The following is a 109,772-nucleotide window of genomic DNA, read 5'->3' as shown; positions in this document are numbered from 1 at the left end:
TCAAACGGACCAGCCAATGCTTTGGGAATTGGGTTGTTTTAGAGCCAGTTGCTAAAATTCGACATCAGCCTCTGGTTCAGGATGGAATGAGGACAAATGCTGGAAGCTCAGAGGTGCCCGGTTACAGATAATCAGTCATACCCAGCCCTGATTTCAAAGAGGGCACAGGCCAAGGTACAAGATGGGAAAAGCCACAGACATTTGGCATTTGCACGGTTTGATCCCTGGGCTGAAGGAGGAGGCTTTTAGTAGGAACTTAGTTTTTTGGTCCAGTGCTATATTTTACAGTGTTTGAAAATGTCTTCCCGACAAAGAGTTGTCCCTATGTCATTTGAGTTAGTACTGGACAGATCAAGTTATTATTTTTTCTTTTTCTTTTCTTTTCTTTTTTTTTTTTTTTGAGTAAAGCCATAGAAGTTTATTAAGTGAAGATACAGAAAAAGCTCTCAAGAGTGAGAGGGGTCCCAACAGGGTTGTCCCAAATTATTATTTTCAATTCATCTTTCCTCCTTCTACTTAGAGCCCTTGCCCCACACCCATCCATTGACTTGGGCTTGGGACATATGCCATGCTCTGGCCAACGGAATGTTAGCAGACATGAGAGAAGCCAAGGCATGAAATGTGCCTGTGTGATGGGGCTGGCCCTCCTGCACCTCCCGTCACCGCGGGAAGAGCTGTCCCTGGATGGCTGCAGCCTGAATCCCAGAGCGAATGCATACAACACAGACCAGAGCCCAGCCAGTAGCAGCCAGTTCAGCCAGACCTACAGCTTGAAATGGAGCCACCACGCAGAGCCTGGGCCAGATCACTGACCCCTCAGCCAGCCAGCGGCCTCGTGGCTTGAGTAATGAGCATTGCTTTAGTGAATGATTGCCATTGAGTTTGAGATCATTTGTTACACAGTGATAGCTGATCGAGACAGTGTATCATGGAACAACCTAAACAGCCTGGCCAGACGACTAGTGGGCCCACCAGAAGAAGCTGGGGGTGGCTGCCCCTTCCAGTGGGCTTTGCAGCCAGCAGTGCACTCCTGCCCTGCTTGCCAGAGAGGGTCTGAAAATTCCCAGGGGGTTGAGGCTTGCCTCCATCCTTCCTTTAAGCAAGGTCATGGATACTAGCTTGTCCCTACCTGAGCCACTTAATCAAATTATTTTATACGTTGGGCAACATATGGAATTGTGTTGGTGCCTACTGAGCACTTGAAATATATTTAGTATGACTCCAGGCCCTGGAGACTCTCTGGGTTTGGGTCTGGGTCTGTCCTCTTGATGTGTGACTGTGGGAAAATATCTTAGTCTCTCAACTCCCCCCGCAAAATGGGGGTGATGATGATAATAGTATACACAGGTTGTGAGGAGGAAGTAAAGTAATGCACACAAATCGTTTGGCCCATAGTAAGTGCTCCAACAAATGTCTCAAAGCAAAACTGTGCTTCAACACAGCCTACAAACTACCTAAGATGGGGCAAAGAGCCCAGAGGGACAGAACAGGAACCAGAGTGGGATGGGGCTGAGGAAAGAAGGCTTCCTGGAGGAGACAATCTTGGGACTCAGTTTTAAGGGGTCAGCGAACACCAGGGAGGGAATGAGATATGCAGAGCTCCCAGGAAGGGGAGCAGGTAATTATGCTGCTAAGTACAAAGGAATTTCCCCAGGTGGATGGGAGTTTACATTAGGGTTTGATGAGAACGAATTTGGGAAGAAATAAAGGGCATGGAGATCTCCCCAGGCAAAATAAAATCCAGAAGCCATTAACCAGCAATACCTTAGTTTTGATTACATCAAAATTCAAAATTCCTGTATACAGAGATACCATAAACAAAGTTAGTGATCAACTGACAGGATATTTGCAACAAATGATAAAGGTTACTATCTAGTCTATATAAAGAGTTCCTAGAAATCAATAAGGAAAAACATACCTTCAAAAAACATCTCATAGAAAAATACACAGCAGAGGGGCTCCCGGGTGGCTCAGTCGTTAAGCGTCTGCCTTTGGCTCAGGTCATGATCCCAGGGTCCTGGGATCGAGGCCCACATTGGGCTCCCTGCTTGGCGGGGAGACTGCTTCTCCCTTTCCCACTCCCCCTGCTTGTGTTCCCTCTCTTGCTGTGTCTCTCTCTGTCAAATGAATAAATAAAATCTTAAAAAAAAAGTAAAGTACACAGCAGATATGAATTAACAGCCACTGGAGATAAAAATGTAAATGCTCAATATGAAAAGATGTGATGAGAGAAACACAAATTAAAACAATGAAATATTTTCACCCACCAGATTGGCAAACACCAAAAAGATCGCTAATACCCAGGGCTGGCACGTGTCAATAAGAAGACACTTTTCACATTTTACGCGTGTCTGCTGGCCAACCCGGGTGGAGTTGTTAATGCTTGATGGTAGCGGAGTGGAAGTGGTGGGGAATCCCAGAGCTGTGAATGGTCCTAACCTAACCCCTCAGCATAATCAGAGGCTTCTCCCTTCGCTTCACTGTGAGGCAAGAGAGGAAATATGGAGCCCATCAGAAGGGCCCTGCCCTTCACTGGTTTGTGAGCAAGTCGGTCCAGCTGAGCCCTGCAGAGAACCTGCCTGCAAGCCCTTCTGCTGCAAAAGTGGTTGGAATGCAGCCCCTGTGGCCATTCTGTGGTGGACATACAGGAAGGCGTGTGTGAGCAATAACAACTATCAGAATGGTACTTGTTGCAAATAAAGGAACAGGCTCAGAAGGGTGAGGTAAGCGGAGGACTTGGGGCTCAAATGCAGATCTTCCTACCACTCCAAGGAGTCAGGAGGCCTGATTTTACTTATTGCATGAAAACAAATCTATGCTATTTGAGTCCTTCCCAGAGCGTTCCCTCAGACTGCTAATGTCTGGTACATATGGTGCGCTCCCCACATCCCCACTCTGTGCTAGACCCTTCACATGCGTTCATCTCCTTGGGTCCTCATAGCGGAGAAGGCAGGAACTGTTGCTGCATCCACCTTACAGAAAAGGAAGCTGAGGCTCAGAGAGCTTAAGTAACTTCCCTGGAGACCCACACAGCTGGTAAAGTGGGGAAGCTGGACTTTGAGGTTCAGGCTGAATTCTACCAGTGATGTCTTTAAACTGTGTGCAGGAGGGGCGCCTGGGTGGCTCAGATGGTTAAGCATCCACCTTCGGCTCAGGGCATGATCCCGAGGTCCTGGGATCGAGTCCCGCATCGGGTTCCCTGCTCAGCGGGGAGCCTGCTTCTCCCTCTGCCTCTGCCTCTCTCTCTCCCTGTCTCTCATGAATAAATAAATAAAATCTTTAAAAAAAAATAAACTGTGTGCAGGTGATCCTTTGGTGCTTGGGTTCGCATACAGGGGTGTGTGCCTGGGGAGTTAAAGAAACATGATATCTGGAGAGGTAGGTGACATTAACCCATGGCAAAGACCTCAGAGCTACACATGAGCAAAGCATGAGTTTAGGCAGCCTTGATAAAAATGACTTATTCCACAAGTTATCTGTGTGCAACTGGCCAAGTCATTTAACCCACTGTGTTAAGGGAACCTCAACTGTTGCACTAGACTCAAAATAGTCTTCCTGCCTCTGTGATGTACCAGGCACTCAGCATGTGAAAAGGTGCTCAACTGCACTAATAATATAAGAAAGAGCTGTTAAAAACAAGATGCAATTAGCATAGGCTAAAAAGAGCAACACTGTCCAGTCAAGAATGTCAATATAAAAAACCAAACTGGCACCCACTCCATGAGTCTGTAATTGGACACAGCCTTCTGGGAAACCACTTGGCCATATGTTTCAGTTTTAAATGTATAGACCTTTGGACTCAGTGATTCCTATTCTGGGAATTTAGCATAAGGTAAGTGCACAAAGATATATATGTCCAAGACAATGCATATAGTTAAAATAGTAACAAGAAAGGAAGGAGGGAAGGAAGAAAGGAAAAAAGGAAGGGAGGGAGGGAGGGAGGGGAAGAAGGAAAGAGAGGAAACGGCCTAAATTTTCATCATAGGATGTTAACAAAAAAGTACAGTTTGGTCATAAAACAGCCACACAGACCCAGCTGAGACCTCATAACTTAAGGTCCTGAATCCTGAACCCCAAATAAACCCTGGGGTCCCTAATACTCTCTATATTCAGAGGAAGGGAAAATGGCATATATGGGGGCAGGTCCCTTATATCCCTTAGAATCTGAAATTCAGTGTCCCCTGTAGAAGGCCATGAGCAGGAGTCCAGGGCAGTGTGTGTCCCGGAAGGGGCTGGGTTTGGAGTCTACAGACCAAGGTTTGAAATACACGCCCACCGCTTGGCAGCTGATAACCTTGGCTCATTTACTTGACCTCTCTGAGTTTCTGTTTCCTCATCTGTATGAGAGGACGAGAATTCTTCCCTCACGGGGGTGTTTGAGGACTGAGGCCATATGCCCCTAACACATAGTAGGTCCTCACTTTATTCCCTTACCCCTCAGGCCTGGCCTTGAGACACCAGTGGCCCAAACCTCCCCACTCCCCTCCCATGATGCCTGTACCTTCAGCCCATGTCTGCACAGCACCCCGGCTGCCTGGCGGTGCGGGCCCCCCGGGATCAAGCGATATGGTGAGGCAGAGGGCACCAGGGGTCAGCTTCTCTATCTGGGATGCGGGGAGAAGGGCAGGCCCTGCCATTGGCTGGCACCCTTGCAGCTCCTAGTTCGGTGGCCGGACTGCTGTCCCTGTGGGGCTGACTCAATGATTCACGCAGGAGCCAGGCTGTGGGGCCCTGTGACACACCAGATTCCCAGACACCCCCAAATGTCCAACCTCTCCCCCCCACCGTGGGGCTGGTTCAGCCGGGACCACCGACAGGCAGACACATACAAACAGACCCTCCCCCACCCACCCACCAGCAGAACAATGAAATAAAAATGGCACCTTTGAAAAAGTCATGAAATATTATTACCTGCAGCCATCCAATTTTAAATTAAACTGAATTAACAAAGTACCTGAGGAACGTGGCTAGAAAAGGCAGTCACGACTCAGGGATCTTCACCCTGGCCTGGCCACGCTTTGAGCAGGTCACCTACCTGCTCTATGTCTTGATTTCCTCCTCCGTGAAATGGGGATGGTAACATTTGCCAGGAAGCAGGAAAGCAAGCAAGTAGGATTGTGTTGAGGGGGTGAGAAGGGCAGGGTCTGGGTGGGAGAGGAGGCTAAGGGGCAGGAAAGGGAAGTGGCAGAATGTGGGGGTCCAGAAGGGCCTCTCTGGGAATTGACATTTTGCCTGGAGTGTGAGCGATCAGGAGCTCGGCACATGAAAAGGCGAGGAAGTGGGGCATTTAGGGACAAGTGAGGGACATTCCTGTCAGTTTCACTGGCTTGTGTCCCCATATCTGTTAGGGGCCAGGAGGACTTCCTCTTGCTCTCCAGCCAGGACAGAACACTATGGTCTTCCCCCAGGTTGCTCTGGGCTCCCGCCCTGCCCTCCTCAAAGTCTCTGAGTGTTAATGACCCTCCCAGGGGGCATAGTTGACTTTACACTAAGAAGAGTAGCCCTAGGGAGCAACTCAAGGATGGGGACCCAAGTCCATAGATCACCATAGTCTGCTCTGGCCAGGGAGAAGCAAGCAATGGAGCCCAACAACTGGAAATAATACCGCAGGGGAGCCACAGTGCCCAGGACTATGCATGCCCCACGCATCAAAAGATGAGAAGGGCTCCAGAGGACAAAGGGCCCTTAGGAGCCTCAAGTCTCAGGTGACTGTCACTGGCTCTCACATGGAGACTAGGACTGTGCAGACGACCAACTGTCCACTTTTTCCAAGGTCTTCCTGAGGAGGAGACTCTGGAACCATGCCACCAGAAGGTCAAGTATTTTGAGGTCCCATTGGTGCAGAGGCCCTCCTTCCCAACAGGTAAGTTGAAGTAGCCATGAAAGTGGGTGAAAAGGTACTTTGGGAGCCATAAGGAGCTTTGTGTGTAAAACACAGTAGATGCTTACTAAGTGTTGGATGGTTGAATAGGTGGATGATGGATGATAGATGGATGAATGGATGGATGGATGAATGATGACGGCTGGATGGATGGCTGATGGATGGATGGCGGATGGCGGATGACTGTGTATATGCATGTGTTAGAGCATGAATGAGTGCACAGACAAATCAGTGAACCATTAAGCAAATGGGTAGAAAAGCAAATGAGTGAAGGAATAAATAATGCTTGAATTAGTAAACAAGTTTGTACCTGAGTAAATGAACTTCTGGTCCAGAACAGAAAACCTAACTTGTTATCCCCTCGCTTAGGTGTAGGGAAGCCCTGGCAAGAAGCGAAGAGGAGGAGAGAGTGTCCTGAATCTGGAGTAAGCTGCACTTTCAAGCTTCTTTAAGGAAGTACCCCCTCTCAGCTTCCGGGGAGCCACACGTACTCAGGATAGGGCGAAGTGTGCCGCACTCTGGGCAATACCCCTCAGCCCCCGCTGGGCCTGGTCCCAGCCCTGGAGTATTGGTCACGTGGGTTAGGTCACAGCGGAATGACTCAGGTCCTGGCAGCCTGCCAGGACCTCCCAAGCCTGGGAACCAGCCCACCTACTCACTATTGTTGAGCGGCCTTCCATGGCCCTCGGACCCAGAAAGCTCCTCAGGGTTGTGTGCTCTGTGCGCAGCATTTCCTCCCTGCCTTTCTCCCCCTCTGAGCATCTCCTGCTCCCAACATCCAGGTGCCCCACCCAGTGTGATAGATGGAGCCCCACAGGCCCGCGGTTGATCCCCAGCTCTGCCGCTTAGACTGTTTGACTTCAGGCAAGTGCCTTAACCTCTCTGAGTCACAGCTTCCTCATCATTTAGATGAAAATCTTGCTTGTCTCGAGGGGTGGCCATGAGGATTCAGTGGGATAATACGTGTCAAGGACTCAGACTGGGCCTGGCACACAATGTACACCAAGCACCTTATTCCCAGTTCCCTTGGCGGCCGCGTACGGAGCATTTACACAGGGTCGGCCCAGCCCTGTGCTCAGAGCTTTCCATGCACGGCTGTGCCAAGTCCTCACCCAAGAGGGTGGTAGGGATTATTGCCTCCTGCTGAAACTATACACGGAAGTCCTAGCCCCCAGGACCTCAGAATAGGACCTTTTTTGAAAATCGGGTCTCGACAGAGGTAATCAAGTTAAAATGCAGTCACTAGGCTGGGCCCTCGCCAATGAGGTGCCCGTATGGCAAGGGGCAATTTCGACAGAGACACACACACAGGGGGAGCTGATGCAAAGACACGCGGGGAGAAGGCTGTGTGAAGAGGGAGGCAGGGGCTGGAGGGACACAGCCAGAAGCCAAGGAACATCTGAAGCTTCCAGAAGCAGGATCCTTCCCGCAGGTTCAGAGGGAGCACGTCATGCCAGCACCCTCTGGACTCCTGGCCTCCAGACTGTGGAACAATCCATTTCTGTTGTTCTAGGCCGTCCAGTCTGTGCTGCTCTGTGGTGGCCACCACACGAAAAATGAATACAGAGAGGATTGGCCTCGTGTTGCCAAGACACTGAGGCTCCTGGGGGTGGGGGTGGGAGAGGGAGGGGCTTGCACTCAGGGTTCCAGAGCTTCTGGATAGAGATGGAAAATAAGGGCATGCCTGGGAGATGTGTCATGCCATAGGTCCAGAGAGAGAGCCACGTCCACCTACTGTTCTGAGTTTACTTGTGTGTCTTACAAACTTCAACGGCACAAGCTTCAGCAGCATCGTCCAGGCTAGGAAGAGCCAAGGATATCACTGGGGATCTTGAGAAATACCTCTCAGTTAGCAGTCAGGAAAATGGGGCACTTCCAGGCTGTGTGACTTTGGGTGAGTTACTTAACCTCTCTGACCTCAGTTTCCTCATCTGAAAATGGAATTATGACCCACTTTACAGGGTTGTTGCGAGGATCAAATAAGACAACTCATGGGAAGTGCTTAGCCCTGGGGCAGGCACGCGGCAGCAAGCACTCAGCCACGGCTGCTCTAATAGGGATGATGTCTCTTGGGGAGCTAATAATTTAGGCTCCTTTTTCTTTCCTCTGGATAGCTGAAGAGCCTTGTGATGACTGGTGGGATGTGGGGTGGCAGAGGAACGGACACCAGGAGGGTTAGTCCCCTTCTCCTGCCATCAACTCTGCTGCCCCTGGGCAGCCAGTGAGGGTGTAAGGACAGGGGATTTCTTCAAAGGGCAGAACCCTGCCTCCCCTGCACCTCCCCCACACTCCACGCTGGAGAAGACCCGGCACAGTGGATTCAGGGCCTCGGCTCAAACCCCAACTCCCCTGGCGTGGCTCCAAGCCAGACACTTGGTCATTCTGTGCCTCATTTTCCCCATCTGTGAAACAGGGATAACCAAAAACCCTACCTCATAGAATTCTGGTGAGGGATAAAACCCCTGTATAAGGCACAGGGAAAAGCGCCTCGTACACCATAGATGTTCACTAAATGTGAGTTATTTTTATAACTAGGCATATGTAACCGCTCTGTATTTATAAAATGAGTATTTGTTATTGAAGTCAACCTAAAGGCGAATCAAGGAGTGTGAAATTATAGATTGGGAGCTGAGGGTAAGATCCCCCAACCCTTTGAAAGGGTGGGAGAGAGTCAGGCATTCCCAAAGATGGTCAAGGACGGTTGGAGTCAGTGCCGGGGGTTGGGCCCAGAGCCCACAGCTTGTTAAATGAATGCCTGGGCCCAGTGTGTTTATCAGGGGTCTCCTGAGCACAGGAACCCCTTCGTCTCTTTAATACGGACTCACACCTTCTGGCCCAGCCGTCCTAGGACATCCTCTGCGTTCAGGCGGCCAATTTCTCCCCAAGTGCCTGCTTATCCCATCTTCACAGGCTCAGGCTCCTCCCCAGGGACCCTGGGAGATCACCTGTAGTGAGAGAAGAGGTGGGTCCTCTGGAGGCTTTCCTGAGTCCATTGGTGGAGGAGAGGAGTTGGGGACCCCAGGGAAGCCCCTCACTCGCCAGAGTCCTCTTCCCTCGCCAGTGAGTCTCTCCCATCCACCTCGGTTACCACCACCACCGCTCCACGGACTCCAGAAAAGCCAGGCTGGAAAAGCATGGAAGATTGGGCCTAGGGATGACAATGGATTGAAGGGGTGAGAGAGGAAAAGATATAGGATGGGGTGGGAAGGGCTCGGTAGGAATGGGGCAGGATTCTGGAGCAGAGTCCGAAAGTCTCCTCTTCTCACCCCACTAATTGTACACAAACAGGACAGGCTACACAATTTGTGGGCCCGTTAAAAAAATGAATGTGTGGGGCCCCTCGTTCAAAAATTAAAAATTTTAAGATAAGAGACAGCAGAACGTTAAAGCACGCACGGGGCTCTTAGAGCTGAGAAGGACCGTTAGAGCATTGGGGTCATTGACACGGGGACGACATTTAACTGCACTGGAATGGATGAGGCCTTGCCGAGGTGTTCAGTAACTTTGGGCAAATTACTTACTGCTCTGCCACTCAGAGTTCTCATTTGCAAAATGGAGGTAAGAATTATACCCTCTTCATAGGATCTCATGCATGAGCTTGTGAAAGGGAAGTGCTCTCGGCCCAGGCCCTGCTGCCCCTTAAGTGTCCGAAGACTATCAGCGAGCATCATCACCGGCATCGTGTCATTCCCCCTCAAAGAGCGGTGTGTCAGGAGTGCTGGGAGGGCTTTGCATTTGGAGCATCAATTATCGGGCACATTGGGAGGTGGTAAGTGCTATGGCAGAAGACAGTCTAGAGCAGAGTAAGGGGAACATTTGAGCTCAACCTCAGAGGTGAGGGAGCGCGCCAAGTGGTTGTGGGGGAGAAGAGTTCCAGGCAGAGGGAGCGGTCAGTGCAAAGACTCTCAGTAAGGAGAGTGGTGGGAGGTGAGGTTATGGAGGTAAAGGGTAGGGAATCTTTGTAAAGGAACTCTTCATGGCAGAGGAAGCTGGTCCTCCAACATGGTGAAAACAGGTCTCCAACAGAACGAAGCAGAGGGTTCCCCAACATGGCAGAGACAACAAGCTCTCCGGCGTGGTGGAGGAAGCGGACCTCCAACATGGCAGCCGCCCTAGGCTTTGGGTAGGACCCGAAGCTCCCCATTCCTGCCCCCCGCCCCCCAGAACGGTCTCACCTGGCTGAACAGGCTCACCAGCTGGGCCTCTCCTCCTTTTAGCTATGGAGTGTCCCCTCCCAGCAAAACTGGGCTGGGCCTTTGATCCAGGGCTCCCAGTCAAAGCATAAATCTATGAGTCATTTTCCTCTGAATCTGTGGAGGTACAAGATAAGGCCGCAGGTGGTCACATCCTGACCCAAAAGGAGCCCCCTGCCAAGCCTGGGCATCCCTGCAACCTTGTCTGAGACCAAGGGGCCAAGCAGAACCATGACATATGGGACAGCCCTGAGATCTCAGGAAGACTTGAGGACCTTGAAGGTGACCAGGGACCAAAAAAGGTTGTCATAGCACTCAGAAAGTGGCCATACCCACCTGTTAAATAGGGACAGGCCCTACAGGCGAACAAATGACCTACTTGCATTGGGTGTGGTCCAAGAGCGGGCACTGAGGAGACACAAACCCAACCATTGGCCCATCCATCCATTCGTCCACTTATTAACAAATATCTGAGCATATATGTACAAGATTTCTCTGCAGCACTGTCTTGCGGTGAAAAATGCACAAGCAATAAAATACCCTGGAAACTGTGTGTGCGTGTATGTGTGTGTGTGTGTGTGTGTGTGTGTGTGTGTGTGTGTGTCCATCCTGAGAGGTCAGGGTGACGGAGGTGTGGGACAGGCGCACTGCATAAAGAGCTGCCTCTCCATCCAGTGGCATGTCAGAAGCTGTTAAAACAACCATGAGACCTGTAGCTTTCGACTTGCAGGATGTCTGTGATACATCACAAGCAAGTTTCAGAGAAATGTATAGGGTAGGATCTCCTCCCCCCCTTTTTTTTTGAAAAACAAGTAACAATCCGCCCACACTTTTTTGGAAAACCTGCCTGTGTTGTTAGATAGGTGCATGAGCTCGCTACAGTGATGTCTCTGGGAAGGCAAGGTGAAGGAGAAAGGAGAAGGGATGGGGGAATTCTCCTTCTCACTATACTCTTAAGGTGTCTCACTGGTGACAGAGAAGTAACGGAGGCCGAAGAGAGCTCTCCGCTTGCAGGCCAAGAGCAGGAGACAGAAAAGGCGGGCTCCATTTCCTCATCTGTAAAATGGGCATATTACAGCCCTAGGAGGAGAGTTTAACTGACGTAGACCATGTACAACAACAGGTGCTCATCCAAGTTGGCAGCGATGAGGATTTACAAATCAGTGTGAGGGCTTGAAGCAACTGCTCTTCACTACGGATCGTGATTGGTTTTTGAACACATGCTACCTGCTAAGTGTTTCACGTGCATTTTCTCATTTAATCCTGTTAACAACGACTTGAAGGCATTTACTAGTGGTTACTTGTATTTTACAGATGAGGAAGGTTCAGAAAGGTGGACTGTCCAGGCTCACAGACAGAAGCGGTGGTGCTGGACTCCGATCAGCCTCCCGGCACCAGTGCCCTGCGGTTCCATGGGGTGCACCTGTTTGAAGTCGGGGGATTCAGAGGCAGCTTTGCACTTAACACCTCGCTCCAAGGATCACCATGAGGTGAGCAGGACCCTCAACAGGCATGTTTCAGCCCTAAATCCATCTCTTTGGAGGTCTCTCTTCTTTCTTCCGCAAATTCCTTTCCGATCACAAAGGAAATGTCCTCCGAGGAGCCCCTTCCCCTTGAAGGGCACACGTGGCTTCATCCTCTCCTCCTGTCGTGGTCCGGGATTAGTGTTGTCCCCACTGGCCGGCTTCTCCAGGGCTCAGCTGCCTACGACCTTTTCTTGCCTCGGTGCCAAGCTTTCCAGGCAGCTCCCTTCTCCCCTTGCTCCATCTCCGTCCTCCTGGGCCACATGGCACTCCCTGCTCAAACCGGCCACCTTCCGGGCCCTGGAACTGACCTGCTGAGCAGGGGAGGGGTCAGAGCTAGTCCTGTCTGCTTTTCACACCGGATTCCAGGCCAAACTGATTCCAGTGAAGAGATCCACAGCAGAAGAGAAAACTGCCGGCCAGGGTGTCCTTGAGAAGCAGCTCCCCCAAAGCCCGGCAGGCCCAGACCCTGGCACAAGGACATGACCAAGGCAACAATGCTAAGAACTCCGAGAAGACTGCTCCCCTCACTTTAAGGACAGCTTCTGGTCATTGCAAATTACCAAATGCCTTCTTGCGAAGGGCCATGTGAGATGAGGGAGAAAGTCTGAGAAAAGGTCAGGACGGGGCAGGCTGTGGATGGTTTTAGAGCAGGGCCTTCAGGGAGAATGAATTGCTGGAGATTAGTGCCTTAGACCGTAGGTGAGGTGCCACGTTGCCTCCGGAGAAGCCGTCTGAAGCCAGGCCTGCGCTTCCTCCCACCTCGACAAAACTGTCACTGAAACAGATTATTCCGCAGCCTGTGAGCACCTACTATGTGCCGCGTGCGTACACGTCCTGGCTGCCCTGCCCTTCACATGCATCTCTCCACAGCCCCAAAGGGTAGGGGCCGATATTATCTCCATCCTGCAGGTGAGAAACCCAAGGCTCAGAGAGGACTTGCCCAAAGTCACAGAGCCGGGGGCAGGCAGAGCCAGGATGTGGCAACCAGATAACCGGCACTCTCAAGTAGTTCATAGGTGTGTGACCTGGGCACATGGCTTCTCTCCCCGAGCCTCGGTTTCCTCAGTTGGGCAATAAGGATTACTTCGCAGGGTTATTCTGAGGATTAAATGAGATGATGCACATCATCTTGTTTGGCACAACCTTTAGTACGTGTTGAAAAAAGGTTAGCAGTTATTCTGAGCGATGAAGGGGCAAGGCTAAAATGTGGGCCCACGTCCTAGCCTCCGGAGAGATGGCTTTTACAGCCACTACACGGACAAGTGCCCTGACTCCCACCAGCCACCAGCTGGACGCCCGAGGTGCGCCCCTCAGGGAGGGCTGCAGCCCACCCCGGGAATATGAGAATGTAAACAGACATTTTCTGGACGCTCTTGCCAGGAACTCCCAGTAATGACGCCATCAGCAGCCCGCACGCCTGAGAACATGTGGCAGATCTGGGGATGGACCGCTTACCCTGTCTCAATGCCGTCTGACCAGAGCTGGCTGCACGTCAGCACCCTCCCTGCCTAGCTGACCAGAGGTCTTGGAACTGAGAAGCAGGAGGTGGAAGGTCCCGGGGAGAGGCCCCGTGGAGAGGGGAGCCCCCAGGGAGATAGGATACCTGCGGAGCAGAAAGCCATCCCCGCCACCGGCCCCCAGCTTCCGTCGTGGCCAGCTCCACCCTGCCCCCCGTTCCTCTGGGTGGCATGGTGAGCTCAGGACAAGTGTCCGTCAGCCTCCATGATCTTGCGACCCCGAGAACCCAGATGCCTCCCTGATGTATAGTCTGGGCAGAAAGCTGTGTGAGTGGTCTCTTGGCACCTGATAAATGCCTAGGGCTGCCATATCCCATTGTGTAGGTTGTTTACTGCACAAAAGTACCCAGCTGAGGGACTGGGAGGGGCTGAAGTCCAGCCCATGCCTTGTTCCCCCAGCCTTGTGCCCTGGCTAGTCCCAGGAAAGGGTCCCTTTGACCAGTTCATCTGGGGGCAGGGGCCACCTCTGATTTGTGCCAAGCAGTGGCCCTGAGGGGACACAAGTGTGCACACAAACACACTGCTTCCCCAACTCAGGGGCTCACTCTTGGCCTCTAAACTACTCAATGAATCCTTTGCTCCTACAGGTCACTGCTTGTCTCAGCCAGCGGTTAAGGTGCATAAAGGAAACTCTTCTCTCTGCAGTTGCTCCAGGACCCCCCTGCCCAGCTCCACGATTAGGGCCCGGCCTGGGCAGCTCACCTTGGCTCAGTAAGAAGCGGAGCCAGACGATCAACAGGAACAACAGCAAGCTCACGGGCAGGCAGAGCCAGAGCACCAGGAAAGAAAACGTGAGGTCGCTCACCAGCGGCACCAGGGGGTACTTCATGGTGCATGTGTGGCTAAGCCAGGCCTGCCCGGGCTGGGCTGGCAGGGCTGCCGTGGGGACCCAGTGGGCCGGGCCACACTCTGCTCTCGGCCCAATCGTGACTGAGCGGGTGACATAACAAGGAAGTCACAGTGTCCTTCAGGCAAAGGGAGAGCTGTTTTGGACGAGTGCTTTTGGACCAGCGGGTGGAAGCTAGTGGCAGTGAGACAGTTTGGCCAAGAACAGAAGCCCAGGCTTCCAGGCAGGCAGGCCTGGGTCCAAATCCCTGCCAAAATGCTATGGGTTCATGGGACACCTCCTTGGATCTTCTTGTAAGATGGAAAGAATTCTTACCTCAGCAAGCTGCTAAAAGTTAGAAGAATAAATGATGGGACAAACATCGCCCCCAGGTGGCTGTTCAAGTATGAGGTCACAGATTCCTTCAGGGGCCGGCCAGGTCCCGGGCCTGTCCTTCTGGCTACAGGTGCCCACATCTGCACTTGGTGGCAGTGGCGGGGGCTGTGGTGACCTGGATGGACGTTGGTGCGTCCAAAGCAGGCAGCTGTCGCAGCTTCGGGCAGTTAACTGCTGCGTGGGAGAGGCAGGCCCGGTAGTGCCACATCTCCTTTCCCAAGAGAGCCGCCCAAATCTGCACTTTTATGTGAAATCTCCCCATTTAAAAATGTTGCATCAAGCACTGAAACACTGTTGGCTCAGGAAAACAAGCCTGCTGGGCCAGCCTGGGTCACTGGGTTGCTATTTAAAAACTTCCTAAGACACAGTAGGCCCTCAATAAATATTTAATCTGGAAACTTCTGCACCTCTTCTTATTAGAGTTTTCAGTGAAGGGCTTCTAAGTGGTTAGCCTTGTTCGTCTCCCAAGGAGAGAGAACACTCTCAAATGCCAATCTTCTCTCTTCCTACCTCATCTGTCATTCGTTCATGTAGTAGTACACCTCCATGTGCCAGGCCCCGTGGCAGGAAGGAGGCCCTGGACCTCCAGGGCCTGGCCATCCCCAAGCTGGAGGGAGACTCTGGCCAGACAGGGAGCCTGACAGGTGCGGGGAGCTCACAGGAGGCATGGCTGGTGCCTATGGAAGGGGAGGCAGAAGCACTGCAGGCCCCAAGAGGGTCCTGGACCAGCTACGTCAGTCACTACGGGCAAGTGTCTGTGAAACACACCAATTCCTACCCTTCCCCCCGCTCTACTGAGTCAGAACCTCCAGCTGAGCCTTAGGACACCATGGTAATGAGCAACCAGTCGGACGCAGCCCTGATTTTGGTGCCACAGCAACTCATCAGGCCAACCCAGTTCCGGGCTGGGAGAGCAGCTGCAAGAAGTGGGTGGTAGACCTGGGGGAGACATGGGGTGGACGGACCCCCCTTACTGGAGGATACCGGCTCACAGAGAAAGGCAAGAGGGCCAGCCACAGAAAAAAACAGGGAAGGGGTGGAAGGAGGGGAGGGGCAGGGAGAGCTGGAGCTCGGAAGCCAGTGGCTTAGAGACAGTTTCAGCCCAATGGTGGGATGACTGGAGTCCCCAGAAGAGGCAGCCTGGGCAGAGAGCATTAGAATGCATGTACAAGAAGAACAGTGCCTTGGCAGGCTGTGCCACTCAGAGCCCAGAGGCCAAGACCAGGAGTGGTTTGGGCTGGGGATCTCTTGGCACTGACTCCTGAAGGAGCTGAGCAGCACCGGTGGGAAAGGCTTGAACACACACTCTCCCCAGAGCCCAAAACAGGACCACTCTGCAATCAGCCTGACGCGTCGCTGGCCACCAAGGACCAGCTGGAGGTCCTGTGGGCAGAGCAGGCAGGGACGCACAACTACAGGGGAGGCAGCTCAGGGGGTCACATGTTAATGTCCCGTCGAGTCAGTGGCAGGCTGGAGGGACAGCTCTTGGCAGAGGCACCCTCACCATTCTCATTGCTGTTTCCTTGGGTGGTACAACCACCCCACACACGTGGTCTGGGCAGGAAGGCGCTAATCGGGCTGCATGGAACCTTCTCAAGCCAACCCTCCTCACAGGGGCAGTGGGTGGGGGTAGGATGACTTCCTCTGTGTCTCCCCTTTCCTGACTGCTAGCCCTGGCCGAGCCCAGGTTTTGCGCAGGCAGAAAGCACGGCTGCCTTTCTGTGTTGCTGAGATACAGGCAGCCAGCGCCTTGGTGAACAAGAGCCTCCGTACGGGGGGCTTCCACTGGCTGTGTTTGCATTACACAAGCCCTGTGGTGACTCTGTACAGTGACACAGAGCAGCTTATACCTATGCAGGTAAGCAATTCGTGTATAAAAACAGTATGTCACTATGTTGCACCCTGACACTAATATAATGCTGTATGTCAATTATAACTCAGTTAAAAATTATTTTTAAAAATTAATCTAATTTTGGGCACCTGGGTGGCTCAGTTGGCTAAGCGACTGCCTTCGGCTCAGGTCATGATCCTGGAGTCCCGGGATCGAGTCCCACATCGGGCTCCCTGCTCAGCGGGGAGTCTGCTTCTCCCTCTGACCCTCTTCCCTCTCGTGCTATCTCTCATTCCCTCTCTCTCAAATAAATAAATAAAATCTTTAAAAAAAATTAATCTAATTTTGAGTACTCTGTGAAACTCTACAAAACCAGCATGAAAACCCACAGATCTAAATTATGAAGGTCAGGCAAAGCAGAGCACACGCGCCCTGGAAAGAGTAAATGAGAAACACCCGTGCAGGAGTCAAACCCCGGCCTGTCACCAAAAGCACACACAACATTGTTAGATAAGAATCTCCTTAAAATTTAATTGACTAAATGTATTACATTCAATATTCCATGGGTTTCTTCTGGACAAAGGATCAGCATAAATACAAACAAAGCCTCTGGGCCTTGTCCCCTAACTGAAGAAGAGAAAACACAGAAGGCAAGAGACACGGGTACACCTTCGTATTTACATTTCGCCTTTACTTTACAGTTCAGTGCCAGAAATATTTACAGAAAATACAATAAGAAAAAGATCATGTCTTGGCAACATACCGAAATTCATACAAATTGTATATATGATTTCAAGCAAATAATGATACTGCTTATTTTTTAGCCACAACTGCCAAGCCCTTCAGAGGAGAAAGATGTTCTTGGTCACTGCAAGAGGCAAGGACTTGGGAAACTTGGTTTGCTTCAACAAATATTTATTGGGCGCCTACTATATGCAAGGCACTGTGGAATCCCAAATTACACCTTTTCCCTCACCATTAAAAAAAGAAAAGCATCTGAAGAACGTGAGTTGATACTCTGAGAAAAACACTATACAGTACATGGCTTCTTCAGCTACCGAGAACCCACAGTTTGATTCCACACTGAGCGGGTGGATTACCTTCTATCTCTCTGTCTCGGGGAAAGAGGCTGTCACAGAAATCCTTAAAACAGACCATCTAATTCAACCTATTGTTTCATGTAAACACAGAAATCAATTCTTTTCAGGAAGATATAACCTGAATGGGATTTAAAATGCTGAATGGAGAACCACTGCCAGCAGGAGTGTCAAATTACCCCCAATACATCTTTATTACTATCTACCACAAAACAGGTCTTTGAGCAAAGCTGATTTCCACCTTGGGTTAAGTCTCACCTTCCAAAGGAAATAAATGCTCCCGAAGACTGTCCCTCTGAAAATCACTCTGCAGAGCCTGACAAATGCTTCCCCACAGTATGTAGAAAGTAACCATTCATAAAGGCCTCATACACACAACCTGTGGGCAACTGACATTACTGACCAAAGATGTAAGTCTTTTGCATTTCTAAGGAAGTCCAGAGGAGAATGGGCTGCCCTGAAATTGAGGACCAGGAAATGGCAGACAGCATGCGTGCGTGAGGGGTTGTGTATGGCCAGGGCAGGAGGGGGTGAATCCACCATGTAACTATTCCTTTCAGAGGGCCAATGCTAGGTAGGAGGAGGTCTTAGGAGGAAGCACGGGACAAAAGTGGTAGCTGGCTGACCAAGGGAAGGCAAAGCCTCCTCACTGTCGTCAGTGCTCCCAAACAGAAAGGAGGAGGAAAGCCCCCATCTCCCGAATGGGAAAAAGGACTATGAGGGGCCACCTGCCTCTGTCCCTTGGGTAATGCTTTCCTTGTCACCAAATGCCACACTCATCCACCCCCTGATAACATCTGTCACATGCAGCAACTATACTGTTTAAGCCACAGACCAAAGTGGTCCTTGCTTCCCTTCAAAGTGTTATGAAAAGACACTAGCAAATTTATCAAGTGGACTACTAAAGGTTATTACTAGTGACTAAATATGCTCCTCTGGCATTATTCTACTCAAAGTGATTTTTAACAAAGGCAGTTGGGTGAACTTAGTGACCATGAACTCAAACCCATACTTGTAAAAGTTTCCAAGGGTTCTTACCGCACCCCCTTTTTAGATAAATGTTATCTTGAGCAGAAGGAAGGAGCACCTCACGAGGTGTATGTACCCTATATTCTGTTTGTGCTGTACACACTGGGATCTCATGCCTTTGGGGGCTGCACAGCTCTAAATCTATCCCTCCTTCCCTGGGAGATGATAGGCTTCCAGATTACAAACCGCATTCAACACAGTTATTATTCACTTATCAGTCATGTATTACAGAGTTGCCAGAAATTAGAGCAAACTGAAGGATCAGGAAGCCTACCCTCAACACGCACATCACAGTATATTTTGCTGACAGTAAAACTATGATAAAGGTAAAAGTTTTATCTGAAGAATCACACCGAGGAAGTATACCTACATCCGTTATTTTTAACCTCTGGAATGTTGTAAGTTGCCTATCAGTTTAAGCCTCCTTTGTTCATGTCCACTAGAAAAAGGGCCCATTTTTTCTTTGAAATGTCAATCTGGAAATTCCATGAAAGTTGTTAAACCTCACCTTATACCTGCTGAGTTAATAAAACATTTTAGGGTAGAATTTGCTCATCTTTATTTTACACACCCTACCCCCATGCTACCATCTGGAAACACCCAGATTTATTGCCCAGATTAAAAAGAAAATCAATTACCCAATAATATCATACCCTGAATGGAAACTGGAGTCATAGAAGGAGGAGGTAACCTTTACCTGAGCTTAAAACAAACATGAAGAAAAGGGTACAACAAACTTAAAACCAAGAACTGCTATGATACCCACATTTCTTGCTCACAGATGACAAAATACATACTTTTGGAATAGAAATATCTGCACAGGGAACTAGGCCCTACATTATCCCCCACCCTCAAATGAACTCCCCAAACATCAAACCAAGCACACCATTACGGCCCTGACCTACAGTCTACTGACACCAGAGTTCACGCGGGAAACCACTCTTAACACAGCTGTGAGGACTCCTCTTTGGACTTCAAATGTCACTTATTTTCTTAACATAAAATAATCTTAATAAAGAAGAAAGCAGAGAAGAATAGGAGAAATGAGCAGTGTATACTCTAGCACTGTAACAGGAATCCTTGGAAGGTTGTTCTGGGTCTGGCCACCTCAAAACATTTATCCCTGGCAGAAAAATAGCAGTGAGGTAACAGAAGTATTTCCAAAACCCGGGCAGGGATTTGTTGTGCCTTCAACTGGCAAAGGTCCAGAAAACATGGTCACAACAGCCATTTCTAAGAGCAGCCACCCTAGGGCGTGGTCACTAATGTTTGTCAATTATGATGAAATCCAGTAGCTCTCTGGGAGAGATCTGAATTAGTAGCATTGAGAGGCTATGTCCTGGACCCCAAATTAGAATCCTTCATAAACTACTGCAGTTTCCTGCTTGGTCCTGAAATAAGAGACAATGGATGAAACCAAATAATTTTCAACCCTTGTTGTGAGCTTACACTTCTCAAAATTTAACCAAGAAATTACCAAGGAATTAAAAATGTTTGGCCTGTCATCATGTCCCCAAGCCACACAGCAATGGAGAGAGCGGAGGTATTGCTGCTGTCTTACAACTTTTAACCCCACAAATGCCATCTGTGTCCCCGTTAAAGGACAGGGCCATGCCTCCACTGTAGATCTGCTCCCGGGCTGCCCAGAAACTGAGGCCTTCAGATAGATCTGTGCAGTAATGAGGACGATAACTTTGTGAAATGTGGAGGAAACATGAAACATTTTAATGTCAGGCTTCTTATCTAAACAAAACACATTTATGCTCATTTCTGTCAGTTGGACAGCTGGACGACAAATGGACTTACAAGTGAGCAGAAAGCTGAGATTTTTTTCCTTCTCCTCCATGCTATCATCAGCATGAGTCTTTAAATATCCTGGAAGATTCTGAGACAGATTTCAATTCTGAATATAACCTCCTAAAAAGTGAAGTATAAAACTATCTTCACCTTCTAATTTGCAAATTTGATACTACCAATGCACGTGTTTAAATGAGATGCATAAAGCCTTTCTCCTCAAAAGGCTTATATTTAACTAAAATTGTCACTTTTAAAAGAAAGTTTATGACTAAAATGTATATCATCATTACCAGCAGGAATATGATTGTGTCTGGGAGCCCATTTCACTAGAAAGCCAAAAGTCTTCTATCGAATGGGTTTATGTGTTTCTTCTATTCTGGTGATTAAACAGTAAGCTCTTGGGGAGTGATTTGTTTTTCTTTTTACAGTGATCACCTATCAAATTGTTTTGCTCTGATATCATAGCCCCAAACTGGAGTTCAAGAGTCCTAGACAGACAGTATCTAAGAAGTGCAGTTCTTGAGTCCAACCTCCTGGAAAAGTGAAGTATAAAACTCTGGCTCCAGCTGCTTGTTCCGGTACTTGTTGACGATGTCCGTGATTTTCTGTTTCCGGCGGACATGTGGTGGACTGTAGGAGTCACTCTCCAGTCTCTTTCTTCTACAAATATTAATTACAGTCTGCCTCACCAGAAAACCTTGAAAACAGAGGGTATTAAAATCAATGTGAATAACTAGCCATCTAGGTGAACTGTCAGTATTCAAGTGAACTACTCCCTGCAAAGTCAAACCTAGTTCATTCTATTTGCAAAACTCCCTGTCCCTGGAGAGACGGACAACACTCTACTAAGATAAAACTGTTAGAAGAAATACATGACAAGGGAAAACAGAAGCAAAAATCTGGTCTGACAACCCACTTTCCTGCCCTGGATTATACACAGCTATCTGATTTCCCAGGCCTGGAAGTTTGTGAATCGTAGTTCTACATGTACTTAAGTAGACGAAGCACAGTTAGAACAAAACATGCTTCTTATTTATAGCATTTTTTCTTTTTTTTTTAGATTTTATTTATTTGAGAGCAAGTGAGAGAGAGAGAGAACAAGCAGGGGGAAGGAGAGGGAGAAACAGACTCCCCGCTGAGCAGTGAGCCTGATGCGGAACTTGATCCCAGGACTCTGGGATCATTACCTGAGCCAAAGGCAGATGCTTAACCAACTGAGCCACCCAGGCGCCCCAAACCACAGCATTTTCTACATGTGCGATCTATTAAGTAATTTCACCATTTCCTTATTTCTACTTCTTCTTGGTTCATGAAAATGTTTAAACAAACAAATAAATAAAAGAGAGAAACCTTAACTCTTCGGCCATATATGAAGACCTTACCAAGTGCTCGCCTGCTGACAATCATCCCATCCACAAGTGGGATGACCATGTTAAATTTTCCAGTGGCTCCTTGAATTTTTATCCGGAATAATCCAGTGTTTAAAGGATGGATAAAGATGACAGGAACTTCTTTTTCAAGAGTGGTAGATCTTAAGAAAAGAAAATTCTTTTTACTCCAAACATATAAAAGTTGAAGTGCCCCGTGTGTAATATAAGAAAATTAAGGACACTTGATGCCGGGCTTGATACAGTCTGATAAGAGCCAACGTGTCAGTCTGCTCAGGATCCTCCTTCTGGGAGCCCATGTTGCTGTACCCAACCTCCCACCCCCATCAACACCTGGCCCTAAAGGCCCATCACTGGGGTTGGGCTTTTCAAACTGACAAAAAAGGGGCTAAAAATGTGTTTTAAAATCACTAGGTAAAACAAACAAACAAAAACAACCAACCACTAGGGACACAGGGTGGAAGCAAAGGCAGAGGAATCTCTGGCAGGAAGCTATGAACCCAGCAACTGGCTATGGGACTTTCTTTCACTTAGTCCCTCCTTCTTGTAGGGAACAAATGTGGGGGTGGCCGGAGTGCAGGGGAATTCCACCACAGTCAACCCTGGCATCTCAAAGCACAAGTGGGAATATAGTTGAGTCCCCCTTATGAGAACCTCTGATAAAATTTTTGTTCAGGGGTTGGGGGGAGGAGATTGTGAGGCCCATTAGTCTGGGCCAGCTGCAAGTGTCCTCCTTAGCAAAGGTGATAAATGGCTGTATCTTGGCAAGGCCAAAGCCTTCAAAGCCTCTGAACAGGCCATGGGTGCTAATTCACAACTGTGCCTTTAGAAGACTGAGACACCCATCATGCTCAGGGATATGTCACCATGTCTAGAGGTACCCATGTTATTACTCTGTGATACTTGCTACAATGTATGTTGGTATTTGTTTTTTTTTTTTTTTTTGCTTTCTTTCTATATAGGTAAGGTGATTCTGGCCAAAGCAACACTGAGTCAATTTTCAATACATTATATAAAAATCGTTCATATAGTTAATTCTGTCATCAAGACAAATTCTTGATTTTACCAGTCTACCAACAAAATACGATTTTTACAGTCTAGTCATATTATAACTTTTTTTAAAAATTTTATTTAATTATGTTATGTTAGTCACCATACATCATTAGTTTTTGATGTAGTGATCCACGATTCATTGTTTTCATGTAACACCCAGTGTTCCATGCAGTACGTGCCCTCCTTAATACCCATCACCGGGCTAACCCATCCCCCCACCCCCATATTATAACGTTTGACCTAAAAAGATTGAAACCGTTAACACCACCACCACCAACACAAGACACTTAAAAGTTCTCTTTCAAACTAGTTCAAGAAAAGTTCACCTCGAGAATTATTCTAGTCTCTTCAGTAAGTCAGCATCATGGAGAAAAAAAAAAAGACAAAAAGGGCTGTTCTATAGTAAAAGCACCTGAAGGCATGATAACATCAGACACAAAGTCCCAGAGTGGATTCTGGTTTGAATAAATCAACTATAGAGGATATTTTAGGGAAAATGGAGAAATTTCGATATGAACTGGTTACTAGATAAAATTAAGGAACTATTACTAATTTTATTATTGTGATAATTTTATCTTTATCTATTTGAAAAGTGTTTTTGTTTTTCAGAAATGCAGACTGATATATTTAAAATGTCTGGATCTCTTATAACTTGCTTTAAAATACTTTAGCAGAAAAAACACGAAGTTTTAAGAACGACTTGTCCTCCTGGAGGGGGGTGGAGAGATGGGGTAACCGAGTGATGGGTATTAAGGAGGGCACGTGTTGTGATGAGCATTGGGTGTTATAGACAACTAAGGTTGAACACTACATCGAAAACTTATGATGTGCTATATGCTGGCTTAACTGAACATAAAAAAAAAAAAAAAGAATGACTTATCCTTTTCTGGAAATTTAAAAATATGATGTTAAAATAAACCACCTTTACTCCAATTCTATGACAACAATCTAATGATGTTAAGAACAAATTCATCTTAAATGCAATACAAATCAGATCATGTAGCTTGATATCAAAGGCAGCTCTCTGATGTACAAAATAAGGCTAGCATCTGGGGTCAGAAGCCTGAGTTCAGATCACTTTCTCTTTCATTTACTGAATGTGTGAAACTGAAGAATAACTTCTATCATCCTATTTTAATCCATTTGTAAAACAGAAATGATAATGGTACCTCTTGTGAATTGTTTTAAAATACTTGTTTAAACCAAAAGCAAGCAAGCAAAAAGCCTTGAAACTATAAAGCCTACACAGATACATTGTTATTAATCCTAGAATCCAATTATCCCCTTTTATCCTTTTTGTGCATGGGCAGCTAAAATAGGAATCTTAACTATAATAAAGTTAGTATTCCATTTTACTTAGAAATATTTTTCCATTAAATAGCTCATTTAATTAGGACATTTTAACCACCCAGAATGTTTTGACCAATTTAACTCTATTACTCCTATCTAATATTGACAGTTTGTTATTAGTCTTCATTAATACTTAACTGCTTCCACCATTTTTCTCTTTGCTGCAGATAAATGTAAAACAGCAATTAATTATGCCATTTTAAAATGCTTGTTAATTTATCACCTTGTGCACGTTATCTACCAACTTCTTTGATTTTTCCCCTATGCTTATTTCCTATTGCCTTCATCCCTTTTGTTCCCTTATGTCTTTCTTTATGAAATCACAACTGACATATTATCATGAATAGGTTTCTCTAGGCTTCAAGACATGCTGATGAGCCTCAGGCAAAGAAAGAGTGTACCTCAGAGAAGTGCTACTGTTTGCAGTAGTTTCCACACCAGTACTGATCTCTGTCAGCAGCTCTGAGAGGGGAAAGTTTTCTGGAAGAAAATAAGAGCATTACAATTAATACCTCCCTTATATTTCTAAAATAAATAGTATGAAATAGAATTTCCTAATCTCTTTATACAAGTGTGTAATAAATATATGGACTGTGGTATCCTAAAATACATAATCCTAACCATTCCTCACCAAAAAGAAATCTCCCTCAAGACAAATTTTGGCTAAGTTCATCTAAAGCTGAGTTTTTATAGAACATGATCTGTGGTCTTTGAGGGCTTGGTTGGAAAGCAATGATCACACCTTTCCACAAACCCTGAGCTGGATGAGATTCTAGGCTAAGTATGCATTTCTAATGCTCTCATGTTGCTTACATAAAAATTCATAAGAAACTTATCCAAAGCAGAATTCCTAAGGACAAATTAATATTTACACCAGAACTAGACAGTAGGGTTCATGCAGAGGTGAGGAAAGTGTTCCCCCTTCCCTTTTCCAGAGGTCCTGGGATGACCAGGAGCTACATGGAGTGGGACCAAGTCGCAACAAGCCATTCACTGTGATATCAACAAGAGCTAAAAGTTTTACATCCCCTAGTCATCACAACTAGGAAGTGCCATGAGTGTCTCCATTTAACAAATGAGTAATCTAAGGCTTAAAGAAACTGAGTGAGAGGCAGAGCCAGGATGCCAACACAGGCTTGCTGAACTCCAGCCCCAGCTTCTGGCCACCATATCACATCTGTGCTGCATCTCCCCAGACATTCAGCAAGTCATTGTCATTCTATAGTAATTTTACTTATGGACAAAGTCCTTACACACAGTACCTATATCATCATAGCGCTCCACCCAGACTACAGAAACTCTGGTCTCAGGTCCAAGGGGAGGCACGGGGCGACCCTGAGGCAGCTTCTTCATTCTGGAACTGGGACTAAGCTATATGAGATCAAGAAAAGGAGAAGGGGGAGGGGAAAAAAAAGAAGCAGCTTAATAAAACTACCCAGCCACATATTCATCAACCTGCCCAGTGATGTAAATATCAGGTCATGGGAAATCACTTGAGGAAAAAAGTGAAATATATTTGCAAAAAAGCTCTTCTTTGACTCCTGTTTATCAAGTCTCAACCTAGAACAAAGAAATGAAGGTCTTAAATTCTCAAAGAAGATAAGGAATACTGACCAATTATACTTTAATAAAAATAAAACTTGTGGGCAGGGTGCCTGGGTAGCTCAGTCGGTTGGGCATCCGACTCTTGGTTTCAGCTCAGGTCCTGATCTTGGGGTTGTGGGATGGAGCCCCGCGTCTGCTGGAGATTTTCTCCCTCTCCCTCTGTCCCTCCACCCGCTAGTGTGCGCTCTTTCTCTCTAAAATAAATGGATAAAGATGTGGTCCATATATATGATGGAATATTACTCAGTCATCAGAAAGGATGAATACCCAACATTTGCATCAACATGGATAGAACTGGAGGAGATTATTCTAAGTGAAATAAGTCAAAAAGAGAAAGACAATTATCATATGGTTTCACTTATTTGTGGAACATAAGGAACAGCAGGGAGGACATTAGGAGAAGGGAAAAATGAAGGGGGAAATCAGAGGGGGAGACGAACCATGAGAGCCTATGGACTCTGGGAATCAAACTGAGGGTTCTAGAGGGGAGGCGGGTGGGGGGATGGGTGAGCCTGGTGACGGGTATTAAGGAGGGCACGTACTGCATGGAGCACTGGGTGTTATAGGCAAACAATGAATCATGGAACACCACATCAAAAACTAATGATGTACTGTATGGTGACTAACATAATAAAAAAATTATAAAAAAAAATAAGAAATAAAATAGAATAAAATAAATGGATAAATAAAACCTTTGAAAAATTTTCGGGCAATGTCTTAATGAGGGCTTCAAAGGATTTAAGTCTATCCATCTATGGCCAGCAAGCAGAATGCTTTCCTCATCACAGCAATGTCACTAGTTTGCCTGGGGAGCCTAATCTCTAAAATGTCCCATAAGCAAATTACTTCTAGTTCTCATTTCTAGGCCAGAAGTTTCCTACTGCAATCTAGGCCAAAAAAGTCCTTTTTTTTGTCAACAGAAAGAAAAAAAGAGCTGCTTATGTCTTTGATATCATGCAGTTTGCTTCTGGCTTCCCTGCCCACCTGATCGGCTTGAAGTTTTTCTCAAGGGCTAGCAGGGCTCTGTGGCTCCCCTTTAGCAAACCGGTGCTCTGAGCACCACCACTCGGAGGGCACGCAGCAGGGATGAGTTTATGCTAAAGCCCTAAACAAAGATACGTGGACAGAAGAGAGACTCTCATAACTAAGCTGAATTTTTAAAATAAAACTGCTTTATTAGCACAGAAATATACCTGTGTTCAGCAGATTACAGAGACTATGGCAATTCCCCTAAATTCTTATTTCCATTTCTATTTGTATTGTGGCAGTCACAGAAAATGACTGTGGCTAAGAGATCTTCCCCAAATTGGTGGCAGACACCAGCCCTACTCAAAGACCATTTTCTTAGCATGGCTCCTAATCAGCTTTGAATCTCTGACTTCAGCCCTAGATTTAAAGGGCTCCTATGGGGCACCTGGGTGGCTCAGTTGGTTAAGCATCTGCCTTCAGCTCAGGTCTGGATCCTGTAATCCCGAGATTGAGAATCGGGCTCCCAGCTCAGCGAGGAGTCTGCTTCTCCCTCTGCCCTTCCCCCTACTTGTGCCCTCTCTTTCTCTCTCAAATAAAGTCTTAAAAAAGGGGGGGGCTCCTATGATTAGGTCAGGCCTACCTGGGTAATCTCCCTTTTGATCAACTCAAAGCAACCTTAGTAATTATATCCACAAAATCCCTTTTGCTATATAATGTAACATACTCACATAATATCTCATCATATTCACAGGTTCTACCTACACACAAGGGGAGGACATCATACAGGGACAAGAGTCCCTGGGGGTCATCTTAGAATTCAGCCTAACACAGTGGCCTTTTTTCCTATAACCTTAATAAACTCACTCAGTAGATCTAGTAGATTTTTTAAAAAAGATTCCTCAGGGTTTCTACATATATGATCATGTCATCTGCAAATACATACAGTATTACTTCTCCTTTCCAATTCTTATGTACTTTAATTCTTTTTCTTGTTATATTTCCCTGTACAGGACTCCATGTTAAATACAAGTGGTGAGAGCAGACATCCTTGCTTTGTCCTCCATTCAGGGGAAAACCAGTCAACAATACTGTATAGTATAATCTTAACTCTAGGCTTCCAGTAGAGCTCTGTCTCAGGTTGAGAAAGTTCTCTTCTATTCAGAGTTTGCTGAAAGTCATGAATGAATGTTGAATTTTATGTCAACTGTTTTTTCTGTATCTAATGAGATATTTTTCTTTTTTTAGTTAGTAGTGTGAAAATTAATAAAGGGAAACCTCACTAAAGTGGGAAGCTAGAAAAAGGAGCCATACCACCCAGTAGCAATTACATGAAGGACTGTCCATTACAGACCACAATAGAAAAGAATCAATTATAGGCCCCACCAGAAAAGATGTGCACGGAATCTCCTGCCAAGAAATCCACTGCAACTCAGCCAGTGAGAAACCTTGGTCAGTCATTCTCATCCTGAACTCTTGCTTTTCTCCTATGGATTTCTACTCAGAACGACCCCTCCCAACTTCCTCCTCATTCTCCATAAAATGATGTTCCTCTCCTTCATTTGCTGGATTTGCCGATAGTTTTGCCATAGCTTGCATGTCCCCAATTGGAATTCTTTGCTATTCTCGAGTAAACCCATTTTTGCTGATAAAATAAGTTTTATTTTTAAGGTTAGTAGTAGTCTGCAAGGTGTGAGTAATAAAAACATGGTGCCTTAAAGATTTTGGATTTTAAGGGATAACCATACTGACATTCAGAAAAGGAGTACAAGGACCACCAATCACTGAATATTAGATCTGGCCGAAATCCTACATTACCACCCTACAAAGACATGTTCATCTCCAAACTGTATTCTATGAAACCTTTTAAATATGTAACTCCTGATTTTCAAAATCAGTCTACTTCAGAAAATCTTAAACAACTTAACTGTTTTTCCTGAATTAATTTTTTTAAAGATTATATTTATTTATTTGACACACAGAGAGAGAGCACAAGTAGGGGGAGCAGGCAGTGGGAGAGGGAGAAGCAGGCTTCCCACTGAGCAGGGAGCACGACGCAGGGCTTGATCCCAGGACCCTGGAATCATGACCTGAGCCGAAGGCAGATGCTTAACAACTGAGCTACCCAGGCGCCCCTTCCTAATTTTACTTTATTATTTATTTTTTTTTCCCTAAATTAATTTTAAAGGTCAATAGTTCTCCTTCATTCTCTCTCAAGCATATATATGTTGACCCTTGAACAATGCAGGGGTTGGGGTGCTGATTCCTCTCCATGCAGTTAAAAATCCAAGTGTAACTTTTGAGTCTCCAAAAATTTAACTACTAATAGCCTATTGTTGAAGAGAAGTCTTACCAATAATATAGTTGATTACCACATATTTTGTATATTAGATATATTATGTATTGTAAAGCTAGAGAAAATAAAATGTTATTCAGAAAATCATAAGGTAGAGAAAATACATTTACAATACTGTACTGCATTTCTTAAAAAAAAAATCCACATATAAGTCGACCCATGTAGTTTAAAACCCTGTTGTTCAAGAGTCAACTGTATTTATGTTAAAAACAACTTTCATGGGGAAGGAGCCAAATTAAAATCCTGTAAAATCAAAGAATGGTTCAATCAAGTTTATACTTCTTTTGTCTTTCTTATTATTTGTTACAAATCAATCTTCCCACATTTATGAAATGATCCTATACCCTACCACCACACATTGCCACTTTCCAGTAAGGATAAAAAAGTAACATGAGGAATATATGTTAAGGAAAAATAGAAGAAGATAGCAGGAGGGGAAAAATGAAGGGGGGGAAATCGGAGGGGGAGACCAACCATGAGAGACGATGGACTCTGAAAAACAAACTGAGGGTTCTAGAGGGGAGGGGGGTGGGGGGATGGGTTAGCCTGGTGATGGGTATTAAGAGGGCACGTTCTGCGTGGAGCACGGGGTGTTATGCACAAACAATGAATCCTGGAACACTACATCCAAAACTAATGATGTAATGTATGGTGATTAACATAACAATAAAAATTAAAAAAAAAAAGTAACATGAGGAAAAAACAAAAATAAAGACATAACATCTACTCATATGGCAAGAAAAATAGTGTCAAAGTAAAATGCTCCCTTCCTGTGGTGGCTGCTGTGTGCCTCACTCATTGTGTCTAGTCACACACTGGGCTAGTGTCCAAAGTGCTACCATTTGTATAGAGAAGACTTGTTTAAGTCAAATGTTGCGTGATTAAAGATGCGGAACGTATAGCTACTGTTGTACCCCTCCTTTTTTTAAGGTTTTGAGAGCGAGTGAGTGTGTGCATGAGCGGAAGGGAGGGGCAGAGGGAGAGGGAGAAGCAAACTCCCTGCTGAACATGGAGCCCAACTTGGGGCTCGATCCCAGGACCCCAAGATCATGACCTGAGCTGAAAGGCAGACATTTAACCGACTGAGCCACTCAGGCGCCCCATTACTGTTATACCTTTAGTGGATATTACGGGTACCAAATAAAAACCTAGGCCCGAGAAGGAATGGGTGAGAGACCCAAGCATGGTACCAGAATGGCCAAATCAAGGAAAACAACAGAGGCTGTCTTAGAATGACCTATTTGTTGCAAGCTGAAAAAAAGAAAATTGTGAGAATTTGATTTTAAAAAATTAAGATACTAATGAATCAGTACTGCTATCACTGCTCTCTAGGTTACAATTAAAAGGTTGATTAAAGGCATGATTCTATAATTACCCCTACTGCACGACAAATTTGCAGAGCTGTATCAACAAAGTTACTTACCCGCTGTGAGGAATTAAGATTGTCTGTGTGATTAGGGAAAAGCTCAAGTGTCAGGGATGGCTGTTTCAGAATTCCAGGCATAAGATCCATATTTGAATCACTATCTTGGTCCGAGATGTTACTTTCCAATGAATCGGCTACAGGGTAAAGAAAAAAATCAATTATATTTACTACTTCTTTAGAGAAGTCTTTGAACTAATTATGATAATAGTCTAACCTAAGTCACTTAAGAGAAGCACTGCCTCTAGACAAAAGGTTGGTAAACTTTTTCTGTAAAGGGTCAGTAAATATTTTAGGCTTTGCTGGCTATGTAGGTCTCTACTGCATATTCTTTTTTGTACTTTATTTACAACGCTAAAAATGTAGAAAGTATACTTGGTGGTCTGATTTTGGCCTGTGCACCACAGCGTGCCAGCTCCTGTGCTACAGGATAACTGAGGTAAGATCAGAAAATATTTTGACTTTTCAGATGAAGAATATAAGCCATCTGTATTCTCTGAATTTTTATTCTGATAACATATTCAATCATGTAGCATGGTACCAAGTGGCACTGGGGCATGCCAAAGCTACAGAGGACCTAGTCTCGGTGACTAAGAAGTGATTTGGTTGGAGACAAACACACAAAGAGTCAGAAAAAACAAACACAAAGACAAATCTCAAGACACAGGAGGAGGTTAAGTCAGAGCAGGAGCACAGTCAGAACACAGAACGTTTCATGACAAGAGGTGAAGACCCAACTGTGGCAACTAAAGTACAAGGACAAGGCTCTAGCTCTGTTGGTGCAAACAGGCTAGGCTACAGACGAAGCAGGGACTCAACTCACAGAGGGCAAATGGGGCCTGGCTTCTGGAATTAGGGTAGTAGATCACAGCCTTGACATGAAGGCAAACAGCTGCTAGGGATACTGACCTAGACCATGGAAGGCCCCTCCTGCCAGGGACACAACTGGCCTGAGAATGTAAGACATGGGTAGGGGGCCTAGTGTGGGAAATCAAGGGTCCCAGTACAAAGGTCAGGAGGCTGCCAGAGCAAGGGCACGAGAAAAGTCATTAGCCTAGAGATGAGACCATGGCAGTGTGATGTATAGCAGCCCATCCTACAGATGGTCTCAATGAAGAAAGTGAAATTTTCTACCTACTGCCTGGTCAGGCACAAAGAAATGGACTTAATTTGCAAGAAGCAAAGGTTCTAGGCCAGATAAGACTATGGGTTCAGACTGAAAAGTAATAATCACTCCTGATTCTTTGGAAGAACAGGCTTAATTCGCCACCTTTTCTAGGCTGTGAAGTTTCTCCTACTTGAGGTCAGAAGATCAGCCAGATGCTATCTTCCAATTGTAGAGAGTCTTCCAATGGTAGGATTCTCTGGGGTTTGACATAAGGCTCTCACATGGAAACAGGCAAGTAGGTGGGGGTTCATTCATAAATAGAGAAAAAAATGAATAAACTGGAAAACAAGACTTCTATGTACTGATTAATTAAAGAAAAACAAAAAACAGGTTGAAGTGGGTCCCCTTCTCTACTTAAAGATTATTATGAGAGGTTCAGTCTACCTGTCTTTAACTGTGTCCTTAAGAAAGTTAAGAAGAGGGCGCCTGGGTGGCTCAGTTGGTTAAGCGACTGCCTTCGGCTCAGGTCATGATCCTGGAGTCCCGGGATCGAGTCCCGCATCGGGCTCCCTGCTCGGCAGGGAGTCTGCTTCTCCCTCTGACCCTCCCCCCTCTCATGTGCTCTCTCTCTCTCTCTCTCTCTCTCTCATTCTTTCTCTCAAATAAATAAATAAAATCTTTAAAAAAAAAAAAAGAAAGTTAAGAAGAGCTAACATCCTATACCTCTGCATAATCTAAATGCTATCATGCCTTAGAAGTTAAACAATGACTTAGATGACTTCAGAATCTCTCCCAATGCAAAAATACTGCACAAACCAGTGAATACAAAAAATAGATTTTAAAACACCACCATACAAAAAATGCTCTTACTTAAGGACTCGACAGGAGAAGGAACTACAAAAGCTATTTCCGTAAGGGCATCGGCATAATACAGCACCTTCTTCTGTCCATTGAAAATGCTAGCCCCAACGTCTTCAGAGGAAATCATTTCATCTAGGAATGAGAAACACTCCATTACTGCTCCAAAAAAGTGGGAAAATCAGTTTCATCCTGCTTCATGAAATTTTAACTGGTTAATAAAATGGTAATCAACAGAAGGCACGTTTCCAGCAAGAACCAATGAGTGCATAAGAAGAATAAACCATAAATGTTCATCAAATGTCTTTACACTAACTTTAAATGATAAAATCTTAATTTCACAGTTTCTGAAACTGCTCTAAATTAGGCCACTTCTGATTAGCAGAGACTTGAACTCATCTGTATGAGGCAGATTATGAAAACAGTTTTTTGGGAAGAGGTAATAATCCAAAGGAAGACGACCACCGCAGACCTCGGAAAGGAGTCAGGGCAGGTATCTGTGTGTTTCATACTCTTGCTTTCAAGGCATTTCTGTCCCTGGTGTCTTTCTACTTCTCCTCAGCTCTGCTTCTGCTCTACTTTCCTCAATGGTCAGTGACAGAACATAAAATGTACAGGCATTCTGAGTAATAGTATCTGCTCTAAGCCAGCAAGAATGAATTAACAAAAATAACATTCCTGAGAGCTAGTATAATTCTCAATTAAAACGAACATAATGCCTTACCAATAATACATAAAAGACCAAAAACCTGACAAAAAACTGGGATGAGGAAATGAACAAGTAGTTCTCAGGAGAGAAATAAAAATATGAAAAAATGCTGAAACTCAATCATTTCTCAGCTAACAGATTGGAAGATACTTAATGTGGGTGAGGATGTGGCAAACAGAAGTTTAGACCAGAGGTTAACAAACTTTCTCTGTAAAGGATCAGACAGTAAATAAGGCTTTGTAGGCCAAAAGGTCTCTGCCACAGCGACTCAAGTATGACAGCACTGCTGCATGAAAGCCATAATAAACAATACATAAACAGGTGTGGCCGAGTTCCAATAAAACTTCATTTGCAAAAACAGGATGCGCTATAGTTTGCCAACTCCTGGTTTAGACAGTGGGAAGGCACACTGCGTCTACTGTAGTAGACACTTTGCTCACTGCCCCAACACCCACTCTGCCGCAGGTGTGACCCGTGTGGGACTGACCCTTCATACCAACGGGACCTCGTCTATAGCTCTCTACCGGGTCATTCCATCTCTCTTGCCACGGCAACAGGTCTGGAGTGGACAAATCACTGCGTATCTCAGGACCTGGATGTAGGGAGGTTCTGAGACCCAGCTAATCTCTCCTCTTCAGGCTACGGTTGGTATGTGAATGTAAAGCCTGGTACGGCCTTTTTGTACTATGAGAGAAGCCAGGCTAGGGGGACAAAGTCAATATATGAACAGCAGAGCTAAAGGAAAATTGCAGAGCAAGAGAATGGGGTGCTGATCAAATGACAACAAAAATGTATACTAACCTCTGGAATTTTCATTTACATCGGACAATAAATGACCTTTAAAATATAAGCCAGTTTGGGTCAAGTTTTCTGTTACTGCAACCATAAGCATCCAATGATATTTTTATCTAATTGAAAAATGTGCATATCCTTTATAAATTTACTTATAGGAATTAAATATACTCAAGCATATATTAAAGGATATGTGGAAATTAAAATTAGAGTATATCCCCAAATACTTCGATTCAATCTTGACTGAAATTAGAAAAAATGACAGGTCACAAGTCACCATGGTATTCAGTGGGAAACCCCGAGAGAGTACAATCTTGCTGACAGAGCAACTCTGATAATTCAAAGCACTGGATACAGGTATCACCCACTTCAGAGATAGTATTAACTCTTCAGTGACTTCAGGAGCCCTCAGAACAAAGAGCATTAGCCAGGTGGTGCAAAGGTCTTAAGTTTAAATTTATACTTGCTCTGGTATTTATTATCCTGATTATAGTTCCTCAAGAAGATTTGTAGATATAGGCATGAATCTCTCCAAGACAGCTGTTTACTACAAAGGTTTCTATATGATATCCCAAGAATGTGGGGCACCCGGGTGGCTCAGTTGTTAAGCATCTGCCTTCGGCTCAGGTCATGATCCCAGGGTCCTGAGATCGAGCCCTGCGTCGGGCTCCCTGCTCAGTGGGAGGCCTGCTTCTCCCTTTCCCACCACCCCTGCTTGTGTTCCCTCTCTCGCTATCAAATAAATAAAATCTTAAAAAAAAATCCCAAGAATGTAACCTTTAATTATAGCCACAAAGTCTATAAAACACACCTGTTAATAGAAAACTGTATTGGACAAAATATACGTTAGCAAACGTATTAGCAAGTAAATCTCATTATAATACTCTTATAGAAAATAGAATTTGTTTACTCATAATATAAAAGGGAACTTATTAGCCTTATGTTATTTAAGCCATGAATTTTATATTAACTAACTTTATCTATCTGTCTATAATTTTTTCCCCCATTTATACAGAAGACATCTGAAAGAATATACAAACTAGTGTTAAGTGGGCTCTTCTAAGGACTCAAATTAGGGGAAGAAAACTTTTCTTTAATATACCTCTGGTTTGTTTGTTTCTTTGTAAAATAAGACTACAAACTTATAGTAAAGAGGGAGAAATCAAGAACAACAAAACAAGAAAAAACAATGACCATTATGAGTTTTACCTTGTTCAGGTCCTTCACCATCATCGCAACTGTTAATAGACCAACTGGTGGAAACATGCCCCGTCCAACCAGGGTGTCTGCCCACATCTACTGACCAGCCAAGAGAAAGCAAAAATTCTAGGAAATGTGGCTGAACATTTCTGGAAGATTCCACATTCTTTAAAATCTGAAATACATACCAATCATCAGCTATAATGAAGGAAACAAAAGAGCATATCAAAATAAATCTCCATAAAAATCAGTTAGCTTTGAAGTATCTGACAAATTAAGTCTAAGCTCAGAATAAACTTAGGAATACATCCCTATAGTTAAAAATGATGCTTCTAGTTAGATTTGGGTTCAAATCCTGGCTGGGCCTTGGGAAAGTTTCTTAACCTCACTGTTTCAGTATCTTCAACTCTAAAGTAGGGATACTAATGATGTTTGTGAAGATTAAGCGAGATAATGCAAGTAAAACCTTTAGCTTCCCCTCTAGCAAAACAATTACTAAACTAGACATATTTACTAAAAGTAAATTAAAACTGCTACGTCCCTGTCTTCACAGACTTTACTGTCTGGTTAGTGAGGTACTTTACACAGGTATGTGATTATTTTATTACACATCATGACAAAGGATATAAAAGTACAAATCTATTAAAAATTCAGTAAAGATTAGGTATAATAAGCGAGAAAACATCCTCCTCTTAGTCCAAAGAAGAGAATGCAGCCATTCCAGAAAAAAATAAAGTGACCAGAAGGTTCTCCCCTCTTAACTAAATACCAGATTTAATACCTAGGCTTGGGCCTCGAAAAGTCCCTAAAACCATGGTTTTCATGGGGGTGATTTCCCCTCTAGGGACCAACTGGAATGTCTGAAGACATTTTTGTCATCACAACTTGTGGGGTACTACTGGTATCTAGTGAGTAGAGGCCAAAGATGCTGCTAAATGTCCTATTTATAGGACAGCTCCCATAACAAAGAATTATCTAGCCTAAAATAGCAATAGTACTGCTGTTGAAAAACCTATGCTAAGGGAAGGAAAATGAGAAATCCTCTACAAATTGTAAATGAAAAGGGGGGAATGTATCAAGATCACCAAGGGAATATTTTTGTTGAACATTTCATTAAACTTTTTATTCAATAATAATTATAAAACATTTAACTTTCATTTAATTTTGCATTAAATGTTATTTCCGTTGTGAGAATAAATGACTAAAATATTAATTGATTTATCTGATCTATAGTTCTTAATCTAAGATCATTCAACTTATAATTTAATATCTGTAGTAGAATATTAAAAGTATGCAGTAAAGGGCGCCTGGGTGGCTCAGATGGTTAAGCGTCTGCCTTCAGCTCAGGTCATGATCCCAGGGTCCTGGGATCGGGTCCCGCATCGGGCTCCCTGCTCAGAGGGGATCCTGCTTCTCCCTCTGCCTTTCTCTCTCTCTCTGTCTGTTTCTCATGAATAAATAAATAAAATCTTAAAAAAAAAAAAAGTATGCAGTATGAATGACATCTATAAAACACATAAACAAATCATACAACACGAAAGCAAAGAGTATAAGGATCACCTGACAGTGAACACAGCAACAGATATCACTGTTGATAGCACCCAAAGTCAGCATACAGAGATTTGAGGCATTCTTGAATTCAGAGAGGGGTGAGCTGACATTGATTCTATAGGATCAGGGAAACATAAATCTGCCACCTGGGCAATTTCTTAAACATGAGATTTTCTTAGACCACTGTAGACCTTCTACACAGCATCAGCAGAAGTAGGATCCTGGAATCACTATTTTTAAAACTCTCCAATTGACAGTGACAGAGTTGGTCCACAAGTCACAGATGTGGTTCATCAATGCTAATCTATGTCAAGACCATACAGAGGACTGATCAAATCAAAATATGGGGTGTTCCCTCTATTACCTGTCAATCCACTGGGCGAAAATTGCCAGGCCATCATGTCTTAAACACTTCTCGTTAGAAGTACACCTATGTAGTTCACCCACAGCCCTTCACAGTCCTATAAGCGTCAGGAACCTGATTGACAGCCACTTCCAGTTTTCTTTCAATTAAAATTTTTATTCAGAAGTGGAAGTTTTAAATAAACAATTTCTGAAAAGTTAGTCAAGACACAATAGATGAGTCAAATTCAACCTGCAGGCCACTGGCTGGCAGCTAGAAATTAATCTAAAGCTACCCTGCAGCTAGGGAAGGTGCAGCTCAGACATTCTATAGGAGGCTGCAAAGACTGCAATGCTCTAATCACTCAGTTCCTAGAAAGCTAAGGAAACTGAATTAATTTAAGAGCTACCTCAACAGTTTGTGTCTTCTTTCACAGTAAGGAGAAAAATGGCCCTATTATTGTCATACGAACCATGCATGAGACTTCTTCCAAACAAATCCTCAACTCCTGCAATCAACCCCATTCTGAGGTTCTTTCAAAAACCTGGACTCCACTAGTCTCACCTCCAGCTATCATAAGCCCACATTCTCCCAAGCTCCAAAGTATCCTGGACTCCAGTGAATTTTGTGAAGATGGAATTCTTTCTTACCTTCAGGGCCATTACACATGCTACAACTTTGTTAGTAACAACCTGCTTCTACCTTTTTACCTACTCCCAGTGTAACCACAGGTATCAGCTAAAATGTCTTTTTCTACTAACCTTCTCAAAACAAGATTAGGTTTTCCTGTTGATGGCTACTATAACATGCTTCTAATTAGCACACTTTACTACGGTTGCTTAGTCATCTGTCTTTCCCTTTAGACAGTAGTTCTGGGACTCAGATACCTTGTAGATCTGATCTGATCTCAGATACCTTGCAGTTCACCACTGTAACCCTGGCACCTGATAGTGAACACTTAATAAATATTTATTGAATCAATAGCATGAGATGAGAAGAACTTTCTCATAAATCAATCTCATTTTCTAGCAGTTCACCAATTATTTGAAATAGTGCTTCTAATAGAAATAAACATTTTGTGACTTTGATAGATTTTTTAAGGTATGATCAATTTGATTAGCTAACAGTATTATAAGGGTTACAGTAAAATTCCAAGATCACGTAGTCATAGTGCCCTACACATCTAATACTGTATTTGATAAATCTTCCTTTGGTCCTTTCCTAGTCAAAAGTTGGTAACTGCCTGCCTATTGGATGTTTCAACTATTCATTCCCAACAGACACTTCAAATCTCTTGTCATTTACTCTCAGTTTTCCATTATCCCTCATCTTATATTTTTCTTCAACCTTCTACTCTCTTTAAGACATGCACCAACTTAAGTCTTCTTTAACTTAAGTTTTATTAAGTCTTCCACTTCTGTCTTTTATATTATTTCAGGGTGTTCTTTTCCCCGCCGTATGCTATGCATGCCTCAAGTGAAATTACTGGCTTGTAAAATTACCTGGAAGGTGAGCTCCTCGAGAGGAAAGACTGTTACTCACTTCTATACCCAGGCACGGTGAGCCACACAGAAGATGTTCAGTAAATATCTGTTGCTATTTTTCATCTTTTTAAGCAATCGAGCCTAGCTTTAGCTTTTTGTGGTTAACCTTTTATATTTCAGTTTCTTTTGTCCTATCAACCTGAATTCTTCAAGGGGAAGAAAGACACACTATGGCTCCTCTCTAAATCACCTTCTTTTGAGCGTCAAAAGACTTAGGACTCTGGGCATCACAATTTTCATTAATTTCATTCTGAACTGGTTCACAATTCTTTAAGCATCAAGTATAACCTCCCTCCTACTATGCAAAAACAAAAGCCAAGTAAAACTTTTTAACATTTACAGCATAAAAAATTATCCCCAAAATTCAGAAATCTTACCTCCTGGTTTGTTTTCTGACCTGGTTTCATATAGAAAATAAAAACTGTGTCAAAGGGACGACATGGCAAGAGATCCAGATACCCAATGTCATCAAAAAATCCAGGTATCGTGGAGTCAAGTGCAATAAGGTGAGGAGGTAGGCGACTATTTGCAGGCTCCTACCACCAAAGGAAGAAAGGAGAAATTATCATCTCTTTTCACTATTCTAATTATAAAAGCAATACTTGCTCATGGTTTAATATTAAGTAAAAAAATTATTAAGTGGCAGGAATAAGCACAACCATTATCCTGAACTAGAAAAGCTATTTAACATTCTTGTATACTTCCTTTCGATTGCTTTTTTTGTCAAAGACAATGGAGACCATACCATGTATATAATTTTGGATCCTATTTTCTCTGTAATGTATCACGCTTTCTAGAAAAAAATAAAAAATTTCATGGGGGGAGCCTGGGTGACTCAGTCGGTTAAGTAGCCGAGTCGATTTTGGCTCTGGTCATCTCAGGATTGTGAGATTGAGCCCCACATTGGGCTCCATGCTGGAGCCTGCTTGAGATTCTTTCTCTCCCTCTCCCTATGCCCCTCCCCCCACTTGTGCGAGCTCAGAGTAATGTTCATACTCTCCATCACCAACTCACTTTTCTACAACACAGAACATTTTCGATGTGCTGAAACCCAAAACCAGCAATGTTGGCCCTGCTTCCCTAAAAAGTTAACCTCTGGCCTTTAACCAAGTAGCTGCTAGGGAGTGAGGGCAGGGGACAACTTGTGCAATGAGCAACTTCTTGCCTAGCACATGTCAGTTGTGCTTTTCAAAACAAAGAGGCCTTAGTACAAACCCCAAATCCACCTCGGGCAAGCTATTTCACATTTCTGAGCCTGTTTCCACATCTGTAAAACAGGAATAGTATCACTTTCTTTGTAAAATTGTTTTAAGGATAATGGAATTAAGAATAATGGTAATAGGAGTGCCTGGGTGGGTCAGTCGGTTAAGCGTCTGCCTTCAGCTCAGGTCATAATCTCAGGGTCCTGGGATCAAGCCCCATATCGGGCTCCCTGCTCAGTGAGGAGTCTGCTTCTTCCTCTCCTTCTGTACCTCCCATTTTAAACATTTTTTGTGCTTTTTCAAATAAATAAAATCTTAAAAAAAAAAAGAATAATGGCAATATCTGGGCCCTGGCTGGTTCAGTCAGTAGAGTGTGTGACACTTGATCTCAGGGTTGTGAGTTCAAGCCCCATGCTGGGTGAGGAGCCTACTTAAAAAAAAAAAAAAAAAAAAAAATGGCAATATTTACCTTCCAGGTTGGCTGGCTGTGCACTAAATACTGCATGAAGCATCTCACACAGTTGCACACAGCCACAGTGAGGTGGGTACTTTTATTGTCTCCATTTCAGATGAGGAGCTAAGACTTGGAGACATCAGGCAACTGCCCAAGATCACACAGCTGGCAAGCACTGGTGCCAAAACATAAACCCAGCCAGTCTGATCTTAGAACCTGCACAACGTAAGAAGTTCTCTGCTCACAAATACCTGTTACTTTTTAAAAGTTGCACTAAAGAGCAGAGGCCACTGTAGCTTGTACCTTCAGTCATAAATGTTGATAGAAGATTTTCAATATTCTTGTTCTAATTATATGTAGATTTCATTTACACATGTGATGTGGGCCCTACAGTACTCAGGGAATTTCAGAGCTAGGTGTATTACCAAAGCAGCCCCCTCAGACAGGCAGATCATCCCCTCAATCCAGAAGGATTCATGGGACAAACGGTATTGGACTTGTAGAGTAAAAACTACAGCACCACAGAATTTCATCTACTTGCAATGCAGGGTAAGATTTATTTATTTAATTCCTTCTGTCCTCAAAAATGTTTTAGCTATTATCAACTCCATGTTAATTTATGAATATATTTACTCATAGGAAAATTACCTTCAATGCTTCTAAGGACAAAAATCCAAAGTGGGAAAGGAAGAGGCGTGCTGTTTGGAATTCCTGGGCAGGAGGTGGAGGCTTACAATCCGTAACTGGATCAGGAAAACTTCTCTTTTGCAGATCTTCCTCACTTTGATGTTCAAGGTGTACTTCATAAGCAATCTGCTGGGTCATGCCATTCCTTAATTTTTCATGTCTCTCTTCTAACTGAAATAAACCAAATATTTAATTATTTTGGAATTATCATAAAAGTACTAGGATTAATCTTAAATCAAGAATAAAAAAAAGCTTTAAGCAACTAAGGAAATGCAGATAATTTTCACTGATCAACACCGAGTTTCAATTCAACAGAGAATGCAACTAAGCAAACATGTTTCAAGGTTAAAACAAATACCCAAAAAACTCCCCTATAGCCTCAACAATGATGTCCTTCATCTCCTTGCTGTAAATGAAACCATTCTGTCTCTGCTTCCCCTCAAATGGGCAAGAAAGGGGGCAGAGTTGTTGCTTTCACCCCCCCTCCCTCACCACTGTCCACCCTCACCCTACAGCCCCTCATGTTGAAAGTCCTCATCCATATGGATTACTCCACTAGATTCAGAGACTCTCTCTGACCGCCTGCTTCCCTTCTGATCAATCCTAGCTTAAACTCCACTCTCTGGGGTGAGCGATGATCCTTCCAATAGCCTGGCTTGTATTTCTATAACCTCCTCAACCTTCACAGCTTTGGCCATCTACGAGCACACTCTGTACCTCAGATAAGCGGTACTTTAAAGAGCTACAATGGTGAGATTCCCTTCTCCAACCACAAGCCCCCTCCTGCAGCTCTCCCACACCTTCACTCCCCAGCTGTGCTTTCCCAGCACTGTGAGTATTCAATCCCTCCTCGTGTTGTCCCAGGCCAGTAGTATCCTGGCTTTATCTATTTCCCAACCAAGCCTAACCCCCCAAATCTAACATCTTAGTACCCTCTTCTAAACATATAAATGGCCATTTTTTTTTATTCTTCCATATTCTTACCCCTATCAATCTCCACACCACTCAAATTTTTTTACTTAATGCCTCCGGATCCCAAGGACTTTTGAAGAAGTAAGCACAGTAAGTTAAATAATTTCACTATAGACAATTCTATTTAACCTGGGCTGGGCTGCCTGGCAATTTTATGAGCTATCTTTTATTCCCTATTTCACTGCTAAGAACTAAAATTTAATATTTACATGAGCTCCCTCCTTTCCACCTTCAAATGTCTCTGAACCTCCACCTGTTCTCTCCTTCTCTCCTGTCTTGCCAGAAATATGGTTTTTCTAGACACCATCACTCAGACTCTTGACCGTACTGCCTCTAGGGCTTTATTTGATTACTTATCATTTTCCTAGCCCATCTTACAGTATTAGCAGACACAGGCCCTTTTTCCACTGCTTCCTTCCTTTCAGCCTCTAAGCATGTTCATATTCCTCACAACTGTGAGTTAAAAAAAAGAGAGAGAGAAAGAAAGAAAAAAGAAAAGTAAAAACTAGCTTTGCCCTGCCTTAGCTAGGCCATTTCCTCATGCTATTATCCACTCTCTTAAAAAAAATTTTTTTTTAAAGATTTTTATTTATTTACTTGACAGAGAGAGACACAGCGAGAGAGGGAACACAGCAGGGGGAGTGGGAGAGGGAGAAGCAGGCTTCCCGCGGAGCAGGGAGCCCGATGTGGGGCTTGACCCCAGGACCCCGGGATCACGACCTGAGCCGAAGGCAGACGCTGAACGACTGAGCCACCCAGCCGCCCCTTATCCACTCTCTTAAATGCTAACTGTGTAGTTCATGTTCAGTGCCTCTCATTAACCACTCACCCTTCAGCACCTTACACTCCTGTCCCTGATTTTAACACTCTCTTGGACCTGCTCTCAAAGGTCACCCACACGTTCATGCCAAAATCCAGGGGCCTCTACTTAGTGCTCCTTCTCTCCGATCTCTGACTGGTGTAAGCAGCCTCCATTCCTGTCCTATTCTCTCACGCCCTGACGTACTTCTGCCCCCTACTTCTTAAACTTCTTCTCTCTTGATCTAAGATACCAATTACTTAATCTAATTATCTAAATTAATCTAAAACCAAATACATTTTTCCCATCTTCCCAAACATGTCCTCTTCCTAAATAATCCATATTTCTGTAAATAGCACTGATATCTCCTTGTCACTCAACTTCAGAATCTAAGTTCTTCAGTTTTTCTTCCTTCTCTCATCAATCGAAGACTGCTTGGGTTTACCTCTACAGCACATTCCATGTGTTTCAGCTTCCACTATCAGCCAGGTAGTCCTTCCTTTTCCCTGCCTTGATGGTCATCAAAATCTCTGAATTGGTCTCCCTTCTCCAGATATCCTCCACCATTCTGATCATGTCCCCATCCTGCTGAAACCTACCATGGACCAGCCCAGGCACCTCTCTAGGAGGGGTCCAGGTCCTTTCAATCAGCCACAAATACTTCTTACTACATGGTAACCTGGATGAGAGAGATCTAGGTCATCTTATGAACCACCTCCAATAACATCAAAAAAAAGCAGTAGTCTCGACCATGGCAGTTGTTCAAGAATGTTTAATCATTCCCTTAACAACAGCTGACAATAACTTATCTTACTTCTTCAGTGACAATTTCATGCAAATCTGGAATGCTCAGATCTGCTTTCACAAAAGGAATCTTATCCACCTCTTCAGGAAATGGTCGATGTTTGACAGTATATTTAAATCCAACATCATTTTTAGGAACTGGACGAGGTTCAGGTACAAAAAGCTGTTAAAATAAAACAAATCATGTTATGTGAATTACATTTGGTGCCATCTGTAATGACAGGTACTTCCCTGGTCTCTTAGATGCCTGTTTCCCTAGGATTACATAACACTGGAACTCAGTAAGAATCTGCAAATACCACTGCTAACACTAAAGGTAAACAGCCTGTGTACCAGTGTATTCCTTTTTTATAAACATGTTCATCATTTTGCAGATTTTGTGACTTACGGGTTGGATACCTCTAACAGCCCCAGGCCAGAATCTCCCATATTAAGTGGTAAACCAACAGATAAGGCAGTTTAGAACTTAAGGCTCAAACTTCCCTCTTCTCCAAGGGTTCTCAAATCATCCCATATAACAAAGTACAAGTTTAGGTCCCCGGGGCCTCTCTAGACAGGGAGTTCAACTGAATACCAAATCTACATCCTCATGGCTCCAAATCCCTGCTTTGATACACTTTTAACTGTGCGGCTTCTGTTTTTGCATCTGAAAAGTGGAAATAATCCATCACAAGGATGTTGTAATGATTAAATAAAAACGTATAAGGCACATACTAAAGCATCAACAAATTTTAGTTCCTTTCCTGATCTCCTTCCTCCTGTCTTTAATGCTAATTTAGTGGCTTACAGTGCTGACAGAATGTGATCTGCATGATGCCACCAAGCAAAAACAGGGGTGTGCTCCTCACAGGGTAAAAACACATCTCATCTAAAAGAGACAGCCAGGATGTTAAGTGATTTTAGACACATGCTCCAATTTTGTGGCTGTCTCTCTTAAATGCTGGTGACATTTTATGAAGTCATGTTTTAAAGAATTTTTAGTAACATAAGTAAAAGCTTGTAATGTAATAAGTGAAAAAACGGTATACAAAAAGGACTCAAATTCTATTTAATATTATCGTGTACAGAAAGGAAAAAAGGCTGTAAAGAAATCCACTGAAGTACTTAGTGACTACCTCTGGAAAGTCAGAGTACAGATGATTTAAAATTTCTTCATTATCTGAATTTTCCAACCTTCTCCCACAAGTAAATTTTATTCACAAAAGTACAACATTACAAAGAAAATAAACTAAGCCATCCCAAATAAGATTTCATTAAATTATACAGCATCTTAAAAAAATTATAGGGCATATTACCAATTATACAGGAATAAATTATGTAAAAACAATGTGAAACTAAGTCCTGTTGCCAGAGAGACTGAGAGTCTGGCCAAATTTTTTTCATATATGGCGCATACCTGAGTTTTATTATATTTAACACAACATAAAAAAATGAGGCCACGGCTCAGAACAGTAGTTCTTGATCATAAGTGGATTCAGAATCACCTGAAAAGCTTTTTGAAAATACATCTGTCATGAAGATTCTTTAAAGAGTAATTTAGTGGATGTGGGATTTATGGGCTCCTAAGATGATTCTGATGTGAACCAACAGACTGAACCCTGGATCAAAAATATTTATCAATGAATTTTGCTGGGATGTTATTTAACCTTTAAATCATAACACACACGCACACTCGAATGCACGCACTCACTCACTCCTAGTCACTTCCCTATAATTTCTAATAGATACCTTCTGATTTGCTTTTGCTCCTCTGGGTAAAAGGCAAAGTTGTTGTGCCCAAGCAAGTCTTCCAGACATTCCCCGGACCAGCACAGTGACAGAGGGGAAAAAATCATCTAGAATAAAATATTGGTGTAAAAAATTTTTATTTCAGACAACAGTGATTTAAAATACACCTGTTATCAACTGTAGAGCCTCTAATAATCCAAGCCCCAGCACAGTGTTTGAAAGCCACAGTGTTCTTGTCCATGTGCCACCTCTGCGGTTTCTGCCATATCCATATACCGTAAGTACAATTATCTTACTTTGTATCAACCACTTTTTTAAACTTAAATCTATTTTAGAAGGAAATTGTGTATCTTTAAGTGGAAAACTGTGAATTTTGGTGTTCTGATAATGTATTTTTTAAATACATGTTTAACAATACATAAAATAATGTTCACCAATATACTAACACCATCTCATGCCTCCAGTGGTACACATACACATTTTTGGCAAACCCTGTCCTAGCCAATATTCTTAGTACAGAAAGACAGACCGGTGTCTGCAGTGCTGCTGTTGCATTCCCCCACGCCTTGTGTACTGCTATCCACCACAGGCAGTCACTGTTCCATCCCAGGGGAAGTTCAGGGGCAGGGAATTGGGGAGGCAGGGAGGAACTCAAGATGGACTTCCTGAGTGACCCAGATCCTCCTTCTTATTCCCTCCTTTGTCCTGGTGTGGGAGTTAAACTTTTTCAAACTTTTCTTTCTCACTTCTTCTATTAACTATTACAATCAACTATTAAAGTGTCCTTGTATATCTATAAAATCCCAACTGTCTATACTTTTAGTACACTTCCAATACAGTGAAATTACTTGGAATAAGAGTAGGGAAGTCCTAAAAAATCTGGAAGAGGGCTGACACTTGCCCCTCAGGCCAGGAAACCCAAAGGGAACATGGAGATTTTAGACTCCTTAGCAGGTGGCCTGGGAGTAGAAGGCTGGAGGAATCATGAATAATAGGCACAAGCCAGGGAAGAAAGTGAAGCAAGCCCTAGGTCTGGGACAGAGAAGAAAGAAGCGCATGCAGGGAAGAGTTGGAACTAGCACTTCTGGACCTGGGCAATGATTAAAGGCCACATCTTTTATATTAAAGTCACTGTATCTTACCACTACACAATGGAAACCTGTCATGGTATTCATTCATCTGTGAACTACAGAGAAATGTCTCTTTTTCGTTTTATGGATTCATGAGATTCTACTCATACAGTCTCAACAGAATTTGCATGGGACTGTAAGACCCTGTTCACCTTTGTAAAGGTAACAAGTCTTTCATACTGAGAAAATCCTATGGGGCAGGGACAACAGAAAAGGACAGTATGAGGCTCAGAAAATTTGGACACCAGTCCCAGTTATACCATGTACTTCTCGAGTAACCCTGACCAAGTCACATACCCTCTCTGAGCCTCCATTTCTTCACCTGTAAATGAAGGAACAGTGGGTGATTCCCTGGACCCTCTCTGCCCATAGGTTCTGTAACCTTCACTTTCCCGGAAATAAGGGTCTCTCTGAGAACATGCTTCCTTTACATATTGGCTGATTCCAACTGCCATCAGAAAAAAAATATACTCTGAGTAGCCTGCGTGCAGTGGTAATCATATACCTTGAGATGGCTTATAATTGGAGGGAAGTTGAGGAGGGAAGGAGTGTATGCTGTGTCAATGGAAAATCATTAAAGGGTTTTCAGGAGGGCACTGGCATGGTCAGATCCATACCTGAGGAAGAGTATAATGGTGGCAGCAAGTAGGATTGGGGTAAGGGATAAGACATTTTGGAACCAGAGGAGGGGGGATCAGACCATGTAGGAAGCAACCACAATAATCTCAGTAAGAAATAATAAGGCCCTACATTTGGATGTATTGGGAGGGATGCAGAGGAAAAAAAGATGCAAGAGTCACTGGGTAAGCAGAAACTTGGACACCAGTTATGGAAGGGAGAAACAGGAAGGAGCAGGCCAAGATGACTCCTCAAATTTCCTGCCTGTTTGGGTGGCACAGGTAACAGAAATACAACAACATGGAGTGAGGGCCAGAGGAGGAGAAGGGCAGGATCCGAAGTTCAAGAAGAGTAATAATAATTTTTATACATAGTACAGAAGAGAAAATACCCCACTAAAGTAAACTTTTTATAGAACTAAAGAGCTCCTTTCTGAGATTTCTTTGTATGTATTTCAGATACATACAAAGAGCTCTAAGAGATTCTATTTAATATGTGTATTCATTTTCTGACCCTCTAATTTTTCAGTTACTACTATCACACAGCCAGAAGACCTTCTGACAAACGCAAAATTGTGTGCATTTGCAGTCTTTTCCTTCCCTGATCCTGTAAACAGCCTGCGAGTACTGATGAACACATTGATTTAGCAGTGGAGAAGGCCCAAAGTGCTGAAACTTACTCTGTTCATTTCCAAGAGGTTGCTCCAGCATTGCCAGGATGACACTGTTATCCAAGACAAAGTACCGGAAACTATGTTTGTTTATGGTTGGCAGCCTGGAGTATTTAATCAAAGTGGTCTCATTCACCAGACTACAAGGAGAGGCAGGACCACTGGGTGAAGGAAATGCGCCAAGCAACTGCATAATACTATGGAGAATGCAAAAGATAACAGTTAATCCCCAAAGCAAAATCTTAAGTTTACCTCATGCATCAATGTGTTCTTCTGCTCTTTGAATTTTAATTGACCACAGCCATGCTTCCTCTTTGCAAGTCAGATTTACTCCCTGTGGTGGACATTGTGGTTGTGTGGTCTAGAATCCTGCCTCCAAGACTGAAAACTCCAGTCTCCCAGATGCAAAGAGATGGTGGCCCACAGCTTTCAACTGCATCCCTCTCTAGAACCTGCTCTCAGCCAAGAAGCAGCACCTCACCCCAAATCTCCGCTTTGTCCTGGGACAGCCCACAGCCAGTGAAAGGGTGATATGGGCGTATCAAGTCCCATCCCGGCCTCAAAGCTCTTTGTTGCACCTGCCCCAGTTTAGTGCTTCCCTCTGCTCAGTCCTGCCTCCTTCACGCCCACAGAGCGGCTGATCCTAAGAGCACCTTCCAATTAACTTCTTGCAAGGAAATTTTTCTCAGAGCCTGCTATCCAGAGAACCCAACTAACCACACTTCTAAACTGTGGAGCTCCCAAAGATATATTTAAAAAAATATGTTATGTGCTCCAGGTGTCAGGATTATACTAGCTAAAGCATTCTAGACCCAGCAAAGGACCCAAAGACCAGCCAAACCTCAATATTTCAGATGAGGAAATTCAGGCCCAGATGTGGTAAGTCATTTTTAAGCAACCAGGAATCAGGGCTTGCTGCCTTCTCACTGTGTGGTCCTGAGTAGACATTATCCTCATTTTTACAGATAAGACTGGAGGCACTAATAGTACACCTTACAGAACTATTGTAATTACTAAATAAGAATATTTTTAAAAAACGCTTTGTAAACCAGAATTCAACTGAACAAAACTTTAACATTCAGAAATGTTTATGTCCATAGAGATTTCTGCATACATTCAATTAACAATAATAACTGGCACTTATCATGAGGCACTGGTCCACTTTACACACGTTCTTTTATTTAGCTATCAAAACAACCCTATGAGGTAAGTACCATTATTATTCCCATTTTATAATGAAGAAACTGAAACACAGAGAGAAAGTATCTTGTAATGATTATACCTTGTAGTCCTAATATCACCTGACCCTTCATATGCATCTCATTTGGAGTCTGACGTACTACCAGTGTACCATGAGGCCTTCCCCATATACACTTCATTTGGAAAACTAATACTCCCCAACACATTTTTGTCATCTCAATCCTTAGTTTGAGTGGCCTCTCCCTTTCTCCTTTCCTAATGCCTGAACGCAAATACCTCTGATAATGGAAGGCAACACTGCTCAAGAGATGTTTTCCATCCAAAATGTTCTCTCCTCTTAGGAGAAGGATGGTCTAAAAATTTCAAAGACCAGGAGAATCTGATGGTGAGTTCAAGCCTCTAAGGATTTGTGGAAAACAGGTGAAATACCAGCAGACCAGAAATAGGAAAATGTGACTTCAGTTTTCTAATACAGGACAGAGACAGATGTCACAAAGTATATGGACCATGTGAGTTTGTCATGTTCCACACAAGATTCAAAAACAATATCAAATGGGCTGCTGGCAAGGAAATAGGTTACTAAGATCAAATCACACCAGCCTAACCATATTTTCTCTTCTGATAGTGACTAGACTGAAAAGGCAGAAAATGGTCTCTGAAATCAAGACATAAAAGTATTTGACAGTGTATGGTGATAACCTTGGAGACAACATTGAAAAATCCCTGTCAACCTGAATGGAAATCTCTGATGGTGTGCTTTGTGAATCTATCTCTGTTCAATATTTTCACCAGTGTCTTTGATTAGGACCCACACATAGCAGGCTCATTAAATCTGTGGTTGACCAAAAGTTGACCTGCAGAGTTAATATGTCAGAGAACGAGTTGGGATCCAAATAATGAGGTAAATCTTACATAAAGAGATCTCAAGTTTAAATGTAGAGTTCTGTACATCCAAATACCCCCAAACAAGTTAAGTACACGATGAGAAAAACAGACAAAAGATAAATGTGTGAAAAGACTCTAATTTTAGTTGACTTTATGCAAATCATCAAGTTCTCAAAAACCCAATGCAGTCTCAAAGTACATTTTAATGAAAATATAATATCCTACAGAGCGTAAAGATCATCCAACTCACCTAGAATATTGTACTCAGTACCTTTAAGAGGTACATACGTAGTCAAACCCACACTGCTGAGAGAAAAATGACCAGGATGATAAAAGTACTTGAATCTCTGTCATACAACAAATAGCTTAAAGTACTGGCAGAAACAAATCACTATCTTCAGACATCATTACTGCCTAGAAAGAGGACTCCACTATCAAGAGTTAGAATTAGAACCAGTAGGTGAAAGTTAAAGTGGGAGAGATTTCAGTTCAATGTAAACATCAAATTTTTAACAATAAAAATGAAATGGGAACCCCGGGGGTTAGAGTATCCCAAAATTAGAAACTAAATAACTTGGTATACGTGTCTTACAGGGGGCTTTCGTAGAAGGGCTGCTGAAAGGTGTTCCAAGAGTCCTAATTCTGAATTTGTATTAGCACATGAAGGAGAAAACACCCAACCAGCCAATCTGCACTTCATCACTGTCTACTATTCTTAGCATTGTGAGAGGTGTTGAAGAAGGAAATGTGGCCTCTACCCAAGTTGGCGAGACAACACTAGCATGTATCAAATATAACCAGATACAATTGTGACAGTATAGAATTCCATACTATGCAGTCCGGTCTGACTGAATGAGCACAGAGGCACAGAAAAGTCATCATTCAGAAGCAGAATAGTCAAGGAAGGTCCCATGGAGGCAGCCAGATCCAATGTGAGCACTGAACAGTGGAGGATGTGATCACAGGGAAAAGAGGGAAGTCATGAAATCCAGGGAATACACAGAGACAGGTATGAGCATGCCCACAAATGGCCTGCCAGGTCCCACTATGGCAGAAGGGATGTGCTGGGAAAGATCAGACAGTATGAGAAGGGACAGAAGAAGGAGGGCCTTGACAGCCAGACAAGGAGTTCAGACAACATGGCAGGAAACAGATCTATTCAGTTTTCAATCACTCACACAGCAGAAAGAAAAAACAGTGCCTAAGGATGAGTTCAAAAACGGAATGCAAGGGGCGCCTGGGTGGCTCAGTCGTTAAGCATCTGCCTTCGGCTCGGGTCGTGATCCTCGGGGTCCTGGAATCGAGCCCCACATCGGGCTCCCTGCTCAGCAGGAAGTCTGCTTCTCCCTCCCCACTCCCCCTGCCTGTGTTCCTGCTCTTGCTATCTGTCAAATAAATAAATAAAATCTTAAAAAAAAAAAAAAACGGAATGCAAGATGAACAGGGTGAGATTAAAAACAGGGAAATTGGGTAAGAAGTGAGAAAAGCCTAGACCAGAATGCTGAGGTTAGAGGGGATGGAGGAAATACTTCTAAAAATAAAGTCTACTGGACTCAGTCACTGGCTTCATACGGGGAATGACAGATAAAGCAGAGATAACGCAGAAAAAAAGCCAAAGGTCTGTGTTTGCATAATCAGAAAACAGCAGTAATTTTGAGAGAATAGACAGATTTGGTTTGGGACAGGTTTCATGATGACAATACTCTGCAGGGCCCTCTTCAAGACTGGTAACTGGAGATACATTTGTGGAGCTGGCAGCAGAAACCAGACAGCTGCAGATAAAACAGAGGAGCCACCTAGATAACCACTGGCTAGGTTGCCTGGAAGCCAGGGCTCACTACTCATTCTGAGCACATATCCAATTCTTGCAGCGTCATATTCTCACAGGAATGAGGCTAGGATGCAGCAAACTTACTTTTGTATAATACAGAGTTCCCAGCGAGAAATGCTCTCCCCGTTTCTCTCCATAACTTTCTTACTCTTCCAGGCACACATAAAGGCTCAGTTCTTTTATAAAGCTTTTCAGTCTACCCCACCCCCAACATGGTCTTCTCTCTGAACTTTTTTTTTAAGACTTATTTGAAAGAGAGAAAATGCGTGTGCGTGCCACAGGAGCACACACACACACACACACACACACACACACACACAGTGGAGGGAGGGGCAAAGGAAGATAATCTTTGAGCAGACTCTCCACTGAGCGTGAAGCCCAACTCGGACACACACACACACACACACACACACACACACACACACACACACAGTGGAGGGAGGGGCAAAGGAAGATAATCTTTGAGCAGACTCTCCACTGAGCGTGAAGCCCAACTCGGGGACACACACACACACACACACACACACACACACACACACACAGTGGAGGGAGGGGCAAAGGAAGATAATCTTTGAGCAGACTCTCCACTGAGCGTGAAGCCCAACTCGGACACACACACACACACACACACACACACACACACACACACACACACACACACACAGTGGAGGGAGGGGCAAAGGAAGATAATCTTTGAGCAGACTCTCCACTGAGCGTGAAGCCCAACTCGGGGACACACACACACACACACACACACACACACACACACACACACACAGTGGAGGGAGGGGCAAAGGAAGATAATCTTTGAGCAGACTCTCCACTGAGCGTGAAGCCCAACTCGGGGACACACACACACACACACACACACACACACACACACACACACAGTGGAGGGAGGGGCAAAGGAAGATAATCTTTGAGCAGACTCTCCACTGAGCGTGAAGCCCAACTCGGGGACACACACACACACACACACACACACACACACAGTGGAGGGAGGGGCAAAGGAAGATAATCTTTGAGCAGACTCTCCACTGAGCGTGAAGCCCAACTCGGGGCTCAATCTCACCACCCATGAGATCACGACCTGAGCCGAAACCAAGAGTTGGAAGGGCACCTGGGTGGCTCAATTGGTTAAGCATTTGCGTTTGGCTCAGGGTCCTGGGATTGAGCACCGCATCAGGCTCCCTGCTCAGCAGGGAATCTGCTTCTCCCTCTGCCCCTCCCTCCACTCGTGCACAATCTCTCTCTCAGATAAAGAAAATCTTCAAAAACAAAACCAAACCAAGAATTGGACACTTAACTGACTGAGCCATCCAGGCACCCCTCCGAACTTGTATTATTTCTAGTACTCATCGCCGGTGTAAGTACATGTTTTAACAGTTGCATTCACATTTTCCTAATTTTCTAGCTATTAGCCAAACCTCCAGAAGCACACTGAGAGCCTAGCCAGTGCAGTAAGCAGGACTAAACTAAAGCATGAATGCTTCTAAAAATGTACTGAATGACCAAAGCCCAAGAGGAAGAGAAATAAATCCAACTTTACTGTGCACGCCCCAAGTGATAAATAGACCACTGAACTCAAAAGATTCTGGGATCTTGGTAAGGGCTGATTTACATACAAATCTGCAAGCAGTCTTGCCTACCACTTTACAACCAAGATGAGCCAATCCAGACCAACCTGACCTCCTCCGTCCTGCTTTTATGTTTTCTGGGTCTTCACCCACACCTACCCTTTCATAAGCTCCAACTTTCCAACTGTTATGTGATTCTACCTAATCTTCACTCAACTCTTCCCTCCAATCCATAAATATGCCTACACTGCCTTCCTTCCCTCTTTCCACTCTCCTCACGTACCAGCCAAATCCAAACTCTTTCAGCAATCTTTATTATTTTTCTAAGGTTCCAACCTGTCTCCATCCATTCACTACCAAAATGATTAGAACAGAAATCTTCTCTTGCTGCCTTCTTAACCACTCTATAATCTGGCTTTTGATGAAACTTCACCCATCCTGTAAAAGTCAGGTCCAATGTCATCCTCTCTAGAAATCTTTGATTGCCCCATATCTGGAAGTATTCATTTCCCCCTTCCAGTGTGTTATTATACCTCTTCTCCTGCAGCACTTACACTCCACCTAACATTATAGCTATTTGTGCTCATCTCTTACCTTCCCTATTGGACAATAAGCTCCTTGAGGGTGGTGACTGAATCTGATTTATCTTTACAATCCTATTACAAGTTCATAAGAGGGAGCTCATAAATCTTGACTGAATGCACTTCTAATACGTACATAAATGTAACAGAATACAGATCACTGCGCTAAGAAGCAGAAGACTTAATAGTGTGACCTCAGGCAGATCCCATCTCTGGACTCAGGCAGCACCAAAGTGAAGAGGAAGAGTAAGGCTCTCTGAGATCCTGTCTAACTCTAATATGATATGACTTCAATTAATGCCAACTAGCACAGAAAAACAAGGACCCAAACTCTCAGCCCCATATTCCTGGTTTCTTTTGGTCCCCAAAACAAGTTTTTCCTTTCCATTTTATTTCTAAAGAAAAAGTATCCTGGAAAATTACATCACTTCATGCTGAACAACTGGGGAGAAGAAACAACATGGATCGCAGCTAACCCCATCTAATTGCTAGGTGCAATCCCTGTGCAGTCACTTTCCATACCATGTTAGGGTGGCTTCAGCAGCATCCTTTACCCTCATAGATGCAGGGTTTGGCTCCTTATCTCCTTTGTACTTGACCTCTTGCTCACTGTTCTTGGACTTACTTCCTGAAATACCCAGTTCCACAATCTCCAATACTTCCTTAAGACAGTCCTAGAAGCAGGAAAGGCAAATCAGTTTTTGTAATAAACCTATCTTATAAGATAAGGAAATACAGCAAAATGCTAACAGTGGTTGTGTTTTGGTGGTGGGCTTCAGTTTCCTTCTCACTTTAATAGGTGTATGTTAATTTCACAATAATATAATAAACTTTGCCCCCCAATTTTTCTTTAAAGAACTGAATTTGAATGTTCAGAATTAGATAATAAATGATAAAATCAATTCAATCTTATCAGTTATAATTCTTATAAAATTACCACAGACTATAAAATCATGAAAGCCCAAGTTTAAGAGATAGAATGGTAATTCAGTTAAACCTGGGGTGGTTTAAGACATTAAGTCACTAAGATTAAAACAAAATTCAGGAGCAAGATGGAAACCTAAGACATTAGATTATCCAAAGAGAAGTTCATCAGTTACTGAAATTTTTAAGCAATTCTTGGTACCATAACATTAGAAGCCATAATGAAAATAACTAAGATTTAATCAACAGTATTATTTTAAAATGATATAAAACTCTCCATAAATATTCAATGAGACTGATACCTCTTATTTACACTATGAATTCTTGAAAACCACCTGCCTCCCTGTAAGGAAGATATTAAATGGAACAATGGCAAGGGAAATCAGCCTAGATATCTGTGCCTACTTGAAAGTGGGAAATATGTGTGAAATGAAATTTTTAATATACAGGCAAACCGTTATGGCAAGCTGTGCTCTAGGTTTGCAACCTGGCTACCAACTGCCCTTCGAAGTTTGGCAATGGGTGACCAAAGTGCCTTCTGGCCATCTCAAAGCTACCACATCCTTTCAAGAAAGAATTTTCTTGATAGTTCAGATAAATTAGTCAAGGCTCCATCTTTCAAAGAACTTCTCTATGGATTAATCTGCAACCAAATATAAGCATGATGACAATTTTTGAGTTGAGCCCAAAAGGACAAGTGTCCTACCAAAATATAACAAGTATATTCAGTTTAAAGTATGCAATATTGCATTTAAATATTCTCTTTTAAGAGGCATCTTCCCAACATACACTTTTGTTTCTCCTTCCTGTTTTAAGATCTAGTAAACTAACCTTTTCATCAAGCATATCAGGGTGCTCTGTCAGCCAGACACAGAGACACTGAAAAGCTGCTACTATCATGGAGTGCAGATCCCGGGAGTGAAGAGGAGCTGGCCGACTACACTGGTACACAATGTAGCTGCACACAGAACTGATGGCTCGCTTCCGGTCTCCGGAGTCAACCACCACCTTCACCTGAGCATATTCATATGGGGAACACAGTTAGCCAGGAACCACTGTACTGATTTCAAACTATCTGCACTGCAGCCTGGCCTTTCTGACACTGGGATACACTACAGGAAGCCTTGCTTTCAAAAATTTTATTTATACAAAGGCACCTGCGTGGCTCAATCGGTTGTGTCCAACTTTTGATTTTGGCTCAGGTCATGATCCCAGGGTTGTGAAATCAAGTCCCATGTCGGGCACTGTGCTGGGGGTGGAGCCTGCTTGAGATTCTCTCTCCCCCTCTCCCTTTGCCCCTCCTCCTGCTCTCTCTCAAATAAATAAATCTTAAAAATAAATATTATTTATACAGAGAAATATTTCAGATATATCATCATAAAATACTCTATAAAATCAGAGAACATTTTTCAAACTCCAAAACAGTTATTTCATTTTAGCATATTTTTTCATTGGCTAAAAACCTAAACTCCTGGAGTGCACCTATCCATCATCATCAGATATCAAAAGAATATCTGGCAATGGAACGTGTATACATTTCCGAAGCCCCCTAACCCAACCCTGCAGTGATGCTCTATGGGCTATAAAGTTCTGTATGGCTGCTCAGAGGTATAATTCACATACAGGAAACTACACATATTTAAAGTGAACAATTTCATAAATTTTGGCATAAGTATACACTTGTGAACTATCACCACAATCAAAATAGTAGACATATCCATCACCCCCCAAAATATCCTCATGCACCTTTCTAATCCTTTCTTCCACTCCTTTATGCCCCTTCCTTAGGTTACTACTGATCTGCTTTCTGTCAATTCAGGTTAATCTGCATTTTCTAGAGTTTTATATAAATAAAATCATATGTATTGTATTCTTTTTTGGGGGAGGGGGCCTGGCTTCTTCTTCTCAGCATAAATATTTTGAGATTTATGCACATTTTTATGTGCATTTATTAAAATCAGATGATCCTACAATGACACAAAATGTCATGTTGAAAATTTAAGGGTATTATAAGAAAATACAAAATCAACAGGTAGGGGCGCCTGGGTGGCTCAGTCGTTAAGCATCTGCCTTCAGCTCAGGTCATGATCCCGGGCTCCTGGATCCAGCCCCGCATCGGGCTCCCTGCTCAGCAGGAAGTCTGCTTCTCCCTCTCCCACTCCCCCACTTGTGTTCCCTCTCTCGCTGTGTCTCTGTCAAATAAATAAAATCTTAAAAAAAAAAAAAAATCAACAGATATTCTATTAGCATGTGCAAATAAACAGGAAGTACTGAAATGTTTCCTGTAACTTAACAGCAAAAGTATCATTCGTAATCTTTGAACCTATTAAAAAAAGTAAAGTTCACTTTGTAAAATTTCACTTGGAGGCTCACTTTTGCACACTCTGGATAAAACTATGTTTGAGTATAAGCAACACTGTAATACCCATATCAAGGAGTTGAGAGATACAGGAAAAAGAATCATGGTCCAAAGCTATTGGGCTAAAATAAAAGTACTGTTCTCCTCACCTTTGCCAGGCCAGAAAGGAGCTCTAGAGCTGCCAGTGATATGCTCATGTCTTGCCGCCACTGGGAGTTGAGTCTTTGGGTGACAAGATGAATGCTGCGAATCAGGAGCCCAGCAGCTGAATCTGTATTAAGAGCTAGGATATAACCCCAATGCCACATCCCACAGGGAGGGAAAACAACTAAGCATTAGTAACGAGAAGCACAGCATTCCACCAGGCACAGACCACAGCAGCCACAGTGAGCACGACGGGCACCCACACAGTGCTATGCTCCCCACCCCACTGGCCTCAGCGTGAAGCCTGACTGAACAACAGTGCACAGGGCACACACACTGGACCAAAGCAGCTTCTAGCTCCCAGCTCAGGTACTTTTACACAGACATCCACTAGGATTTGGCACTTCAATATATCTTAAAATTTCTTAATTAACTCATAGAGAGTTACATTTTCAAAAAAAACAATGAAAAGGCTATCTATCAATTATTTCCTTGGAATTTTATAGAAGAAAGAATTCACATTTTTAGAATCTCCTCAGATGTTAGGAATACCCTAAAACATCTGTTGACATTATTTTCAGGGTTTAAACTATCAAAAGTCACATGCAAAGCCTTTTCAAACACATTTTAACATTTAGTTCTCTAAAGCTACTTTAATGTTTCTTAAAAAAAAATTTAAATAACCAAGTCAACATATTTTTATTTGACCTCTAGTTCTACATTTAAAATTACTACTTAGCTAATAATAAATTAGGACAAATTAAACTGATTTTATAAAGGAAGCTTTAGGGACATTATACCTGTCGATCCTATCAGAAAGAGGGCAGTGACAACAGAAAAAGGAATGATCATTAAAGAGAGACATTCATGCGACACTAACACAAATCTGGATTTCTTAGTAAAAACTACTTTATGACATTACAAGCAGAACTCACTAACACCAGTTCAAAAGGCTGAAACAAACAATAATCACTTCAAACATTTATATTAGAACACATACAATAATTCAAAAAGTTCTTTAGTTCAGAAGTGTTTTAGAAAGCATGAAAAACAAATTTTCACCCACTGTATACTTAAATCCATGAACATAATGAATAAGTTAACAATTTAAATAACTGCTTTATAAATGCAATATTTAAATTTGTTGAATAACCTTAACATAATGAGCTGATGTATTTGACATGCTCAAGGATACTTAAAGCAAACTTAAACATGCCTGGACTCCTAGGCTCATGAATTTTCCAGATAATTAAAAAATTAAATTTACATCTAAGGATCTAGATTTCATTCCAGTCATGTTGGACTAGCACTCACAGATTCAATACAATATTAATAATCATGTATAAAAAAAAGGCACCCACAAATTCACAGAACCCGTAAAGTAAGTGTCAAGGTACAGGACATCACTGAATAGGATGCTCTGCTAGCAAATGTTTCCTTACTTTTGCTTAAAATTTAAACACAAAGACTCTCTCCTCTGGGTTCCATCTAATGTACATTTTATCACTTCACGTACCACACTGCAATAATTGATGTGCTGGCTATCTCTATCATTAGAGCCTGAGGCAGAGCACGTTCTATTTCTCCATATTACCAGTATCTGGTAAAAGAATCCATAAATTTTTCCTGACCCCCCCCACTATAATCATTTATAAAATCTAATAAACTACCCAAAATCTAGCCACTAAAAGCTACAGAGGTAATTTTAAAAAATCTGTTTTCTTTTAAAAAATCTCTTAGACTAATAAGTATTAGGTTATTAAGTATTATACTTAAATACATTAAAATCATGAACATTAAAATTTTGTTTAAAAAGACTGTTTTATGAATCTGGGCATTAATACTTATTCAATAACCTTTGGATTTCAAAAAAACAAACATGGCTTACCATAATCCCTTAGGAGAGCTTGAGCAGGTCTTTCACTATCGGGAGTTGTGGGCTCTGTGCTTCCACCACTTGCTGAACTAATACCACTATTAGTGCGACTATGACTCTTCAGGTTATTCTCTCCACCACCCTAGTCAAATAAAAATGGATCAAAGATTTGAGGGCTACATTCAAAATTGACAAGAACAGATAGAAGTCAGTCATTAAAAGCCATGTTGATAAAACGGAATGGGCCAACTAAGTAGCACAAACTGATATACAGATAAAAACTGACAAGGAGGGGTGCCTGGGTGGCGCAGTCGGTTAAGCGTCTATTTTCGGCTCAGGTCATGGTCTCAGGGTCCCAGGATTGGGCCCCGCTTCGGGCTCCCTGCTCAGCGGGGAGCCTGCTTCTCCCTCTCCCTCTGCCGTTCCCCCCAGCCTGTGTTCTCTCTCTCTCTGTCAAATGAATTGATAAAATCTAAAAACCTGACAAGGAATTAAAATTACTGTGGTGTTTTTGCGCAGACACCATCTACTGAAGGATATGAAGGGTCTGATGATTATGGGTGTCCATTCTGGAGTCTTTGCTGCTGTTTATAAAGGGCCAGCCCAAGACCTTTTCTATCTTCACTAGACTTCACTAGCTAATGACCCTGGGCCCTTAAACAATTACCCTATGCCTCCTACGCAAGACTTTAGGAGTACAAGCTTAAAAAAACAAAACACAAATAAACAAACAACAGTAACTTTCAAATGTAGTTACATCATAGAACACAAACAATAAGATATCATGGTTAGTATAAAGATTAACTCCTATATGTATATGGGCTAACAAAGGTATCTGTTGAAGGTTTCTCTCATTTTATCCCCCATATAAACAAAGTTCATTATATCCAGATCAGTTGATTATTATTAGCTACCTACTGGGATACAAATATAATTTCCTTAATAATAATTTGATCACCCATCCTACATCTACCCAGTTCATTCTAGTATACCCTATAAATTTCCCCACTCTCCTGCCTCTACTCCAGGTGTGGGGATCACATATCCTGAAGCCAGAAGCCAGGGTCATTGGGAGTCTCTGGGAAGCTTTTTTTTTTTTTTTTAAGATTTTATTTATTTATTTGACAGAGAGAGACACAGTGAGAGCGGGAACACAAGCAGGGGGAGCGGGAGAGGGAGAAGCAGGCTTCCCGCTGAGCAGGGAGCCCGATGTGGGGCTCGATCCCAGGACTCTGGGATCATGACTCGAGCCAAAGGCAGACGCTTAACGACTGAGCCACCCAGGCGCCCCACTGGGAAGCTTTTTTAATTTCGAAGTACTGGTGCTTTAGGGGACCTTCAAACTTTGGTCTAGAGGAGCTAAAAGAGCTGATGAGATGGAAAAGAATAAACTCAATACTTGTTTCTAGACAGCATTAAATCTACTAGGGACAGAAGGAATTATGGAATAGGAGGCTTTTCCTAGATTACTCAAGCCAGTTCACCAGCACAGCAAAAGAAGTTAAGAGCTTTAAGTAGAGACTGTCCAGAAATAAAGACTGCATCTAGCTGAAATTTCTCTCATGCAGAATCTCTCAAGGACCTGAAGAATGGTTGAGGAAACACTGAAAGGTAAGAAACCTCAAAATATATATTTTAAAATATGATCCTTCTGTATCAGTGAGCTGAATTTACAAACCAATACCTTTAAAAATCACAAGGACAGACATTTTGGAATGCAATTTACATAAAATCAGATGTTGATATTCTGACAGATTACATGTGGTATGCTTACCATCTCCATTTGGCAACCAATGGCTTCTAAAAGTGCTGAATCTTGAACAATATTTAACATTGCCCCTGTAACAGCAAAAAAAAAAAGGCATGTTATTTAAATACATGACAAAAATACTAAAATGGCTAAAATATCTCAATAGAGATAAGAATATGATTTTAGCTGACTATTCCTGAAATGTCCATAAAATTACTAATAAATCTATTGACTAGTATGAAAAAAACACTCTTTAGAAATGCCGTAATTCTGATCTTCCTTCAAAGTTTTAAAACCACATTTTCTAAAATAAACTTGAAGGTCAAACTTAACTATATAAAAACATGACCACTATCAGATATTTTTAAACTGATATTTAAGACCAGATGTAAGCATCTCAATTTCAAGGCTACTGCAAACTAAGAAAAATTATTATGGAATACTTTAAAAAAAATAGATTCTGTTCTTTTAGAAATAAAAGAAAAATAACAAAATAAAAATCACAGCTGTATCTCTCTGATCAGACTGCCTTTTTTAAAGATTTGTTTATTTATTAATTTATTTGAGGGAGAGAAAGCAGAAAAGGAGAGGGTGTGAGCTGGAGGAGGAGCAGAGGGAGAGGGAGAATCTCAAGCAGACTCCCTGCAGGGCACAGAGCCTGAGGCTTGAGATGTGGGGCTTGATCCCATGACCTATGAAATCATGATCTGAGCTGAAATCACCAGTTGGATGCTCAACCAACTGAGGCACCCAGGTGCCCCTGATCAGACTGCTTTTTAAGAATGAATAAAGTCACATGGTTCAGGGTTACCCCTGTCTGCATATTCTGAAGGCAAGCTGCACATATTCACTATAAAGGAACTTACAGCCCTAGAGAGGCTAGAACAGAAATAAGATGGTGAGCCTAGCACACTGCTTCTCATCTCAGTATGGGAGTACTCTTGTCCACAATGGATAAAGAGAGGACAGACACAGCTTTGCCAATCTATGGCAAGAGCTGACAATTAACTCTTCCTTGAAAGGTACACATGAAGCTCTTCAGAACAAGGGTAAAGCAAAACTAAGTAACAACTCTGTAGAAAATTATCTGATTTCAAGTGATACATTCTTTGAATAACCTAAAACACTACAACTTGGAGGCCCCCTCACAGCCAGATTTAACCTCTGTTCTTTCAACTCTTTCAGAACGAAAGGATTTATTCTTCCCTATTTATTCCACCTTCTCACTGCATAACACACTATACTTCCCCAACACTCCAACTACTCCTGCTGCCACCAGTTCTTTGGCCGTGACATTTCCTCTCCTGAAATGAAATCTTACCCTCATTTCTGCCTATTCAAATTCTGCCCTACAAGATCAAATTTAACTTCCACTTCCCCCCATGAAGTCTTCCTTGCTCTTTTGGTTTCTTCTCTCAACAGTAAAGACACTTAAGACATGCAATCAGCTCTGTCCTCTGTAATTATCTCACACTTTGTGAGAATATTCTAATCTCTGCAATAAGACTTGTTCAAGGATGAAAGCCATGCCATTCAGTTCTTTAGTACTGTCCTCAGAGCACCTGTACCTAGGGCTCCTGGCTTTCATGAAAAGCCAGAAGTAAAAAAAAAAAAAAAAAAAGGCCAGAAGTACAGAAAGAGACACGTACAGTTGTAGTAATCAACTGAAAAATAATGGGGGCTTAAAATACGGCAGTGGGCATAATGATGAGAAGCCATTTAAAACAGAGAATCAGGGATACCTGGGTGGCTCAGTCATTTAAGCGTCTGCCTTTGGCTCAGGTCATGATCCCAAGTCCCGCATGGCGGCGGGGGGGGGGGGGGGGGGGTCCCTGCTCAGCAGGGAGTCTGCTTCTCCCTCTGCCTGCCGCTCCCCCTGCTTGTGCCCTCTCTCTCTCTGATGAATAAATAAAATCTTAAAAAAAAATTTTTTTAATAAAAATAAAACAGAGAGGGGTGCCTGGGTGGCTCAGTCGTTAAACATCTGCCTTCCGCTCAGGTCATGACCCCAGGGTCCTGGGATCGAGCCCCGCATAGGGCTCTCTGCTCCACGGGAAGCCTGCTTCTCCCTCTCCCACTCCCCCTGCTTGTGTTCCCTCTCTCGCTGTCTGTCAAATAAATAAATAAAATCTTTAAAAAATTTTAAAAAAATAAAACAGAATCAGTACGATCAGGAGACCAACAGAGAACATTAAGGAAGAAGGAAGGAAGCACAGCAACAGCTACTTCTCAGTTTCCTCCTGGCAGGGTTCTGACGTAGCTTCCAGATTCACACCCAACTCAAAATTTTTCCCCATGGACATAATGGGCAGGAGGCAGAGGAAAACGCAGATGTAAGGGAGGGAAGGAAAGAGAACAGAGGGAAAAGGAAGAAGGGGGTAAGGGAACAGGAGGAGAGAGTAAAGGCAAGAGGGAAAGGGAAAAATAACACAAATAAAATTAAGCAAAAATGACCCCCTAAGACAAATGTAATGCTTTTCCCTTCCCTCATCTCACCCCTTTAAACTTTTTCACATATAAAAGCAAACAAATTCTGCCTCTGATTCAGAATAAGTAGAGCTGTATTAGGCTCAGGCTTCATCACCAACCCCTGCCTTCTAAGCATGCCTGGGGTCAACAGTGTGTGGGTTCACTTACAAAAAAATGTGTGAACACAAACCTAGTATCATTTGAGTGTTGTTGGGGTCCGTTTCTGTTTGCAAGGCACCTATTAGTATATTCACAAGTCTCAACTTCAGGGACAAAAAAGTTATTGGTTTATCATATGAAGAGCTGTCATCATTACTAAACTTTCCTTCCAAGACCACCTATGAAAGAAACAAATAATATTCAACATCAACTGTTGTGGTGCACTATGCCCATGTGGCAACTCCTACAGTGGACAAAGAGACCAGGCTAACAAGCAAGGCTTTCAATCTGACTAGTATTAGCTCCTGTGCTAAGTCTGGCACTAACTCACTCAACATGTGTTATCATTAGCTGTCACTAGCTATCGCCACCTGAAATAGTAGACCAAGGCATGCTGGCTGGCTGAAAGAAGAAATACTACAATAAATCAGCTTTGTCGATTTGATTGAAATAATCTGAGAAAAGTTTTAAAAAGCTCATGTTTCATTTTTAAAATACAATGTGACATGATTTAAGCACACAAAACAGAATATAGAATATAAAAAACTTTAATAAAACATTACCTCAGATCTGACTGTGCCAAAATGATGTGGGAGGGGCAACAAAGAAAGGAGGATATTAATGGAAGATCTTCTCAATTCTGTTGGATTTACATAGCTTTTGAATTTTGAGAGTTCTCTGCCAAAAAAAAAAAAAAAGAAAGAAAGAAAGAAAGAAAGAAAAAAAGAAATAGCTATTGGTATTTCCAAACCAAAGCTTGTTTTTAGCTATTGCCAAATATACATTATGTCAATTTTTCACAATATAAGCACTGGATTTGGTTTCATAACAAATGCAGTAACTACTTTACACTGAGTTTATATTCTGCGGGGTGTGTATGTGTATGTGTATGTGTGCATGTGTGTGAACTTCTATGTTAAACTTAGAGAATTAAACTAGAATCTGACTGATTGATTTCAAATGTATGATCTACTCTATAAAAGTAGGACCTCTGGGCTGGGGTTGTTCTTAGCCCTCTAAACCAGGCCAAAAAGGATTCAACATGCCCAGGACAAATGAGAACTAAATGAATTCAGGGATGAGGTATATCTGGACGTTCTATGCTCACGTAATGTGACCTGAGTCCCCTTGGGCTATAAAGACAACACTGCACAGGATAAATGAGGAAACTGGGGAGGAAGCACCAAAACAGACGAGGCCAAACCCAACAAGTGATATGCTAGTACAGAGAGCTTACCTGTCAGGCAAAATGGTTTCAAGAGCTGAAATAAAGTAAGGAACCACAACATCAATCCCTTTCAAGTCACAGCAGAACAAAGGAGGGGAGTTTAGAATAACGCTGGCCAAGACAGGATGGCACACATAATCATTTATCTGCAAACCTTGAATTAAAAGCATGTAAAATCTAGGAAAGCAAGAAAAAAATTTTAAATAAACTGCTGATCAATTGTTTTCATAATTATTAATATTTTCTAGAAAAGTTATCTGAAAGTCTATTTACACTCTTCACTACTTCTATCCTTTAAGAGGTATTACTAGAGTTAGAACAATTCAAAAGCAAATATACTAAAAACCAAATTATCTTTCCTAATGAAAAGAGAAAAAAGATTCATGTCTATTACACCTTCTTGAAGTGTTAAGCCTTGCAACTCAGTTATAGGTGCCTGCAAATGAAGTCACCAAAACAAGACAAATGACTGCAGTAATTAGCAATTAGTGAACCGAATTCCATGCCAGTAAAGTTTTACAACCTTTCCCAATTCCTGAAAAAGAAAAAAAGCGTGTTGTGGCTTTTCTCTTTCCCCATCATTTCCGGGGCGACAATGAAAGAAAGAAACCTCACGCAACCCTGCATTTACCACGACATGGAGGTGAGTCTGAGTAAGACTCCTTTTAGGAATAATCCTGAGCCTACCTTCTTTTAGCCTCCTCTCCTAACCCCCAATCAACTAAGTATTCGATCTTCCATCATTCAAGAGCAACTATATTGGTAAACTCTTCTACTACCATGAGGCACTTTTCTCCACAAACCTATTCGGAAACAACTTCCTCACCTCCCGGTCACTACTCAGCACACTGCAATCTAGCTTCTCCTCCTAGATCAGTTGAAACCATGTCAGCAAACAACCAACAGCCACTCAATTGCTAAATCCAGAAGACATGTCTAAGTCTTAACTTCCTCTGCCTTTTTTAAAGCATTCAACCCTTTAATTACTCCCTTCTTCTCTTCTTTTCCTTCTGTGACCTCTGTAGCTGTTTTCTGTAATAGACCCTCTTACTCCGCCTGCCTCCTATACTGGTATCCATCAGGCTGTCAAGCTCCACTCTCTAATAAGCTCTCTCTGGCACTAACCTGGTTTTAAGCTCCTGAATATAATTAAATCAATCTCTAGCCCATGCCTCTCAAGTGAGCCCCAGATCTGTTAACCAAAAGTGTGTTGGATACCTGAAAGCAGGTCATGTCTAATTATTGATTACTGATAATTTGTACTGATTACGCCAGTACTTCCTATGCACAGTGTCTAGCACACAGTAGGAACTTAAATATTTGTTGATTAATATCCTACAGGCATCTCAAACTCAATAGTTTCATAACTAATTCATCACTTGCCCTCTAACGAATCTGCTCTTTCAGTTGGTCATACTCCCACCCATCCAGTCTTAGGGGCCAGACAGAAAGCTCATGGTCACAGCCTTCTCCCTTATTGCTATTTACTCTTGGGGTATCTCCCCAACCCACAGTCTTCTTCCTGAGACTATGCATCCCACCACAAGGGATGAGCTCCAGCACTTCGTGTGACCCACCCTCACAGCTGTCGCTGGCTAGACCAGAGGAAGACACCTGATTAATCAGATCCTCTTTCCCAGGAATCTGAAATTAGGCTTCAGAAATGCTAACTGGCCCCGCTGGTCATCTAGACCAATGCCATGGAATTTGGGAACTCAGAAGCATACAGAATATAAGAAAATAATCTGCAGAGAAGAGAAGAATGAAGCATGGGAGACCATGAAGATAGAGAAACAGAAAGGAAGTTGTTTTGTTCCTTGAACACTTTCTAGTTTCTCATCCCTGCCCTTTGTGAGGCCCTGGTGCATGTCCTAACCTTAGAATGTATTAAATAGCAGTTTCTCATAACTCATTACCATTTTGCTTAAATCACATTGATGGGTTTCCTGTTACTTAAAGCCAAGAACCTATTAAGATACCCCTGATTAGCTGCCTGAATGTACCATTCTGTTTCAGGCCTCTAGGATTCTGCACTCAGTTCCCTCTGATTCAGCTTCATTCCTGAGAACCCAGCAGGTACAGACACACCTGAATGTTCTTGTTGATCACTTTAGCAGCTATGTGAATGATCAGTTCAGGAAAGCAAAACAGAGTCAAGAAAAATAGGAGGCCACTACAAGTTAATTTAGGAAAAAAGTGACAAGGTCTAAAGTGTCATGGTGAGGACAGAGTGGAGAGATTAGAAAGAGGGTTAAGTAACAGGCAGGAGTTGTTCACCATCCAAAGATAAAGAGGGAGAAGAGTCTAAAATGACTCCTAGTTTCTGGCCTGAGCAACTGAATGGCTGCCAGAGCCATTCACCAAGATGGTTGAAGTCACCGATTTGGATAAGAGGACCCTACCCAACCTGCTAACATAGGCTGAACACTACCCATCCTTTTTAAGTCCAGCACAATCATCCCATCCTCTGGAGCTCTTTCCTGAACCCCTGGGGTAAGCGCATACTGCTGCCTCTCTCCTACCAACTTCCTATTACTATTTGGATCATTGTTACTTAAGTACACGGCTTTGCTCACTTGAGAAAATAAGCTCCTCAGAGACCAGATTTACAGCTAACATTTCTGGACCATTTATAGTGCCCTAATACTGTGCTAAAAATTTAAGTAATGTGATCCTTCCAAATCTCTCCATCATTAATAAAAGTAAAATATAATGAAATAAATAATACTTCTAAAATAAAAAGCATCTTAAGGATCTTTACCAAATTTGATGAGGCAGGTAAAATGCAAGAATTTCCAGCAAAAATTCCAATTACTTACAGACATTTGCAAGTATTTCAGACCAAAATTTACTTATCACTTCAGCCTACCAAGCCATACTATAAGAGTTTCACTATCAAAACTATATAAATGGAAAAATAAACGAAAAAATTCTAAGACCTGGATAAATAAGCTGGCAGAATCTCTTCTCCAGTCTTCTTGCTACAAAAAATCCTACACAGTGTCCCACAAGCCTCAGCTCTTCCTGCTTCATAGTTATCAGGAAATTCACTTGCATCAAACATAGGATTGGAAACCATGGTGTCTGTGGACATTTGTGACCCTTTCCGTCGAAACTCCATGCTAGCTTGTGTTGTAATGGCTGAGGAGAGAAAAGGAGCATTTTATTATATTTGTCAATATGCAAATAGGCTCATGGGACCCTGGACACAAAGATCAAATGTTGGTGTCATTAAATTGTTACTTAAATAGAATAATGCTTTTGTTTGGCAACTACGTCTTAATTTTTTTAAAAGGGGCTCTCTGAAATCTTCTTTGAAAATGGCAACAATTAATTTACACTAGTATTATCAGTTTAATAGATTCTACTAGAAGCATTTTTCAACTGAATTTTTGATCAGCAGAGTACATGTGTATATATCTGTATGTCAATACAGATATATAATAAAAGAATTTGGCTTTTCTATTATTTATTCTGCTTTTTCCTCCCCCTGTAGAATGATGCTTAAACATTAAGAAAAATAGCTACTTCAATTTACACATTATCCCAGACAGACATCATAAGTGAATGGGCAAGCCCATGCCAGTTTGTATACTTTAGGGAGAGGGCAAAGTAAGGATGAGAAATGGGGAGGGAAGAAGAGAGAGCATTCCCACCACCCACCCAAATCCAAAACACACACCAAAGAATCGCCCAACCAAGCAAAATGAGAATGAATTTTAACAACCACAGACAGCAGCTAACTTGAGGTTGATAAATCAGAAAATTGGATTGGTAAGAAAGATTATCATGGTCATTCGTTGTCACTGAAACAGAAGCCCTTTGAAAGTTGCTTTTGTTGCTTTTATTTTTAACAAAAGATTTCACAGTGTATTGAATAATCACTCTGAAATCTTTTATCACTCTACATGAAATGTTTAAATTATTTTGTAATAGTTTTAATAGAATGCAGAGTCAAGCATAAATCTTTATGCAACTTCCCATGAGCCATTTTTAGTCCTGAATAAGCTATCCAGCAATAATACATTTGAAAAACACTACATGCAGAATGCATACAAATCAAACACTAAATCTGTATAAAAATAAGCTTAAAGCTTTAAAAAAAAAATAAAAAAGCCAAAACACAGTTAGTGCAAAGTCCTGGAATTCATGACATGACCAGACTAGTGTACAGAAATAATGGGACTGATTCAGGCAGATTAATTTGCTTTTGCCAACAATCTTCCCCATTCAAAACACAGAAAAGTATTTTTCTTCCCAAGTGCAAAAACTACAAGAGACAATGACAATCAAATTTTTTAATGGAATTATGAAAAAAATAAAAACATGACTGCAATTAAGGAGAAGCTTCTGGTTCCTACTTACAAGATTTATAAGAAAGAAGAATTTGGATAAAAGATGCTGCAAGATAATAGAAATAAATGGAAACAAATCAAAGGACAGCAGTAATTATAAAATACTTTAAAGATGGTGAAATTTTACAATAAGTTAAGAAGCTTTTTAGCTTTTTAAAAGTTAGATTAAAAGCTTTATGATACCACAAGCTAGTTCAAAAACAGGAAATTGTGCATTCAGATCCAAAATTATGATTTTTGTATCATGCAAAACAATGAACAAAGAAAATTACACAACTACAAAGAATTGAGGTTTTGAACTGCCAATAACGTGCATTAAAATTTTAGTTCATTAACCCTTCCCAGCTCAATGTTACTTTCACAAACTACAGTGTAATGTCACATCAGTCTAGAGCTAACCAGTTCATAGAAGCAAACATTTTAAGTTAGAGGTGAACTGCAAGGCAGAATTCCTTGATGGCAGCCAGTACTTAGAAAACAGACTAACAGTGTTAGTATTTCCGAACCTTCCACCCCCGCCCCTCCAACCCCACCCCCACGACTTCAAGAGCAGCACCCAATAGCACTCAAATTCAGTGAAATACCAGGACACCTCCTAGCTCCTGGGTAATGTAACAGCCTTTCTCATCTCCAAACACAATAGGGGAAAGAGGAGCTTCTATCTTTTCCATACCAAGGAAGGTGTTAAGAGTTAAAAGTAAAAATTAGCTGCCCACATATTATCTGAATTATCCATCTTTTGGCACAAGAGGGTGAGCAAAGCTGTTACAAACTCCCTAGAGAGTGAGAAGATCTGTATATTCCTTTTAAGCAAGCCCACCAAGGAGGCAGGAGATTGAGCCATTCTGGATTCAGGGATTTTAGTGTCAACAGCATGATACCCAAAAGTTACACTTATAAGAATTGCACCTTAATAAAAATAAAAATTAAAAATATGACTGATTCATTCTAGAAAATACAATACAAATTAATAAATATAAACATGGTTCAGAAAACTCAAGATATAAGGCACATGAACATAAGAAAATATAAGCCAAAAATGGTTTTCTAAAAGTTTTCATTTAGTCATAAGTACATTTACTTTCCATACATAAGCACTACTTTCAAACTTATAAATAAAATATAATATGGAAATGGTAGAATATAAAGTGTCTGAATTTGAAGAAAATAAACAAAGGAATCTGTAAACTCAAACATGCAATCTCAAGTTATACTCCCAAAAATATCTTCATATTCACACCTTTTTAAATTATTTAAAAGATCTGTAAGGACATCCAAAATGATTATACATGTATAATGCTCATATAGACCTTAGTTCTGAGATGATTCATAATAGCTAAGAATGCATTTCTGAGAGAAAGCAGAGACCTTTATGGTCATCATATTAGTTTTAATCCTTGGAACTAATATTCTCCCTAGAGATGCATAAACTAAAGCAATCAGGCATCCTTTTCTCTCAACCTACATCAAACCCCAGTCGGAAAAGTGCTTTCTTACCAAACAACCAGTACGCTCATTAGTGCATATAACGTGGTGTCTGGGCACAAAGTCATTGCAGCTCAATAAATGCTATCCATGATTACTGTTCTCTATAAGACATGTCATAAATATCCAGTACATTCTGCACTACCCCACATTCCCATCCTGCACGCTATGCCACTACTTCCAAGTACAATCAGATTTCATTTAAATAGTGTCATTTCTGTAATAAAATCTAAATGAAGATATCAGGGTTGAGTTATTAATTCGCCACCAGTCTTATTTAGTTCCAGAGCAAATGGTATTTTTTAAGTGTGCCCTGAAATCAAGTTCTCTAGACTAAAACCTGAGAAGAGTTTTTGATGAAGCAGAAATTTTCTAATATTTTATGTACTAATAAGTGAATGGCTGTCAGCATCTAAGAAAACACTTCTTGTGAATAAATTTCTGGTCAAAATCTTTAATTCTTACTATCAATATTATTATCCTGGCTGACATGAAGGGAACTTCCGGCCACCTACTGAAAGGAATTTGATTCAACAAAAAGTGGCTAACCTGAAGTGTGTCTAATAAAACCAGACAAAAGCCAAACCTCATAGAACAGACATAAAAAGGACAGGTAGGAAAACTTCCAAATTCTGTTACTGCAGCTGGAAGGGGTTAAACACAAGACACTGCTTGGTCAGAGACAGAGAGCTTTTACATATTAATCTTGCAGGTAGGAAAGATTAAAAAGAAAAAAAAAGAAAAGAAAAAAGTGATAACATATTTCTTGAGCAATATTTACCAGTCATGCTGCTGTCTCTGTTTATCCCATTATGAAGTTTACAGTGAACAAATGCTGCATCAAATAACCATGATCCAAAGAGATTCAAGATGCTGTTAACCTTTGGTCTCCGAGGGGCAGGCAGTGGCCGGGGTTCAGAACTAGTCTGATTGGGACTTGACAGAGGAGAGGTGGAGGATGTCTGGTGCTGAACTTTCGAGGCATGAGCAGTACTAACCTGTTAGAGGAGTACAACAATATATCCACACTCAAGAAAAGTTTGAGAAAACCGCAGGACTTTTCTAAAATGTTGGCAGATTAAAAAGTCAACTTCATACAGCATAATAATGGAGACGAAAACTCTTACTGTGCTTGTCTTCATGGTGGCCTTATTCACAGTAACAGCCCGGTGCCTCCGGTTATGTGGTGGGGTGGTATTGACAGCAGTGCTTTGAGGCATACTTAATCTATTCACGGGTGTTGGAGGAGCACTGTCTGATCGGGGTCTAGATATGCCTTTAAGAAAAAAACAAATGGAGTTATTCTTCATAGTTTCAAACATGTGGTTAGAAAATCTGCCTCAAATAACACCAGTGAAGGCTCAGGACAGACCACAGCAGACACTGCTAGCTGCCTCCCAGTATCTGTTCGTTCTTTCTTCCTGAGTTATAGAACACAAATTTTAGCTGGACATGGCTACCCCAAATACACAACTACATTTTCTAGCCTCCCTTACACCTATGTATGTGGCCATGTCCTGACCATAAAGAAGTGGGTGATTGTTGGGTGGGTACTCCAAGAAATCTTAAAAAGACCAATCAAGTACAGACTCTCCTCCCTTCCTAATTCCTGAACAGGATGGTTGGAACTCATTTAACCATCACGGCCCATGAAAGAGTACACAAAGAGCCACAAGATAGAAGGGCCTCGGGTCCCTTACGATAATGGAGCAGCTATAGCAGCCCTATACTGCCTAGCCCTGGCCTTACCATATGTGAAAATAAACCACCTTGTTCAAACCACTGGTATTTTTGGTTGTTATGTGGCCAAACTTAATTTGAATAATATATTACCTATGTAATGTATTAACAAGTGCACATAATAAATGTTTTAGAAAAAATAGGTATTAAATATCATTGCCTTTCGGTAGGTTAAAAATACTGACTTTTCATATTCCTAAAATGTGAAAAATGGGTTTATTTAAAGATTTCATTTATTTGAGAGCGAGCGCACAAGCAAGGGGAGTGGCAGGCAGAGGGAGAGGGAGAAGTAGGCCCCCAACCGAGCAGGGAGCCCGATACGGGGCTTGATCCTAGGACCCTGGGATCATGACCTGAGCCGAAGGCAGACACTTACCTGACTGAGCCACTCAGTCGCCCCAAAATGGTTTAAAACAGTGGTTCACAAAAGGTCTAATCTGCTTCCCAGTGACACACAAAAAAATGATACCTAATGTATTTTAATCTGTATTTTCTTGGATTACTAGCGAGAATGAACTTATCCCTTCTGCAAATCATTTATTCATATCCTTTGTCCATTTATCTACCAAGTCTTATTCTTTTTCTTAACATATTTTGATCTATTTATATAAAGACAACGAAAGCCTTCAACTATTATATTTGTTGCAAATAATTCTTCCTTCTTTGTCATTTGTAATCAAATCTGTTCATCTTTTTCTTTGGGCTTTCCATAATAGTTTCTAAATCTACACTCTAGAGTTATCTACATGTAGGTCTCCAAACATTTAGCAACATACACAAAATTCACCTAAGAATGCATCCACCAGACAGCTGATTCCACGCATGGCACGAAAAAATATTTGAGGCAGATGTTTAAGGCAGGGATACTGATTCAATTCTTGTGGCATTCCGCTCACATTTAAGAACTGTTCCTGAAATTTGGGAGTTGAGCTTATAATGGCCGGGTTACTCAAATCCACGGGATTACTATGAAAACAGAGAAAAAGAATTAATTACACAGAAAGGCTTTCTAATTTTAAAGGAAAATAGAAAATGATCATAGAAAAAGACATTTTAAAAAAAACAGAAATCACTGAAATATGAAAGACACAAACTGGGAAAAAAGAGAATAGTTAAAATCTCTCCCTAATTTATAAAAAGGGTAATTTAGAATCACTAATACACAAATAGAAAAATGAGGCCAGTCAAACGAGAATGAGAAGATATGGAGAGAAAATGGTTTAAGAATTAGGGCAGTATGCAACAGAACAAAAGTTCCACAGGACACAAGGATATAGCTAGTAGAGAGAAAAGTAAGAAGCAATAAAACTGAACTGAACAGAATTACTATAAAGAGAGAGCAGAGTACACCAAAACAAATTATGTAATATATGGTGATTAACATAACAATAAAAAAGAGGAAAAAAAAAAAAGAGAGAGAGAGCAGGTCCTGGGAGAGATAATATCCAGGCTGCATCAGTAGGCATGAGAACAAATGTTACATGTACCACAGGGGACAAGCTTCTAGAGACTGTAGACTGAGTGCAGCTGAGGGCAGCCTGACTCTGCTGGGACAGGGAGAGCAGGAGGCAATGATATAGATGGACCTATTGTCCACTGTGGCTCCACCTGAGGGCTGTACTTAGCCGTCACACACTGAGCACCAACACAAAAGTTACAGCATGGTTCCTGCCCTAAGACACCGGGGAAAGAGCACACACGATACTAAATAATAGTACCTTAACATATGTAAGAAGCGAAACCATGTCTGTGCTACACACTCGTTATCCATTTCAGGAGGGATCAGACTGGCATCTTCATCAGGAACTTTAAATGGAGGAAATGAAGGACCATACGTAAAGCGTAGCAATCTGAAATACAAAAAAAATGCATAACACCAAGTTCCTTTCTTAGCAGAATGAAAAATATATTAAAGTATTAAAATATGTATTAAGTATTAAAATACTAAGTATTAAAATATGATAACAGAAATACAAGAGAAAATAGATGATGTGTATTATACCTCACAGAAGTGAATAAGATAAATGTAAACGCTTGTTGATAAGAAACAAACTATAAGAGGATTTCCAGTTTTGTAAGATTAAAAAAAATGTTTAAACATTTGAACAATGTATTTATTTTAAAAATTATTTATTTAGTTACATACCTATTTATATTTTGTTATATAATTTATAAGTGTATCTATAATTTATAAAACTATATATATATAATGTTATACATTAGATATATATCACATTATGATCTTGCTTTATATAATAGCTTTTTAATATATAATATGTAATATATAAAATTATGTGATATAATTTCATAATTTCATTATAAAATTACAAACCATATATTATCAAATTACAAATTATGAATTATTTTTAAATTTTTATTTATGAATAATTGCAAATAACATGAGTAAACTCTATAATCATATAATATGAAACTGCTGTTTACAGTTATATAATTATAAATAAATTATTTAAATTATTTTTAAGATTCATCCCACTGCAAACTCCTTCAACACAACTAAGCTGTAATTTATCCATAACTGCTCTATAACTTGCATGAACTTCAGAATTTATAGTGTACCTTAAAAGTAATTCAATTCAACAATTCAATTACTTAATTTAATAGTACTATTCCAAATGTATTTAAACTGTTCAAAGCCCTTTGACTCAATCATCTTATACCTAGAAATTACATCTTACTGAAATAACCAGAATACACATAGATTTTGTATAAAGTATTCATATCAACAATATTTTTGAAGAACATAAATGTCTAAACAATTAAATTATTAAATAAATTATAATTTCATTTATATAATGAAAAACTACAAAGGCATTAAAAATATGATCTCGGGATTTAAGAATGGAAAAGGCACTTGTAATTAATGGGACAAGAATCAAATTAAAAAAACAGATAACAATACTATATAGAATAATCTCAATTTTTTTTAATAAAGAGAAATGGAAAAAATACATTAAAATGTTAACACTGGTTATCTGTAGGTGATGGATATTTTTCCCTATATCTTCCAAATTTTCTATTTTAAGCATGTATTGCTTTTATAATCAAGATAAAAAGAAGTATTATTTATTTTTTTGGAGCAGAAATTAGTTGATTTATTTAACATGATACAGGTATTATTTAGATGACTTGTTTTTGGTTGCTAAAAATTTTTGTTTTTTTTCCTTTAATTTTTGATTTAAACTCAATTAAGTATTATTTAAAAATAGATTTATAATTTTGACATTCACTACAATGTAACAGAATAAAAATATTCCAAAACTTCCATTTTTTTACCTTAAATAGTGATAAAGATATAAACATAAACATTTCATTAACTCAGAAAAAGACCAGTCTACCTTCTGATACATAATGCTACCTATAAGTTATTTGTTCCTGCCTTCACACTGCTCTCCCCTCATCAAATCTAAATCAGATCAAGTCTCTAGATCTAAATGCCAGCTGACAGGAAACACAGAGGACAGAGAAACATTAACACCACCAGCACATAATCAGAAAAGTTCAGAATGTGGAAGCACTCTAAGACAAACAACCCAGTTTCTTCAACAACAAAAACCCCAAAGAAATAAAAATAAGAGAGTAGGAACCTACAGTTTAAGATAGGCTTAAGAACCTTGCTTGTTTTGATTCAATGGAATCAACCATAAAAAGAAAAAAACAGGAGGCATGCAAGGGAAATTTAAACATTGAATGGTTAACTGATATTAAAGAACTGTTAAAATTTTTTAGGTATGATAATGGTACCGTGATTATGTTTTAAAAAGAATCCTCATCTTTTAGAGTTACATATTAAAATATGTAGAGTTGGGGGCGCCTGGGTGGCTCAGTCAGTTAAAAGCATCTGCCTTCAGCTCAAGTCATGATTCTGGGGTCCTGGGATCGAGCCCTGCATCAGGCTCCCTGGTCAGCGGGGAGTCTGCTTCTCCCTCTGCCCCTCACCTTGCTCTTGTGCTCTCTCTCTACTCTCTCTCAAATAAATAAATAAAATCTGTAAGGAAAAAAATATGTAGAATTGAAATAAAACAAGTCTGAAAAAAAATAAAGCCTACAGTTTACTCACATGATATATAAATGGTAAAAAAGGTAAAATTATTTTAACAAACTACCTACTTGGGTTATAATATAGCACATTATAGGATGGTCTCATTTCTGTAAAATTATGTATAAATATATATAATAGGATTTCTAGTGAACTTAACTTTTTTCATACCTTTCCATGGTTTTTTCATTTATTTTTATTTTTTAAAAGATTTTATTTATTTATTTGACAGAGAGAGACACAGTGAGTGAGGGAACACAAGCAGGGGGAGTGGGAGAGGGAGAAGGAGGCCCCCCCGCAGAGCAGGGAGACCAATGTGGGGCTCGATCCCAGAACCCTGGGATCATGACCTGAGCCCAAGGAAGATGCCTAACGACTGAGCCACCCAGGCGCCCCTCTATGGTTTTTTTAAAATAATAATCATGGTATTTTAGCAATCAGATTAAGAATGGGATTTTGGCAAGGGAGGCAGGGTACAGAATTCTTCTCCATACTGCTTCTCCATACTTGCTTAATCTGAAAGGTTTTAAATTTGCCAGGCACTAGCCAAACTGCTATATCCATTTTTAAGAAGTGGCTTGATTCTGTACCTAAAATACAAGTAATAACAGACACAGGATACGGGCTTTTCACAACATATTCCATGAATTCCAGGAACACATGGAACTAGGAGAAGCTGCCTTAGACCAGGTAGATGAAGGAAGGCAAGTCAATGATAGTGACCTACCTTGAAGTGAGTGCACAGGTGACCTTGCTCCACTGCTCCACCACTGCCGGGTGGTGCCTCCAGTTTGCCACCATCTCCTTGGCTGTTTTCCAGTAAGGTGGTGTTGGGAAGCACCGAGTACAAGCTAGTAACCAAACCTCAAAGAGAACACCAATCAACTTCTCTGCTAGATTCTCAGCAATGCCACCTTACCAACAAAAAGAAAACATCTTTGGCATACTCATTTTTAAAGAAAAAACTTTAATTCATTGATTCAGGATAAGTGGTCAAAAATCAAAATAACTGCAATGTTAAGTTCTGACTTTCAAATAGCCACTTAATAAGTAAGAATGAGAAACTATTCTTAGGAGCTCCTATGAAGAAAATCATGACTACATCAACCAATTATCATTTATAAAGTTTTCAAGTCGCCCTGCTTCTTATCAAAGATCTTTATCTTCCAGCAAGTGGGACAGACACAGAGGAGAAGGGGAAGGACGAATGTCTAGGATGTGTGACTACTGGGTCAGTTTCTGTGCTGACTGGTTTATGCACATGACCTCACATATTCCTCACATTAATTCTGCAAGATAGATATTTATATCTTTTACCAATTATCAATTAAACACATTTTGAAGAAGAGAAAACTTAGATGAGAAAATTTAAGTAACCTCTGAGTTTACAAAGTCAGTAAGTGAAGGAATCAGAGCAAATAAATACCCAGGTCTTTCTACCTCCAACCTTTGTTGTAAAACTTTCAGGTGTTTGAAAGCTACCCTTCAGGGAGAGGGAGACAAAGAAGGGAGCAAAAGGACCAGTGCTGTGCAGGACAGAGCCTCAACCATAAAAAACAGACCTGTTCCTCTGCTCTGAGCCCCGGAACTAGGGAGAAAAGCAGTAGTCTGTGCTCTGCATAGCTCCACAAGGCAAGCTTGGGATTAGTAGGAAAAGTTATAAGGATGCATATTTCAAATAAGCAAAAATGAAGTTTCAACAATAATGAGCCCCAGAAGGGGAGAAATTGCCTGCGTTGAGTTGCTGAGATCCCTGGCATGGAGACTGTGTACCAAAGAGCTAATGAGTCAATGACTGGCTAGCTATCATCATAACAGACAAGGTATTCCTACTATGGACTCACTGTCAACAGTGAAATTCTGTGATTTCCTTTAGATACTTTCCTGGACACTGCATTTGTGCAAGATCACAAGTGCACATTTGCATGTCTGTAGTAAGAGACTACACAGATGAATAGGCAACAAGGGAACCTAGAACTAGAATATCAACTTACAATTCGTGTACACTGTGCTGTAACATACACAGCAGGGCCTCTACAATACAATCTGAAGGCATAAAACTGGAGGCTTCTTAATGACAAGGTAATGAGTGGCATACTGTCATATCTCCAAATAGAACCCTTAAGATTTTGTATGTTTCATTTGCTGAACAAAATATCTTCTGTAGCTGTCAAGTTTTCAGTGTCTACTTTGATAACTACTTTGTAATCAGGTACAGTACTTACAGGTTCTACTTTAGTTAAGTTGTTTCTTATATAGGCTTTATCTTAATAGACTAAACAAAACCTACTGTTCCTATCATTATCAAATATGCATTAATGCACTGAGTCTCTCCCTACATTAGCAAAATCATCACTGAAAGTAAAATAACTTCATGTTGTACCTATCAGGGCTTCCATTCTAAGACCTGTTAACCTTGGTTTGTCAAATGTCATGCCAAATTGTAAATCCCTAATGAGTCTACTATTCATTGAGTTTAAAGTGAATTGTATCCAGAGCTCAGAAATAAATTAGAAAAAACATAAACAGACCTTGAACAGTTGGTGGGGCTAGAAGTATGTCATTAATCTGCAGAAGAAACAACAGTAAGACTTCCCACGTTTCTCGTGCCATGATGGATGACTCACGGGCCAGTTTCTGAATGGCTCTCAGGACCTGTAAGCATAGTCGGATCTGACTGGAGCCCTGTTCCTGTCTGAAGAAGACAGACATATCACTGACAAGCCTTGAGGAGAGAAAGCAAAGGCTTGAGGACAGGCGACTTACGGACACAGCAAGCAATGGTCCAATGACACTCCCTAAGAGCATCAGAGGACAGGACAAGGTGCAGCCTCTTCAGTTCAAAGATATTTTGCCACCATACAGTTTGGCATTCTGGGATCTCAACCTACCATTCCTATGAGAGCTTGAAAAGCTCCTGGGGACGGGGGGAACAGTAGAATGTAAGCTTCACCTCTGGATTTTCTAAGTCTAAAATGTGCCTGACACATAACAGGCACACCATTTTCTGCTGAGTGAATGAGTAAATACCCACAGCCCCTTCTGTTGCTCACAATGAAGCAGAATGGCCTTTGTGTTCTTTTTAAAAATTTTTAAACACACATTCACGAGAATTTAGAATGTGAATTCACAGTGATCACAGTCCCTTTGAAGCTAATGTCTGCTAGAGAAGAGCCTATGGACCCAGTGGAATATCCTCACAGGTCCCTGAAACTGATGAGGTATGGAGGCAACTGCCTCAGAAACGAGCACCCTGCTACTGCTGTTCTAATAAAAAAGGCAACTTAACCTAAGATGGGGGTTCCAATGGTTCCCAAGATACCCTAGAAAAAAGTTTTATAACTCTCTTTAGTCGACAGGACCATTTTTTTCTCAAGAGAATAAAATAGATCAAAGTATTGGAGCTAGAGTTGAAGAAAGAGGTCCAAGCCCCAGCCCCTTATCCCTACTTTCCAAAGTGGACCACCTGAGAATTTTGAGAATAGTAGGAAACTCACTGCGCAAATGAGTGGTGAGTTGGCCTCCAGACCTCCTATGTGAAACCTAAGACAAGTAACTAATATTACTGAAATAAATCTCAAGGGCAAGTTCTTATATTATGACTTATGTCACAAAGAACTGATAAAACAGAGCTTCCTCAAAAAATCCAGAAAATGAAGTGAGTGGCCTTACCACTCCCGCCCCAACCTGACCATAGAAGGTTCTCAGATTCTGGGCCATGGCCCAGAAAACCAGACACTTATCCTACAGTTGCAAACAAATGACACCAATAAGTTTTTCCTAAAGAAGTCCTACCAAGAGTAAAATGAGATGTTCACCTAGGAAAGACAAAGACCCCCAAAGAGCTGGGAGATGTCCCACGTTCAGCTGGCGGTGAATCCAGTTCATGTGAAGCGATGAGTCTCAAGTTTGTGTCTGTTGCTCTGGCTACTTGAAGAACAGTACAAAACTATGTAATAGCCCCAAATCTCATCTAGCCATACAAGAAGTCCATAATAAGAAATAAGAATAGCTCTGGGGTTGACACTCTTCCAAGCTAGCAATAAGACTCCAAGCTAGTAACCTAGGCCTACCCACTATTTCCAGGTACCTGTCTGCTAATACAAAAGGAAACATCTGCTCTGTAGGCAACTGTAGCCTCACTAAGAAGACCTAAATTCAGGAGCAGTGTCGAAGTTTCTAAAGCTAAGAGAAACAAAATCATCTTTACTAAAAAATAAACAGAAAGGTCTACACACCAGAGATTTTCCTTTCCCAATGTTTTCAAAAAGAACTTGTGATCTTCAGAAAAACTGTTCTTAGAACGAGGGCTGTGAACTACAGCCCATGGGTCAAATCTGGACGGCCACCTGTTTTTGTTGAAGTTTTATTGGAACACTGTCATGTTCATTCATTTATACATTATCTATGGCTGCTTTCTCTATATCAGCAGAGTTGAGTAGTCAGAACAGACACTATATAGCCCACAATTTTACTATCTGGGTCTTTATCAAAAAGTTTGTCAACTTATCAAAAAAGTTTGCCAACCACTGCTTTAGAAGAATATTACATTTTTTAAACTACATTATATTTGAGCAATGAAAACCCTAATCGATTTTAAAAGATGATTCACTCTTCACTCTTCACTCAATCATGCAAACAAAAAAGAGATCAAACTGATAGGCAAAAAGAGAAAGGTTACCCCCGACTTATCTCTAGCAAAGTGGTTAAAAAGTTTCTTCTGAGTGTCACTTTTTATAAAAACAACTAAGTAAACTTGATGACAATTTTGTGATCTGAATTAAAAAAAAAAAAACAACCCTGATACTTCCAATAAAGGGAGAGGAGATCATACCTCCCAATACTTAGCGCTGAAAATATTCAGCTCCCTAAGACACTGTTGGCCAGGAGAACTCTAGTACTCAGCAGTTCAATATCCTCTCCAAAGAATGCACACACACTCTTGAGAAAACAAGCTAATGAACAAGGGACTCATGTTCTCAAAAGGGAAAAAAAGCAAAAGCCTAATTAACTCAAATGCCATTGATATTTTTCATCAATACAAATGAATTGAGCACGGAGAGGTGGTAAGAGTACAAAAAGGAAAGAAACACAGTGACAATACTACTCATCAGACTGTCTCATGCCCAAGGAAAAAGGCCAGTAAATTAGTCTCCTACATGGAGTGACAAAAGCATTAAAACTATTACACCATTTTAGAAGAGCCTGCTTAGACACAAATAATATGCTAATCATGGCCAACTACTTCCTATTACTACTTCTATTTGAAAGCAATAAATAATAAGCAACTAATATTTAATTCACACCTAAAGTAATATAAGGACTGCACCAGGTACTATGGAAGCCCAAAATATGTACAACCTAATTCTTGCCTTCCAGATGGTTAGCTGGGGAAATGAGACACACACATTTTAAAAGATAAACAATAAAACAGTGAAGACATAAAAGAGTGACACAGGAAGTAACACTGGTTCAGAAAAGGTATGATGACTGTGGGTCTGGATGGTCAAGTAAGGCTTCTTTTTATAAGGCAGGATTTAAGATGAACCAACAAGAGTGAGATGTGGACAACTAGGAGAGGAAGAAGAGGCAGAAAAAGACAAAAGGGCAGGTGAAGATGTGGAAGATCATTAAGGAGTCTTCAGGGAATGTATAATTTATGAGTCTGACCAATGAGCAGGGCTCATGCAGAATTAGCAGCAGATAATCTGGCTAGATTATAGCCAGCATGTCACACAAGGCAAGGAGTTTATACTTGATCCTACACATCACAGTTCTCAATGAGATTTTTTTTTTTATTTACAGATTTTATTTATTTATTTGATGTAGAGAGCCACAGTGAGAGAGGGAACACAAGCAGGGGGAGTGGGAGAGGGAGAAGCAGGCTTCCCGCTGAGCAGGGAGCCCGATGTGCGGCCCGATCCCAGGACCCTGGGATCATGACCCAAGCTGAAGGCAGATGCCTAACGACTGAGCCACCCAGGTGCCCCTCAATGAGATTTTTTTTTAATTCAAATTTTACAAAGTAATCTTCTAAAACTCTTTAAAAAAATTTTTTTTGGGGGAGGACACCTAGGTGGCTCAGTCAGTTAAGCATCTGCCTTCGGCTCAAGTCATGATCCTGGGATCCTGGAATCCAGCCCTGAGCTGGGGTCCCTGCTCAGTGGGGAGTCTGCTTGTCCCTCTCCCTCTGCCCCTCCCCTCTGCTCATGCTCTCTCTCACTCACTAATAAATAAATAAAATTTTAAAAAATAATAACAATTTTTTAAAGTAAACTCTATGCCACATGTGGGGCTTGAACTCATGACCCTGAGATCAAGAGTTGCATGCTCTACCGACTGAGCCAGAGAGGTGCCCCCAAAGTAAACTTCCTTCTAAATTTAAAAAGTTAAAATTTATAGAGTGGTTTTTGGATGATTCAAAGTCCCTCACCAGCTGATAAAGAAAAAGCTGTAACAAGAACTTTTCCAAAAGGAAGCAAGCCTCTTTGCCTCTTTCAAAGATATTAAGAAATCGCTAAAGACAGGTTTTTCTTAAAGGAAATCCTCATGGGGCGCCTGGGTGGCTCAGACGGTTAAGCGTCCGCCTTCGGCTCAGGTCATGATGCCAGGGTCCTGGGATCGAGTCCTGCATCAGGCTCCCTGCTCCTTGGGAGCCTGCTTCTCCCTCTGCCTCTCTCTCTCTCTTTCTGTCTCTCATGAATAAATAAAATCTTTAAAATAAAAAAAAAAGGAAATCCTCATGAATGGATAAGAAACTAATTAATGCTTTCTTCTCCATTATTTTCTCTATTTCCCAAACTCTTTACAATGACATATAATCTTTTAGAATTGGAAAAAAAATTTTTTTTAAAGATTTATTTATCTGAGAGAGAGAGAGTGCAACAGGGGGAAAGCACAAGCAGGGGAGAGGGAGAAACAGACTCCCTGCCAAGCGGGCTTGATCCCAGGACCCTGAGATCATGACCTGAGCTGAAGGCTGACACTTAACTGACTGAGCCACCCAGGTGCCCCTGGAAAAAAAATTTTAAGCCCAAATAAGGTATTTATCACATATTATGATATTTAAGATCTTTGTCTTAGAAGATAGGAGAAAAAAATCAGTAACAAACTGTTAACATAATCTTTTGGCCTACTATGAATTTGCCCATAATTTCAAGTCTGCTTACTTCAATGTCTTCATTCTCTCATAGGAAAGATTCATTTTAAGGTAAAGGCTTAGGTGCCTAGAAAAGAATTATGATAGGCAAAAGTATGTTTTTTGAATGGAGGGGAAAGGTGTCATAGCATTTTAATATCTAACAGCTATCAGATCTTAGAAAGGAAACCAAAAGTCTTTAATGAACACATACTTGTTAAAAACACTTAGTAAGGGGCACCTGGGTGGCTCAGTCATTAAATGTCTGCCTTCGGCTCAGTTCATGGTCCCAGGATCCTGGGATCGAGCCCCACATCGGGCTCCCTGCTCAGTGGGAAGCCTGCTTCTCCCTCTCCCACTCCCCCTGCTTGAGTTCCCTCTCTCACCGTCTCTGTCAAAAAATAAATAAAATCTTAAAAAAAACAAAACACTTATTAGTAAACATTATATAAGCCCATCTCTCTTATCATTCATATTAATACATTCTTTGAACAGTAATGAAAGTTATTTTTCAAAAGACTAACAATGAAATCAGCTATTAATATAAAAAAGTAACATTTATGAATATTTTATTATGATCCTGATAACAGGCCAGACAGACAGGTATAGCTTACCTTGGTACAAAAAGATTTTGCAGGTGTTTTAGTATACTTTGAACATATAGATTAGGCTCTTTAATAACTGGCAATGGAATAGAATCTTTCGGCAATACTAGAGCCATAATCCAGTCTGTATATACATCAACACAATATTTTACAGTCTCTCCATCCAATGGAAGGGTCAGTCCATAGCAAATTACTTCCATCGTCCATTTCACCTAAACAAAAGAAAATATACATACAGAATTATCACACATCCCTACTATATTTCAGTAGACTGATTTAAAATATTTACCTCTTTTATTACCAAAAACCTCTCAAGTGACAGTATATTCATCTCAACTACGTATCATCAGATTTATTCTCAAGAATGCACTTTCCATGGATAAAATATACTCAGACAACATTTCCTAAGCAAAATACTTGAAAAGAAAATAAATTATTTATTTCTAAATATTAAGCCCATGCTGGCTTTTACCCATTAGACATTATTATTGTTTGCAATGTGAAATAAAAAGCAATTAACGGGCCATCTTGATTTTCCCTAGAGACTGGAGGCACAGAAATAGAAAATTTTAGCTATAATTCTCCTTTTAATTTGTATACAGGTATGTGTGTTATTTAGGAAATCATATACATGAATTCAATCATATTCCATTTCCAGATCATGCAACATTAACAAGCAACAGGAAGGAATATTAACTGCTCACCTCTTATTCTGTGACTTTTTCTGCCAAAGAAAATAATTAACATGGAAAGGTAAGAACAAACACAAGTGAGAAGGGACTTAAGCTGGGTAAGATCTTAACAAGGCACTTAGCTGCACTAAATGAGTGCTAGCCTCTTGACCCATCTGCATCACATCATAGAGGCTGAGAGAACTTGCCTAAGAAACTGCCAAACCACTGCCTGCAGTCATAAAGAATGAATACGATATGAGCAGAAACGGAAAATAGCATAATTTGCAAAAGAGGATGAAACAATATTCCAGATACTGTAGACTGGAAAGTTTCAGTGAATGCCAGACGAAACTATGGGACAAAATTACTAAGCAGATGATCAGTGAGCACTTACAAAATGGAAGCATGATCACTGGGAACCAGCCTACTCAAAAAGAACAAGTCATGCCAGACAAGCTTCATTCCTTTACTAACAAGGTTACTATGAAGGCAGTGGACAATTGCATAACCCTGGCAATTTACAAAGCAACTTTCATAAATATCATCTAACCATCAAAATAACCCTGTGTGAGAGGGTACACTATCCTCACTTTATAGATAAGAAAAATGACACTTAGGAAGATTAAGCAATTTGGCCCAAGTCACTGGTGTGGAAATGGTAAAACTGAAAACTTGGGCCCTAGTCTTCCAGCTAGACATCTGAAGCTACTCTCACCATACTATCAATAGCCTTGTCTGGCTAGGGGGACCTGGGTTTTAGGAAGAAATGTGGTTAGATGCGGGATATCCTTTGGACAGGATGGAGACTTATGGCCCAGAGGAAAGTAGAATAGCTGGATTTATAAGTGGTTAAAACACAAGATGAGAGAACACAGCAGGTTAATGCACAAAGATCATTTTGAAGAAGGTGCCCAGTGGCATGCCACATGCCCCACTGAGATTTTTAACGTAGGAAAAGAGAGAAAAACAGATTATAGGCTGACCATCTGTAGATACCACAAAGCTAAAATGGACAGCTAACTTGTTAGATAGAAATTCAGGATTCAAAAAGACTTCAACAGTTTAAAACAAAAGTTGAATCTAATAAGATAAATACATGTAGAGAAAATTTTAAGCTCAAAAACAACTACAAAGACTAAGGGTAAAATTACGTAACAACAATGTAACATAGATAATATAATACATATTATCTGCAACAGCAATAAACTTTAAAAGCTATAACACCACAGTGAAGTTGTGACAAATATAGGAGGGTGGGAGGAATTTAACCACGCATAAGAAAGGATTTTAAAAGGGACTGCAAGTCCATAATTGTCAGATGAAAAGACAAAAGAGAAAATATCTCTGGTGATACCTCCATAATAGTTCAATTGTATAATTCTAGAGGACACTGGATTCAAGGACTATTCTCTCGTATCTTTTTAAGGGTGGGGAGGGAGAACCAACAAGAGTGCAGCAGAGCACCTCTATCCACTAATGTGCCTTCTCTTCCCAGGAGAAGATCACAGACCCACCAGGAGGAGAGTGCACCAGGCCAAGCACTGGTCCTCAGGGTAAGTCTCTTTTAAGGTACTCTGAAGAGAGAAAAACGCTCCTCAGACTGAGAGGCTTCATCCTCCCGCAACCCATGGCCTGTGGAGGGTAAATAAACTGCCTTTAGAGCTATAAGCTTTAGTCTTGTATCCAGTCTTCCATGTAGATTAAGTCTAATCTCTCCTTCATCAGAAAGAAATCAAAAAGGGGGAGAAAAAGTGAGTCTGAAAAATAAGTTAACCCAAAGTCTGAAGGTTGTATAAACATCCTCAAGTACAGAGACAAAGTTCTAATCCCATATCTTAGCCAGACATCACACTAGCAAATTCCTGTCTCTCTCCATTATCAGGGTCCCTTCATGACCTGCCCCTGAAAACTTCACTTCAGCCCAGTCACCTGAACCAAGACCAGAGGACCACCTCCAGGCGGAGCCACTCTAGGAGCCCTTATCTTTAGGGACAGCAAACACAACCCCCATTCCAACCACTTGGGCTCACAGCCATATGCGCTTAGCTGCTCTGCAGCACTCTTAAACCTGAGAGTCAGGTAAGGATAGGCAGACATGGAGACACAGGAGGACCTCAAGTTCAGTGCATATGTGAAGCCTGAAAACTTGACCCAAGACAAGCCTTCAGTTAGAGGCCATACTGGAGTAGCAATGAAGACCTTCCAAACACACCTCTGAATAAAAATCTGAAAAGTGGGCCCAGAGCTTAGGGGAAAGGGCCTGACACTTAAGCCTCTGTCTTGGGCACACAGCTCAAGTAGAGAGTTGGGTCTGGCTAGAAAGGAGCCAGCAGCACAATAGTACAACCTATTCCTTGACCCCCACAAACTCTCAGCCCCAACCTTCAACCCAAACAAAGGTCAAAATTTTAAAAAGTTGTACTGCATTGGACAGAAACCCATTAAAAGGACAATGTCAAATAAATTCTTCAGTAACAAAATTATGTTTTCACACAGTAGAATGAAAGGAAGAAACACTTACTTCTTTGTCAGTTTTTAATAAACTCTCACTACCAGCCACTGAAGGGGTACCTAAGGCCTGCCCAAGGGGATGGACCACCGCATTTGCCACCTCTCGCCCAACGCTCTCTGGATAGCTGTGCAGCACACTCGTGTGGCCCTGATCATTCTGAATCACCAAATGCAGTGACCTCCACTCAGAGTACATCGTGCCGCTAAAGGACTATCCAAATGGCACCTGAAAAGACAAAACAGAATTACTGTTAAATTACACTGTTGCAAATTAATAAAAATAAGTAAAACACAGATTTACCCTACATGGTAAGATAAAGCAGCTACGAACACACTGCCAAGTAGACTGAGAAAAAAATACATCTAAATGTTTTGAGAATGTCCTAAAACAACCTCGTGGCAAGATCAGGTAGGAAGGCAGACCCTGGGAAGCAGCTGTCTGAGCACCTCCCCCAAAAGAGCCGCAGAAGCCCTGGAATGGAACTGGGACAGATGCCACTGTGCGGGGGGATAAAATTATCTGATTTGGTACTTATAACAAGAGGGAGCCCTCCTCGTTCTATGTTCCAGGACAGAAAAAGAGAGCAGAATGAAGCGCCCCAAGTAGGAAAGGAAGACAAAGGAAAGAGTTTACTCCAAGATCCAGATTTTTCAGTCAACAATTTCCAAGTACCTATTACATGCTAGAAACATACCCCTGCAATTTCCCACCAATGTCCTCAAATCAGACACAAAATTCTTTGAGAATATTTCATTCCCTGCAGCAGTGACACACAAATTTCTAACAGTGTAGACTGGAAGTCATGGTGTTCTTCAGGAAATATATTAAGAGCTCCACTCACTGAGCATTTACTGCATGCTACTCATGCAATCATCAAAACACCTCAATGAATAGGGGTGCCTGTGTGGCTCAGTTGGCTGAGCGTCCCGACTTTCGGTTTCAGCTCAGGTCGTGGGATCCAGCCCCACATCAGGCTCCACGCTCAGCAGGGAGTCAGCTTGGGATTCTCTCCCTCCTTCTCCCTCTGCTCCTCCTCCCACTTGTGTGTGTGTATGCATGCACGTGCTCTCTCTCTCTCCCCGCCTAAAGATAAATAAATCTTGAAAAAAATCCAACTCAATGAATATTAATGAACATTATCTCTATTCCACAGATGAAAAAGCTGAGACAGAGAGGTTTGCTACTTACCTGAGGCTTCAGAGCTATAACATGGGGGAGCTGGGTTTGAATCCGTATCTGTTGGGTTCCAGGGACCATTCTCTTAACCATGGCATGTACTACCTTCTCCCTATCCTATACATTCTCCATGCATGTACTGCTTCTCCCTGTGCTGTATATTCTCCATGAAATGATCTATGTCTACCATACAAATGAAAAACTTTCAGCCACAGAAAACATATCTGTATGAATACAATGTAAATATTACAATCATAAACACCATGCTCATGAAGAGAATCAAGGATGGTTAGCTCTTTCCAATTAATTTCTGTTAACTTCCAACTTCTACTTGTTCTGAAATCTGTATGCCCAGCCAGCAGAGTTTAAGCAAAATACATGGGTACACTTAATCTTTAAAAAGTTCTATCCTTTAAGCTAATTTTTCTTCACACTGGGAAAGACTAGCATTGTTCACTTTTATCTTTAAAAAACCTCATTCCAGCTCAACAAGTATCAGTGTTTTTCAAGAGGATATGGCATTTGAGATTTACAGGCCTACAGAATGACAATGAAACTCCTCAGCACGAAAGTCAAAGTCATTCGCGGACTGGTCCCAAATTACATTTCTTTCACATTTCCATACAGAGGAACCCACCACCTTCTCTTCCCCTCTTGCATACCTCCCACCCCCAACCCTGCTCAATCTTCTCATCCTCTTTGGGAATCTGATGGACTCTGGGCCCTGGTACCTTTCGGTACCCTATGAGATCTGATGTCCTCCTCTGGATGAAAAGGCCCTGAAAATGAGAAGGCCAGAGAGATGGGCCAGCATCTAACAAGGTACCTACAATGTGAAGGAAGGGTGGATTCGACTATTAAGATTGCCTCAGTTTCCTTGGGTTTATAAGGAATTTCCCCAAAGATATTCTGGTGCCCTCCCCACCCCTCCCAAAATAATGGAAGGGGAAAAAGGGAAAGCTTGATAGGGAGCCATCCCCATCAGGTGACAATTTATATTTCCATGCCACACATTTTTTTCTCACCTCTTCTAGTCAACATATATGCATACATATACATACAGTGCATACACAGTATAATATACATATACACACCATACATAGTCTCTTACATAAATGCACAAGAATATTATACCGCAGGGACTTTTGTTTTGTTTTAGTGTAGTTTTTTTTTTTACCTTTTTCATTTTATTTGGCTTCATGTCCTGTCCAAATAATTCACTTCCCTAGATAGATAATCCATGTTGACAACCTAACATTTCCTCTTGTGTTTCTCTACCCTAACTCAACCATGTTAAAATAATATACATACTTGCATAGATAGGCATTGTATACTTTTCTGTTTTTTTTTTCCATTCAACAATGCCTCATGAACATCCTTCCAACTAATAATAGATTCTTTTTAATGACTGTGTAACATTCCATGGCATGGGTGTGGTATAACTTATTCAACCAGTCTCCTAATGATGTGTATTTACTTTATTTCCCATTTTTTTTGTCACCAGGAAATGATGCAATAAACATATTTGTTCATATAAACACTGGCCTTTTAATTTCTATGGAACAAGTTCCCAAGAATGAAACTATTGGATCAAAGGGCATTTGTTTTTATTGTTAATAGGTCTTGCCAGATTGCTTCCCAAAAAAAGCTGTAACAACTTCCATCTACATTAGGAATGGATGAGAGCCTTTCCCTCCTCTCACTCCCCATCTCCTGCCAGGAATTGCTTGCTTTTTTCTTTCTTTCTTTGACAATTTGATAGGTATGAAGTGAAATTTCATTGTTCTAGTCACATTATTTACATTTTGCAGCTTGAGTCTGGCTTAGGTGGTTTCTGCCTCCCATCTCCTCTATCAGTGTTTTTCAAACTGTGCGTCATGAAATAAATGTAATGGGTAACACTTTTGTTTTTAATTACATGGAATAAGATACACAATAAAGGCATCACACATAGTAAAGGTAAGCAATATTCTGTGAAACTTGTTTCACTTTTCATAAGTGCGTATTTCTGGGTCACAGTGTAAAATACATTTATTATGGGACTAGGTCCAAAAGTGTGAAAATGTAACCCTAAAGTGTTTATGTAGTCTCCCAGATTTCCTGCAAAACAATTGCTTATTTCTTCACACTTAAGTTTTATATTCATCTGGAATTTACTTCTCTGTAAGTGGTGTAGGAAAGGTGAAATTTATTTTCTTGTAAATGTACAGTCAATTGTGCCATCGTCTATTAAAAATACATCCTTTCCCACCAAACTGAAACACCAATTTGTCATATACTAAATCCTCATTTACAAAGGAATCTACTTATGAATCTGTTCTATTCAACTATTTATCTCTTCCCATACCAATGCCATAATGATTTAAATTTAGTGGCTTTATAGAATGTTTTAAGATCTGAAAAGGAAGCCCCCTCCACCTCCCGTATTCTTTTTCAAAACTTCATTGGCTGTTCTCAGACCAAATTATTATATATGTATTCTTCTATATAAAATTTAAGATGATTTTATACAATTAAAAAAATAAACAAAACCTTGCTAGGAATCTAATTGAAATTGATCATTCCACCTTCCCAGCCTCATCTTCTACTGACACTTTCCAACACACATACCCTTCCCTGCAGCTATGGCCAAAAGGACTACTGAAGGATCACTCAAACCCAACAAGGTTTTTCATATCCTGTATCACTGCTCGAGCTACTCCCACTGATTGCACTGCCACACCCCACCTTGATCCACTTTATGAAGTAGTACTCCTTCAAGGAATAGCACAAATGTCCTCCCTTTGGTAAGGCTTTTCTACACTCCTCATATCACCCCTCCTCCATGTGCGTATTTCAGGCTGGTCATATCAAGCTTCACATTAACTTGTTAGCCCTGTAAAGATATCTTCGCCATAAGGGTATCAACCTTTTCTGAGTGGAAACCTCACTTCCTAAATCTTTGAGTAGTTCCTAGCATGCAGTAGATAGTAAATAAATGTATTAGAATGTTAAGGTTTACGAGTGGGAAACAGGAAGACATTAGAAAGTTCCCTTTATTCCACTGAGATGTCTAAATTTTGCATGCCACACGCAAATACAATTGGAAAATGTCCATTTGTCTTATGCTATTAGTTTTTTTTAAGATTTTATTTATTTATTTGAGAGAAAGAGTGAGAGAGAGAGCCCGAGAAGGGGGAAGATAAGAGGGAGAAGCAGACTCCCCAATGAGCAGGGAGCCCAATGCGGGGCTTGATTCCAGGACTCCCAGATCATGACCTGAGCCAAAGGCAGATGCTCAACCAACTGAGCCACCCAGGCGACTCTATACTATTAGTTTTTTAAAAAGTAGTTAGATGGTTTCCAAATATCTAAAGAATATTTAATTAATATTTAGCATGCATTCCAGACAACACACTATTGGAGGATAAAAACTGTTTCAAATAAAAACAAAAAAAGGAAAGCTAGCTTTCCAACTCCATTGCACACATAAGAATCATGGAGGGGCAGGGCAGGGGTGGTGGTGGTGCTGCTGCATATCTCTAGGCCCTATCACTAGAAACTGAAATTCGGTATAGGTCTACCTTGGGACCTGGGAATAAGCATTTTTAAGAAACAGCTGCTATCCCTCCCAATTCCGAAAAAAAGACAGGAGTACTATTCTTTAAAAACAACAACAATACTGTGAAAGACCAATCAAAACAGGTTTAATAGCTCTTAAATTCTTAAAAACTTAAATGTAAGAAATTTTACTTCTTTACATGTATTTTTAAATAATTAAATGTAAGAAAATGAAACAAGGAGAAAGGTATAGAAAAGATACAGTGAAAAAGTTTAACTTAGCTATTAAAATGTATATAACAGAAAAAAACATGCTAAATTTTAACAAAATACACAGACAAAAAGTATTAAGATAAAGATGTGTGTTATAATTACAGGCAAATTAAATAAAACAATGAAGAGAAAATAACATTGGAAACAAACATGAATAAAAAAAACAGAGCAAAGCAACAAAGATATTGTTTTGTACCTATTAAACTAGCAAAACAAGTGATAAAAGTCAATTCTGATTAAGAGGTAAGGCCAACAAGACACACTCAAGAATTTAAGTCAATGGTTTTCAATACAAAAGAACTGCCTCCTAGAGGCAGTTTAGAAATATTCAGTGCACTTCTGGTTAACACAATGATTGGGGTGTGCTATTGGTATTTATGGGCAGAGGCAGGAAATCTAGACATCCTGCAATGCAGGAGACAGTCCTGCACCATGAACAATTGTGCTACTTTTCACATGACTATCAAATGTCTGCCAGAAAATCATTCTGTCCTTAACTGTCTAAACCTAGAAATGTAACTCTATTTTATACAAAAATACAAAATATTTTGTGCTATTTTAATATACACTGAATTTTCCAGTAATGCAATTGTGTAAACTGCAAAAAGACTGAACCTTTTATGTTTAGAACCTTACCATACAAAGAATTGTTTAAAAAAAAAATTGTTGACCATTTCAGAAAAATCACATCACCGAAGGCCATGCCACTGGTGGTATCTGAGCTGCTGATACCACACACTGCTATCGGGAACACAATCACAAGAACTACATACACACTTCTGTAGCCCTTATTTCAAAATGTCAAATATACAAGAAAAGAAAGTCGCTTCAATAAATGGTGCTGGGAAAATTGGATATTCACATGTAAAAAAAAAATGAAACGACCCCTATCTTACACCATTCACAAAAATTAACTCAAAATGGATTAGACTTAATTGTAAAACATGAAACTCCTAGAAGAAAACATAGGAAAAAGGCTCCTTGACATGGGTCTTGGTAATGGATTTTTTGGAAATCATACCTAAAGCACAAGCAACAAAATGAAAGATAAGTAGAACCACATCAAACTGAGAAGCTTTTGTACAGCAAAAGAAACCATCAACAAAGTGAAAAGACAACCTACTGAATGGGAAAAAATACTTGCAAACCATGTATCTGATAACGGGTTAATATCCAAAACACACAAAGAACTCATACAACTCAATAGCAAAAAAAACCCAAATAATCCAATTAAAAATGGGCAAAGGATCTGAATAGACATTTTTCCAAAGAACACATATGAATGGACAACAGGTACATGAAAAGGTGTTCAACATCATTAGTCATTAGGGAAATGCAAATTGAAACCAAAATGAGATATTACCTCATGCCTGTTAAAATGGCCATCGTCAAAAAGATACAATAAATGCTGGCATGGATGTGGAGAAAAGGGGACCCCTGTACACTGTTGGTGGGACTGTAAACTGGTACAGCCACTACAGAAAAAGGTATGAAGTTCCTCAAAAAATTAAAAAAGAACTAGCATATGATCCAGCAATTCCATTTCTGGGAATATATCCAAAGGAAATGAAAATGCTAATTCAAAAAGATAATCTGCACCCCCATGTTCATAGCAACATTAATACATGGAAACAACCTAAGTGTCCACTGATGGATGAATGGATAAAGAAGTTGTGGGGGGTGGGTGTGTGTGTATAATGGAATATTACTTAGCCATAAAGAAACAAGAAAATTCTACCATTTCAACAACATGGATGGACCCTGAAGGCATTATGCTACGTGACACTAGACAGAGAAAGACAAATACTGTATGATCTCACTTATATGTGGCATCTTAAAAACAAACAAACAAAAAACCCCCAACAAAATTAGAAAAAGAAATCAGATTTGTGGTTACCAGTGATGGGGGCTTTGGGGAGGGGAAATTGGAGGAAGGTGGTCAAAAGGTACAAACTTCCAGTTACAAGATAAATAAGCACTAGGGATATAATGTACAACATGATGACTAAAGTTAACACTGCTACAGGACATATAGGAAAGCTGTTAGGAGAACAGATCCTGAGTTCTCATCACAAGGAAAATATTTTTTCTTTTTATTTTATCTACAGAAGATGATGGATATTAACTAAACATATTATGGTAAGCTATCCGAAAGACATCGTGGAAGTTCAGAGGACAAAAGATTACTTTTGATTGAAAGAAGGGCTGAGCTGGAAAACAACAGGATAAGATCAGGGAAGAATGAATGGGGTATTGAAGGAAGGTTACGATTTTAACAGAGATAAGAAAATTAACTGAATAAGAGTGAGAGTAAAAAGAGGCAGGTAGAAAAGAAAAATACGAAGAAGGGCGCTTGCTTCAAGTAGCAACAAAGAGTACCAGAAACTAAAAACCTAGAGTGGCAGAAAAAAAAGTTGTATGTAGAAGGGATAAGATTTCAACGATAAACGGTGACCAATTTTGAAAGAGTATGAATGCTAGGATTGGAGATTTAGAATTAATTCAGTAAAAACTGGGGCAGAAAATGAGAGAATATTAACTTTATCATAGAAATGATACAACAAAAACTAGAATTTGGTCTAAGTGTCCAAGACAGGCTGAAGGGACAATAGAAAAGTAAACTCCAGTGTAGCTAATATACTGAGGAGGAGGAGGGAGGGGAGGACGGGGATAAGGCAGGGAGGCCCGGGCACTGCAGTGAGAAAAGAAGACATAACTGAAGTTAGATAATTAAGGGCTCTGACTGCTAAGTTAAGGATCCTCCCCAGATAGGCTCAGTCAGCTATCACCCTGGGCTACTAGCAGAGAAGTCTCCAGAAGTAAATATGACAGGAGGAAGGAGAAGATGATGACAATGCTCCCCTGCAGATCACTTAATTTCTTCCCAACTCTACGTATCCATTTTCTAGGTAATCTCCCTGGAGGTTTCTATCATCAGGTGACTGTGTGCCGGTAACAGCTTATGGTTTGTAGGTACTACTGCAGAGTAACATGAAGGTTTGGTCTAATTGACAGATTACCAAAACGATCGACACAGTGGTAGTGGTAGACGCACTGAGACCACAGCCAGACATTAATTACATCAACTGACTCAACCAATATTTATTGCATGCCTTCTATACACCATGCATAGGAAATAATAACAGTGAATAAATAAAATCCCTGTTCCCAAGAAGCTTCAAGTCTAATTACAGAGAAATTTTTTTTAAAACTTCATAAAGTAAATCCAGACATCAGTTATTTCATGAAACAAATGAATTTATTAAACACCTGCTATGTATCAGGTATTGTCCTAGGTATAGGTACGCAGATATAAACAGGACACGATGGCTGCCCAAGGGAAGGTTTCATAGTGAGGAAGACAAATCTGTGACAACACCAGAGTACTGCAGTATTCAACATTAAGATTAACTGACATGGTGAGTTTTGAAGTCAGCATCAAACAAGAGAAAAACATTGCCTGATAACAATGTACCTTTGCAAAATTGACCATTTTGAAAGAGCTTTCACATGTTATTTCATTTTATTCCAATAACAAGCCTAAAAAGTTCAGTAAGACAGATATACTAGACACACTAGGTGAGGAAACAAAAAAGGCTATAACCTGCTCACAGTCACATCAAGTGACAATATAGCTGGGACAAGAAACTCCACCTTTTGCTCCAAAGTCCACTGCTCTTCCCTTTTGTCTGGCTCCATACCTCAACATTATGACCTTGGACAAGTCACTTGGCATTTTTTGTCATAGTTTCCTCATCTGCAAAACAAGGAGAACACCTGCAGTACCTACCTAAAGTAACTCAGGGGAAGGATCAAATAAAGTGACATTAAGTCAACATACTTTAAGATGTACAAAGGCAAGGTAAACATTATCAGGTATGCCTTGTTTCTCTTAGGAAAAATAGGGTACAGGGTGCCAAAACTTTGAGTAAATAAATGAACCATGCTGGATTTTAAAGCACACATCGCTCTCAAGGTCACCCATATAACTTTATGACAAATAAAGACAAAAGGATTATAGTTCACATTTCTGTTGTAGTCCCATTGACCCTACAAGGCAAATACCAATCAAGTTTCATCAGAAAGGAATGTATTCACCTATACACCAGATTCTGTTGGGGATCCTATCAAACACCTGAATCACAAGAAAGAAAGACATTCCTCCCTAAAAGGGTAAATAGGTAGTTTCTGCTAGTCTGTTTAAAAAAAAAAAAAAAGCATGAATACTATGAATACCCTGCCCGCCCCCCACCAGTACCACCACACTTCTCATCTTTTATGCCTTTTATGCCTGCTCTGTCCAATACAGTAGCCATATCCACATGTAACTACTTGCATTTAAATTAGAAATTCAGTTCCTCATTTACACTAGTCACATTTCCAGTGCTCAGTACTCACATGTGGCTAGGGGCGACCATATTGGACAGTGCAGATACAGAATAGCTCCATCACTGCAGAAAATTCTACCCAGCAGAGCTGACTTAGATACTATACTTCCATTTTTATTACAACTCTAACTAGACTATAGACTCCTTGAGGACAGAGGCTGTGTCTTATTTATCTTGGTATCCTCAGCATATAAAGTACATGTCACACAACAAGCATTCACTATACATCTAATTGAGTATCTCAAATATAGCAGACTACTCTGTCATTTCCCCAACCCCAAAACACACCACACACAAAATAATAACAAACAAGACATCCTCTCACGTGGGGCATGGAGGTGGAAGGAAATACTGCATGCAGGAAGGAACCTGCTTTCTAGCCCCTGATGTGCTAGAACCCAACCATGTAGTCTTGGGTAGTCTTTCTTCACCTCTAAACACTTAGAATTAAACTCCATGTACTTTAATTCTAAAACTTTAATCATCTTGTACCAAAAGAAATCATGTATTCTATCCAAAAGGTCTTTACACATGTCAGAAAACACATCTGCTAACAATGATGAGTATCTCAAATTAAACAGAATCCATTTCTAAGTCTCAGGCTATCTTGATTGGAGCCACTTTTGGTCTTTAATGAACATGTGAAATATTTCACCTTTACTTTGGATATCAACTACAGAGTAAAACATCAGGCTTAAAGATTTAGTTTCTTCCATGCGCTGAGGCCCGAACTGGATACTCTGTCCATATCTGATCAGAAAGAAACAAGGGCAAGTTTCTTGAGTATCTGAATTTAACAAGAATTGTCCCATCAGTTTCTCTATTAGCCTTAGCCTAAAAATTGACAAATCAGTCCAAAACAGAACGAAGAGAATGTTTCTATAACAATCCTTATCCTGTAAAGAATGTCTTTTATAAAATGTATATATTTTTATTTAGTCCACATACTTCACCATATTTAACTGCTATAAAAAAAATCTTTATTGTCCAAAAATCTCTTCATAATGACCTTCACACACTTATTCACTCATTCTCTTATATAAATTTTACATGGTTTGAAGACCAGCCAAGAAGAAATACAATCTGAATTACTGGCCTGCCTTTCTTTAAAATCTGTAAATACGTTGGGCAATAGCAGTTTGGGCATTTTACAATAAATATATACTAAGTTTGTCAAATCCTCTGACATCAAGGTTTTAATCTTCATTAAGTACTACTTATGTCATCTCTCCTAATGAACAGGATGAACTACTACTAATAGCCAATTCCATCTACTAGCATTTATCAAGTACCAACAAGGCAATAACATTTAGTAAATGACAACTAAACACTATTTTGGACAATGAGGTAGGGAACATATGCAAAGGCCTAAGGACAATTAAAGGTCTCCACTGCAGAACTGATCATATCTGATTATGATAAAATCCGATTTAAAAACAAAAAATCAACCAATGTTGATTACATATCATCCTACATAGTGCCTTGCCAGCGTGAGAACTCAATGTGTTTGTCCAACTGCTGGATGGATAAATTAATGAACCTAACTAGAGTGTTTCTAAGCAAAAAGAACAAAACTCTATAGGCTAAGAACTACCAAACACCTTTTGCAAAAATGGAAATAGAGAAGAATCTGTTTAGAGCATTAAGTCTATGACATAGAAGAGACTCAAACATGCCAATCAGTAAAACCTGTGTAAGTCTATATCAAAACACTGGGAGGAACAGAGATCAAAAAAATACAGTTCAAGTTGCTCATAATCCAGTAGAAGAGACAGAAATGTGTTGCATTTGTCTCTTCTACTGGACACAGATAAAGAATTGGTAAATTCCATTATGATGATGCTAAAGAGCATATAAGAACGACCCAAAGTGGTTGAGTGTCACAGACATAGGCATCCCGAAGGGCATGTTGGGAGTTAGGCAGGCAGAGACTGGAAGAAAAAGCTCTGTGCACGTGTATAAGAGAGAGCAGAAGTGTGTGCGTTTGGGTGGAGTGGGGACAAAGCATGGAGGATAGCCTAGGCAGAAGAACAGCATATGCAAAGATGACCCAGAAGTTAAAGACACTAGACCCGTGAGTACTGTATATCCAGGAAAACTGCAAACTAACAGTTTTACATGAGATGCATACACTGTAAAGGTACAGCAACTCAGAAATCCTGTACAGAAAGTTACTTTCCATCTCCAAGTGGTTTTCAAAGTGGGGTAGTCACTGGGCCTAAAGATACGATCTTTGCAAGTGGAACTCGAATTTTTAACAAACTCCCAGATGATTCTCCTACACACTTAAACTGCAGACGCACTGAAACGTCTTCTGAGATACAGGGCTGCCCACCCCAGCAGTTCCCAAAGTTTGCTACACACTCGAATCACATGGGGCTCCTTAAAAAATACTGACGTCTGACTCCCCCGCTTCCCCCAAACATTCTGATTTAATCGATCTGGGTCTGTTGCCTAAGCTTTGGGAATCTTTAAAAGCGGCTCCAGGTGACTTTAACATGCAGCAAAGTTGAAGAGCCACTGACCTGGAGTCAGGCTGCCTGGGTCCAAATTACCAGCTATGTGACCTTGGGCAAGTAAGTCACCAAACCATTCAGAGCCTCAGTTGCATCGTCAGTAAAATGGGGATAACCCTCCTACCTTACAGGCTTGTTGTGAAGTTAGATGTGGCGAACGTAATGGCCTGGCACGATGCCTGGCGTGTAGTGAGCGCTTAACAAGGGTCTGCTGTTTATTCTCGTTATTAACTCTTCCTCACCCGACTGTCACTGTGCAATGGGCAGCATCGTCCCCACAGGACGGCAGCAACTCAAGCAACCCTTCTGCTGGACCAAATTCCTCGCGGAGCTGTCTAGCTCCGCTCCAAGACCCGCCCCCTCCCCCAGGTTGCCAGGAGAGCGCATCGCCCGGCCCGGACAGCTCCCAAGGGCTAGACCCGGTCGGAACAGACCCTATAGAAGCCGCCGACTCCTCCCCCAGCCCCGAGTCAGGGCCAGGCTCCATTGGACCCCGGGGGTCCCCCGAGAAAGGCAGAGACGTGCTTCCGAAGGCAGGGCCCTTGGGGCACCCGGGCCCGAGAGACAGATTTGGCCGTTCCGGGACCGCCCGGAGGGGAGGGGAAGGGAGGGGAGGGGAGGGGAGGGGAGGGTCCAGCCGCGACAGGGAGGGCCGTCCGGTTACCTGAGGCGACGGGCGGAGCCCGCATCGCTGGGGCGGGCGCCGCCGCCGCCGCCGCCGCCGGCCGCACTCGGCCTTCCGCCTCACGCCACCCGCGCCATAGTGCCGGTTCTTTTGCTGCCCAGGCCGGCTGTCCTCAGGCGGTCGGTCCGTCCACCCGTCAGCGACTCTCCGAGGGCGCCCGGGGGACGACGAAGGCCGGTCAGGCCGGCCGGCTGAGCTCTGCTCTGGCAACTTCCGACTGCCAGGGGCGGCAGCGTCAAATAACTCCCCGAACCGACTGGACCACCGCGCGTGCGCGGCGCTCCGGGTTAGAGACTTCTGCGGGTCCGAAGCCGCGGCGTCAAATAATTCCCGAGACACGGCGCCGGAAGCTGCGCGTGCGCAGCTATCCCAGATCGCCGCGCGGGGCATACTCCCTCCTTCCTTTCCGGATCAAGTGAAGTGGGAGGAGTAAAGTGACGGCTGCACCTACCTTGTCTCAATACTGCCGAGGTTGTGCTCCACCTGCATCCCTGTGAATCAGTCCAGAGTTCCGTGTTTTCTGTGCGGACGGAGTAAAGGGTTTCTCTGCAAGATTTTGGGTCCTACCCAGGTTCTAGAAGTTTCTCACATCCCACCATTACATCACCCTTTCTTTGAAATGTTGCCGTTTTCCCGCTGCTCCCTTATTACCTGGGCATAGCATTAACTGTAAGAAATACTCAGTTCCAGGGCAGGAGCAGACCACAAAGATGAATCAGACATCAGAGCCTCTGGTTGAGGAGCTGAGGCTGACACAGGCGAGAAGACATAAATAGTGATAATAATAGGAGATAACGATTTGAGCACCTATGATGCACCATAGATTATGTAAACATTACCACTTTCAATAATTTGGTTTCAGCCTTAACGAAGAAAATAATAAATACCTTTAAGTAGGTACAGCTCAAGTGCCTTGGGAGTGTAAAGGGGGAAACTTGGGCTGAGAGAAGAGGAGGGAAGCCACGGCCTTGAGACTGTCCTTGATATTTAGAGAAGACAGGATCAGGGTGTTGAGTAGTGCTGAAGGCATGGTGGTCTGAAAAGGGCTGAAGAGAGCTGAGAAAATGCTGACTCCTCCTTACCTTCGGTTAGAAGAGACCACGAACTGATACTGTCATAAGAAGGATAAAAGAGAAGAGTGTTTCCTCAAGACTTTGCCAGCAGCCCCCCCCCCCCCAAGCCCCACCACGGGAAAGTTGTTAGAGGAAAGAGGAACAAGGAGTAAGAATGTTCTAGGACAGGAATGGGGCTATATCCAGGACACTTTGTGGATCAAAGCGATGCATTTCAATTAAACGCAGTGTGACAGACACTGTAAGAGGATCACTCAATATCTATTCCAACCACGTATCCCTTGCCTTTCAGAATTACAGAGACTGGAAAGCAAAGCATACCATTCCCAACCTCCCTTGCAGATAGGAATGGTAACAAAACGAAGTTTCTGGCCAATAGGATGTAGACAGAAGTCCAAAGGGAGATCTTCCCTTCCAGAATAAAAAGGAAGTCTTTGGAGACATTGGTGACCTTCACCTTTCCCTTACTTCACTCATGGAATTCAGGCACAGCACCTGGAGGTGCTGCAGTCATCTTGAGACCATGAGGAGGACTGTGCTAAGGAAGGTGGAACAGAAAGACAAAAGAAGACTGGTTCTTTTTTTTTTTTAAGATTTTATTTATTTATTTGACAGAGAGATAGTGAGAGTCGGAACACAGCAGGGGAGTGGGAGAGGGAGAAGCAGGCTTCCCGTGGAGCAAGGAGCCTGATGTGGGGCTCGATCCCAGGACCCTGGGATCATGACCTGAGCCGAAGGCAGACATTTAAGGACTGAGCCACCCAGGCACCCCAGAAGCCTGGTTCTTTAGGATATATTCAAGCAGCTGCACAAACCCTGGACTGCCTTCCTGTTTTATGAGGCAGGGAAAATCTTCTTTATTCAGAGTTTGTTGAGTTTTATGTTACTTTCAACCAGACTCATTTCTAACATAATATTGAATATCTGTAATATATCAGACAGGTAAGGGCTGATCATGAAAGTGACAGATTGAAAGAGCAACAGATGGTGGGAATTGGAAAAGTGACAGACACAGGACTAGGAAGCTGCCCGAAAGCTCTTAGGGAGAGAACAAAAATGCATCTAGTTCCCCCTTAGTGACTTCATTTCTGGAAAATTCTGACTCTTAAGTGAAAGCTGTTAAATGAAGACATATATGTTTCCATTAATTTTAATGGGAAAACAAAAAAACATGTTCAATTCCAACCCAAGACACCGAAATATTTTAATAGAAAAATATATCAATGGAATAATGCAAATAAAAATTATATAGGCAATAAATAATTTTAAGTCAAGAGTATGGCTTTAAAAAAAAGAGTATGGCTTTTACATAAAATACAAAGTGTAAGAACTATTGTACTGGTCCGAAGATAAGATTTAATATTTGGTGGGGGTTGGTGGAGAAAAGATGCAAGAGAGTCATTCTTTATTTTTTAAGTAGGCTCCACACCCAATGTGGGCCTTTGAACTCACAACCCTGAGATCAAGAGTCAGATGCTCTACTGACTGAGCCAACCAGATGCCCCAAGAATCATTCTTTAAAGGTAATACATTTCTGCACCTTTTTCGTTACCATTTTTTTTAATTTTTGAGGGCTTCACTTAACCAACATAACAATAAAGTTATAACCTACACACACACACACACACACACACACACACACACACACACACACACACACCTGTGGGGGAAGAAAAGACTAAACATAACACTTAGAAACACGTGAGGAAAGTGTTTCAGACTGTGCAACAGACTGAGGAAACATGAAATGCTGTACAGAGGGAAACCTTACGGTTTCTCCAAACACAGTGCCCAATTCAAACATGTTCCACATCATAATTTCTAACTAGAAGAGTAGAATAAATTGGGAGAGTGTCTTCCTCTGAAACTGTTATGTCAGAATATCACTTTGTATTGTGTACTTATATACTGTGTATTAAAAGGCATTGCTGGGGCACCTGGGTGGCTCAGTCGTTAAGCATCTGCCTTCAGCTCAGGTCATGATCCCAGGGTCCTGGGATCAAGCCCCGTGTCGGGCTCCCTGCTAGGCGGGAAGCCTGCTTCTCCCTCTCCCACTCCCCCTGCTTGTGTTCCCTCTCTCACTGTGTCTCTCTCTATCAAATAAATAAATAAAATCTTAAAAAAAAAAAAGGCATTGCATTCAAAATAGGAAAAATGGAGTTATATTAACCTCTTTTGGCAGAACTTTTTTCCCCAAAGTTGGCCAGATAGATAGATAGATAGATATACAAAACCCATCTCACAGTTCTTACAATGTAACCAACACTCTTCTTCCTGAGAAATGGGATCCATGTTCCCTCCTCTGGAGTCCGGTCATGACTGTTCTGGTCAATGTGGCAAAAGGAATATTGTGTGGCTTCTGGGACTAGGTCATAAAGAGGATACAGCTTCCACTTAGCTTACCCCCTTTTGTAATACTCATCCTTGGAACCCAGTCACCATGTTGGTAGGAAGCCCAGGCAACACGAAAAGACCATGTGGAGGTATTCCCACTGACAGCTTGAGCTAATGTCTCAGCTGGCAACATTAAATGTCCAGATATGTGAGTGAGGAAGCCTTCAGATGATTGCAGTCCCCAGGTTTCACGCCACCGTACCTGACACCAAGCAGAACAGGGACAAGGTAATCCTGTTGAGCTCTGACCAAAGAGCAAATTCATGAGCAAAATAAATATTTTTAATGTTTTAAACCACTAAGATTTGGGGTCAATTGTATGCGTTCATAGTAATTAAAACACTTTCAAGAGCCATAATTAAGAAAAGTTATTAACAGATGTATGAGAGGTATATCATCTGTAGCCAATTTTTTTTTCTTCTTTTTCAAAATATACAGAACTAGTTTGGGGTAGATAATGGTTGGGAAGACCAACTTCTACTTCTCTTGAACTTAAGACAATACTGGCACAGTGTAGGTACTCAATAAACATTTGTTGGATGGATGGGTAGATGTGGGGTTGGTGGATGGATAGTGGATTAAAAATTCATTGGCTTAGCATCTAACCTTAGACTTTCTTGCTCTACTGTTAAGTCTTAAGTGAATAATATCTGGTGGCTACTGGTAGTGCCATCATTAGACCTAGGTAAGAGGTCCCCTGCCCCAGACCCTGTGCCTCAAGGAGTGCTGCATTTTGGATTGGTATTCCTCAAACTTTTCCAAGTGCCCCTCCAAGGCCAACAATGCCACCTTTGTAGGGCGCCCCAATCCAGACCAGGCCCCACGTGGGTCCTGTTAGCTAGAAATTTCTATCTTGAAGTTTTCTAAGCCTTACTCCAGTGGTTGAGAGTGGCCAGAGCCAGAAGTGCCATCCAGGCAGGGTGATGCACTCCCAGACCAAGTCCATCCCCTGTGAGTCTCATTCTTTATTTCTTCTCTTTGAAGAGCTCTTCAACCTTCTGTCTCACCCCCCTCCCCATCACTTATGTGTGAGGTTGACCAGATGCCTTGAAGAGCTCCAGGACTTACATTTATGGAATCATTCTGGAGTCTCATGGCCAGTTCTTGTTCCAGGAGGACAGCCTGGCGAGGAACTCACCCTTTTTTTTTTTTTTAAAGATTTTATTTGTTTATTTGACAGAGAGAGACACATCAAAAGAGGAAACACAAGCACAGGGAATGAGAGAGGGAGAAGCAGGCTTCCTGCCGAGCACGGAGCCCGATGCGGGGCTTGATCCCAGGACCCTGGGACCATGACCCGAGCTGAAGGCAGACGCTAAACCATCTGAGCCACCCAGGCACCCCAGGAACTCACTCTTATTAGCAGAATTTCTTTCACCAGCTTGTGTGAGATTGGGCTGCCAAAATGGTGTTGGCATGCTGATTTTGGTGACTCTCACTCACATTGAAACCAGGGTGAGTAGGACTCTGAGCTACCAACAGTCCACTGCAGATGCTTGAGCTTGAGTTGCATGATGTGGGCCCAAATGTTGGTCTGCACCTCTGTGTTCAGACCATGATACTGCTCTGACCTACTGCAGCCAGAGTGATGGGGGAGGGGAGCAGCAGGGATCCTTTACTCCATGTACTCTGCAGTCCCTTCCTCAGCTGGCCCGCAGGGTGATCACCTCACCCCTTTTGGCAGGAGTTGCTATGCCTATCTCCTCCAACGACTTGAAATGTTGCTCTGCAATACCAATGTGCTCTTCCTATTGATGTACTTTCTTGCCTATGATGGACTGATGGCATGGTGTTCTCATTGTCTTAAGCCATACAGAACAAAGGTGGATGTATCGTGTATGAATGGGACTGCTCTTCTTGCAGATCCCTTTCCTGTGCTCCCTGCTAGTGGTGGTGTATGGAAAGTGAGTGTGGTCAGCATTAAAAGCAATCACATTTTAGGAACACAGTGATTATTGCCTGAAGAGTTCAAGACATGACTGGAAGATGTGTTATCCATGTTTATGAAACAATACTCCAAAAGGTAAATTTAACATGACCAGAAAATAAATTATCATTCACATTTTCCTGCATATTCTGGGTAAGATTTGTATTTGTAGTTCTCATCAGTGAGTCACAGTAAAAATCTCTGGGTCCTTGGAAGCAAGTATATCGAGACCACCACTCATGGATGATGCAACATCGTGAGTAATAATATACCAAGCATTAAATAAATCTGTTAGGAAACTACAAAGTTGGGTTATACTGCCTCAGTACTAACAGGTTCCAAGTAGCATATCTCTTTTGGCAGTAGGAAATATGAAATTAAGCAATAATGGCACATTTTATAGTAAAAAACATGAAGGGAGGTTCTTGGACTTGAACTGGAAGAGATGGCGCCTGGATACTACCAAGAATTCTCATGTGCCCTGATAGGACAATAAATACAGTCCCAGCACCTCCTCCTTACCGATTATTCTAAATCCCCATCGATGAATCACTATATTCCACATGGGCCCATGAATTTTGTGACATATATTTTTAAGCAAATTGCTTATATGGAAAGGAGCCATGCAAAAAACATTTCCTCAAGGTCTTGCACATAAAAGGGCTGCCTTGGTTAGTATCCTCTTCCCCCCGGTAGGCCCCTCGAGTTCCCATGAGCTCATTTCCTCCACTCTTTTATTTATTTTTTTAATAATTTTTGATTGTTATGTTAATCACCATACATTACATCATTAGTTTTTGATGTAGTGTTCCATGATTCATTGTTTGTGCATAACACCCAGTGCTCTATGCAGAATGTGCCCTCTTTAATACCCATCACCAGGCTGACCCATCCCCCCACCCCCCTCCCCTCTGAAACCTTAGTTTGTTTTTCAGAGTCCATCGGCTCTCATGGTTTGTCTCCCCCTCCGACTTACTCCCCTTCATTCTTCCCCTCCTGCTATCTCCTTCTTTTTCTTTTCTTAACATATATTGCATTATTTGTTTCAGAAGTACATATCCGTGATTCATCAGTCTTGTACAATTCACAGTGCTCACCATAGCACATACCCTCCCCAATGTCTATCACCCAGCCACCCCATCCCTCCCACCTCCCACCACTCCAGCAACCCTCAGTTTGTTTCCTGAGATTAAGAATTCCTCATATCAGTGAGGTCATATGATACATGTCTTTCTCTGATTGACTTATTTCACTCAGCATAACACCCTCCAGTTCCATCCATGTCGTTGCAAATGGCAAGATCTCATTCCTTTTGATGGCTGCATAATATTCCATTGTGTATATATACCACTTCTTCTTTATCCATTCACCTGTCGATGGACATCTTGGCTCTTTCCACAGTTTGGCTACTCTGGACATTGCTGCTATAAACATTGGGGTGCACGTACCCCTTCGGATCCCTACATTTGTATCTTTGTGGTAAATACCCAGTAGTGCAATTGCTGGATCGTAGGGTAGCTCTATTTTCGACTGTTTGAGGAACCTCCATACTGTTTTCCAGAGTGGTTGCACCAGCTTGCATTCCCACCAACAGTGTAGGAGGGTTCCCCTTTCTCCACATCCCCGCCAACATCTGTCGTTTCCTGACTTGTTAATTTTAGCCATTCTGACGGCTGTGAGGTTATCTCATGGAGGTTTTGATTTGGATTTCCCTGATGCTGAGCGATGTTGAGCACTTTTTCATGTGTCTGTTGGCCATTTGGATGTCTTCTTTGGAAAAATGGCTGTTCATGTCTTCTGCCCATTTCTTGATTGGATTATTTGTTCTTTGGGTGTTGAGTTTGATAAGTTCTTTATAGATTTTTGATACTAGCCCTTTATCTGATATGTCCTTTGCAAATATTTTCTCCCATTCTGTCGGTTGTCTTTTGGTTTTGTGGACTGTTTCTTTTGCTGTGCAAAAGCTTTTTATCTTGATGAAATCCCAATAGTTCATTTTTGCCCTGGCTTCCCTTGCCTCTGGTGATGTTTCTAGGAAGAAGTTGCTGTGGCTGAGGTGGAAGAGGTTGCTGCCTGTGTTCTCCTTTAGGATTTTGATGGACTCCTGTCTCACGTTTAGGTCTTTCAACCATTTGGAGTCTATTTTTGTGTGTGGTGTAAGGAAATGGTCCAGTTTCATTCTTCTGCATGTGGCTGTCCAATTTTCCCAACACCATTTGTTGAAGAGGCTGTCTTTTTTCCATTGGACGTTCTTTCCTGCTTTCTCAAAGATGAGTTGACCAGGGCGCCTGGGTGGCTCAGTTGGTTAAGCAACTGCCTTCGGCTCAGGTCATGATCCCGGAGTCCTGGGATCAAGTCCCACATCAGGCTCTCGGCTCAGCGGGGAGCCTGCTTCTCCCTCTGACCCTCCCCCCTCTCATGCTGTTTCTCTCTCTCTCTCAAATAAATAAATAAAATATTTAAAAAAAAAAAAAAAAGATGAGTTGACCATAGAGTTGAGGGTCCATTTCTGGGCTCTCTCTTCTGTTCCATTGATCTATGTGTCTGTTTTTGTGCCAGTACCATACTGTCTTGATGATGACAGCTTTGTAATAGAGCTGAAAGTCTGGAATTGTGATGCCGCCAGCTTTGCTTTTCTTTTTCAAGATTCCTCTGGCTATTCGGGGTCTCTTCTGGTTCCATATAAATTTTAGGATTATTTGTTCCATTTCTTTGAAAAAAGTGGATGGTATTTTGATGGGGATTGCATTGAATGTGTAGATTGCTCTAGGTAACATTGACATCTTCACAATGTTTGTTCTTCCAATCCATGAGCATGGAACGTTTTTCCATTTCTTTGTGTCTTCTTCCATTTCTTTCATGAGTATTTTATAGTTTTCTGAGTACAGATCCTTTGCCTCTTTGGTTAAATTTATTCCTAGGTATCTTATGGTTTTGGGTGCAATTGTAAATGGGATAGACTCCTTAATTTCTCTCTCTTCTGTCTTGTTGTTGATGTATAGGAATGCCACTGATTTCTGTGCATTGATTTTATAGCCTGCTACTTGACTGAATTCCTGTATGAGTTCTAGCAGTTTTGGGGTGGAGTCTTTTGGGTTTTCCACATACAGTATCATATCATCTGCAAAGAGTGAGAGTTTGACTTCCTCTTTGCCGATTTGGATGCCTTTGATTTCTTTTTGTTGTCTGATTGCTGTGGCTAGGACTTCTAATACTATGTTGAATAGCAGTGGTGAGAGTGGACATCCCTGCTGTGTTCCTGACCTTAGGGGAAAAGCTCTCAGCTTTTCCCCCTTGAGAATGATATTCGCTGTAGGTTTTTCATAGATGGCTTTTATGATATTGAGGTATGTACCCTCTATCCCTATACTCTGAAGAGTTTTGATCAAGAAAGGATGCTGTACTTTGTCAAATGCTTTTTCTGCATCTATTGAGAGGATCATATGATTCTTGTTCTTTCTTTTGTTAATGTATTGTATCACGTTGATTGATTTGCGGATGTTGAACCAGCCTTGCAGTCCAGGGATAAATCCCGCTTGGTCATGGTGAATAATCCTTTTAATGTACTGTTGGACCCTATTGGCTAGTATTTTGGTGAGAATTTTTGCATCCATGTTCATCAAGGATATTGGTCTGTAGTTCTCCTTTTTGATGGGGTCTTTCTTTGGTTTTGGGATCAAGGTAATGGTGGCCTCATAAAATGAGTTTGGAAGTTTCCCTTCCATTTCTATTTTTTGAAACAGTTTCAGGAGAATAGGTATTAATTCTTCTTTAAATGTCTGATAGAAATCCCCTGGGAAGCCATCTGGCCCTGGGCTTTTGTTTGTTGGGAGCTTTTTGATGACTGCTTCAATTTCCTTAGTGGTTATAGGTCTGTTCAGGTTTTCTATTTCTTCCTGGTTCAGTTTTGGTAGTTGATACATCTCTAGGAATGCACCCATTTCTTCCAGGTTATCTAATTTGCTGGCATAGAGTTGCTCATAATATGTTCTTAGAATTGTTTGTATTTCTTTGGTGTTAGTTGTGATCTCTCCTCTTTCATTCATGATTTTGTTGATTTGGGTCATTTCTCTTTTCTTTTTGATCAGTCTGGCCAGGGGTTTATCAATCTTGTTAATTCTTTCAAAGAACCAGCTCCTAGTTTCGTTGATCTGTTCTACTGTTCTTTTGGTTTCTAGTTCATTGATTTCTGCTCTGATCTTTATGATTTCTCTTCTCCTGCTGGGTTTAGGCTTTATTTGCTGTTCTTTCTCCAGCTCCTTTAGGTGTAGGGTTAGGTTGTGTATTTGAGACCTTTCTTGTTTCTTGAGAAAGGCTTGTATTGCTATATACTTTCCTCTCAGGACTGCCTTTGCTGTATCCCAAAGATTTTGAACAGTTGTGTTTTCATTTTCATTGGTTTCCATGAATTTTTTTAATTCTTCTTTAATTTCCTGGTTGACCCATTCATTCTTTAGTAGGATGCTCTTTAGCCTCCATGTATTTGAGTTCTTTCCGACTTTCCTCTTGTGATTGAGTTCTAGTTTCAAAGCATTGTGGTCTGAAAATATGCAGGGAATAATCCCAATCTTTTGGTACCGGTGGAGACCTGATTTGTGACCTAGGATGTGATCAATTCTGGAGAATGTTCCATGGGCACTAGAGAAGAATGTGTATTCCATTGCTTTGGGATGGAATGTTCTGAATATGTCTGTAAAGTCCATTTGGTCCAGTGTGTCATTTAAAGTCTTTATTTCCTTGTTGATCTTTTGCTTAGATGATCTGTCCATTTCAGTCAGGGGGGTGTTAACGTCCCCCACTATTATTGTATTGTTGTCAATGTGTTTCTTTGCTTTTCTTATTAATTGC

General features: G+C 41.6%; 2 protein-coding genes and 1 long non-coding RNA gene across 9 annotated transcripts; 1 reads left to right on the top strand and 2 right to left on the bottom strand.

Moving 5' to 3' along the window:
• Positions 1-8,526: 8,526 nt before the first annotated feature.
• Positions 8,527-14,649, bottom strand: ADIG (adipogenin). Its single transcript, XM_027624099.2, is given in 4 exon segments — positions 8,527-8,826; positions 10,057-10,169; positions 10,172-10,191; positions 13,820-14,649. Coding segments are annotated over 3 exon segments (246 nt in total). The 5' UTR covers positions 13,947-14,649; the 3' UTR covers positions 8,527-8,826; positions 10,057-10,070.
• Positions 14,650-16,676: 2,027 nt separating this feature from the next.
• On the bottom strand, positions 16,677-99,768 carry RALGAPB (Ral GTPase activating protein non-catalytic subunit beta). 7 transcript variants are annotated; one of them, XM_027621186.2, is made up of 32 exons: positions 99,510-99,768; positions 86,962-87,177; positions 83,776-83,978; positions 78,555-78,718; positions 76,751-76,937; positions 73,685-73,816; positions 72,754-72,932; positions 71,354-71,502; positions 71,008-71,224; positions 68,752-68,787; positions 67,326-67,527; positions 64,396-64,563; positions 63,722-63,836; positions 63,190-63,337; positions 60,555-60,619; positions 58,793-58,922; positions 57,705-57,713; positions 56,910-57,043; positions 55,233-55,415; positions 54,000-54,151; positions 47,413-47,600; positions 44,986-45,092; positions 43,268-43,420; positions 40,644-40,853; positions 38,717-38,875; positions 34,911-35,076; positions 32,213-32,335; positions 30,235-30,371; positions 25,147-25,255; positions 24,286-24,364; positions 21,476-21,624; positions 16,677-20,790 (listed from the first exon to the last, which is right to left on the bottom strand). In XM_027621186.2, the coding sequence occupies exons 2-32, from the start codon at positions 87,145-87,147 to the stop codon at positions 20,597-20,599; spliced, it is 4,533 nt and encodes a 1,510-aa protein (XP_027476987.1). In that variant the 5' UTR covers positions 87,148-87,177; positions 99,510-99,768; the 3' UTR covers positions 16,677-20,596. The 7 variants fall into 7 exon arrangements, with proteins under 7 accessions (XP_027476987.1, XP_027476989.1, XP_027476990.1 ...); XM_027621188.2 differs by having other exon boundaries at positions 56,910-57,031; XM_027621189.2 differs by lacking the exon at positions 57,705-57,713 and having other exon boundaries at positions 56,910-57,031.
• On the top strand, positions 50,372-86,477 carry LOC113937226. Its single transcript, XR_003524552.1, has 4 exons — positions 50,372-50,497; positions 60,349-60,391; positions 85,936-85,993; positions 86,323-86,477. It is a non-coding gene; the product is annotated as an uncharacterized LOC113937226 (long non-coding RNA).
• Positions 99,769-109,772: the final 10,004 nt, after the last annotated feature.

Source organism: Zalophus californianus, chromosome 8 (genome assembly GCF_009762305.2).
Source record: "Zalophus californianus isolate mZalCal1 chromosome 8, mZalCal1.pri.v2, whole genome shotgun sequence".
Classification (NCBI taxonomy): Eukaryota; Metazoa; Chordata; class Mammalia; order Carnivora; family Otariidae; genus Zalophus; species Zalophus californianus.
This window is presented reverse-complemented; position numbering and strand designations above follow the sequence as displayed.

Excerpts from the sequence above, each read along its gene's own strand:
- RALGAPB (XM_027621186.2), bottom strand. The coding sequence starts at position 87,147 with ATGTACTCTGAGTGGAGGTCACTGCATTTGGTGATTCAGAATGATCAG. Across the intron at positions 83,979-86,961 it reads TATTAAAAACTGACAAAGAA|GTGAAATGGACGATGGAAGT; the intron begins GTAAGTGTTTCT and ends TCTTTTGTTTAG. Across the intron at positions 43,421-44,985 it reads GAGCAAAAGCAAATCAGAAG|CTTTTTGTACCTGAACCTCG; the intron begins GTATCTATTAGA and ends TTATTTTAACAG.